General features: G+C 34.1%; 15 protein-coding genes, 1 long non-coding RNA gene, 1 other non-coding gene and 9 pseudogenes across 20 annotated transcripts in view; 11 read left to right on the plus strand and 15 right to left on the minus strand.

Moving 5' to 3' along the window:
- The first annotated feature begins 17645 nt into the window (after window positions 1-17645).
- Window positions 17646-18814, plus strand: LOC120181409 (putative WEB family protein At1g65010, chloroplastic). Its single transcript, XM_039186540.1, has one exon. It carries the CDS (start codon window positions 17646-17648, stop codon window positions 18810-18812), a length of 1167 nt encoding a protein of 388 aa, XP_039042471.1. The 3' UTR covers window positions 18813-18814.
- Window positions 18815-19178: 364 nt separating this feature from the next.
- Window positions 19179-21056, plus strand: LOC120181410 (nucleolar and coiled-body phosphoprotein 1-like). Its single transcript, XM_039186541.1, has one exon. The coding sequence runs from the start codon at window positions 19179-19181 to the stop codon at window positions 21054-21056; it is 1878 nt and encodes a 625-aa protein (XP_039042472.1).
- Window positions 21057-29948: 8892 nt separating this feature from the next.
- LOC120181340 lies at window positions 29949-31777 on the plus strand (annotated as a pseudogene).
- A 1609-nt stretch (window positions 31778-33386) lies between these two features.
- On the minus strand, window positions 33387-35089 carry LOC120181339 (ras-related protein RABA4a). The gene is made up of 2 exons (XM_039186503.1): window positions 34768-35089; window positions 33387-33945 (listed from the first exon to the last, which is right to left on the minus strand). Exons 1-2 carry the CDS (start codon window positions 34998-35000, stop codon window positions 33501-33503), a joined length of 678 nt encoding a protein of 225 aa, XP_039042434.1. The 5' UTR covers window positions 35001-35089; the 3' UTR covers window positions 33387-33500.
- A 3371-nt stretch (window positions 35090-38460) lies between these two features.
- Window positions 38461-40720, minus strand: LOC120181338 (F-box protein FBW2-like). Of its 3 annotated transcripts, none has more exons than XM_039186502.1 (3): window positions 40518-40720; window positions 39645-39975; window positions 38461-39285 (listed from the first exon to the last, which is right to left on the minus strand). In XM_039186502.1, the coding sequence occupies exons 2-3, from the start codon at window positions 39950-39952 to the stop codon at window positions 38631-38633; spliced, it is 963 nt and encodes a 320-aa protein (XP_039042433.1). In that variant the 5' UTR covers window positions 39953-39975; window positions 40518-40720; the 3' UTR covers window positions 38461-38630. The 3 variants fall into 3 exon arrangements, with proteins under 3 accessions (XP_039042433.1, XP_039042432.1, XP_039042431.1); XM_039186501.1 differs by having other exon boundaries at window positions 39645-39986; XM_039186500.1 differs by having other exon boundaries at window positions 39645-39998.
- Window positions 40721-44207: 3487 nt separating this feature from the next.
- Window positions 44208-45630, minus strand: LOC120181341 (annotated as a pseudogene).
- Window positions 45631-46175: 545 nt separating this feature from the next.
- LOC120181411 lies at window positions 46176-47510 on the minus strand (annotated as a pseudogene).
- A 1057-nt stretch (window positions 47511-48567) lies between these two features.
- Window positions 48568-74203, plus strand: LOC120181358 (probable LRR receptor-like serine/threonine-protein kinase At5g10290). The gene is made up of 13 exons (XM_039186515.1): window positions 48568-48778; window positions 49748-49888; window positions 50106-50238; window positions 50387-50458; window positions 50670-50813; window positions 50910-50981; window positions 51170-51235; window positions 51380-51450; window positions 51579-52064; window positions 52218-52612; window positions 52703-53059; window positions 74065-74069; window positions 74193-74203. The coding sequence occupies exons 2-11, from the start codon at window positions 49822-49824 to the stop codon at window positions 53015-53017; spliced, it is 1821 nt and encodes a 606-aa protein (XP_039042446.1). The 5' UTR covers window positions 48568-48778; window positions 49748-49821; the 3' UTR covers window positions 53018-53059; window positions 74065-74069; window positions 74193-74203.
- On the minus strand, window positions 53320-54310 carry LOC120181361 (annotated as a pseudogene).
- On the minus strand, window positions 56241-58279 carry LOC120181364 (annotated as a pseudogene).
- Window positions 59092-59886, minus strand: LOC120181412 (annotated as a pseudogene).
- Window positions 60753-63743, minus strand: LOC120181359 (UDP-N-acetylglucosamine transporter ROCK1-like). Of its 2 annotated transcripts, none has more exons than XM_039186516.1 (7): window positions 63413-63743; window positions 62823-62871; window positions 62518-62744; window positions 62064-62262; window positions 61830-61973; window positions 61371-61445; window positions 60753-60929 (listed from the first exon to the last, which is right to left on the minus strand). In XM_039186516.1, the coding sequence occupies exons 1-7, from the start codon at window positions 63538-63540 to the stop codon at window positions 60768-60770; spliced, it is 984 nt and encodes a 327-aa protein (XP_039042447.1). In that variant the 5' UTR covers window positions 63541-63743; the 3' UTR covers window positions 60753-60767. The 2 variants fall into 2 exon arrangements, 1 of the variants encoding a protein (XP_039042447.1); XR_005521751.1 differs by having other exon boundaries at window positions 60789-60929; window positions 61246-61445.
- Window positions 65865-67265, plus strand: LOC120181363 (annexin D1-like). Its single transcript, XM_039186517.1, has 5 exons — window positions 65865-65950; window positions 66054-66199; window positions 66293-66511; window positions 66592-66804; window positions 66871-67265. The coding sequence occupies exons 1-5, from the start codon at window positions 65875-65877 to the stop codon at window positions 67165-67167; spliced, it is 951 nt and encodes a 316-aa protein (XP_039042448.1). The 5' UTR covers window positions 65865-65874; the 3' UTR covers window positions 67168-67265.
- LOC120181362 lies at window positions 67845-69995 on the minus strand (annotated as a pseudogene).
- Window positions 74204-87985: 13782 nt separating the features above from the next.
- LOC120181414 (inactive TPR repeat-containing thioredoxin TTL3-like) lies at window positions 87986-89771 on the plus strand. The gene is made up of 4 exons (XM_039186542.1): window positions 87986-88416; window positions 88484-88673; window positions 88765-89271; window positions 89364-89771. The coding sequence occupies exons 1-4, from the start codon at window positions 87986-87988 to the stop codon at window positions 89769-89771; spliced, it is 1536 nt and encodes a 511-aa protein (XP_039042473.1).
- Window positions 89772-90824: 1053 nt separating this feature from the next.
- Window positions 90825-92750, minus strand: LOC120181460. Its single transcript, XM_039186578.1, has 5 exons — window positions 92663-92750; window positions 91949-92538; window positions 91409-91462; window positions 91151-91335; window positions 90825-90983 (listed from the first exon to the last, which is right to left on the minus strand). Exons 2-5 carry the CDS (start codon window positions 92535-92537, stop codon window positions 90897-90899), a joined length of 915 nt encoding a protein of 304 aa, XP_039042509.1. The 5' UTR covers window position 92538; window positions 92663-92750; the 3' UTR covers window positions 90825-90896.
- Window positions 92751-98503: 5753 nt separating this feature from the next.
- LOC120181415 (chaperone protein dnaJ 20, chloroplastic-like) lies at window positions 98504-98977 on the plus strand. Its single transcript, XM_039186543.1, has one exon. It carries the CDS (start codon window positions 98504-98506, stop codon window positions 98975-98977), a length of 474 nt encoding a protein of 157 aa, XP_039042474.1.
- A 254-nt stretch (window positions 98978-99231) lies between these two features.
- Window positions 99232-102329, minus strand: LOC120181458 (annotated as a pseudogene).
- Window positions 102330-103233: 904 nt separating this feature from the next.
- LOC120181461 (60S ribosomal protein L30-like) lies at window positions 103234-105149 on the plus strand. The gene is made up of 5 exons (XM_039186579.1): window positions 103234-103379; window positions 103486-103591; window positions 103716-103817; window positions 104777-104845; window positions 104936-105149. Exons 1-5 carry the CDS (start codon window positions 103359-103361, stop codon window positions 104974-104976), a joined length of 339 nt encoding a protein of 112 aa, XP_039042510.1. The 5' UTR covers window positions 103234-103358; the 3' UTR covers window positions 104977-105149.
- Window positions 105150-105314: 165 nt separating this feature from the next.
- Window positions 105315-106659, minus strand: LOC120181416 (annotated as a pseudogene).
- Window positions 106660-108283: 1624 nt separating this feature from the next.
- On the minus strand, window positions 108284-108355 carry TRNAW-CCA. The gene has a single exon. It is a non-coding gene; the product is annotated as a tRNA-Trp (tRNA).
- Window positions 108356-108506: 151 nt separating this feature from the next.
- LOC120181457 (developmentally-regulated G-protein 3) lies at window positions 108507-114456 on the plus strand. The gene is made up of 10 exons (XM_039186576.1): window positions 108507-108646; window positions 109235-109288; window positions 109438-109611; window positions 110265-110336; window positions 110835-110894; window positions 111449-111558; window positions 112531-112830; window positions 113313-113504; window positions 113887-113938; window positions 114228-114456. Exons 1-10 carry the CDS (start codon window positions 108605-108607, stop codon window positions 114276-114278), a joined length of 1107 nt encoding a protein of 368 aa, XP_039042507.1. The 5' UTR covers window positions 108507-108604; the 3' UTR covers window positions 114279-114456.
- Window positions 114457-117450: 2994 nt separating this feature from the next.
- On the minus strand, window positions 117451-120829 carry LOC120181459 (UDP-rhamnose/UDP-galactose transporter 4-like). Its single transcript, XM_039186577.1, has 6 exons — window positions 120695-120829; window positions 119339-119559; window positions 118807-118991; window positions 118520-118720; window positions 118120-118281; window positions 117451-117794 (listed from the first exon to the last, which is right to left on the minus strand). The coding sequence occupies exons 2-6, from the start codon at window positions 119466-119468 to the stop codon at window positions 117465-117467; spliced, it is 1008 nt and encodes a 335-aa protein (XP_039042508.1). The 5' UTR covers window positions 119469-119559; window positions 120695-120829; the 3' UTR covers window positions 117451-117464.
- A 4262-nt stretch (window positions 120830-125091) lies between these two features.
- LOC120181239 lies at window positions 125092-127264 on the plus strand. Its single transcript, XM_039186405.1, has 3 exons — window positions 125092-125335; window positions 126510-126590; window positions 126696-127264. The coding sequence occupies exons 1-3, from the start codon at window positions 125177-125179 to the stop codon at window positions 127095-127097; spliced, it is 642 nt and encodes a 213-aa protein (XP_039042336.1). The 5' UTR covers window positions 125092-125176; the 3' UTR covers window positions 127098-127264.
- A 12818-nt stretch (window positions 127265-140082) lies between these two features.
- Window positions 140083-141006, plus strand: LOC120181294. The gene is made up of 5 exons (XR_005521743.1): window positions 140083-140144; window positions 140224-140349; window positions 140625-140713; window positions 140815-140875; window positions 140959-141006. It is a non-coding gene; the product is annotated as an uncharacterized LOC120181294 (long non-coding RNA).
- Window positions 141007-142235: 1229 nt separating this feature from the next.
- Window positions 142236-142875, minus strand: part of LOC120181439 (actin-7-like) — a 3041-nt gene continuing 2401 nt past the window's right edge. Inside the window, exons 4-5 of the mRNA XM_039186561.1 lie at window positions 142705-142875; window positions 142236-142614 (exon numbers count right to left, since the gene is read on the minus strand). The exon at window positions 142705-142875 is cut by the window's right edge and continues 443 nt beyond it. Of these exons, the coding sequence (XP_039042492.1) occupies window positions 142549-142614; window positions 142705-142875 (237 nt within the window). The 3' untranslated portion in view covers window positions 142236-142548. The remainder of the gene's footprint in view (window positions 142615-142704) is intronic.

Raw genomic sequence — 142875 nt, forward strand, 5'->3', positions numbered from 1 at the left:
TAGTTGGGCGGGCGGATGTGGGGCGGGCGGATGCGGGGCGGGTGGATGCGGGGCGGGTAATGTCTCAAACCCATTACCCGCCCACCACCCACGACGGGTACCACTTTATAAATCCACACCCGCCCATTACCCGCTAAAATTATACCCATCCCCGCTTCAATTGGAGCGGATGCGATGCGGAATCCATGAAACTGTACCCATTTACCATCCCTAGTAGTAATATATTATAGTCGTAAAAAATGAGTTAAATTATATATTAACAGTATTTTTGTAATTATTTTTCAAATAAGAAAAGCCATTCAAGATTTCTTGTATAATAAGTAATTGGATGTTGAATTAGGTTTAGGTCATTCAATCTCTTTCCTAGCTTATGTCATGCATATCAAGAATGTTGACTTTCGATCATAAATATCACTGTCCAAATACAATTATAGTATTACTTTAAGTTTAAAGAGCCGTGATTTGTCTTATTACACCATTTTATGCGTATTAATTTTTTTCCCTTATTGGGTTGCGTATTAAACAAATAATAACTCGAAATCAAAATCTATTTAAATAATATTAAACTAAATCAATTTTTTTTTGGATAAGTCAAATATATTCAAAGAGCATAATGCTTCAAGAGTACAGAAAAGTTTCAAAGCAACACAGTAAACTTACAAAAGAATCAATGTTCTTCTATACCCCATTGATTACATAAAGTAATATTAACAGGATTAATTTTATTGATATTTTTACCCCTAAGAATCAAGCTGACAGATTCTTTAATGGTCTAGATAATTTCTTCTGCAGATCGAACTCTTTGTTTGAACACCCTGTTGTTTCTCTCGATCTAGATCGTGTAAATGGTAGCGTTGAAAGCTATCTTCAAGATCAAAGTGAGCAATGACTTTCCTTTCCAAGTGGAACTTTGCCCAAACCGTAAAATCATCCCAGGAACAGGCAGGAAAAATGATGTCAGAAAGTCATTATTGGTTGCGTATTAAACCCTTTTTATTCTAAACTTGATTCCAAAATTCCCATTGTTTTCGGCCAAAATTTTTCACTATTAATATTAAATACGACATTAAAATAATACGAGACAATATAAAATATTGTAAATATAATTCTGATATGATGAATACGTGTATAGGATACATTGATTATTAAGTCGTATAGTTTTCTTTATCAAATATTATTAAAATAATATCAATAAAATTAAATATTTTTTTATAAAAAATGAATTAAATTTGAAAGCAGAAGGTTTGTGTGAGATTTCAAAGTGTAGGGGACCCCATGAATCAGATAGACGTAAATGAAATTAATGGAAGTTGTATAAATATGATCCCATAGAACCCGTGATCCCCCGTTTCCGTCTCATCATTCTCATATTGTATCCTCTGTCATTATGGTCCGATATAAATAGTGATTAGAATGTGACATAGATTTTGTCTGTGGAATTGAGATCCGTTGGATTGTTGTTGGATTTTTTATTTTCACTTATTTTGGTTCGAGCTGGTTAGAATTTAAATATACATAATCGTGTAAATTAAATTAAATAGACATGAAGGATAGGATTAAGAGCTTTAATGTTAGAATTTAAGGTTTTAAATGTATATAATATTAAGGTAGTTTGAATTATATAACTTAAATTAAACACCGTCTCTTCAAAATAATTTCATAATAAAAAAAATTTGTTTCTATTAAATTTTAGGGTAAACTATGAGATTAGTACCTAATATGTTTCTACTTTTTATATGTTTCTGTCATTGGAATTTATGTAGGCTTAGAACTAGGGTAGCAGAGTAATGTTACCTTAGTTTAGTTTTTAACCATTTTACATTTATTCCTTATCGCAGCTTGCTATCGCTGACTTCTGTTTATCATTCTCTTCATGTTTCCTCTTTTAAATTTAGTCGAGACTTACGTTTCTGTCTATAAGCAGAGATTTTCACGCAGGGATTACTTCAAATTACATATGCGCATATGAAGACAGCATATGAAAATTGTTCAACTATTTCAAATATGCATTTATTGACTTATTTATCCATGCATTGTATTTTATCTTTATTTTTAATTTTCTTACTGCCGGAGGTCTTCCACTGAAGCTGCTCTCAACCTGGCGTTGGGGACAGCTTACTACCCCACCTCCCCCTTACCCTATTGTATATGGGAATATGGTTTTGTTGTTGTTGTTGTTGTTTAATACCTAAAGTTTCATAGTTAAAAACTTAACAGACAAGCTTGTCGGTCGCCGCGTCTACAATTTTCGACTGTCGTATTCGTCGATCGTTGAAGCCCAAACTTTCTAGCTCACACCTTTCCGACTTCCTAAACTTGATTTTGGCCTTAATTTCACCGGAAAATGCATTAATCTCCCCAAATCAATTATGGAATCTTCGATTTTTTTCATCCTCCAATCTACATGTTATATCGCCCGATGGGCTTAAAACTGGACTGTGTTGGTTAACTCATCATTTTCTCATGGTCTACCGTTCGAATTGATCCTCCATCCACCGAAACTATGCAAAGTCAGCATGTCCATTAATTTTTTTAACGACAAGGTTCTAAAATAAAAAAAAAACTAAATGTTACGTATGGTTTTGAAAAAAAAATGAAAGTTTAGATACTAAAATATATCAAAACCGACATATTAGGTATAATTTTGTGAGAAAATAACTTCAGTGATCAAAAATGTCTTATAATATACGATTTTAACCAACTTTTTTTGGATTTGCGAAAATGACCAACAAATTCACAACGAGATCTCAAATTCGCAAAGCGAACTCCAATTTCGCAACACAGTTTTCAAATTCTCAACACAGAAGTCAAATTCACAAAGCGCGTTTATTTTCGCAACGCAAATTTTATTTTCGAATTCGAAACACAATATTAATTTCGCAACACAAATGTAAATAATATAATTGTAACTCATAACCTAAAACCCTAAATCACAACTCAGTCTCATCTCCATCTCTCTCTCTACGGCGACATCCGTCCCCATCTCTGACGAAATCCGTCCTCATATCCGGCGACCCCTCTCTATCTCCATCTCTCAGAGCCACCCTCTCACAACCATTCACGGCCACAAATGGAAAATCAAACACCGATGGTTAGTTTTTTTAATTATTTTTATTTTGAAATTTTTGTATTATTATTAGATTTTTCATATTTAAATTGATGATAAATTTACTGGTAATTTCAATATATAGATTAACCATTTCACTTACATTGCTTAGTAAATTCATTCGGTTGCAGCCAAAACTGCTAAATTGTTTAGTCTTTAACCCTGTGAAGTTAGTATTTTGGTTGAAGTAATGCAATTCATTCAAGTTTCAATTTGCAGAAGAAGAGTAGTTTTTGAAACTTAAATTCGCAAGACGAAAATGAAAATCGCAACGCGAAACTAAAGTCATACTTCAACCAAAAAACAAAGACAAATACTAACTTCACAGTGTTGCGAATTTAAGTTTCAAGAATAAACTACTACTCTTTATGTTGTCCTTGAATCTGCACTAAACCTATATCTTGTCCTTTTAAATGTTTATATAAGTGTTTACTTCTGGAAAGTTTTCTGATGCATTTTGTGAACTATGATAGAATAATGACTTGGGTGAATACCGTGCAAGTTTGAAACATATTTGGCTATGTTTTCCCTGTTTAATATCATGTCTGTTTATAGTGTATAATTTATAGTTTTTGGTATATCTAACTTGGTATGTTTATTGTTTTTGTTAGGAATTTTTTTCGGTTTTATTGACTTCAAGGAATAAATTAAGCCTAGCCACTATAATTGCGTCAACACTTCACCTGTACAAAGAAATTTGTTTGAGAATACTTGTAACACCCTCAACCCGTACCCGACCCGAATACGAGTCCAAGATGTCACATTTACCAGTAAAAACGTATACTTTTATAAAAACCATAGAAAATTTAAAAGTTTTATTCTATAAAGTAATTCTTTTACATAAACTTGTTTAAAACCTTAACAGACTCTATCAGAGCATTCATATATATAATAACTTAATTACATGCCAACATACTAAATTATATGACAAGACATACTTTACAAAATATTTATGATCTGAACTTTGCGCGGAGATATGCTGCTTTACAGATCCGAAGCTTGATCTTCTGACTTATCCACACCTACGTGTAAAACACTTACACGCTAAGTCATAGACTTAGTGAGACATGTAAATATATAAAGTAAACTAACAAATGCATGAACATCTTATGTAATACACATTATACTTATACACCTATTAAACTAATCACTAATATGTTTATCCTTACTTATTTCCTTGCCATGAATTCCATTCCATTATATGAGTATATATTGAACATAAACATATAATATAACTTCAACACACAACAATACATGAATAATTACTATGATCATTTCATACATAACCATATAACATCTCATATCACCATTACACATATGCACTTGTTACCATTACTATCATATGATCCTAACTTATTACTTATACATATTACATATCACATATACTATTTCACGAGAAACACACATATCATTATATCAATTATGTTTCTTTTAAAAGCCCATGCACACTATTGAGAACTTAAGGTATGTGAGTACATAGAGGTTGTGCACAATGCTGTCACCACAGCTCATATAAATCCCACTAGGGGCACGTAGAATTTGTCCCAAAATTTTCTTTCGATCGATGTCTACACAATCATATATTTATACTATCAATATCCTATTGATATATTATAATCTATAATTTCTTAGACTGAAAGAAAGATTTATTCCCTTTACCATTGAAGTGCATCGGTACATTCTATAGTGTATCGATGTATCCATTAACATGTGCATCGATGCACTACCCATGCATCGGTACACCAATCACCTTCGATGTTTTCATTTTAAGGGGGTGCATCGGTGCACTCCTTATGCATCGATTCACTAAGGGCATTCGATGTTTATTTATTTGAGAGTGCATCGGTACACATTGAATGTGTATCGATGCACACAGCCTAGAAATTACATCTTGAGCACGAAAATGTCTTGTTTTAACCCCAAATTCTACTTATTAATCCCTCATTGTACCTTAAAACTTATTTATACATATATAAACCTTCTTATAACACTATAACACTTTACCATCTCCCATAATCCACCATAATTCTTGAATTAAAGAATTCCATCAACTTTTCCATGTGTTCTAAATTCAATTCTATCACCTTTAACTTCTCAATTAACCCATTGACAAGTCAAATCCATCTTTAGAACTTCAAAATCATTTCTATAACAAAAGTTCATTTCTAAACTCTTAATAGAAATTCTTTTCTAATTCTTTCCTCTTGGTGTTTTAAGCTTATATAACACTCAAAGAATAAAACACAACTCAAATATTCAAGAATTAACCATCAAAATTAAAACTCCTATTTGAGGCTTGAGCATGAACACATGGGAATAAGAAAGAAAGAAGAAAAAGAAGAGTTCCAGATAACTCTCCAAACCCACGTGTTTCATTCTTATAAAAGGGGGAAAATATCTTTTAAGCTAAAATTACCATAATGCCCTTATAATCCTTTCATATTTACCCCTTTCATCAAATACTAAAATAATCCTATTTAAATCCTTGAATTTTAATTTTCCTAAATTGATCCCCAAATTTTAAAAATTCTCATTTTTATCACTAACCCTGATTTCAGGATATTACAAATCTCCCCTCCTTTAAAGAAAATTCATCCTCGAATTTTCACTTTACCTCAAATGAAACAATCCTTTATAATACTCAACAATTCTTATCTTACCCTTACTATTAACCTTTACTCATATACAGTTCTCCTTCGATACTCAATATATAAATAAGTTCCTTACTCATTCCATAAACAACCTTCATACAACTTATTTACATGGAAATCATATACTATTAATTCTTAACAATTCATTATTTCTTGCTTCTACTCAAATCTATTAAAACCAAACTATTTTACCACGATATCGAAATTTACCTGCCAAAATCTTTGGGTTATCAAAATCTTCATCAGTCCTTAAATTATAAACTTGGGCAGGTGGTTGCACATAATGTTGAGTGAATGACTCAGATCGATTCCTTCTATGACCTCTACCTCTATTTTGTTGATGTATTGTAGTAGCTCTTTCTCTTTCCATCGTCTCCTCAGTCATAAGTGGACAATCTCAAATAAAATGTCCAACATCCCCACATCTAAAACAAGTTCAGGAGATTACTCTACATACCCATGTATGATTCTTTTCATAATATGAACACTGCCTGAGTTGACTGAGATTTGATCTTCTATCAATAAAAACATCTGATTCCAACATATCATGAGTTGGAGAATCTCATTCCCTATTTTTCTTGGATGGAGAGGAGCTCGACGAAGCACCCATTCTTTTGGACTTCTGAACTTTCTGTTCTTTAAATCTTTCATTCTGAGCTCTCTCTAGAGCTTTAGCTCGATTAACCACTTCTTGAAACGACGACAAATTCAAGGCTATCAATAACTCTCTTAGTCTATGGCGCAAACCTTCCATGAACCAATCACATGCATCCTTTTCAGTCGGAATAAGTTCAGCAGCAAAACGACTTAACTTATTAAACTCACATTCGTATTCATACACTGTATAATTCTCTTATTTCAAATTAAAAAATTCTTTCTTCATCTGTCTAATATATTGGTCACCAATATACTTACAATTGAATTCTTCCAAGAAGAATAACCAAGTCACTTGATCACTTCTTAATCTCATGGTGACATTAGTCCACCATATTCTAGCTTGTCCCCTTAACAAAGAAACTATTCCATCTAATTTCTCCACATCAGAACAGTGGAGCCCATCCAATATAATCTTAACATTGTTCAACCAAAGATCCGCAGTAATCGAATATTCCTCAGCTTCACCCTTAAACTCAGGTGCTCCTAAACCTTTCAATTCTTTAACTATATTCATTCGAGGAACTGAGGGCGCAGAGGGTTGAAAATGCGACAAAACAACATTTAACGTCCCAAAAAATATCCCTTGAGCTCTCACTGGTACTACTGGAGGTGTTCGCTCTTCACCATGACTGGCTAGGGCAGGTGAATTGCTATGACCCTCAGGTCTATTACTTCTCCTTTCACTGCAAGGACTCTCACGATCAGACATCTAATACATAATAATATAACTTTATTAGAAGACAACACACTCATGACTCTATCAGATCAGAAACTTTCACTTTTTATTGGCATGTACACCTTTTCAAAATACTTTTGACTTCAGTTTAAACCTAGAATCGGCTAAACCTTAGCTCTGATACCATTAAATGTAACACCCCCAACCCGTACCCGACTTGGATACGAGTATGAGATGTCACATTGACCAGTCAAAGCATATACTTTTATAAAAACCATAGAAAATTTAAAAGTTCTATTCTATAAAGTAATTCTTTTACATAAACCTGTTTAAAACCTTAACAGACTCTATCAGAGTGTTTATATATATAATAACTTAGTTACATGCCAACATACTAAATTATATGACAAGACATACTTTACAAAATATTTCTGATTTGAACTTTACGCGGAGATATGCTGCTTTACGGATCCGGAGCTTGATCTTCTGACTTATCTACACCTACGTGTAAGACACTTACACGTTAAGTCATAGACTTAGTGAGACATGTAAATATATAAAGTAAACTAACAAATGCATGAACATCTTATGTAATACACATTATACTTATACACCTATTGAACTCATCACTAACATGTTTATCCTTACTTATTTCCTTGTCATGAATTCAATTCCATTATATGAGTATATATTGAACATAAACATATAATATAACTTCAACACACAACAATACATGAATAATTACTATGATCATATCATACATAACCATATAACATCTCATATCACTTTTACACATATGCACTTGTTACCATTACTAACATATGATCCTAACTTATTACTTATACATATTACATATCACATATACTATTTCACGAGAAACACACATATCATTATATCAATTATGTTTATTTTAAAAGCCCATGCACACTATTGAGAACTTAAGGTATGTGAGTACATAGAGGTTGTGCACAATGCTGTCACCACAGCTCATATAAATCCCACTAGGGGCGCGTAGAATTTGTCCTGAAGGACCACGTAGATGTCCCGAAGGGCCACATATAACACATATGTCCCGAAGGACCACGTAGACCCTCGACTCTTGGCATGCCAACTATACCTATAGCTCTCATAACACATGACATGGGCATTATCCATTATCTTTTACCTCATTACACATTCACATATTCATATCACATAGTTCTTTCACATAACTCTTTATCACATTTCATATGATCACATAGTCACCTAGTTTACTTTCACGTAGCATTTTCTATGAAATTCACATTATTCATCCTTTTCATACATGGTCACATCACATATACATTTTTCTCATATGCATATAGCATATTATTTCTTATGTTTTAACTTATATTACATATGCATGTAATCTTATGTCTTATTATCAATATCTCATAGATCACTATTATACAACACATGTTCGCATATACATGTTCTCATACAATCCCTTCATTCAATTATAACATCTAATCTATCTTATTATACTAACATTTATTCATGTCATTCATTTCATATATATAACATATCATATAACATTCTAATAGAAGCACATATGAGTCATATTATTTTCATATATATTTTATCATATATCTCATGATCACATAACCTATTATGTTAATACAGGCATTTACATAGTTCACACATAAAAATGCATTCAACAATTAAACATATGTATTTATTCATATACCATACATCTAACACCATATCACTACATGTTTATGCTTTAGTACTTATATCATATAATATAGAAATTGGACTCATCGCAAGTCTTAATTCCTTAACATAATGTACACTTACTATCATGTACTCACCTGGTCTCAATGAACACTCTTAAGCTCTTGTTTTCTTTGTGTATCTTACTCCGTCGACCTATTCAAACTTTGCTTTCGATTGATGTCTACACAATCATATATTTATACTATCAGTATCCTATTGATATATTATAATCTATAATTTCTTAGACTGAAAGAAAGATTTATTCCCTTTCCCATTGAAGTGCATCGGTACATTCTATAGTGTATCGATGCATCCCTTAACATGTGCATCGATGCACTACCTATGCATTGGTATACCAATCACCTTCGATGTTTTCATTTTAAGGGGGTGCATCGATGCACTCCTTATGCATCAATGCACTAAGGACATTCGATGTTTATTTATTTGAGAGTGCATCGGTAGACATTGAATGTGCATCGATGCACACAACCAAGAAATTACATATTGAGCACGAAAATGTCTTGTTTTGACCCCAAATTCTACTTATTAATCCCTCCTTGTACCTTAAAACCTATATATACATATATAAACCTTCTTATAACACTATAAAACTTTACCATCTCCCATAATCCACCATAATTCTTGAATTAAAGAATTTCATCAACTTTTCCATGTGTTCTAAATTCAATTCTATCACCTTTAACTTCTCAATTAACCCATTGACAAGTCAAATCCATCCTTATAACTTCAAAAACCTTTCTATAACAAAAGTTCATTTCTAAACTCTAAATATAAATTCCTTTATAATTCTTTCCTCTTGGTGTTTTAAGCTTATATAACACTCAAAGAATAAAACACAACTCAAATATTCAAGAATTAACCATCAAAATTAAAACTCACCTTTGAGGCTTGAACATGAACACATGGGAAGAAGAAAGAAAGAAGAAAAAGAAGAGTTCCAGATATCTCTCCAAACCCACGTGTTTCATTCTTATAAAAGGGGGAAAATATCTTTTAAGCTAAAATTACCATAATGCCTTCATATTTACCCCTTTCATCCAATACTGAAATAATCCTATTTAAATCATTGAATTTTAATTTTCCTAAATTGATCCCTAAATTTTAAAAATTCTCATTTTTGTCACTAACCCTGATTTCAGGATATTACAATACTTGTTTCGGGCCATGGCTGAAAGTACAACATCTAGGTGGAGATGCTATGTTGACCCATTTGTTCTTCAGACCATGACTAGCGATCTACCCGAGAGGATACAATATGGTGATGAAGAGATATGGTTTCATTTTCCACCGGCGTATACTTGTTTTGGGCGGGAGGAGTTTTGCTTAATCACTGGTCTACGTTTCGAACGACACGATGAAGTAGGTCGGTACACTAGTCATATCGCTCGCCCATCATGGTTATTTCAGGTTTTTCCTGAGCTGGAAAATGTGAAGCCCTGTTTACACGTTGACGATTTGAAAAGATTAATTCTTAAAGATGGTTTTACTCGGATGGATAACCTTGATGTTGTCCGAGCATGCCTTTTATTACTTTTGAATGCTAATTTTTTAGGCAAAGAGGGCCTACAACCTATTTCTGAGGATTTAATATTATTGGTAGAGGACCTAAATGCATGGAACGTGTTTCCATGGGGTTCAAATATATGGAAAGCTACCTGGAAAAAGTTGTCGTCTGCCTTTGAGGACCGTCGTAGTTTGCGTGGTCATGGTTCCAAATACACTATAGTAGGCTTTATTTGAGCCTTTAAGGTAAGAATTTCTATATAATGTTTCCAAAATTATAATTAATTATTTAACAATTACTAAAATTAATGTTTGTGTATTATATTGTTTGTAGATTTGGATATTTGAGGCTTTTCCCAACATGCGGACATATGCCATCAAAAATTCAAATGATATTCCTAGGGCTATTACCTGGAGGAGGATCCGGTTGTTGGATTGGGAAGATTTACTACCATATACGACGATGAATGATGTAAGTTAACACAAATACTACCATATGTAAATAAGTTATTACTAGTAGACGTTTGACTTTGTTTGAGCTTTTATACTGTTATGAGGCAAACTATCCATTACAGAGGCTGACACACATAGAGGCTGAGTTTGCCACTGATTGGTGGCAAGCAAGTAAGCATTTTTTATGGGACGTATGATGAGCACCCCCCACTTCGAGAGCCATCACCTGATCGAGCCGATTCTATAACTCCACACTGAGAGCCATCACCTGATCGAGCCAATTATACACCTCCACACCGAGAGCCATCACCTACTCCATGACATCATCGAGCCTCTTCTCCACCATCACCTCATGATAGGCGACCGGCAAAGATGCCACGATATTTATCTCCCCGTTCTCCACCTCCACGGGATGAGTTAGGGGAGTTATGTGATGAGGTCAGTACTTTGCGTGATGAGGTCGATACTTTACGTGACGACAATGGTGCATGGCGTGATGAGGTACGGTCTTTACGTGGTGAGGTATCTACTTTACGTGATGAGATAGCCGCTCTACGTGAGATTGTTTTTATTGTTGTAGAATGATGTTCATACTCTACGCAATGAGGTAAGTTTGTTTAATACTATACTAAAAATGCAAATAACCTATTTTCGACATTATTTATTTATTTATTTATTTACTAATTTATATATTAATTTATTTTTAGCGGCCCGATAAGGTAGATGCTTTATGTCGGGGTTTTTTTTACACGACGGGGTTCATGCATCAGACGTCGTGGACGTGTCATTACGTCTCCTTTCACCCCAATTTTTCCAAGACTGCGTAAGAAGAAGCCCGATTCACCTGTCATCATTCAAGAGGCCCCTCCTATCGTTCAAGAGGCCCCTCTCATCGTTCAAGAGGCCCCTCTCATCGTTCAAGAGGCCCCTCCCACCGTTCAAGAGCCCGATTCATATGGCATACTATATCGACATATTGATAAACCCCCTCTCGTGCCCGGTATGATGGATCAGAGTTGGCTTACGTATCAGTTACCTGTCAGTACCATTCCTCAGCATGAGAGGAGAACACTACCGGACACAATTATGGATAATACCCTTTGGGCTAAGACCGCAGTTGACTTTTATCTACATGAGCAGAGCCAGGGGTGCTACGCTGACATATGCAAAATCGACGATAATATGCATTTGTTTCTTGAGCGGTCTTGGTGGGGTGTTTTATTAGGGGTTGAAGATAATGACTATTTCGAATGGGGGGTAAGTCTTATATTCTTCTTATATTGCATTTTGATTATTTTTTTAAAATTTATTAAATTCACTAATATATTTATTTTTTATAAAACAACATATTGATGCATGGGTGTCACGTCTTCTGATTATAAGGAAATTGAAGAAAATAAAAAAGACGCGATTGACTATTATGTCTTCGTCTTTTCACGCAGATCACTTGAAGGATCAGAGAGATGATTCATATGCGTTGGGTAATGGAAAAGCTATCATTTATCCTACGTGGTGGAAGGTCGATAAGGTTAGTATTTATTTTTGCATATTTAAAGGTGTTCATAAATTTTATTTGATGTGCGCAATTGAATTATTATTTATGATTGCATGTGTTTATCCCTGTTATGGAACATCGTCATTGGCTTCTCGTCGAGCTTCAACTCTCATCCCTGAAGATGATAGTATATGACAACATATTGAATTATATATCATTGTCTGATTTGAAAGATATTATTTGTAGGGGATGAAATGATTATTTGGCTAAATACTTGGATGTGATTGATTATTGGACTAATTCAGGAAACAATAAGCCAAATAAGTTAAAAGTTACAATGATGAGAGACGAGACAACACCACAATAAATGGCGGGAGCCAGAGGGGATTGTGGTCCTCTTGTATGCATGTACTTGGAACGTATGACGACAAGAGGTAAACAGTTTCTACCTCCCACAGATAGAGATAGATGTGCAGTAGGGTTGTGGTTTCGACATTTTATGGCTAGAGAGATATATGTGAGACGTTGCATACCTGCATCCGCGTGCTGAAAGTGTGCATAAACAACCATTTGTTATTGGTAAGTTTGAGCAAGTGTTGTTAACATATATACTCTTTGTTGGTTTGAAAATGTTTGGTTAAGTACCTAGAATTCAATAATTTCAGTTCATATTTGTTGGTTTTAGATGTGTAGAAAATCTCATGGCCATAACGTTTCTGCAGGTTAATCCTTCAAGTGAGCTGCGTGAAATTGATGTATTTGGATGTAAGCTCCCTATTGTTAGGAGCATTTGGATGTACTGTATGGGGCTAATTGATGTATCAATGTGTTGTCAAGTGTAAATAAGAATTGTTTTTTTTGTTTAATTGATTTGTTGTTTAATTTCAATCTGGATTATGTTGAAGGCAAAAAAGACCTGTTGAAGGTATACTTTCGCAATGCGAAAGTCAAATTTGCGTTGCGTTTTTTGCATTGCGGTTGTTGTGAAAGTCAAATTCGCGTTACGATTGTTGCGAAAGTCAAATTTGCAACACAAAAATTGCAACGTGGATTTGACTTTTGCGTTGTGAATTCAAGGAAAACACATTCAAAAAGATAATAGACAACAATCTGATAAGTGATAACAACTAAACAGATCATAGCAATGTTCAAACTCAAGTTACTAATGCATGTCTAACTGAAAATGTATGCATTCACACATAAAATACACATAATACAATGTTTGCATTTAAAAATCACCTAAGTTAATAAGTCCCAAAAGGTGAAGCCGGTTGTGATTGGGATTTTGATTTTGATTGCGATTTTGATTTCCTTTTGCTTGGCACCATATGAGCTTTGGATTTTGATGAAGATCCATATTTTGGTAGAAGAAAAGGTGATTGTGATGGCACTGGTGATCCACAGGTCAACCTTGTATGACCACTTTCCTAGCACCAACTACATGTCGATATCCTCTTATCTTCACCCTTAGACGGTATACGATCGTGATTTTTTGGTTGGCCAGGTAGCCTGCTATCCATGACTGGTGGCAAAACTGTTTGTAAGTCATCTGGTATGTCCCACTCAGAAGGATGTGGAATAGGGTAGACAATCTCGGCATAAGTCTGTCGATATGCTTCTGTAGTGTAGCAATCCATAGCATATGCGCTTGAATCATCTTGGTTTAGATGAAGAGAAACTTTTATAACATGGCCACATGGATAACCAAATGTTTGCCATTTCATACAACTACACGTCTTTGCATTTAGATCGACAAGCCCAGTTAAGTTATTATCCAATACTTCAAACAAAGTGTTTAAACATGGTTCAACTCTCCATGACGTTGACTTCACAACACGTTTCGTTATCTTTTTTTTAGTCCATGGTGTAACACGACGTTCCAATGTTCCTGTAAATTTAAATAAATAATACTTAGTAAAATATATTAAATATGATAAGTTATGAATTTAAAGAAATAATACATGCATGGTTTCTTTTCTTGTAGTACCACTGTTGAATAGAGGCTCGAAAAAACTCCATTAACATAGTAATGGGTAATTTTCAGGAATGACGACTTAGAGCGTTGATTGATTCTGCACTATTAGACGCCATGAAACCATATCTTTCTCCAAGTTGATGCACTCTTGACCATCTTTCAAACCCGGCATCTTCTAGTGTTTGAGCACATTGAGGTAAAACACGTTTTAAATAATTTATATGCTTATTAAAATCCACTTCACGATAAGCTTTTACAGCCTTCCACTATGTCCATTTGTGATTTTTTATACCAACAGACCTTGATTTTAGATTTCTGTACAAATGAACACCACAAAGTCCATGAAAAGCATCTGGGAAACACATTCTAACAACGTTGTCAATTGAGTTTGCCCTATCAGATTTGATTGTCAGATTGCTAATAAGACCTATACAATCCCTAAGATGCCCCTTAAACCATGTCCATGAATCAGAGGTTTCAGATTTGCCAACCCCGTAAGCTATTGGCAGTATCCCATTGTTAGCATGCATGACTACTACTAATAAGTTTACTCCAAGGTATCGATCTTTCAAATGTGCTCCGTCAACTATAATAAATGGGCGCATGCAAGTAATAAACGAACAAATCTACAAAATAATATACACAAGAAATATAATCATTTAAATGTGAAATGCATGCAACTAACAAAAATGAGTCAACAAAATTATATTGATTTACTAACCGCAGTACCAATGGCGATAAACAGCAACTCAAAGCGTCAATCTCTATCTGTTTTGATATGAGTTACCGACCCAGGATTTTTCAGCTTTAAATTATGACAATAAGCTGGCAGTTGGGCAAACGATGCTTCTGGTGACCCCCTCAACAATACCAAGGCATAACATTTGGCTCTCCAAGCTTGAGAATATGAGATACTAATCTTGAATCGAGCATTCATGTCAGTCATAATTTCATGTCCCCGATATACCCTGCCATTCAAAAAACATTAACTCAGCCAGAAAACCACCCAACACCTTTTTGTTTGCTTTTCTATGGTGAGAAAAAAACTTGGGTTCTTGAACTTGTATGTTTATCAATAAAAGTCCTAACTTGAAACATTTCACAATATTTTATTCTCTTTGAAATCATATGCCACGTACAGTTTTTGTCAATCATACACTTTGTTTCGAAATGATCTTTGCTTGATTTGTTAACTTTTAGTTGATAGCCATCTTCCACACATTTCGTATACAAAGCTATCTTCAAGTATTCCTTTGTATCAAAACTATCATCTTTCTTGATACGAATAACTTTTGTGTAACAATCAACTGCTATCTTTACCAACTCTTCTTCCGGTATCTGAAGTAATTATGGCATATTCCAGTTATACTCCCGTGGTATTTTCTTATTTTTCTTTTCTTCGGGGACTTCTTTTTCTTCTTCAGGGTTATATGAATTACAGAATGGATGTTCAACATGTTCATTCACAGTCGTAACTTCCTCCTCATTATCATCAACAACATCTTCCTCGGCAGCGGTTGTTTCATCATCAAAATTCGAGTATTGACCAATATCAAAATCATTACATGCAGGGTCTGTTTCTTCTTCTGAAACATCATCAAAATCTAAGTATTGACTAAGATCAAAGTCCGAGTATTGACCAAGATCAAATTTCGAATACTGACTAGTACTCACAATTTTTTCTGTTGGCTCATCATCGTCTAACTGGTCAATACGAAAACCGAAATTTGGTGCTGAAAGTTGATTGGGATTTGGATTAGAGAAAGGTTGTGGGTTTTGAGATTGTGTTTGGTATTGGAAATGTGGTGAAACAAAATTTTCTTGGTGATAAAATTGTGGTGGAACCATTAAATTTTGAGGCTGATAACAACGTTGTACATTGTGAACACCATAAACTCGGGTTGAAGAACTTAGTTGATTACTACCCGCTACTGACCCAACTTCACTACTTTTAGGTTCAACAACATACAATGTAACATCATCTTGCGAAACACCAATGTAAGCAATGAATCATTCAACATCTTCATTGTCGGTTAACAAATAAACTTTACATTTTTTCTGATAAGATATCCTAAATCCACTTAGAGGCTCTAAATTCAATTTCTTTGCAACACGTAACATTAGAGTTTCATAAGTTAACTTTTTTAATGACAGTTTTAGTTGAAGATTCATGGGTAAATGCATATATTGTAAAACACCATGAACATTCTCTCATGACCCTCAAAAACACAAATATATCTAAACATGATCAACATTAGATGATTTCATTCTACAAATTGTAAATTAATTTACTAAACAAACGAGCTATAAACTAGATATCATCACTAACTTAGAGAAAATATATCTTTATTAAGTTTATAGTTGATAATTTGGGAGAGAAATCATTGAAAAATTATATAGAAATAAAATTATGTAAAAAAAATTAGAGATAAGGAAAGATGTCGTTGGATATAGGAACGGATGTTGCCGGAGAGAGTGAGAGATGGAGATGGAATGAGTTGCGATTTAGGGATTTAGGTTTATGAGTTGTTGCTGCTGCGTAGTTTATATACCCAAAACATTTGTGTTGCAAAAATAAAAGTTGTTGCGAAATTAAAATTCGTGTTGCGAATTCGAAAATCGAGTTACGAAAACAAAATTCGTGTTGCGATTTAGAAAATCTTGTTACGAAAAAGAAACTTGTGTTGCGAAAAAGAAATCCGCGTTGCGAATTTGAAATCCCGTGTTGCAAGGAAACTATGTTGTGAAATTAGAGTTCGCGTTGTGAATTTGTTGGTCATTTTTGTAAATCCAAAAAAAATTGGTTAAAATCGTATATTATAAGACATTTTTTTCTCTAATTTTTTTGCCATCCTATTTTAACCTTATCTGTCTCTCCATGTATTTCTTCTATTTACACGTGTATACTGATTTATTAAATTATACATTTTACTTATTTCGGCTTTTTATTCGTCTCCTGCTTATATCTTTTAATTAGATTCTATGGCCATATTTTTCTCCAACATGACTTCTCTTGGTTAACTTTTTAAAGCTTCTGTTTCTATCTGTCATTAGAAATATAGTTAATATTTATCCCCATCATTAAATCTTTATTATTTTTAGAACTCGTTGCTTGTTAATTAATCGAGTTTTTCTTATTTTTCTGGGGAAAAAAAGAAATTTTCCCGTCAAACGTATTACAAGGCTAAGGAAATCTCCCGACATTATCACAAAGATCAATCTCAAGTCTTTCCAATCCGATCAAGGTATAATATCTTGTTAGTATTTCATGTTTTCCAATTCAATTTAGGGTTCAATGCACGAATTTCTATCTAATTTCTCCATCGAATTTTGACCTAGTTTTCATGGCATGGCATTGAATTTTGTGGCAGAAAATGAGTTTGCTAAGCATCTGGCAGTACGAGGAAGATTCATACAAGGAATCCATCGAATCGTTGAAGAAAGAGCTTCAAGAATCCAAAGAATCCGAGAAGAAACTGCAGGATTTGTTGTTGATTCAGACCAAAGAGTTGGAGAAAACCAAGGTTTCGCTCGAGGAATCGAAGCTAGAAATCAAGTCCCTCCTCGAGAGTCTCGAGAAACACGAGAGCTCGTCCGAGATAGCCTCCCAGAGTTCCACCAGCGATGATCATTCTTCGGCCGAATCCCTCGAACACGAGCTTCGAGTCACGAAATCAAACTTGGCTAAAACACAGGAGAAAGCCAAGAGTCTAGCCGAAGAGGTGATGATGTGGAAGAACGAGCTTCAACACACAATCGAAGCCGAGGAAAACAACAAGAAAGCCATGGATGGTTTAGCTTCGGCATTGCAGGAAGTGATAATCGAATCGAATCAAACCAAGGATAAGCTCTCGTCAACAGAGGAAGAGCTCAAGAAGACTAAAAAGGAAGTCGAGGAATTGAAGGTGACGCTGAAGAAAATCAAGGATCAATGCGTGGACGAACGAAGAGAAGCCGATCGACAAAAGAACATTGCCGAGAGATTAAGGGTAGAAGCTGAAGAATCGATCATCGGATGGAGTGAACAGCAGAAAGGGTTCGTCGAATGCATTAAAAAGGCTGAATCAGAAAAGAATCCCGCTCGAGAAGAGTGCAAAACATTGAAGGATTCCCTTAAAGAAGCAGAGGAAGCCAACAATAAATTCAAGGAAGAGATTCAGAAACTAAGGGACATAATGAGACAGGCCTTAACCGAAGCAAATGTAGCCAAAGAAGCAGCTAGTGCTGCTAAGGAAGAAATTTCGAAACTCAAAGACGCACTCGCTCAAAAGGAAGAAGCTTTGAAATTGCTTAACCAAGAAAACGAGAAGCGTGCGAGAAGCAAAGCAAGCGCACGCTCAAAATCACCGGCGAGAGGGACCGCGTTGATGACGATGAAGCAGTACTCGGAAATGGATGATTCCAAGCAGTGTAAGGAACATAATGACCATGATAAAGAAAGCGAACAACCTACACTAAGACCAAGAAGATCGCCGTCACCGTTACCGGTTCTGGGGAGGACTGCATTGTTAACGATGAGGCGGTACTCAGAAACGGAGTAACATAATGATCATGATCATGAAAACGAATATCCCACACTACCAAAAAGACCACCATCACCATCGGTTGCGAGGAGGACCACATTGTTAACGATGAGACAGTACCCTGAAATGGAGAATTCTGAGCAGGGTTAGGAACATAATGATCATGATAAAGAAGGCGAACATCCCACACTACCGAAAAGACCACCATCACCGTCGGTTGCGAGGAGGACCGCGTTGAAACGATGAGGCAGTACCCTGAAATGGAGAATTCCGAGCAGGGTAAGGTACATAACGATCATGATAAAAGAAGTCCAAAATCCCACACTTGGACCAAAAAGACCACCATCACCAATACAGACGACGAGAAAGGCCATTTTGATGACGATGAAGCATTACAAGGAACATAATGATCATGATAAAGAAAACGAACAATCTGCACCAAGACCATCGAGATTACCATCAGTGTTACCAACGATAACGACGAAGGTGAGAATGAGCGTGTCGATGGCGAATTTGAAGTTGTGTTCGGAAATGGAGGATTCTGAGCAGGGTAAGAAACAAAAACCAACGGATTCAACACATCATGACAAACATAGTGATCATGATAAAGATATCGATCAATCCGCACCAAGACTATCAAGATCAAAACCAGCATTACCAGCAACAATGACGATGATGAGAATGAGCTCGTCGATGACGAATTTGAAGTTGTGCTCGGAAATGGAGGATTCTGAGCAAGGTAAGAAACAGAAACCAATGGATTCAACACGTCATGACAAGGAACGTAAAGACCATGATAAAGAAATCAAACAATCTGCACCCAGACCACCACCGTTACCAGCAACAAAGACAACAATGAAATGTTCAGAAATGGAGGATTCTGATCAAGGTGAGAAAAAGGAACCAACGGAATCAACACATGATTACAAGGAAGAACATAAAGATGATGATAAAGAAAGTGAACAACCCGAGCCAAGGCCATCAGGATCACCATCACCGTTACCACCAACAATGACAACAATGGAATGTTCAGAAATGGAGGATTCCGATCAAGGTGAGAAAAAGGAACCAACGGATTCAACACATGATGAAAAGGAACATAAAGATGATGATGAAGAAAGGGAACAACCCGCACCAGGATCATCATCACCGTTACCAGAAACAACGAGCTCGGAAACGGAGGACCATGATCAAGATAAGAAACATGAACCAACGGATTCAACAGATGATAAAGAAAGTGAACAACCGGCTCCAGGATCACCCTCTCCGTTACCGGAAACAACGACGATGAAGGAGAGCTTGGAAATGGAGGACCATGAGCAAGGTAAGAAACAGGAACCAACGGATTCAGCACATGATAAAGAAACTGAACAACCGGCGCCAGGATCACCATCACCGTTACCGGCAACAGCAACGATAAACGAGTGCTTGGAACCGAAGGATAATGAGCAAGGTAAGAAACAGGAACCAATGGATTTAACACAACATAACAAGGAACATAAAGATCAAGATAAAGAGAGTGAGCAACCCGCGCCAAGATCATTAAGATCGCTAACAGTATCACCGTTACCAACAATGAGGAGGTTGAGGAGGGCGATATCGATGACGATGCATGAGTTATTGAGATTGGAGGATGATGAAACAAATAAGTTACAAAAACCAACGAGTCCAACACTTCATGATAAAGAAAACGAACGACCCGCACCATTACCAATGAAGACGACGGAGAGGTCGATGTCGATGTCGATGTCGATGACGATGAAAGAGTCCTTGCCAATGGAGGTTGATGAGATAAATAAGATGCAAAATCCGGACTCAAGCTCAGATAAACCATTAATGGGCTCAAGCTCAACACAACTTTCCAAAGAACAAAAAGATCTAGATAAAGAAATTGCTAAGAAACTAACTCCTCCTCCTTTTATACCCACCAACTCTTGTTTGATTATAAAATTCCCACTTAAACACAAGTACCCAGAAGAAGAGCCACCCAAAGAATCCGATGATGATTCGGACTATGAAGATTTCGACCCGCTTAAGGGTTCCATCTTCGACATAGCTGAAACCCCAAAAACTGAAGCAGAGTCCACAAATCAATCGAAGAAGGCTGATGATGAATTTGAGGAGGTTAATAATTCTCACCCTGATTCAAACCATGTTGATGAAGAAGGTGATAGAACCAGAACAAGGAGATTGTTTTCAAAACTTGGTGGTCTTATAGGAGTGAGAAATTTTTACAGGAGAGAACAACCTCCCGTAGAATGATCAAACGAATACCTAACAAAATCTGCTGTATCTATTGTTTTATTTATAGTATGATTAATTTTATTTATTTATTTTATTATTTTTCTTAGTTATTTAAATAAGATCTTATATTACAAACTTATTAAGTGATTGATTTAAGATTTTAAATTTAAACGATCGGCTTAAAAGATGTATTATTAGTAATTAATAATGATTATAAATAAATATTATTTTATAATCATATTATATTATTAAAAAAACATCTTGTATTTTATTTAAAACTATATATTTTTCAATTTATAACATAAAAGCTTATATCTTTGGCAAAATTAGTAGGGTAATGCAGGCGGCCCAATTATTTAGTCCAATAGGACATCTTGGTTTTTATTTTGAGATCTAAGTCAAAAGTTATAGTGGAGCTTGAATTCGTCATGCGTGACGAGTTTTATGGGATATAATTTTTTAATGGATCGTGGGTCGTGGGTCTTACAAGCCGAATATATTTAATATATATTCACAGACTCGTCATATTCGCGTGACGAGTCTGAATAAAAAATATTTTTTTAAAAAATTTAAAAAACATTGTTATATATATATATATATATTATTTTAATGGGAATGGAACTCGTCGCCGGTGTGACGAGTTCCAACGAGTAAAAATTTAAATTTTTCGACCGTTGGGGTGACTGTTGGCGAACGATCAATTTTTTTTTTTAAATTCAATGGTACTCGTCACGCCTGTGTGACGAGTTCCAACGGCTATTTTCAATTTGAAAAAACTAGTCGTTTATAGTCGTTGGATAGAGTAGTATAACTAGAGGTTTAGGTTGAATTGATTTTTCACTTGAAATTAAACATTCTATTGAGGGTAAAACTTTTTTCTTGAAGATTTTGTGTTGAAATGACCTCAAGAGAAGAAATGTTACGTCTTGATAATGTTCATATTTTTTCGACCGAGTTGACTATGGTAAATTAATTAGTTTTATTTGATTTTAGTTTTGACAAAATTATAGTATTAATAATAATAATTTATATAATTGTATTAATTAATTTATTTTCAAATTGTAGCGAGAAAAACGAGGCATTCGTCACCGAGGAATGACAAATGAAGAGTCGCATCAGCGAATTGTGATATATGTTCAACAATCCAGATTATATGTTCGTGGTTTTAAGGTGATATTGGCACTGATATCGGTGTTGATTGAGCGTTGGAGGCCCGAAACACATATATTTCATTTTCCTTCTGGTGAAGTGATGATAACATTGGAAAATATCGCGTATCAACTTGGCATTCCGATTAATGGTATGCAATTGGTGCTTCACAACAATTATGCTTGAGATGCATTTATTTCTGATTTATTGGGAAAGGAGACTCCAGTCGATGTCTTTGATGGGATTCAGATATAGAAAATATGGCTGGAAAGAGAATTTAGAGTAGACGGACAATCAACGTAGCAAAAGGTGAAATATGCAGCCCGAACATATCTTATGAGGTTGAACGATTGGAGGGATCTTGTTACCAGATAAATCAGGCAATTTGGTGGACACCCAATATCTTTCGGTATTGAACGATTTTCTTGTAAGTTGTTAATTTAGTTGGGGTTCCGCAATTTTGGCTTTTTTGTATCGTGAACTTTTCAAGGTGACCATAGTGGTTAGAGGGAAAAAGCGGATGTAGCGGGTTGTTTAGTTTTGCTCCAATCATGAGCGTAGTATTGTCTCCCGTTTTTTACACCTATTACATCCGCTCCTATAGAGTTTCCTCTCGCCACAAGGTAAATTCTTATATTTAAAGTTTTGATATTTTATAATATTTATTTAAATATTTTGAAAATGACAATAAATAATGTAGATGTTATTTTTTTTGTTTAGATAGCGACACCGAATAACCGATACAAAGTTGTCGAGTTCAACCAAAGTAGATATCCGGATGAGGATCGATATCGTCGGTATATATGCGGTAAATATTAATAATTTTTGCATTAATATTGAAATTATAATATTAATTCTTTAATTATACCAACATAACGAAATCACTTAGGTCCATCAATATGATGTTCCCTCTAGATGTATTTCATCGCCAAATGAAACAAAAAATTGAGAGAAAACTTGAAGCTTTTGTTTCATGTTTAAGTTATCGGCACATGATCTTTTCAAATCCAATCTCATATGAAACAATCCAGTTTGATTATGATGACGACAATGTCGATGTTATGGTTCGACTTCATCAATCATCAAATAATAATATGGTTGAGATTTATGCCAAAACCACGATTACAACATATATTTCAACCTTAGCAATACCAGTACCACGAACAGAAGAAGCATGACCCTCTGAACCACATGCAAGTGTTGTTGATGATAACCATGTTGGACGGTTCGGTGAAAGCCTTACTGAATTTAACGAGGATGGTGAAGATATTGTTCAATTGCTGGAAGATGACAAAACACTGTTAGTTGATGATTATGATGTTTTTGAGGCTACTTCAGAGGGACAAGGTTTGGATGTTGATCCTGATATATGAAAGAAAACTATTTCACGATGTCAAGGATTGCATAATGCTCAAAATATTTGGGCACAAACACACCGTTAACCTAAAATGCCTCATCATGATTTGCCTCGGTATTATCATCCAATTGCAATGCATGACATTAACTACGATGCTATACGAAATCCTGAAATCTCTGATATGCCAGAGTTATATGATGCCTACTGGGGTTCTTTAGATGAACGATCATTTAAGTTGGCGATTGGGTCTTAGTTTGAAACAAAAAAGGCACAACTAACAATCAAATAGTACTACATTAAAGCTTATCTTCAATTCTATGTCGCAGAGTCTAATCAAAAGACATATTTTGTAAAGTGTGTACATCATGATGTTGACTGTAAGTGGAGGATATGAGTATCATACCTACAACGGAAGATGTTGTGAGAAGTCACAAGGTTCAATGCACAACACGCATGTACAATAAGTTCGTTCACACAAGACCACAAACATTTAGATTCTGATGTCATATGCTCGTATGTCAAGATATTAGTGGGGGAAAAATCCAAGAGTACTTGTTTCTGTGTTAGTGGCATCAATTCGGAATACATTAGGTTATATTCTGACTTATTAGAAGGCATGAATGGCTAAAAAGAACGCAATGAACTTATTGTATGGTGATTGGGATCAGTCATATAATAAGCTACCACGTCTGCTGCAAGCAATAGAATTTTTCATCCCTGGAACCATTGTTGGATACTATACTCTTCCTGCAGTCACGCTTCAGGGAGACGTTAATCCTGGAAAGAGAATTTTTGGTGGCTTGTTCTGGGCGTTTAAGTCAGCTATTGAAAGGTTTCGATTTTGCAAACAAATGATTCAAGTCGATGAGATTTTTCTGTATGAGCTCTACAGACACGTCTTGATGATAGCCGTTTGCACAAGATGGAGACAAAAATATTTTCCCGCCATTGTTAAAAATGAATCGGAGGAAACTTGTATTTTTTTCTCTCTAACTTGCGTTCCCATGTTGTCACTCAAGATGGGATTTGCATGATCTAAGATCGGTCGCTTGGGTTGTTAATCACAATTTCTAGACCAAAAAGTATATGGACACCTCCCCACGCATATCTGACATATTGTATACATCATATTGTATCTAATGATATGAAGAGGGTTAAGTATAAAAAGATCAAAAAAAATATATTATCAACATTGGTAACTATTGTGTCATTTCTGATTAATTATTTATACTTCATTTATGTTTTTTTTTTGTATTTTTCAATAACATTTATTTTACTTCTTTTTAGGGTATTCTTTTGTAACATCCCAAAAACCAAAAAGTGACTAAATTGTAAGATTTTGAAACTTCAAGTCTAATTTTAGAAAAATTTGAAAGTTCAGGGACTTAATTGGAATAGCTTTGTGTAGGATTAAATAGCAAAGAAGTAAGGAGATAAAGGAATAATGGTCATTTGATAAGAAAATGAATAAAAAATTATTTTGAATCATTTTGGGGTATTTTAAATGGCACGTGGAATGAAAGGAAAATTATCAGAGAAGTATAGAAATTATCTTTCTTTTTCATCCTTCTTCCTCAGTGAGTGTCCTAGTAAAGGTAAGAACTTTTCAGCTAATTATTTCTTGAAATTTATGAATGGTTTTGATTGTTGGAGTATTAGGAAAGAGTATAAAAACTTAAAGGGATGTAGAAACTTAAAGAATTAGAAGTTATGGAGGATTTAACATAAGAGGTTTTTAAGTGAAATTGTGGAAAGGAGTTAGTAAATGAATTTTGAAATGAATTTTGACTTGTCATATGCTGGAATGAGAAAACTAAAGTATTAGAAATGGATTTAGAACATGTTGAATAATTGGTATGATTTTTGGTTCTAGGTGTTTTATGAGAATTTTTGGATGTCTAAGTGTATTAAAGTGTTATAAGTAGTTATGGATAAGTGTAGTTAAGTTATATGTTGGAAAGGAGATCAAAATAAAAGAGTTAGATAGGTATTGGTAAATTTTCGGGCTAAAATGAGTATATTATGGGCAAGAGGTATTGATACTGGATGGATAGTACCGATATTTCCCAGTGAAAATAAGCAATATTTGAGTAATGGTATCGATACTGAATGAACAATATCGATACCATAAGATAAAAGTTAATAAATCCTTCATAGGGTATCGATACCGAAGTGGTAGTATCGGAACCATGGGTATCGATACGATTATATAGGTATCGGTACCATTTTTAGAGTGAATTCCAGAATCAAGAATAGGTATCGATACTGAAGTATAGTATTGATACCATGATAGAGAAGTATTGGTACTGTACCTAGAGTACTGATACTAGTCAAATGAAAATAATGAATCAAGTGTCTTTTTTAGATTCAATTTTGATGATTGATTAGTAGTGATTCAAATTACGATATTTATATGGATCGTATATTCGTGTAGATATCGAGCGAAAGCAAAATCCAGACAAGTCAACAAAGTAAGATTTGCCACGAGAGAGATAAGAGATTGGTGTTGACTAGTGAGGCTGAGGTGAGTGCATACTATTAGAATATATGTATTGCTATATGGAAATTAGACTTGCGACAAATTTGTTTCTGACATTTTGAATATATGATTATACGAGTATGAGCATAATTATGATCTTGTATTATGTGAATATGCATTGTTTGTATTACATGTTATATAGTATGAGCCTATGTGATATGAGTTACATGACCATGATCTATGTAATTATATGATAATGTTACATGAGATATGTGATAATAAGTTATGAGATTACATGTCTATGTGACATAAGTTATGTGAACATATAAGAACATGATATAAGATATGTGACATTATCTATGCGATTACATGAACATGATATATAAGCTATGTGACATAACCTACGTAATTAATGGTCTATATGAAATAAGAAATAGTAAATAAAATATATGTTAAAGCCCATAGTATGTGATATGAGAGCTGGGGGTATAATTGGCATGCCAAGAGTCGAGGGTTCTACGCGATCCTTCGGGACATATATGTGGTCCTTTGGAACATTTCTACACGGTCCTTTGGAAAATATATGTGGTCCTTCGGGACATTCTATATGGCACTCAGTGCAAATTAGATGAGCTGTGGTGACAGCATTTGTGCACAACCTTAATACACTCATATAACTTAAGTTCTCAGAAGTGTATCATGGGCAACTAAAAGACATAACCTAAAATAAACAGTGTGTGCAAATTATACGAGTTGTGGTGACAACATTTGTGCACAACCTCAATGCACTCGCATACCTTAAGTTCTCAGAAGTGTACCACGGCAATTAAAAGACATAACCTAAATAAACAGTGTGTGATGTAATGTGTTTTGTATTATGAAATATATTATATGATGTCTTACAAGTGTTAATTACAAGACTATATGCATTAAACGGTTTTGAACAGTGATTGTGATAATAATTTTAAAGATGGTGATGATATTGATGAGGATATATATGTATTTGCACTGATGATTTGGTTATATGGTGTGACATTTAGTTTCTTTACATGATTGTATTTAATGCTTCAAATATGATTAGATGATAAAATATATTATTCTACATTTTATATGTCACACTAAGTCTGTGACTTAGCGTGTGAGTGTTTCACACGTAGAATCAAAGAAGCTTGAGGAGCAAGGATAAGAAGTTGGGACTGCATATCTCTACCAGGATCATATCAGAATCAATATATATATATATATATATAGTAGGTTCTTTTGTCATATGAAATATTGTTGGCATATAAATATAAGTTCAGATTGTATATGCTCTGATCGATTTTGTAAACCTTTTCTATTATATTTATGTAAATTATTCAATTTTAGTTTAATTAAAGTTATAATTTTCTACTATCTTGTAAAAGTAAAATGATTTGAAAAGTCAATGTGACACCTCGGGTTCGTATCTGGGTCGGATACAGGTTGGGGTGTTACAGCTTTACTGCAACTAAACTTTTGTGCATGACTAGAAAATTTGAGCAGACACAGAGATGATGTGTATGAATTCGTTGCTGAAATCCCTAGGGAGAAATTATCACAAGCATGGGATATCGAGGGTCAACGTTATGGTCATATGCCTACCAACCTTGCCGAATGTATCAACTCAGTGCTGAAAAAGACTCGACATCTATCGATAGCAAGTATTGTTAGGGAAACATACTTTAGGTTGGGCAAAGTATGGGCAAACAAAAGTGCACAAATAGATGTCATGGTCAACGATAGGAGAAATTGGGCTCCAGATTTAAAGAAGACAATGCAAAAGAATAAAACACATGCGACATCAATGTTTGTCTATAATTTTTCCAGACTTGATTCTGATTTCGTTGTCCAAGCACTAGTTCGACCAAATGAGGGAGGTAATTATATAACGTACACTGGTAATCTGAATAGAAGATTGTGTGATTGTGGTCGATTTCAAGCTTTTAGATTCCTATGTATAACATTTATAGTTGTGACTTTAAGTACCTCCCAAATGAAGCATACTGGCCTACATAAACAATTTTAGAAGAATGGTTGCGAAATCCTGAATTGAAAAGGAAGTTAAAAGGTCGACCTGAATCTAGCCGAATTCATACCGATATGGATGATCCTCAAAGAGAACCAGGTCTACCAAAAGTTTATGGCCACTGCAGAGGTGAATGGCATAACAGAAAGCATTGTCCTCATCTTCCTAAATATCAGACTGAGCGCTAAAACAATATATAAAAATAATATGTTATACTTTTACTCTTTTAATTATGTTTTTCACTATGTTTTTAGTTTGTACTCCAATTATGCTTTTTTAACTTGTACTCTTCCTACTATGTTAATGAGTTTTTTTAGTTGAACATCATTACTTCAAACTTTCACTTCAATTCTTATATAATTGCAAACTATTACTAAATAAGTTTAGTTAATCTAATAATTACTTAATTAATAAAGACAACTTCATACATAAATTAAAACCATACAAATCAATATTTGTACATATGGCATTTTCTATTTTTTACGTCTCTCTTCAATTCGTTCACTACATCAAATTAAGACACCTTCGCATTTTTCTTTCATCGTCTTTTTCTTTTCAATTTCTATACTAAATTTTTTAATTTTTTCTTCCCTCTCAACGAGTCGTTTGTTACGCCACTTCGGTAAATCTTCATATTTCTTCTTCTCTTCCATTTTCATCTTCTTATTATTACGTTGTTCAACTATGTACTTTATTGCCTCTTTTTCCCACTCTTCATTTGAAGAAGAGCTTGAATCCGAATCGTCGATTTTCGAGTCGGTGTTGTCAAACCCATAAACTCCGTTCGCCAATTCATACCCAAAATTTTCCCACGACCACATTATTTGATAATCTCAATTTTTTTTCTCACTTCTAATACATCGAAACCTTCACCCTAAACCCCTATTTATACTAAAATCATTTCCTAAAATAGTCGTTAGAACTCGTCACACCGACGTGAAGAGTTCCATTGAATTTAAAAAAAATTGATCATTCGCCAATGGTCACCCCAACAGTCAAAAAATCAAATTTTTACCCATTGGAACTCGTCACACCAGCGTGACGAGTTTCCAAACCATTAAAATTATATATATATATATTAACAATATTTTTTAAATTTCTAAAAAATATATTTTTTATTCAGACTTGTCACTCAGGCATAACGAGACCTTGAATATATATTAAATATATTCTGTCTGTGAGACTCACATCTCATTAAAAAATTATATCCCAACGTGATGAATTTCAGCTCCACTGTAATTTTTACCGTAAAACCCAAAATAAAAACCAGAATACTCTATTGGGCTAAATAATTGGGCCACGTGCATTATCCCACTAATTTCCCTTGAGGTCGTGGGATCAAGTCCCACGGAGGGCATTTCATAATTTGGAGGTCTCCTACGGAAGCTGCTCTCAACCTGGTGTTGGGGGCAGCCTACTATCTTACCTCCCCCTTACCTCATACATATGGGAAAAAAGGGACAGCCATTTTTTTTTTCTATCTATTATTATTATCACACAAAAAAAAAAGGCAAGCACGACGTCGTTGTCAAGTATGCAACTTGTTCGGTATCTGCTTCCAAATTCCAACCACTTATTATAACCCACGTGTAGCTTATGCCCCTTCTTTTGTCCCTCTGCCGTTTGACAGTTGACACCAACTTTCAGTCTCCATTTCAGTAAAATGACCTCTTGCCTTTGCTATCAGCCATGCGGCTATGCCACAAACTCAAATTCGAGAGGAAAAAAAAATGGAAAATCATTGGGATTCTCCCATTCTAATCGCCCCCACATATATTTTTTGAGATCGACGTTCCTCAACCTCTAAAACCATATATTATATCATAAACAGAATCCCAAACATATGTTGTATATATAGATTTGTGTTCTCTTTATGGGATTTGGCTTGGGAAAATGGATCGTTACGAGGTACTGAAAGATATCGGTTCAGGGAACTTTGGTGTTGCAAAGCTGGTTAGGGAGAAGTGGAGTGGCGAGCTTTATGCTGTCAAGTGTATTGAAAGAGGACCCAATGTGTTTGCTTTTATTATTCATAGACTTCTCTGGTTTTTTTTCTTCTTTCTTTTGGATTTAGTTTTATTGGGGTTTGCTTGGTTATGCAGCTTGATGAACATGTTCAAAGGGAGATTATGAACCACAGGTCTTTGAAGCATCCAAATATAATTAGATTCAAAGAGGTAAATGCTTATATTTGAATGAATGAATTTCCAGGGAAACCCAGAGTTTCTTTGAACTTAACAGGCTTTAAAATGGTTCATCTTTTGTTCTGCTTTGGTCAGTTTCTTCCTTATTTTTGACTTGCAGGTGTTGTTCACACCAACTCATCTTGCCATAGTCATGGAGTATGCTGCTGGTGGAGAACTTTTTCAAAGGATTTGCAATGCTGGTAGATTTAGTGAGGATGAGGTGTGTGTATATATATATAGATAGATATTTCATTTTTATAATTGAATTTCATTGATCATTTCATTTTCATTTAAGAACTGCGCTTACTTTACTGCTTCAGGCAAGATTTATTTTCCCTGTTTATTTAGCAAATTTGTCATAGAGATCTTAAGCTGGAGAACACACTATTAGATGGGAGCACTTCCCCAGGCTCAAAATATGCGACTTTGGCTACTCTAAGGTCAGAATCAATCTGTTTTACTTTCGAAATAAAGTTAAATTACTCTGATTCGGATGCACATGTCATATACGAATACATGTTCTATAAGAATCATATACATATGTCTGCAAAAGGTGTTCGACAGTCGACACATAAAACAAAGAATCCAAGCAACATAGCTATAAAGCCAAATTATTAACTTTCTACTGCATGTTTCAGTCAAGTGAGTTTCATTCCCAACCCAAATCAACAGTAGGAACCCCGGCCTTATTGCACCAGAGGTCTTATCTAGGAAAGAATATGACGGGAAGGTAAATTCATTTTCTTATTAAGTTTTTCACATTCAACTCGAGTCGAGTCGGGTCGGACCTTGAAACATGGAAAGAAAGCTTAGAAACCTGCTGGAAATTTTTAGATTGCAGATGTTTGGTCTTGTGGGGTTACTTTGTATGTCATGTTGGTTGGGGCTTATCCTTTTGAAGATCCTGAAGATCCAAAAAATTTCAGAAAAACAATTCAGGTTAGTTGATATCAGCAAGATCACTACAGAATGTAGTTATGATAGTTTACTATGTCTAAATTAAAAGCAGTAAAATAATAATTAACTGATAATTGGATTTGGCAGCGGATTCTGAGTGTCCATTATTCAATCCCTGATTACGTTCGGGTTTCCAAGGAGTGTAAACATCTACTTTCAAGGATCTTTGTAGCAGATCCCGAGAAGGTATTCGATACTTATCCGTATATTCACTTTTTCGATCACCGTTGTCTGCAGAGAATAACTATACCAGAAATTAAGCAGCATCCCTGGTTTCTAAAGAACTTGCCGATTGAGTTCATGGAAGGCGACGACATGGAAAACGGAAGCGAAAGTCGTGATGTATCGCAGAGCATTGAAGAAATATTGTGTATAATCGACGAAGCGAGGAAGGGCGGCGGAGGTCCCAAAGTCGGCAGTAGATTACTGGTGGGTAGCATGGATCTTGATGATGACGATGAACTTGATGGTGATGCTGACATTGATGATTTAGAAACGAGTGGTGATTTTGTATGTGCATTACGAGTGTGAGTTTAGAAAACAATGAAAAAATATGTCTGAAAACTTTGATCGTAATGGTAATATTAAGCTTTTACATTTAATAGAAATAGTGATGCGACTTGGTATAGTAATAATTTTAGTCTTCAAAACTTATATATTTTATTAATTTTGATCTAAATTTGAAAATTTTCAAAAATTTAACCATTTATAATTTTTTTTTATCAATTTAGTCCTTAAACATATCAACCTGCATAATCCCGGCCACCATGGAGGAGAAAGACCAAGAATTCTTCGGTAGTGATTGAGATGATGATTGGTGTGTTTAAAGAATAAATTGATAGCATGTATAGATTTAAAAAAATTAAAATAATTATTGTACAGATTACATCATAGTTTCCATCAAATAGTCAAAATTGTTCTATTGTCTAGTGACTAAAATAGGATGATAACCTAAGGTTAATGACTTAATTGATAATTTTTTCCAGTGGTTAGAATAGAGTCAATTTCATAATTTAATCACTAGAAAGATAATTTAATCAACATGTTTACATGTAGTGGCTGAGTAAGTGGATTAGTTTTGATAACAATTTTTTACTGTTGTGGTTCTTTTTTTGTGTGTATGTAGTATTTGAGATATTATATGTATTTGGATAAACTACACATTTAGTATTTAAATTATTAGTTTTAGTATATAAACTTTCATTTTTATCAAAATCATATATAATGTTTAGTTTTTGTTAAATTTTAGTATCCCACTGTTAAAAATTTAACGCGTTTCGTACTTAAACTATTAGTTTTTATCTGTTTTAATACCTAAACATTTTTAAAAAAATTCAAAACTTAACGTTAAATTTTGAACGGAATATTAAATGAAACAAAAACTACACTTTAGTTATGGTTCTGAAAAAATTGAAAGTTTAGGTATAAAAATAGATTGAATATGATAATTTAGATACTAAACATATAATTTACAAATATGATGTGAAATTCCATTGAGAAATTGCACGAGGAAATATTAGTGTGGCTGTCCACTTGGATTTCCATTTTTTTTATCAATAAATTTCCCATTTAAATAATATATCCTTTGTGTATTCCATAACTACTCGGCAGTTTTTTATTGTACAAAATGGTACATATTTTTAATATAAATTTGTGTAATGGCTTTAAGTGTGCGGCGAGGAGTTCCACTTTGTCGTTTCTCAATGTGTTTTGAGATAAGATCTCTATCAGTTAGAGTGAAGGATTGAACTCAATAGGCTACATAAAGACAAAAAATTAAGTGAAATATTTAATTTAGGTCACTTATCTTCGAATTATGTACACGTAGGGATATAGTCAGGATGGTAAACAAGGGTCATCGTCTTCTTGATTAAATGGAATAATCATTCTTTAGTCCCTCTCAGTTCTAAATAATTTAATTTAAACTTTTTCAATTCTAATCCTTATAAATGATTTTATCTTGATTAAATAAGGGTCTTATTAAAAATGCTCTTGAGTTGAATATATTACGTTGCAAAACTTCTGAAATCTTTTATCAAACCCATCCAAAGTATAAATGGATGGTTATTATGAAAATAATTATTTTTACTTCATTAACCGATAAAATAAAGTTCACCAGGACAAAGGGACCAGGAATATAATTTTCCCAACTCAAAACATGCAATTAAATTAGGCTGCTCCAAACTAAACTAATGCAATGTAAACATACAAACATACATATCACACTCCCAAAAATTGCTATTATGACTGCGAAAGCAACCGATATTACGAAAAAAATCCGATTCGATCATGACCTACAGCACATGTTACTCTTTGCCGGAATTACTTGTGCCGGACCTGGCATGACGATCTTCTCGCCTGCTAGCGACACGGGGTTGCCATTCTCCTTATCCTCGTTGGCAGCTAGGCTCTTCTTGTTCATGATGTTGAAGATCTCGGTAAGCACAGTTAAGAAGGCGGTCTCCACGTTAGACGATTCGAGAGCAGATGTTTCCAAGAAAAACAGTCCTTCCTTCTGAGCAAATTCTTTCGCATCATCCGTCTGAACTGCCCGTTGGTTTTCAAGGTCACTCTTGTTCCCGATCAGAATGATAACGATGTTCTTGTCAGCATGGCCACGCAACTCTTCAAGCCAACGTGGAATGTGATCGAAGGTCTGGCGTTTCGTTACATCATAAACCAGCATTGCCCCAACAGCACCCCTATAGTATGCACTTGTAACAGCTCTATATCTGATTCAGTAGAACACAAGAAAAGAAGCAAAATCACCAACTGTTGATAAGGTTTCAATAATAAATAGTATCGGTCGACATAGTTATAGATTTACGTATCCGTATCCGTATGCGAATATGATAAGGCAAAAGAACCACCAAAACAAAATAGCAATTGTTCTTAAGATTTGGATTCCAACAGGGTTAGCAATTACCATCTGGTTGAATGATTAAAAACTAACAAACTCAGGCAGTTGATCGACGTTGAACACAACTAAAGTGCACAAATTCAATATGGATGATACAGATCACACCCAGTTATCAACCTCGCATCCAAATTTTCAACTCGAGGCCAAAATTTATCGATAATGCTGCGATATCAAGAACCTAATCGAATACGATCTCTTGAATCAAACCGCTTCGTCTTACATAGAAAAAAATGACAACATCAAATATTAAGATCCAACTAAGGACCCGATTGTCATCTAAGCACCATGAAAATTCTATAAGTTCATCACTAAGTTAAAATCAATGAATATAGATCCAGAAACTATACAATTCACCCACCAAACATCCAATCTAAATCCAATCCTCCGATCGAATTCGAAAAATTTCCAACATCCAACTATCTACACAGCTAAACACGATCATACTAAACTAAACCATGTCTTGTCATTCCACATTGAATATTCTTTTTATGCAACCTTTATAGTTTTCATCTCCAAGCTACACGGATCTAAGTTAGAACAATAAAAAAAACATAACAGATGGGCGTAAAATGAAAAACCCAGAAATATTTCACCAAAAAGAAGATTATTTTAGGGGAAAAAAGGGTGAAGGTACCGTTCTTGACCAGCAGTGTCCCAGATCTGAGCTTTGACACTCTTGTGTTGAATAACAAGTGTTCTGGTCTGAAACTCAACGCCAATGGTAGCCTTGGAATCTAAACTGAACTCATTCCTGGCGAAGCGAGCAAGAATCTGAGACTTGCCCACTGCAGAATCACCGATCAAAACTACCTTGAAAACATAGTCTATCTTCTGGCTTGGATCACCATATCCTCCTCCACTAGCCATTTTCTCTCCAAAAAATAACTCCTTTTTAAGTCTTCTTTTCCCTTCAATAGCCTTCCCCCCCCCCCCCCTTGTGCAGATTGATTTGCTACTCCCCCTGAAATATAGCAGAGGTAGAGTCGGGAGGCAAATGGTAAAGTTATTTTTTTTATCATTTAAATATTCAAACGAAGCACTAACCGCGAACTCAGTAACTAAAGAGTCATTGTTATTCCTTAAAATGGTTCGTTATCTTTAAAAAAAACATTTTCTTTTATTTATCTTAAATTAATAAAAAAATATTTAAATAGTCACTAAATTCTATCAAATTAATCATAATAATTTTAAATAATAACATAGGTGCTTGTTGATAAGTTATTTATACCAAACGTTTTGTAGACTAATTTCCAAATTAACTCTCATTACAAATAAATTCAAGGACTAATGTGGTTTAGAAATATTTTAGGGACTCTTGTGGAAATAGCAGTCAGATTTAGGACTGAATCGTACTTTATCCTTTTAATTTTGATGTTATGTTTGTTGTCTATGTAGTTGGCGTATACATTTCGAATAGAAATTACCCACCACCAAACGTGGTTCAATGTTGAATAAATCGTGAGCGATGATTATGAGATGTTCAATATCTTTCCTTAAAGAATAAATATTGTCTCTTTAGTCACTGTTCTTTAACAACCGCCATCACTCGTGACTTGACTTCACTGCCCAAAGTTTTTTCATATTTTCAAGGCTCATCTTTTACCTTTTCACAACCGCATGCACAACTCATCTTGTCCACACTTGTACTCCTATTATAAAACTATATTTATGCCTAAATTATTAAATTAGTTAGTATTTAAATAAATTTTTTTTAAAATTTTATAACTAACGATTAGTTATCTCATCGTTAAATGTATCACTCAACTATTTTTTCACTCTTATTTTGATATTAAAGTTTAAAATTTTCAATTTAACTACTCAACTTTCAAATTGCTCCTATTTTAATCACTCTAATTTATTTTATTAATAATTTTTGTGACATGATATCTTTTATTATTATTTTATTAATATATAATTAAAAATAAAAATAAAAAATAGAGCGATTAAATTAGTAGTATTTTGAAAATTAAGTAATTAAATTAGAAAATTTTAAACTTTAGTGACCAAAATAGGAGTGAGAAGATAGTTAAGTGATGAATGAATAAATTTATCCATAAAAATGTGTCACGTGCAAAACACCGTTAAGTTTTTAATGGCGATGTACTAAAATGAAACAAAAACTAAACATTAAAATAATTTTAAAAAATAAAAGTTTAAATACTAAAATAAACTAAAACGAAATAGTTTAGATGTTAAACACTTAATTTACTCTATATTTAATTATTCAATTAATTTATATATGTTGCTAGCTACATCCCTTTTCTTTCAACTTAATTTTTTTTAATATTTTTGTTACGCATTCTTTTTTCTCTTTGATCTTTGTTTAGTTGGCGATGACACTAATCTTAATATTGATTGTTAACCGTCGGAAAATATTATTTCTCTTAACTTTTATATTATGTGTTTATTTTTTTATTGAGTCTTTTTAATTTTGAATAAGCATCTTTGTCCTTGTGAAATAATTTTTCTCTGCTTTTGTGACACACGATTCTTTTGCTCTTGTGACACGATCCTCATATTTTTCAGTATGTTTTTCGCATACATTTTCGGTCGTTTTGGTTCTTGCACAAAAACCATCAAGACATTTATTTTTTGATTGGTTTGTTGGTGGTCATGTATAGTCATATCTCCTCTTTTGGTAAAATGTTGTTTGCAGATGTAATCAAAATTGTGTAACGAAGCAACTTGTCAGATTATTTGGTTCTCTCTCCACTTCTTTATCACTTCGTCAAACGCCTCATTCGACAAAGACAAAGAGTTTGTATAAAGGTTATTGGGTTTTGATATTGGTTGTCATTCTTAATGGAAGGTTTTAATATACTTCATATTTATAGGTTTATTATTTACTTTTATTTAAATATTTTGGTGACTATTATCTTCAAATTTATCTCTTTATTATGATGTGTTATAATTTTGATTCATTCTGTTATTAATAAGATTCAGTTGTCATTGTACAAAAAAAATATTCAAATAATCTTATAATTTTATTTTGATCATCTAATTATATTTTTAAATCATAATTGATATTACGTTTTTATTCCATGATATAAGAATGTAACTTTACAAAAAACGCTCCGATACGTGAGGAAAAATAACTTGAGGAAACGAACATATACGCCCTGACCTAAATATTTCAGCAGCCCTTGAATCGAGAAATTATTTTATGGTTTCGGCTCACCATATCATTCATGATCCTAATGAATCACATTTATTATTTTAAAATAACTTTTAAATAAATAAGACCACGGATGACGTGATAAATCGAGTCAACCTAATAATTTTTTCTTTGAATCAGATGCTCCGAAATGAGTTTTTTCTTTTTATGGTAAATCATGGTATTTTTAAAGAAGGGATTATAACGAGTACAAGAGTGGCAAGCTTTCTTCTTTAAGTTGAAGATCTGGGGACACTGGATTGGCTTAGTAATGAAGCATCGACCAAAAAAGGCTCAGCCAATCCTCAAAACATTCACCTTTTCAAGTGCTTTTCTTGATTAAAAACGTAAAGCATCGACACAAGTAAAAAAGATTAAAGTAAAACAAGGAAAAAGAAAGGCAAATCCTTCTTTCTGTCACAATCTGATAATTTTCTTTGATATTTCCATGGAAGTCAGCAAATACGTCAATCTAAACAATATTTACAATCCCACATCGAAATTGTATCAATTATTGTAGGGGAATATTTCAGTGTCACGAAATATAAGATTATCGACGGGAATAGAATTAACGGTAGAAATAAGATTAGTAGGAATATTATATTGTGGTGTTTGATTCGTTTAACAATGATGTAAGATTACAGTGTTTGGTTAAAGGAATAAAATATTATTTGAATGTATATTTTATCAAATTGTCTTTATTATATATTTATTTTTTAACTAGTTAAATTTTACTATAATTTTATTATAATTAATATAAATATAAAATTTATATAATTTTTTTTACAAAATTAAAAATATAAATAGGTTTAATAAAATGATAAAATTTTATTTTAACCATTAAAATTTATATAAAATTATAATCATGAACTTTTTTTATAAATCCATAATAGTTTAAGGATAAATTTACAATTTAACATTCGTAGAATTTTTTATTCAACGACAGAAAATGATATTTTTAGAAAAAAAATTAAAGATATTCTAGTCTAAATATCGAGAATGTAACAATACCTAAGGAAATGAGGAATCACATTCCCAATAATATACCCCAAAATATCACTATTGAGAATAATTTATTACCGGGAGTTGAGAATGTTTGCAATCCAAACAGGGGAATAACATTTCATTCTCCCCGATAATGTGAGATACCCTGAACCAAACGCCCCTTAAACGAAAAGAACCTTTTTTGGCTACAGATTACTGGTTTTTATTACAGACACTCATGGAAAAGCTTTGTTTATACATAGCAAAGAGAAGTCACTGGATAATGGAGGTCTGGCATTGGTGGAAATGCTTTGACAGAGTTTGTCCATGCCAATTATAAAATATGATTAGGGGGGAAATTAAGGAGATAGGGGCCAATCAAATGCAGTTTCATCTAATTCGAAACCGTCGTAGAACCTCATTTCCACGTCTTCTATGCTTTCGTCGTCATCCCAATCCCCATCTGATATCTCATCGTCGTAATCAGAACCGACGTTTCCGGCGACAAAGTCCCAGGCCAAGTAGCCTGATGAGCCAGAATAATTTGAACAATCATCGCAGCCTTTCATCCCGAAATAATCGACAACAAGAGGTCCGACAACTTTCAGTCGGGAGAATTTCTTGATAAAATTCTCGTCTAGTTTCACATTCCAACACCCTCGGATATCTAATAATTCGAGCTGGGGGCAGTTTTCGAGTACCTTAAGCGCACCGTCCGTGCTAATAAGCAGGTATGCCACCTCAAGTTGCTTGAGCTTTGGCATCGTTGTAGCAATGGCAAAGGCCTCATCGTCTTGAGACACCTTGTCGATTACCTCTAATGGGTGCATTGTTCTTCTCAACCCTGTTAGTAATTTACAGTGCTTGCCGATTGCTTCAAGGGCTGGAGCTCCAATGTTCCTGCAGTAACTAACATCCAAGAAAGTTACTGAAGAAAGCCGCCCAGCAACCTGTTCCACTATCGAATTGCTTATTTCACTTCTTGGCAGCCGTAAAGTCTGAAGAGATTTGGCACTGCAAGCAAGGGGAAAACGAATATATAACGCCGGCAATCATCGAATTTACAACATCCAAAATGAAGTAGCTAAACAAAACAGAATTGGACCACTGTCCACTGATAGTATAATCCTATTCAGATTCTTTACCATTACGATCGATATTATATCCTAATCTATTAGTAATATACTCGAGATACAGAACTTCGATAAGCAGTTTCATCCAACTATGTATTAGTTTTCAGTCGAGTGTTAGTTGCCTAAGCTAATAAATGCCAGGATTTTCCCATTAAACCTAGTGTTTTCCAGTGCAGACGAGATGAAATTCATGCCAAAGCGATATAAATAAAAAAATGCGATCGATGGGTATGCCCTTACTTATCCACAATGAATGAAAAGCTCTGGTCATTAGCTAGACCAATAACACAAAGCTTTCGGAGTGAACCGGAGCTTCTAGTTATCAGCATTTGAACCATGCGATCAAGGGTTTCCGGCCGGCATTGGTGGCTCCATTGTTCAATGTCAACGTCCTGCCAGCAATACGGTCCGGTAACCACCCTCCGCCACGATTTGCACACCATCGGGACAACAGTAAGTATTTCCTGAAGTGAAAGATTCTTGAAAATCAGCCCTAAGGCATCCGGAATCAATCCGTCCCAGCATCGGAAATCGTCACTCGCTTCCATCAAATCCCTGTTTTCCCTTCCAGCTAAAACATAACTAAGCATGAAACCGCACGCAAGCAGTAAATAAATAACTAGAATAGAAGATAACATAAGCTAATTGGTAATCAGAAACTAATGAAAATGGGGCGTAAATAATTACCAATTGAAGTTCTAAATTATAACCATTTTTGCGAATCAATAAAATCTGAGTTTCCTATTGAAAGAGACCAGCTTTGAGCAGAAACACGATTGAAAATGAAGACCTTTAGAAACCTAAATCAGAGCACCTTGTAAAAGTTCAAATGTGAAAAACAAAACATACACCGAAGGAAAAAAAGAACAGCTAAGCTAAACCAATTATGACAGTAAAAAAAAAGCATCAAAACAGGCAGAAAAATTCATCCAATAAACCAAGAACATCAACATCACTGTTCAGACAAACGAGTAACACCGTAAAAATGTAAACAAAATATAATCTTTAACAAGAAATAAGAACTGATATAGAAGAAGAATAAACATTTATGTACAAAGTTCACACACTTTACAGATAACAAGAAAAAGGATAAAGAAAAGAAGAAGAATTTACCAGATGATGGGTATTTTTGTTTTCCTGGATCTGCAAAGACCCCGGTTTATCCGCCAGAAACAAAGGTTAAAAGAGAGAGAAACCTGAAAGAAATAACAAAGAAGGAGGGGGGAGGGGAGAGAGAGAGAGAGAGCTCTTAAGTGGCAGTAGAAGACTACAGAAAGAACAAGGGAAAATAAAAAAGAAGCAATGGAAAGAGAAAGAGAAACGTGAAGAAATGTGGGGTTTTTGCTTATTTGGGTTTGGTAGAAACACTGTAAAAATGGGGTTTCTGGGAATTCTTTTAAGCCTCTTTGGTTCTCCACTCTGACCCCAACTTGAAAATTGATTCCATTCAATCTTATTAGATTTTTTATCATAAATAATTAGCGAAATCTGATTCCAGATAGCGCTGGCAATAAAATTTATAAGGTTAACAATTCTTATGAAGATTTTAATGTTGTTTAAGAAAACTTGGGAAATTTTTTTAAATAATGTGTTGGAATTTTTATTAGTTCGATTAATGATTAATTCAAATTATTTTTTATTCAGAACATTTGCCGGATTTTGTTTATTTTTTTGTTTATGTTTTTTTTTATTTTGAGTTTAGATTTTAGATGTATGATCTAGGGTTTAAGGTTTGGATATGATTTAATAGTTAGAGTTTAGGATTTAAGGTTTAGAAGTTATGATTTAGGGTTTAAGGTTGGAGAATTAAATATAATTTTGATTATTATTGTAAAAAAACAAAAATAAATATAAAAGACGCATTGTACTTCATGCATCTCTCTCCTACTCTATGTGTTTGCATCATATACTTTATTTCAGAAAATAACTCTATCCGATCATTATTCAAGTAATTTTTTCCACATCGTTACGGTAAAAAAATAGTCAGAAAACTTGATATTTAAAAGGGAAAGTATCGTATAGAAATATATAATATTTTAAAATCTATTCCAGCAAATGCTTTATTATTTTTTAAGTAAAATGAATAAATTAAATGAGTTAGGCCGATGCAGAGGAGAAATTTGGAAATCAAACTCCGATTATGCTGATTAAATCTTGCAATAAAACTTAATTGATGGCTTTATTAACGAGGATTAACCTTTAATAAATTTTGGAATCGAAACCGAAACTGTTAATTAAATTATGCCATAAAATATCATTATAATTTTATGTTAAAAACTATGGGATGCATGAATTACGGAAAAAGTTTGTATAAATTTAATTGTATTTACCTGTTACGTGCCTTGTATATATGATTTAAGGTTTATAATTTATAATTTAAGATTTTAGAATTAAAGATTTAGAATGAATACATTTTATTAAATAAATACATTGTGTGAATCAAATAATAATTTATCTTAAAATTTATTATGTATTTAATTAATCTTCTACTCTCACGACTTTATTTTGTACAATTATTTTCTGAAATTGTATTTAATATTATATTTTTTATCATCCACCGTTAAAAAATTAAAGATGATGTTGATGTATTATCATAAAGTAATATCACGCCACTATTGAAAAAAAAATAACATGTCACTAGTTATATTTATTTTTCAACGATAAATGATTAAAATGAAATAAAAATATAATATTATGTATACTTTATTTTTTATAAAAAATTAAACGATCAAAATAAAATTATGAAAATAAATGAATTACATAATTTATATTTTATATAAGTAAATCCTTTTTATAGGTTTACTCAATTATTATTTTTAATTAAATTAATAGATGAAAATCTTTGAATTCAAATTTTTAATCTTTTATCCTACCATTAATTATATAGTTTCTTTTTCTCGTGTCTATTTTGTATCATATCATATGTATCTTATATATTAAACCAAACTTATATATTTTCTTTTTCTCGTGTTTATTTTGTACAAAAGAGATTAATTTAAGTGATAAATAATTTGATATCATTTAAATAAAATTTTAGACGGTCATTTTAGAATTTGTAAATGAGGTTTATGGTACTTGAATTCTTGATTTGTTTGGAATGGATAAATGGCAATTTGAAGATTCGTTTACTCTGAATACACTACACATGACCCGTTGTTGCCTACCCGTGTGCCCAAGTAAGCAAGGTAATTTACATTCGTTTACTCTGAACTATTTGATTAATAGTTAACGAATTTAAACAGAGAGAAAATGAAAAGAAAGTGAGAATCTGATATAGAGACACATGAATTTAATGTTGGGGGCATCCTACTATCTTACCTCCTCTTTATCCCATTATATACGGGAACAAGGGACAACTATTTTTTTATTCTCTGACGTAATCCCCATATGACAAGTCAGAAACCAGCAGTTGGCCAGTTGCCCCCCATTAACCATCTGCTTATACAAATATTAAAAATAATAAATTACGCATTTAGTTACTAAACTATCAGTTTGATCCGTTTGAGTACCTAAATTTTTAATTTTTTTAAAATTATACCTAATAGTTTAGGTACTAAAATGAACCAAAACTAATAGTTTAGGTACTAAATGCGTTAATTTTTTTAACTTTGAGGTACTAAAATGAAAAAAAAAATTAAACATAAAGTATTAAAATGGACCAAAAATTAAAATTAAAATACTAAATGCGTAATTTACCCTAATAAAAATTATACTCTTAATATAATTTTTGTTTTTAATTGAAATATAATCATACATATTTTGTAACATTCTGTTTTATTGAAATGTAATTCTTATATTTTGTGTTTGAATGTTTATTGTCAAATAATTAAGAGTATTTAAAACGATATTACGAGTATGTTTGTTTTCCTGTAGTTGATTTATCGAAAAATGCTTTTCTCGTTTTTTAGTATTTGGTTGGCGTAAAACAGATTGTCAATGTAATTCATTTTCCTGGTCAACTAAATTTCCTTTATATCTTCTAAAAAATGACTTACGATCTGATTTTTCGTAATTTATTTTACGATTTTTTCACTTCAAAGCATAAACACTCAAAATATTATTTATTTTATATATTTAATATTAATATACTATTTTAGAATATTTTAGTAAATTATTAATTATTAAATTATATTATTGATAATTTTTATAATATATAATACAATATTTTATTTTACTAATATATAAAAATTATTAATAAAACTAATATATTTATTAATTTCATAAAAATAATATTATTGAATTGTTAAATATTTAAAATATATTCCTTAAAATATAATATAATTTAATATTCTTAATTTAATGTTACAAGTTTTAATAGTTTAATAATATTATTATTTAGTTTAATAGTTTAATACTTATAATCATTGTTTAAATAAATACATAAAGCGAGTTCCATTTAATCTGGGCCTATTTAGAGCACAGTTCTGGCCATTACAGCCCACTATTGGAGATGGTTCAATTCGATCTCATGTTGAGATATTTTCTTCAATTTTTCCCCTAAAAATATATTGGATTAAAATCAATAAAACCAATTAGAAATCGATTTTTTAATATAACTTATGAATTTTAATTAAGAAAAATATAATTAGATTCAGATCCCATTATTGGCAAAAAAAAACCCTTTTTTAATCGCTTGATGTAAGCTGACCAAATAAATGTATCTTACAGGTAAAAAGGACCTGAAAAGCCTGATTATATAGGACTTTATAAGTTTGTTTCCTACATTAAACACATCTCTAAATGAAGGAAAATTTAAGAAACCAACAATTGCTGGATTATCTTTAGTTTTCTGCATGGTTCCTTTCAATCTGTTTTCCTGCCATTGCTGTAGTCTCCCGGTTTAGCCGGAGAGATCGGATCAACAAGGGCGGATTTCAAGTGCTTGTATAGCTCTTTGGGTTTCTCTACATTGATGGCATGACCTGCATTCTTTATGATCACTAGTTCTGCATTGTCTCCCAGATGCCTGCATTACACCGCCATTCATATCAAAGTCGATTTTTATCGATATTGCTCAGATTTTCAGAACGTTTTATCTCTATACCAAAGCTTAGATATGTGTCGAATCGAATACGAATACTCGATTGAGGTTTTGATGCTTGTTTAGTACTTGAGAATGACCGACCGTTTCAATCTGTATCCCAACTCCAAAGGGAATATTTGGTCGTGTTATCCCCAGATAATTGACGTTGGCTGCACAATACAACAATATGTAAAGGCTCAAATAAAGATAATAATCATGTTCAGCTATGTATTAAATAATCACCAATATTTCAATAAAAATTAAGATAAAATGCAATAACCTGGGATATATTTGGAAGATCTGAAAATTTTCTGTCCTTGTGTAGTGCTATGATCAATTCTTTTCTCTCTTCATAGTACTCTCTACACATCACCTGCCAATAAAATTGAATTCCCAACACAAATTCAAGCCTGTTGTACTGTAATAGAACATTACTCTTAAAAGTTATGTTAAGATATCATATTCGAACTCGAGATCATGTGTCAGATATTAATGTGTCTCGATTGATGGAATTAAAAATTAATGATATGATGGGTTAAAATGGATTAGAGAATTTTACTCACGTGGATGAAATCCTTTAGAAAGCAAGAGGGAAGTCTTCGAGTAGGCTTGTAAAACGAAATCTTCATCAACTCTCTAAGCTTATCAGGCTTTCGGGGCAACAAAATATCGACAGCTTCGTCCACGTTCTTCACTTTGAACATTCCTTCTTCCATATCTTTATCTTCCAAAACACCCCAGCGCAACATAGCACCAACTTCTCAATCCTATCTTTAAACTGCGCCGCCATACTATAACCTACAAACCCTCCATACTGATCCCGACGACGTTCATTGCAATGACGACCCCGATGGCCTCCATGACCCGGATCACGAACCGGGCCTGGAATTGGTACGACCTTTCGGGTCGGGTCGTGTAGGAGTCGTCGAAGAAGAGGAGGTCCGGGACATAGACGTTGAAGCGGGAGATGAGAGGCGAAACGAAGTCGTTCCATTGCCACATTGCGTTGGCGCCGAAGCCGTGGATGAGGACTAACGTCGGCTTGGATTGGGAATGGGATTTCGGGACCCAAACGTGCATGACGGTTCCGTCGCCGAGGTCCGTCGTGGATGATCGGAGACCGGCGTTGGAGAAGCTGTAGCGGAAGCACGAATCCCGCGTTGCAGTGAAGCTGAGACACTTAACCATGTTATGAAGTTATTGCTTGCTCCAGAACTCGATCTGGTTTTTGATTTGTTTGTGGGACAGAATCGTGAAAGGAAACGAATGAACTCCGTTTTTTTCACTAGGTGAGAAAATCTATAAATTGAAGAGTTGGTTGGTGGTTGTTGCAGGCGGACCAATGAAAGGTAAACACTTTTTATACATATGGGAAGTAAATGTCAAAATGTCTCCTTTATATGAATTAATACTGGTTTATTGTTGGTCTAAATCCATTATGTTTGTGTTCTGCTTAATTTTTTATATTTTATCAAAATCCTTTATATGAGTTGGTCACCTTCTTTTCTGTTTTGTGATAGATTCTCTTTTATATATTTTCCCAAAATCAAGATTCTTGCACTTGTCCTGTGAGTCATACACAAATGATGCAAGGATGTACTAAAATCATATTCTAAAAAACTGTATTAGTTCATACTATAATTTCTCAATTGTTATTATAACCAAAACGAACTCATTAATGTTTTTTTTCTAAAGAATTCTGCGCGTGCGTTGTTAATATGTTAAAAAAAATCTGAAGAGAATCGATATATTATATTGCACTCCAACCAGCTTTTTTCCCTACACCCCTTTCCTTCATCATTTCTCTGGTCCGCTGTGCTTCCTCCCACCATCCCATAGAACTATACATGTTCGAAATCAATATGTAGTACCCATCATTTTGTGGATCAGAATCAATTACTCGCGTTGATATCCTTATTGCCATCTCACTTTCATTGTGAACACAAGCACTTAACAGAGCTCCCCAGACACTCCCATCAGGAGAGATGAGCATTGACATAACCAGGGCTTCAGCTTCCTGAAGATTACCCGATCTGCCGAGAAGGTCCGTCATGCAAGCATAATGCTTCAAATTCGGATTTACGGAATTATGTTCCATTCTACTGAATAAAAACTTCCCTTCTTCAACAAGGCCTGCATGAGCACAAGCATTGAGAACAGAGAGGAAGGTAAGATCATTCTGTTTAGCATTCGATTCTTCCATCTGCTGGAAAATCTGTATTGCTGATTTCGCATCTCCGTGCATCGCGTATCCTGAGATCATCACATACCAAGAAACTAAATCCTTCTCCTTCATGGAGATGAATAACTCTCTGGATTTCTCTATTTGCCCACACTTTGCATACATGTCAATCAATGCAGTTGCAAGAGATTGACAGAGCTCGTAGCCTCCTTCCTTGATGTAACAATGGATCCTTTCCCCTTTCTCCCAGGATGCGAGATGAGAACAAGCTGAAAGCTCGGTTAACAATGTTGCCAAGTCGGGCGTCGAATTTCCAGAAAGCATTTGATCAAATAAAGGCAATAACCTCAGAAAAATGTCCAGAACGAGTACAGGTTGACATCATTGTGTTCCATGGGATAATATCTCTCTGTGTTTGATTAAACTCCTCCATGCAATGGTCAAGTTCCCACTCTTCCCATACATATCTATGAGAGAATTAGCAACCGAAATGTTGTCAGCTATGTAATTTTTAACTACCCGGCAATGAAGTGAGCGATCAATATGGATTGCTCCGAGTCGAGAACACGAAAAGATAACAGATACCAAACCGTTTGAATCAACCTCAACGCCAAGTTGTTGCATCTTCCTAAACAATTCTATAGCTTTTGCTTCTTGTCCCGCCTTACAGTATCCATGAACCATTGTGTTCCATGACTCTTGGCTCTCGACTCTCTTTCTTATTTTACTCACCGTACTTTTTAATTTTTTTATTTTTGCTAAATGAACTTTACAAATTGAATTATTATATCTCTAATATTGTGATGACGTATCATTTTTTAAAATTATTTAATATAAAAATAATTGAAAATATAAAAGATAAATTATACCGTTCCTCACTGGACTTTACTCTCTCTCTCATATTTTGCTCACCCAACTATAAAATAAAAATAAAAAACGACCGAATGCCACCTTCGTAGATGGTGGCTGTTAGGTGTCAAATTTTATGGGTAGAAACATATTGAGGAAGTTGAAACATTTGAATCGAAATTCACGGATTTTAGGATATTTTCTAGTGAAATAACTATTAGATTTGGACTCAGGGGTTGAGACTAATCAACTCATGAATTTTGAGACCGAACGATTACCATCAACGATAGTAACCAATGGTCAGAATGAAAAATGATTTGGTGGCCGACGAAAAAATAGAGAAAAATAGGAGGGGGGAGGAAAGAAGAGAATTCCAAACGATGTTGTTTTGGTATATATTTAAATTTTTCAAAATGATATCGTTTGATGTTTGTGTCATGTCATAACACCGTTAAAGAGTTAACGACATAATGAACGAAATGATTTAATCTGAAAAGCTCAGTGAGCAAAATAAAAAAAATAAAAAGTGTGGTAAGTAAAATAGGAGAGAGAAAATAAAAAAATTAGTGAGGAACGATGTATTTACCCTATAAACAAATTATATTGATTGTTTGAAGACAATTAATTATAATATTTTATAAATTATAATATTAACAAATTTAAATTAAACTTAAAAAAACATTGCTCTTATCCTATTCATAATTCTTTTATTTCATTTATTAATCTTGCAATTGGGTTGATGTCATTTTATTTTGTGATAATAATTAAATAATATAGATATTTATAATAATGCATTTGTTTTGTTATTTTCAACAAATAAGACAGAATATTATATAAAAAAAACAAATAATGGTGATTACGATAACTCGATAAGCACAAGTATTTTATAACGAAGAAAAATAAAATAAGAAAAATCAGAAAAACAGCCGACAGTAGAAGACTGGAAGTGCAATAAACTACGCTATATAAAGAAAAACAAGACAGATATATATGCATTACCAGATTCTACTCTGAAAAGGAAAAGAAGTAATAATTGGAGAGTTAAAAATTTAAGACAATAAATAAAGAGAAGACTAAGGAAAATAAGTAATAATTGGAGCAGAAAGTAAAATGACTGAAGCTTCTTATTAGATTTGTGTTCTTCCGAAAGAAAAAGAAAAACAAGATTCTCTCTCTCTTTCGCTAAGCCAGCTCAATCCTTCTAATTTACAGATTAAAAGAGAATCAGAGCTTGATTCTTTCACTCTCGAAGTTTCATGAATCATCTCAAATGAAAAAACGCATCTTTTTTTCTTCTCCAAATTGATTCCTTTCTCAAAGGTAAGCAACTTTCTTCAAAACCCATTTTTTATTTTTTAATTTCTTGAGATTCTAAGATTTGGGTTTTGTCGAGGGACTAAATTCTTATTGTTTTCTCATTGGGTTTTGGTCAAGTTCTTTTTTTTTTTGGGTGTTGGGTTTTGATATTTTTAGCTTGTAAACCATTTTAGCTGCTATTTTTCGTGGTGTTGTTTGAATTGGAATTCCTTGGTTAGTTCTTCATTTATTTCCCTAGTAATGAATGTTAAAATCTGCATTTACTGCTTTACACTCTGGATTCTGGAAAGGGGGCTTTTGAGCATATTGGGCTGTTGTTTGGGTTTGATGGAGAAGTTGTTGCTAGTTTATATTTATTACAGTTCATCAGTAACTTCATGTTTTAGTTGAATTCACAATTATATTGACATTCAGTTGTAATTACATGAAGATTTTTTTTCTAAATCTCCAGTGCACCATAGCTTAATATTGACCTTTCCCTTTCATGCATTTTGAATCAAATTGGATCTGATCAGAGTGATTTTTTCCTTATGAAGTTTTTTGTTCATGAAACAGAAATTAATGAAAATGATGATTGTGAAGTTTTGTAAAATAATATCACTGAAATTTAAGTCAAAATAAAATTTCTGGCCATTTCCTCCCTCCCCACCGAAGCTTACAGAAAGTGCTAGAAATGCTGTAAAATAATTGATGCAAGTCAAGGGGGCAAGAGGTGGTGCTCGAAGGTATCTAGTTTTCGCGTTTGAGTGCTTGTCCTCACACAAACTTGTTCATATGGGAGTCTTTTTCTTTTTCTTGTGCTTTATCTCTTTAGCAATCATGTTGTTTTGTGATAGAATATCGATCCCGAGCCTGTTTTTAGGTGTCAGATATGTGTTTTATTTAAGCACATTAGGAAAATCAAAGGTCGGAGAAACATAGTTGACCGATATGCTAATAGCAGTCTGCATTTGTGCTTGAATGTTTTTTCAGAGATGGAAGTCACTTTTATGCTCGTAAGATTTTAAATTACATGGCATTGATCATTGGGGCTGACTTCACTGAAGATGGGATTATTTCGTGGTTTTCTTATGTTGACTTGCTTTCTCTCTTTTGTATCTGCTAATTTACAAGGTATGCAGTTATTCCTTGTTTGACCTTTTCTGTTTTCATCAAACTTATGGATTTCTATGTATGTGTGAGTGGAATAGTGAGATAATTTTCCTAGATGATATCCTTTTTTATCCCGCATTGCATATTGATTTTACATTCTAATTATTTAGGCCTGGTTTGGCCTGAGGGGGTTATTTATTCTTAATTGGATTATGACTATTCGTATCATCTCTTTCAGGAGACGCTTTGTTTGCATTGAGGACTTCACTCCATGCCTCACCTGATCTGTTGAGAGATTGGAATCCCGATCTAGTTAACCCTTGTACCTGGTCAAATGTTATGTGCGATTCTAGTAATAATGTCATTTCTGTGTAAGTAATTCATGTACCTTTTTTCCCTCCTTGACTATGAGTCTATGATTCATAGTCGCAACTCAAAAATGTATGCATACATGATTCAATTGTTTATGTACTTATATAAATATGTTGTTATCCTCATGTATCATAATTGTGCATTCAGGACATTGTCATCCATGAATTTCTCTGGCACATTGTCCCCTAAAATAGGAGCTCTGACGACTCTTTCATCACTGTAAGTATTAAACATATAACTATTCAATCAAATAGTAGATTTCTATTATTTATGTTCGTCATTCGTAGACATTTTCCGAGGTCATTTTCTTGATTTCCTCATTCAAAACACTTTATTGCCAATGCTGCACTTAAGTGTACAGTACATTATAGCATCGGGGTGAATCTTTTTGTGCTAATGCATCAACGTATTCCGTGTGTTCATCATACAGTACATTGAAAGGAAATGGTATAACTGGTGAGATTCCAAAAGAGATAGGGAACTTGTTGAGCTTGACCAGCTTGGATTTGGAAAGTAATCGTTTAACTGGAGAGATACCTCCTTCCCTCGGTAACCTCAAGAATCTCCAATTCCTGTAAGTAACTTCGTTTATTTTATTTCGTTTGAGGTTTTTATTTATTTCTCCCTGTCTCGTGTTCATTGTAAGGCATTCATTCTTTCATGCAAGCAGGACACTGAGCAAGAACAATCTTAGTGGGACTATACCTTCGTTGATTTCATATCTTCCAAAGTTGATCAATCTGTAAGTATTAAATGCCGACTGCTATCTGAATGAATCAGAAAACAACACTTCATTGACTACACCTTGAGTTTTGGATGAAATGGTCGATGAATTCCAAGTTTGTCAAGTTTCAAACTTGAACGTATGAGGAGCTATTTCTCTTCACATTTTTCGATGTCACTGATGGCATGGTTAAAATGTTTCTGCAGCCTGCTCGATTCAAATGATCTTAGCGGTCAAGTTCCAGATGATTTATTCCACATTCCGATTTACAAGTATGGATGTGTTTGATTAGTTCGTTTCATTTCTGATTTTAATACGAAGAAATAAAAATATCGTGAATGGCCATTCACCTTTCACACCATTCACAATATTTATCTGCAGTGAATTGAAGCTAAACACAGTTTTATTTATTTCAGTTTTACAGGAAACAGGTTAAATTGTGGTGGAAATTTCCCGCAGAGTTGTGTATCGAACGGAAATGATTCAGGTAATTGGATTAACTATTTCAAATGAATTACATTGTTTTTATAGTGTTCATTGATTTCAAAGATACCCCATTTAAAAATACTTGCCACTATTTGATCAGCTATCTCAGAGATTTCTCTTTGCTTGCAGGTTCTTCGGGGAAGTCAAAGGTTGGAATTATAGTTGGAATCCTTGGCGGGTTTATAATTCTTCTTATCTTTGGTGGTTTGCTGTTTTTCTTGTGCAAGGATCGCCGAAAAGGCTACAGGAGCGACGTATTTGTAGATGTTGCAGGTGAAGTCGACCGAAGAATTGCTTTTGGTCAACTGAAAAGGTTTGCATGGAGGGAATTACAATTGGCCACCGATAGCTTCAGCGAAAAGAATATCCTTGGTCAAGGAGGTTTTGGGAAGGTTTATAAAGGTGTTCTTTCTGATAACACAAAAGTTGCAGTTAAGAGATTAACTGATTTCGAAAGTCCCGGAGGAGATGCGGCTTTTCAACGTGAAGTCGAGATGATAAGTGTAGCTGTTCACAAGAATCTCTTAAGGCTGATTGGCTTTTGCACAACACCGACTGAACGCCTTTTGGTCTATCCATTTATGGAGAACTTAAGCGTTGCCTATCGCCTTAGAGGTACTAGTTATTCAAGAATTTCATTCAACATGATTTTGTTACAGATAATTGAACTCTTGATCTTGAGATTTCTGAACAAACTAGTTGTTCGACACTTCATTTATACCACCCTTCGTATAATGTGATTAATATATATATATGGAACTGCTGCAGAGCTCAAACCCGGCGAACCTGTTTTAGATTGGCCTACAAGAAAAAGAATAGCCTTGGGTGCAGCACGAGGGCTGGAATATCTTCATGAACATTGCAATCCGAAGATCATTCATCGGGATGTCAAGGCAGCTAATGTATTATTGGATGAAGACTTTGAAGCCGTTGTCGGTGACTTTGGTCTTGCAAAGTTGGTGGATGTGAGTCGGACAAACATTACGACTCAAGTTCGCGGAACAATGGGTCACATAGCACCCGAGTACTTGTCCACGGGGAAGTCATCAGAAAGGACGGATGTATTTGGTTACGGGATTATGCTTCTAGAGCTTGTAACAGGTCAACGTGCTATCGACTTTTCACGCTTGGAAGAAGAAGACGATGTTTTGCTGCTTGATCATGTATGATAACTCGAAATCTATTACTGTGTTTGCTTTTGTATATGCCTAAGTGCACGCCTTGAGAGAACAACTTGATGTTTGTTTGTGAAGGTCAAGAAGCTTGAAAGGGAGAAAAAACTGGATGCTATTGTAGATCGGAACCTTAATAAAAACTACAACTTCGAGGAGGTCGAGGCAATGATCCGAGTTGCATTGCTTTGTACTCAATCTTCTCCCGAGGAGCGTCCTGCAATGTCGGAGGTGGTAAGGATGTTGGAAGGAGAGGGCCTGGCCGAGAGATGGGAAGAATGGCAGCATGTCGAAGTTCCTCGTAAGCAAGAGTACGAAAGACTTCAAAGGAGATTCGAATGGGGAGAAGATTCATTATATAATCAGGACGCGATCGAGTTATCCGGTGGAAGATGAGGTAAAGATTTCCTTTGTGGAACAAAAAAGAGGCATCATAGTGTTTTTATGTGTTTGATGCATTTTTTTGTCGTAATTCGCTCCTTTCTTGGCATGTTTAATTCAACAATTTCTTGTTCGTGTTCGTATCGCTTGTGTTTATTGAATCGAAGAATGGAATCGAAAACCGGGCATGACCCTGTTTTCCAGTTAATTTTTATCCTAATCTCAACATAGATGTGAAAGAACAATTTATTATCACAAGAAGCTAACTCTGTAATATGTTACAAAGATTATTGCACTAGTTAAAACCAAATACCGTTACAAAAAAAATAGAACATATCCTCTAACTGTAATTCTCAAAAGACCCAAACTCATGAAGCAAATCGTCAGATAAACTGTCTTCCAAACGATCTTCCTTCTCCATCAAGTCATCTTCATCTTCCTCCATAGTCAACACACCTTTCAACTTCCGATCCTCTGCTGCCGCCACAGTGGTCGCTGGCTCCTCCTCCACCACTGGCATATGGCCTTCGAACAGCGATATATGTCCGAAGAGCTTATCTTTCCTGGAAACCCGTTCCCGCAACTAAACTTCCACTTCTTGATCCCTTCGTCGACGCCACAGTGCTTTAAATGAGCCTTCAAATCGGCCAACACAGAGAAACTCTTTTTATGACACCTATTGTAGCTATACATTTTCGGGCAATGGCTTCTCTTGAAATGATTCCTCACACAGATAACCGATTTCAAAGGCCGGAACTTGAGATGCTTCTTGTTCCAATTGCACCCGTCGTACGGGCACGAAAACCGAGTACTCCGACTCGGATTCTTCACTTCCGATTTCTTCGAGAGCGCTTCCGTAGTTTTGTACTGATCTCCGTGAGCCCTCATGTGCATCCGTAGTCGTCGTTTGAAACCTTTACCGCAAATTTCGCAGAAATGTAAATGTTCCGCGAGCAATTCGACGGCGTCTAACTTGATTACCTCGGAATCTCCTTCGTCGTAGTCGTCGGACTTGAGTTTCAGCGGTTCAGGAGACGAGTTAGGAACCGGAGCTGCATTCGGAAAATGGACCTTTTGGGCGCAAGAGAGGGGAGCAGCACCGTTGACGATGATTTGATGGACGGCGGCGGTGATTTCGGAGGAAACGAGGTCCATTTGATGTTTGGAGATCAAAGTGTTGGTGTTGACCGATTGAGAGAGGAAATCTTGTAGAGAGTCCATCCTCATTTTGACCGTCGAGAGGTTTTGGAGTGGGATACGTAGATCGGCATCGAAGATCGGAGCTTGTTGTCGGAGAGAGGGCCCATGGAAACTTGGCTTCTTATTTAATTTTGCTTTTGACTTCGAGTCATATATAAATGGGCACCACATTTAGTCACCAACCTATGAGTTGTTTTTTTTGGGTTAATTTTAATCATTTAATTTTTAAAATATTATAAAATAATTAATAAATTTATAAAAAAAACAAATAATAATCTATAAACTTATAAAAATATATATTTTTTATCATTTAATCCATAATTATCGACCCACATTACTCTATTAATAGCTCATTTGATCTTGTAATTCTAATTAAATTTGAAGGTAAAGTATTCAAATAATCCCTTAATTAAAAGTTACAAAATGATCACTCTACTATAGGATATTGCTTTTTTGAGTCTCTGACTGTTAAAGTTACAAAATAGCCACTCAACTATTCATTATATTCCAAACTCGTCCCTTTTCGTTAAAAAAATTGATGGTGGTTTAAGCTGGACGTTAACATGTTGAATAAGATATGATAATCGTTTGAGATTCTAAGATCAAATTTTGCCATATTCCAATCACCATATTATCGTCCAACTCAAGCTGTCATCAAATTTTTATATAAAAAAGGATGAGTTCAGAACACAATAAATAGTCAGGTAATTATTTGTAACTTTTAATAATAGAAGGACTTAAAAAACAACATCCTATATTAGAGATCATTTTATAACTTTTAATAGTCGAAGGACTAAAAAACAACACTCTATAGTTGGGAGACCATTTGTGTATTTTACCCTAAAATTTAATTTGATATATTTTATATTTTAAATAATAATTTTAAAATATTGTAAAAATTATAAAACATAAAAAAGTATAAAATCAGTTATTTAGTTATAATTACATGAAGAATTTTTCTTAAATTATAAAAAATTTAAAAGTATATAAAATTCTAAAAAATCTAATTAACAACAATACTAATTATCGCAATCGATATTAATATAATATAAAATTCAAACATTTCGGAAAACAACTAAATTGATAATGTATATTTTTTTTTACCATTCGCAATGCCCACGTGTAATAATTGGTCTGTAATTAATCATTCTTAGTTAACATCGATATAAAGCATGACAGATTATTTGCAATTATTTTATTTGCATTGGTCAGGATTCTTAAAATTTTAATCACGAGTGGACTGACGAGACATTACACAATAAGGTTAAATTTGAAAGGTCAGGTTTAAAGTTTCATCCAAATCCAATCTGGCAGTAAATGAGATGAGACAGATCGCGAGTTATTCGAGATCGATTCGATTAATGTTTGATAAATACTCGGATCGAATGGATTCGACTCGAGCTCGAGCTCGAGTTCTTAACGAGCTGAAACGAGCTACTCGATATTCGACTCGAAAAGCTCATGAGCAGCTCGAAAATATAATATATTAAGATTTTATTTTAAAAAAATAAATTAATAATAATATTAATATTTATGTATTAATTTAAAAAAAAAATACAGTAAGATTTCATGTATTTAATGTTCATGTTCGAGTTTGAGTTTGAGGTTTTAATCGAGTTAAGTTTAATATTTTTTTTATTTCGAGCCTTTTCGAGCTGTTCATGAGCTTCAGTTCAGAATTTCGAGTTCAAGTCGAGTCGAGCTCCATTTCAGAATTTTCGAGTCGAGCTCAGCAATACTCGAACTTGACTCGACTCGTTTACACCCCTATGCAGGAGAGTCGGCGGCGCCAATACCCGCCGTCAGGTGGTTTTCCAAGAACCTCGGCATTTGTCCTTAAGAAAAGATCTATTTTATTTACACAAACTAAAGATTCATTATGTAAGTAAGCTATAAGATATTGTCATTGAAAAATATTACCAGCTTCGGTAATTTCATTTTAAAATTATATTATGCAAGTAAACTATAACCTTTTTTTGTGTGTAAATGAAATATTAAGAAGCTTATTTTGGTGAATGAAACTTACCTAAGTGCTAAGCTTGTAGTAAATACATTATCTTCTTTAACAAGCACAACCCCCGCCTTGTTGGTCTGGATTTTGAGATGAATTCCCACTGGATTTCAAGTTTACATCAACCATGTCTTCCTGTTTTGTTGAAGAATTAGTTCCCAATCCAGGTAACGCAGCAGCTATCTTGCGGAACAGAGGCTGCAATTTCACATCAATCATTTTTCAATGGGTTATATAATAAATAAATACTTAAAGTATGTATTCTTTTTTATTTAAGTACCTAAAATATTTTTTTATAAAAATAAGTAGTTAAAGTTATCTTTTTAGTCAAAATAAGTACCTAAAGTATTTTTTGATCAAAATAAGTATTTAAAGTATTCAATTTTTATTCATCTAAGTACTTAAAATATTATTTAATTAATGTCACATGTCAACTTTTTTAGAACTTAGATTAAAACGTTTGAATGGTTTAGATACTTATTTTGACATAAAATACTTTAGGTACTTATTTTAACAAAAAATAATTTAGGTACTTATTTTGACACTGGTTTCGCACTGGTTTCTATTGGACATGACTTCAAATTCTTTAGCCTTGTTATCTCCTTCCTCTATAGAAACCTGCCTGTTTAGTCAAACAAGGGCAGGCAAACACGATCAGTAAACTCCAGTAATATGGAAACCCAATCTAAAGCGTCCAACTGTATTTCCTACTCATCACTAACCTTTTATCAACGAGATCGGTTTTGTTCCCAACGAGGACAATAATGACATCGCTGCCTCGTTATGTTCGTACCTCTTCAACCCACTTTGAAGTATTCATAAATGATTGTCTATCTGCAAATAGATAAATCCAAGTAAGGGATGCAAATGTAAGGTTAACGCATACGTCGAACTAGTGATAATGGTTATAAAGGGAGTGTTCGATTAATAAAACATAATAATTATGTGCGTGTAATATTAAGTACTTGGGTTCCCTGATACTAGCTACATGATAGGCAATTACTGCAACAGAAGAATCTCTGATATAACTTGGAATAAGACTCCTAAATCTTTCCTGCGCTGCAGTATCCCTGTGAAATCATAACATAAACTCAAACAGAGACAAGATAATTGGAAAATTGAAAAGTATATGCATCATGAAAACCAAAAGTTTTTTTTGAAGAGGATGGAGTAAACGACAAAAATTGTCCACTAATTCAAACAATTATCGCTGACAAGTGACAACAAATATGTACAGCTCTATTTGGAGCTAATTTGATGACTAAAATTTAAAGTTATAAGATGAAAACAAATGTGCTTACAATCATTCAACATTTATCAAAATGGACCGAAGCTTACTAAAATTAGCGCTAACCAGAGTAATCCAAGGCTACGTTGTTCAGCAAAGAGTGGGAAGGAGGAAGAGAGCATATTACCAAAGCTGCAATCGAACCGTCCGATCTTCAAGATACATAGTTTTTGACAAAAAATCAATTCCTATTATGGCCTGCAATTGATTTATATCAAGAAATCATGAGCCAATTCTTCTTGTTCAAGGAAAATGTGCTTACAAACTATCGATTCAAAATCTAAAATAATCATACAAAATTCATAATTCCCTGAAATATCAAGCTTTTTTTTTAAAACTAAAATCATTTTGGCCAAGATCAACAACAGAAACAACAACATTATGTTAATCGGTGACTAATACTCCCGATCATCTAACGGAGATGCAATAAATCGAATTCAGAACAAAAGTACGCGCGAAACAGATGAATTTAAGAAACGGAAAAACCTTAATCAGAAAAACCACCTCGAATTGTTTTAAAAAACGAATGAAAAAATTGACCTGATAAGTGGTGTCGAATTTATCGTACATGAAGCGGGTGATAACGCTGGTTTTGCCGACGGATTGATCGCCTAAGAATACAAGCTTGTATTTCATCAGGGGAGACACTGTTGCCATTTTTCAATTTCTTCTCTCTTTTTGATTGTATGAACGAGAGTTTTAGATCTGAATGTCGAAGGAAAAACAAAAATATTATTAATACTATTTCGGATGAAACCAAAAAAAAATGAATTTTTGAAAAGAGAGAAGAAAATGTGGGAAAGCTTCAACTTTAATCCTTTATATGGTGAGCACGATAAACCGCCAACTATCGAGAGTCAAAATCTTTGAGCTGCTTTCTCCTTTCCTATTTTATCCCCCTCCATTTTACTTTCGTTCAATTTACCCCTTTTGATTTTGAGTTCAGTTATACTGTTTTCTTTTATAAAACCAATCTAAAATGAGAATTAAAAATTGGGTAAAGTATATAAATAGTCCCCTAACTTTTAGGACACTATACAATCATCGAACTTTTAATTCGTTTTTATTTTTGTCCATATTGTTACCTCCGTTAGATTTTCGTTGACATTGCAGATAACACCCGTTAATCCATCCCCTCCTTCTCCTTCTCCTTCTTCTACTACATTTGAAAACCCTAACCTCCAAAAAAATCAAAAACCCAAAAATCATAACCCCACTGAAAATCATAACCTCCGCAAAATAAAAATAAAAAACCAAAAATCGTTTTGAACAGATCCGGAAAGCATTGACAACGCTTAGATGTTGTGAAAGTCTTTCCATGGAAAAGTTGGAAATGCTTTGGGATTCGGGGGTTAGGCACGGTGGGTAGTTAGCATCTTTGGTGTCAAATCATGGTATTGCTTATTATCATCCAATTATTGCAAATCAACCTTTTCTTCAACATATAGATATTCATACAATAGATTTACATCTCATATCTCTTTATTTATTGAATTTCTATACCAACTTATCTATTCACATGCCAAGATAAGTACTCTACATCAACTTGTGCACCAAACAGATAAGAACCAAACCCATAGAAACATAAGCTCAATTCCCAGGTGCCAAAAGGGTTATGCTATTATACTCGCATCTAAATCTACAGAACTCAGAGTCTACTACTACTAACAAAACACACAATAAAGTAGGAGCAAAGAAAAGAGTAATGCAACATACATAATTCAAGAAAAACAGAGAGTGCTTCCAAGACCTTGCAATCATGCTACAAGAACGAGCCAACATCCTAAATTTCAGACTGCTTCCTAGACTGCTTCCTAGAACGCTAGCTTCAGCCTCCACAGGATCATGCTCATACGGCTTCCTGCAACCAGGACAACGTCCATCCTCCTCAAGAATCCTCTTGTGACAGAAAAGCCAGAGCCGGAAACCACATCAACAGGACAAAAAACTTGAGTCTGTTAAAGCCAAATACTCGTAGCATATGGGGCATGATGATGGAACCGAAAATGCACTGCCTTGCACCCATGACACCCCTCCTTGACCAGAAGGCCAGTCCCTAACTGAAAAACTCCGTTGCTTTGACAAATAAAGAAGTGTATTTGGACGAAAAGCATCACCAGCCCTACTCACTCTGCTACTTCCTGTCACCCTCTGCACCATTCTTGGACCTCAGGTTTGGAGCTCCTCAAATCTGTTTCCCCCCCATTCAAACCTAACAGGGGATTTGGCTCATTCACAAGGGTCGATCATGAACAAGGGTTTTCCTTGTTATTCTTGTTTGGATCGTCCTGCTTGTTATTATTGTTTTTTATTTTGTGGAGTTTTATGATTTTGAAGGGGTTATGGTTTTTGGGTTTTTTGGAAGTTAGGGTTTTCAAAGGAGGAAGGAGGGGGAGAGGGGTGGGTTAACGGGGTTACCTGCCACGTCAGCGAAAATCTAACAGAGCTAACAACATGGACAGAAATGAAAACAAACTAAAAGTTCGACGATTGTATAGTAAGTTTTAAAAGTTGAGTGATAAAATGCAAGCATACTAAAAGTTCAGAGACTATTTATATAATTTACCCTTAAAAATTTATTACAGGGAAAATGAGAAATACTTTCTCAGCTTACTAGAACAGTATTAACAAAAAGAAACAATTTAATTCTTACATGGATTTTAAAATAAAAAATGATTAATGTAATAGTCTAGGCCTTCTCCTTCATTAAAATATATAATTTACTTTGCTTCTGTCTGAAAATTGTGTTATAGTAAAAGTAAATTATCTCTAATAGTTTCTCCCCGTTCGAAAGTGCCATCGGAGACTGTTAAATTGGATTTACGCATCACCGATGTAGAAGTGTCTCTTGGAAGCCTTTCACAGTGTCAAATTGTTTGATCGGAATTTGCCGTCAGAGATATCCGACGAAGATGCGACTAGGATGCTGTTTTTAACGATTTATAAAGATATTACATCTCTAGTAGTTACAAAAACTTCCAATGAAGTGAACAGTGGCATTTACACAAGCGTTACTGTCAACTTGATCGGAATGAATTCGATTGCGGGAGTAATTCATACAATTTTGCACTGTTCCAAAAGGTCAGACTAACACCAAAGCCTTGCTTCTTTATATTCACATTTCTAAGCACATATAATGTGTCTTATTCATTTGCATGCATCTTAAAATGCCTGTCAACCCTCCCATTCAAACATGAGAAAAACGAATGGAAACTATAATGACTGGGGCCACTCTGAGAAATCTCCATACCTGCTTGCAGGTGTTATTAGGCTTCCTTATTTCTGAGTCGGTATGGATATTTCTGGTATATGGAAACGCTACTGATAACAAGTGGAAGAGCCATGAGACTATACGTCGTCGGTGATTTTCCTTCAAAAAGGAACTGCAGCATCGCCGTTACAAGAAGTGCTGAAACAACGACAAACCCCTGCTCGCATTTGAGAAAATAATTGCCAGCATAAGTATTCTTGAGAAAATGGTATGTGGCATAGAAACTAAATTCAAACAATAAAATGAAGAGTGATTTTCACTTTTGAAGATCTCACGAAAGCGATCTTTTGAAATCTCTGTTCATAGAAGGGGAATAAGTTTCATCTCTGCATCAGTGCCCCTTGCTCCCAGAGGAGATGTTCAAAGATTTCAAGGCACTTTGCCTACATTAACCTCCATCCCTCTTTGATTTCAATACATGGACTAGTCAAATTAAGCGAGGTCGATGACTTGAAACTCATTATTTTGTTTACTTGATGATTTAGATGGATGCAATGAAATAGCCCCCATATCAACATGCATCTATTTAATCATCAATGTCCCCTTCAATGCCTCATCCTGAGTTTTCACTGTATTAATTTGATGTAGTTAGGCTTACCTTTGTCACACCACCTGCAAGGCTGGTGATAAGGCCAACAAGAATCCCGCCAAGAGCATTGGTTACAACCGGAATCTGAAAAGGAAATGAAAATAGTATTGTTTAAACTTCAGCTTGCTTGTACCATGCAAGTTAAAAACATAAAAGTATCGATGACTTTTATTGTTGAGGGTGTCTATGTGCAGTTTTAGTCCCCGGATTGTCTCCCGACCCTTAAGGACATTCTTTAGGGAGACAAAATCCCAGGACTCAAACCACATATAGGCACCACGAGAAGACAATAACTTCAGGTTGTTGGGGGTTTCAAAGGGCAAACGAGAGATACCTCAACCAAAAAAGTACAAGTCTTAACTTGTAAAGTTCCCTACCCAGTCTTACATTATTCTTTTCCTGCTTCTTCAAACCAAGATCATCCCTAATTTTGTCTAAATAAAATTTCAAATAAAATAAGATAATTACCAAAGTTGGTGGAGTCCAACCATAAAAGAATCCATGACGTCTAATAGCTTCTCCATCTGGAGACTTGGAGGTACTAGCCAGTAAGCACAAGCTTCCGACAATAGACATTTCTACAGTCATCAAGTGTGCTGAGTGCTTCTTGACCTATAATAAAGAAAATATTAAGAAAATGAAAGAAGATAGACAAGCCTAGATAATTTGTTGATTTAAAATCGAAAATAAGCTGATTCTTACCTGAGAAGCCCATTGACATAATGCAGAAGCTAGGCCGGAAAGTACAGAAGCAACTAAAACAGGGATAATTCCGTAAAATAGAATTTGCTCGGGATCACCACTGCTAGAAGATTTGCTAGAACCTTCACCGATGCTTAGAAGAACAGCTGCCATGATCAACAAAAACAGAGCCCCAATTTGTTGAATTGACTGCCTCTGCCTGCACAGAATCGTCTCAAACTAAGCCAAATATACTTCAAATATCATTATTAAAATAAACAGAGTCATAAGAACAATCAAATCCAGAAAAATACTAGCCAAATTAACCATTTGATACTCAAAAGGAGGCCAACATATCGGTGAGCTACAGTGAGTGAAATATACAAACATCAACCTAGTTCATATGCTGAAAACGAACCAATTGACAATACTAAAGAAGAAAAATGATGGATAAAGAACCTGTTGGGAAAGATACCTTAGTATGATAAATGTAAATAAGGCAGTGAAAAATATTTTCGTCTGGTTCAGCATTGATAAAGTAAGTGAATCGAGATTCCTATAAGATATCTGCAACAAAATGTTTTGAAGTGCATAAATTGTGGCAGGAAGACCACATGCAGCGAGTGAACCCATCAAAGTCCATTCTTTCGCCAGTTTCTTTAAGCTGCCATCTTTCGCCATGAGAATAATAGCAAATACAACCTAGTAAACATATTCAAAAATGATCTCATAAATCTAAACGCTAAAATAACCAAAAATACATATTATTCGTAAAAATACCTTGGCTACCTCACATGTCAAGACTGATGAAGTTACAATTACTTCCCGACTGAAAGAAAAGAAGAAGAAGAAGAAGAAGAAGAAGAAGAAGATTATCATGAGTTAAAAAACTTGGAAAGAAAACAAGGAAGTTAGGTGTCAGTTATGATCCACATACATGTTATGCTACTTGGATTCGAGTTTGAAAATCGGATACAATTATGCACCAAACACGTATATGTTCAATTGTTTCCAGAATTTCTGTCTTTGAAAGATTCTTAAAAGATCATATCTCTATACAGATATCCAAATATGTGACTGACACAGGTACTTTAAAGAAAATGAAAAGACGAAACAACATAGCATACATCCTAGCATTGCAAACTTTAAAAGATGGCATTACATTAAGATATGCAATCATGGATACATTTAAGCAATTGATGCCAATGAGGATATCCGACTACTAATGGCTTAAGTTTAAGAAGAGAAAAAAAAAACTAGGAAAAACCACTCAAAAAATTAAATCAAATTATATAAAATCATGAAAGTGATTGATTACGATCAACGGCACATAATTAAATATTAAAATTTCGAAGGAAAATTTTTGTTACCTGGTGAGGCGTTTGGAGATGAGAGGTTGCATGCCGTATTGAATAATGAGCACAAAGGAGTAGAACCAAATGTGTGGGCTCATTTTGCCTGGAATCGGAGCAGAAGCTTTGGGCTTCGTTGCCGCCATTAGTGGCGACCTTCAGGAAGAATCTCAATGGGAGATTTTCTCGTTCAGCGTCGCAAACGTCGGTCCTCGCCTTGCTAATCCAATGGTCTTGCTGGAAAATTACTGAGATGAGATCGAGGAATGACTCTACCTTTTTTTTTCCGGGTCACTCTTTCGAGTCTTCGGCTCTCTGCTAAAGCAAAACTACTCTGTTTTCTTTCCGGTTCCTATGTTTTAACCGGGTTGAAATAGAATCGTATAGTGGAACCGGTTTATGGTTGCTAAAAACACGAGCTTAATTTAAGATCAAATTAAGCCATTAGTCCCTGTATTATATATAAAGTATAGAGTTGCTAAAAAAACACAAGCTTAATTTAACATATAATACAGCTATAAATAATGAAATTAGGGTAAATAATGTATTTAGTACTTAAATCATTCATAACGTTAATTTTTGTTTCATTTTAGTATCCCGTTGACGGGCCGTCATTAAAAAACATAATGCGTTTAGTACCTAACCTATAAGTTATGATTCGTTTTAGTACCTAAATTTTTAATTTTTTTCAAAACTTAACGTTAAGTTTTTAACGGATACTAAAATGAAACAAAAACTAAACGTTAGGCATGATTTTAATTTTTTTTTTAAAGTTTAAGTACTAAAACGAACCAAAACTGATAGTTTAAATATTAAACACGTTGCTTATCCTAAAATTTAACTTAATAGATTTCACAACTATTATTTAAGTTATAACAAAAATTTAAAATTTAAAAAAGAATAAAAGAACAAAAATTATCATATTAAGGTACGTGGACTAAATTATTTATAGAGTATAATAACTAATAAAAACTTGACTTAATTTTTATACATGACTTCAAACTTAATTATTTATATTTAAATTAATATTCAATACTTTTATGCAAAAAATAGTAATTAGATACCGAAATTGGGATTAAATATTTAACATTAACTAATATGATAAAAATATATCTTATGTTCCTCTCAATTTTAAGTAGCAGTAAAAGTGAATGTTGATCTCTTTAAAGGTCTTAGATTCGAGCAACATTTGTGAGATGTGTTATCAATTATAATTTTTTTGAACATATATTACTTTATAATTATTCAAAATTATTTTAAAAAAAGAATTTTATTACGTGTAATTATAAATCTAATCACCAATATACATATTACTTTATTAATTTGTAAAATTATGTGTCAATCTTTCTTGTTTTTAATTAAAATTTTAATTTTAATGAGAATAATAATTAGATCATTAAATTATTAAAATAATATAATAATACGTATATGATAATTTATTACTAACATATTATCATTTTGTTAATGTGATTCTCTGTATGATCCTATATTATTTTATAATAAATAAATATAAATATTTATTGTTAACAATACATGCCAATATTTTGTTAATGTAACATCTTTTTCTTTATATTATTTTATAATAAATTATTTTTTTATCTTTTTAACTTAAATTTTTTTAGTCATATTAACCGTAAAATACATGTTATTAGTAATGAAATACTTGAGTCAAAAGTTGAAAAAGGGCCAAACTTGAAAAAATATAAGTGTTTAAAAGTTCAAATATATTAACATGCAAATTTAAATTTTTGGTAAATTATACAAATGGTTTCTCGGCTATAGGGTATTATTTTATTAAGTCATTCGACTTTTAAAAGTTATAAATAGTCCTCCGACTATAGAGTGTTACTTTGTTGAGCCCCTTGACTATTAAAAGTTATTGAATAGTCACTGACTATTCATTATGTATCAAACTCATCCTTTTTTGTTAAAAATTGACGGTATTTTGATCTGAATGCTAACCTGCTGACTATGATATGATAAAGTTTGATCCCTAAATCTCAAACGACTATCATATCTCAATCATCATGCTAACATTCAACATAGACAATCACCAATTTTTTACGGAAAAAGATGACTTTGGAACATAATGAATAGTCAAGTGGTCATTTTGTAAATTTTAATAGTTGAAGAACTTAATAAAGCAATATTCTATAGTTGAAGGACCATTTTATAACTTTTAATAGTCGAAGGACTTAATAAAACATTACCCTATAGTCAAGGGACCATTTGCTTACTTTACTCTTTAATTTTTAAAAGAGAAATAATTTTGGTAAAATGAGTGGACGAACTTTGCATGTAGACTAAAATAGTAATATCTTGTTCAAATATTCGGCTGAAAATACGAACGGATATTTGCATGCGAATGCTTGATTACCATATAATGCTCTTAATCTTAACGTTCAAGTCCTTACCAAAAACAAAACGGGAAATTTAATTGCCACATTTTGCATTGCAAACGAAACACAGAGAGAGTTTCAATGGCAACCCTTAAAGTCCCAGCTCATGCTCCACCTTCTTCTGAGGATGCCGAGCAGCTTCGTAAAGCTTTTGAAGGTCTTTCTTGAATTATACAATAAACAGATGCTTCCAGTTAATGTTTGTTCAAACTGAAAGAACAGGCCATGATGATGAACTGTTTCCGATATTCTTTTTGCAGGCTGGGGTACGAACGAGCAAATGATCATCGACATATTGGCTTACAGGAATGCAGCACAGCGCATTTCGATTAGGAAAACTTACCATGAAGCTTATGGTGAAGATCTGCTCAAGTCTTTGGAGAAGGAACTTTCTAGCGACTTCGAGGTCCGATTTTCGACATGCCTTTCGATGTTTATTCCTCTATGATTTCTGTAACTTATCGGGGATTTTTGTTTTGTTTCATTCGCCATTCGACAGCGGGTTGTGCTGCTGTTTACACTGGACCCTGCAGAGCGAGATGCACATCTGGTTAATGAAGCCACAAAGAAGCCATCATCGAGCAGTTGGGTCATCATGGAAGTAGCTTGCGCTAGGTCTTCAAAGGAACTTCACTATGCCAAAAAGTACTATCATTCTCGTTATAAGAAGTCGCTCGAAGAAGACGTCGCGCACCACTTTAGCGGAGATTACCGCAAGGTTCCGGCTCGAATTTCTTCTCCCGTGCTTCGATCATTCTCGTGTTCAAATGCTTTGCTCATAATACTTTCTTGATGCAGTTTTTGGTCCCTCTCGTTAGCGCATACCGCTACGAGGGAGACGAAGTGAACTTGTCGTTGGCGAAATCCGAGGCTAAGATACTTCACGAAAAGATCTCGCACAAGCATTACAATGATGAGGAGGTGATCAGGATTCTATCAACAAGGAGCAGGGCACAGCTAAATGCAACTTTCAACCAGTACAATTCTTCAGTCGGCAATGACATCAGCAAGGTCCGGCTTATCAACAAAATATATGCAAGTATTTCTTATTATGTTCTAATTCAAACTGGATTGCAGGATCTGAAGCCCGAGTCCAAGGATGAATTCCTCAAATTAATGAGAGATGCTATCAAGTGCTTGACTACCCCCGAGGACTATTTCGAGAAGGTTTTACGTCAAGCCATCAATCGAATCGGAACTGATGATTCGGCTATTATCCGAGTCGTGGCAACTCGGGCGGAGGTAGACATGGTACGCATCAAGGAAGCATATCAGCGTAGGAACAGTGTCCTTCTCGAAAAAGCAATTGCTGGAGATACTTCTGGGGACTATAAGAGAATGCTTCTTGCCTTGATCGGAGCCGGAGACGTCTGAACCGTTATCGATTTTCGGCTCCTTCTTATGATTAACCTAGTATGCCTTTTAAGCTATGACTTGATGTTTGCTTGGCAATGATTTGAAACGCCATGGTTACCGCAGTAGCTGGTAAATTATGGTTTTTGCTTAGCAAAGGTAGATTCAGTGAACTGCAAATAATGCAGCTGGTGCTGGAATTAGCCTAAAATATATATGTAAATAAAGTTTACACATCTGGAACTCGACTGATCGAGTATATTTCGGATACTAAAATTTGAGTTAATTATATCATATAATCTTAAATTCTATGATTCTGGTTTTAAATTGGCCTCTCATTGTTAAAATTAGTGAACAAAAATATTCATTTTGATTCTTAAATCTCCCGTTGCCATAAAATTGACTTTTTTTTCTTGGAAGAAACCAAGTTATTGAAGCCTTCTAACTGAAAATCAAACTGATGATGTAAACGGGACTTCGTGTCGTCGTTGTCGCCAAAATCAAGCCTTTTCTCCACTCGGAACTCCATACAAGTGATGCTGCATTCTCTGTCTGTGTCTGCAACATTCTGGTTGAATGCATACTAGTTTTCGATTCGGTTAAGTTAAACAAAATTAATCGGATTCTTTTTATATATTCTATTAAAAAATATCTGATAGAATTAGATGTCTTTCAACTCGATTACAACCGAAGTTTTACAATGAAACATTTATAACTTTGTTTCAAATGGAAACGATATGGATTGCCTCAAGCTTCAGCTAAGTAACATGTTCATCAGTGTTCTAAGTTTGAGAAATAAATCTGGTGATTCAGAAGAGATTTCTCATTATTGTCATCCAAATCAATGCTACGAAATTCGCCCCTTTCGTCGCCATTCGTCTTCTTTGAGTCTGATATATGAAATTCAGATTGTTTTCCATTTGACGCAGTGTCATCGTCTTCCTCTAGTTGCATTTCTGATTCAATCAATGCCTGCATTCTTGCTATCTACCTGTCTCTCGTATATATGCAATAGAGGAATGAATAAATCGTGCAACAGATAGTAAAAGGGATCCCGATTGCAGTGTAAAGTGCCTTTGCGAGTGGTGCATTATTCTTCCGATCTGTCTCGATCTCTATCGAGTCTGATGATCCTTTTGGTATTGGTTTATAACCATAAACGTGCTGTGCTAAAATCCCTACTATAGGAGGAGCAAAAGATGCCAGTATAGTCTCGAATGAGCGGTCCAATGCATAGATGCTTTTTCGGGATTTCTCAGGTACAATCTCTGCAAATATTGGACTGTGCACACAACTCATATACCAAATAATGCCAATAAAATGAAGATATACTCTCGTATTTATATGCAATCAAAATTGTAAAACTAATGCATGATGTATCAGTTGACGTCTAAGCCAAGCCATAGAACATTACAGCGTTGAACGTTCGCATGCTAGACCGAATTGCAGATTACGACTATTAAAACCAAGTCACATGCATGCCACATATAGGCACTAAACTAGGCTGATCTGATTAAGTTCATTTAAATGAGTTGGGAACCTAAACTAAGTCCTTACATTTTATCATTTTATGTCCAAATACTTTCCAGATTTTGAACAATAATTCGAGCTAACTATGTCTGGATACTAACTAGAGCTATGTCTTAGTCGATCGAAGTTATCGCCATGCTAGTCGATCGAAGATGAAGAATACATACTTGTTGGTTGCTGGACCATTCCAGGATATGCAAAATCCCATGATGAAGAAAACTAGACCATGCATATATGCAGTGGAGGGATCATCAGGTAATGCCAGCAGCAAAACCGCAGCAATAGGGATAGCAGAACCCGAGCTTATCTGTGACAGAATGATTATTCCGGAATTCGGCAGGCGTTTCGCTAGAATATCCCCCATCTTTCCTCCAAAGAGACCACCGAGTGAACCCAAAACCACGAAAAGTGTCATGATAAACGCCGTTGTTTCGTGGGAGAAGCCGATTAGTTCGAGCCACATTGGAATAAATGACAAAGCAGACCATGGGATGTTCCTGAAACACCTTGAGCAACAAAGATTTCGAATGTTGGGATTCTCACAACCGACTTTGCTTCATCTATCATGTCCTCCACCAGCGATTAAAAAGACTTATGTCCTCCAACATGTTCTTTCGCTACATTATCACGGTCCGAGCATCGCGGATATTTAGCGAAAAGATGGACCAAAATACCAACTACAACGCTAATTATCCAAACCAGATGGAATGCAAATCGCCAGCCAGGAATCCCCATGATAGTTTTCGAGGCAATAAGGACCGAACAAAGGCCCTCTAGGATCGAGCCGATGTTCGAAGTCAGTTGAAGCCACCCGAAAGCCACACCACGGTTACTATCATCGGTTGAATCAGCAACAAGGGACTGAATGGCCGGTATGACAATGGCAAGTCCAATCCCATTCAAATATCTTGAAACTGCAACCTAATTAGCCAAAGAAGAGAAATACAAAAAATAATTACATTTCCATAAAAACATTAGATCTGCCTAAACATTCATTAAAAGAAATTAATCATTCACATATTCCATAAAGCAGTACAAAACCGGGAGAGTAAACCACCAAATCATTTAAAACAAATAACCTGGAGGAAAGTGGTGGAAATGGCGACCACAAACGTGGAGCGGCCCAAAGGAAAGCACCGAGTGCAATCACAAGAGCTCGGTTGTGGTGCATAGAAAGATTAGCAGCCAATGGATCGAAACAGAGTGAGCGAGCCGAGTCTTGTTGGATCCTTATGCAAAGCGACGCCGACTTCTTCATAAACGCCGGGAAGTAATTACTCGTCGTCTCGCTCCATTATTCCGGCTAGGTTCACAAGAATCAATGTTTGTTGAAAATTCAATATTAGCCTAAATAAGTTCACACCTAAATTAATTTGATGTCATTGTTTACATCAATTTAGTTTTGATGTTATTGCTTACATCAATTTAGTTAGGTGAAAATTAAGTATTTTTTCTCATGTTTTAATTTCAATGGTTTAGATTATTTAGTGCTTATTTTAATGAGTGGTTTAGATTATTTCTTGTAACCTATAAATACCCTACTTGTATTTGAGTTTTATCATCCAACAATCAAAGCTTAATTATAAGCATTTGAAAGCTTTCTTAAGAGTTCTTCCCTTTTGTAATTTTGTGAGATTATTCTAAAGAGTTTTTCTTCTTCTCAATCAATTAGAGTTTTTACTCTATTTTGATTTTACAATTGGTATCAGAGCCACGTTTTTAAGGTCTCTTGAAATTCTGAGTATGCTCTGTGGCTGCAGTTTTTAATTGATCTTCCACATCAGAAAATATTTCTTGAGTTATTGTCGGGGTTATTACAAACCTTGTGGAGCTTCTTGTGTTTAGAGTAATTTAGTACTCTGCACGTTTGTTACTCAAGCTTGTTCGGTGTAGTCAAAGCCTTGCCATTAAAATGGGTGATCTTCAAGTAGTTGGAGGAATCAAGAAGCTCAACAATAAAAACTACAACACGTGGGCAAACATGTATGGAGTCATACTTACAAGGTCAAGACCTTTGGGAGGTTGTCGATGGTGGTGAAGTTACACAACCGGAGACAGAAGATGCCAATGGAATCTTGCGAAAGTGGAAAATTAAAGCAGGCAAAGCAATGTTTGCTTTAAAGACCACAATTGAAGAAGAAATGTTGGAGCACATTCGGGATGCTAAAACACCAAAGGAAGTATGTGACACTTTTGTTACACTCTTTTCGAAGAGGAACGATACAAAATTGCAACTTCTTGAGAATAAACTTCTATCAATGGCGCAACGCGACATGGCGATTGCCCAATACTTTCACAAGGTGAAGTCGATATGTCGCGAAATTTCAGAATTAGATCCGACAGCTGCTATTGGGGAAGCCAGGATAAAAAGAATAATTGTCCATGGTTTGAGACCCAAATATCGATGGTTTGTTACCGCTGTACAGGGATGGCCGACACAACCATCGCTTGTTGAGTTCGAAAATATGCTTGCAGGTCAAGAAGCCATGGCCAAGCAAATGGGAGGAGTCTCGCTGAAGGGTGAAGAGGAAGCGCTCTACACCAGCAAAAGTAGAGGCACTTTTCAGCGGTATACTGGCAGTGGATCTAAAAAGGATGGTGACAAGGTGAAAAATTACCAAGGAAAGGGAGGCCCTCATTTAGAGGGAGCATCCAAGAATCGCGGTAATAGTAGAAAGTTCGATGACAAGTGTTATAACTGCGGGAAGATGAGTCACATGGCAAAAGACTATTGGACCAAGAAAAAGCCTGTTGAAAGTAATAATTCTACTTCTTGTTCGAAGGAGATTAGTGAAGATGGTTGGGATGCTGAAGCGTTATTTGCTACGGAGGAAGAAGAATTAGCTCTCACGGTAACAACACTAGAACGGATTGACTACAAGAATGATTGGATCGTAGATTCTGGCTGCTCAAATCATATGAAGGGTGACAAACAAAAGTTGCAAAACCTGTCTGAGTACAATGGACGTCGTGTGGTGGTGACAGCTGACAATTCAAGGTTACCGATAACTCACATCGGTAAGACAATAGTTACGCCTCGATATAATACCAACCAGGTACAACTCTAAGATGTTTACCATGTCCCAGGAATGAAGAAAAATTTGCTATATGTGGCTTAACTAACATCATCAGGCCATTATGTCTTATTTGGTCCCCAAGACGTGAAGGTTTATCGTGACGTCAAAATCTCAGAAACACCAACAATGGAGGGACGACGTTTGGAATCAATTTATGTGATGTCAGCAGAGTCTGCATATGTAGACAGGACAAGGAAAAATGAGACATCAGATCTATGGCACATACGGTTAGGTCACGTTAGCTATTCCAAGCTAAGTGTGATGGTGAAAAAGTCGATGCTTAAGGGGCTTCCTCAACTAGACGTGAGAACACACACGGTCTGTGCGGGATTCCAGTATGGTAAAGCACACCAATTACCATATGACGAGTCGAAGTTTAAAGCAAAAGAACCGTTGGAGTTGGTTCACTCTGATGTGTTCAGACCGGTTAAGCAACAATCAATTAGCGGTATGCGGTACATGGTAGCATTCATTGATGACTTCTCCAGGTATGTGTGGGTTTTCTTTATGAAAGAAAAATCTGATACTTTCTCAAAGTTTAAAGAGTTCAGAGACTCAGCTGAAGGAGAAGTGGGAAAGAAGATATGTTACTTGCGCACAGATAACAGAGGAGAATATAGATCAAGCGAGTTCTCTCAATACCTAAGGGAATGTCGAATACGTCATCAGTACACTTGTGCCAACACGCCACAACAGAATGGTGTAGCGGAAAGAAAAAACCGGCATCTTGCAGAAATTTGTCGATGTATGCTACATGCAAAGAATGTACCTGGAAGGTTTTGGGCTGAAGCAATGAGGACTGCGGCCTTTGTGATCAACAGACTTCCTCAACCAAGGTTAGGATTTGTTTCACCATTTGAGAAACTATGGAACATAAAACCTACAGTTAGTTATTTTTGAGTATTTGGATGTGTATGTTATGTGTTTGTTCCTGATCATTTACGGAGCAAATTTGACAAGAAAGCGGTTAGATGTATCTTTGTGGGATATGACAGCCAGAGAAAGGGGTGGAAATGTTGTGATCCAATTAGTGGAAGATACTACACGTCACGAAATGTGGTATTTGATGAAGTATCTTTTTGGTGGTCCTCAAAGAAGGAGATGTTGCCAGATTTGAGAGAATTTGGAGACAAGCTACAACAAAAGATGGGGGAGCATGTTGTTCAACTCCAAACAAGTTCAGATGAATCAGAAGATCCAAATGGCGATGATGTCAAACAAAGAGTGACTCATAATCCTTGGCAAACTGGCGTGTATCAACAACCAAACGAAGAAGGTGGGCCTAGTGAAACAGAAGAATCAATTCCACAATCTCAAATCCGAAGGTCAACAAGAATACGAAGGCCAAATCCCAAATATGCCAATGCAGCCATAATTGAAGAAGTAACGGAGCCTGAGACGTTCGAAGAAGCATCGAAGAGTTCTGAGTGGATGACAGCTATGAAAGAAGAGATCGATGCACTTCAGCAAAATCAAACTTGTGATATTGTACCAAAGATAAAAGATGTGAAACCCATATCTTGCAAATGGGTTTACAAGATAAAGCGCCGTCCAGATAAGTCAATCGAGAGGTACAAAGCGCGATTGGTAGCTCGTGGTTTCTCTCAACAGTATGGACTAGACTATGATGAAACATTTAGTCCAGTGGCGAAACTTACAACCGTACGAGTCTTACTTGCACTTGCAGCCAACAAAGACTGGAACTTGTAGCAGATGGATGTGAAGAATGCTTTTCTTCATGGAGAACTAGATCGAGAGATCTACATGACCCAACCAATGGGTTTTCAGAGTCAAGATCATCCTGAATATGTGTGTAAGCTGCGAAAAACACTCTATGGATTGAAACAAACACCTAGGGCGTGGTATGGTAAGATTGCTGAATTTCTAACGAAAAGTGGTTATTCAGTAACACCTGCAGATTATAGCTTGTTTGTCAAAGCCAATGAAGGTAAGCTAGCTATCGTGCTAGTGTACGTGGATGACTTAATCATAACTGAGGCGGAAATTCTTCAGACAAAGGAGAATTTATTAGTTCGTTTCCAGATGAAGGAACTTGGACAACTTAAGCACTTCCTTGGTCTAGAGGTTGATCGCACACACGAAGGAATATTTCTATGTCAACAGAAATATGCTAAAGATTTATTGAAGAGGTTTGGAATGCTCGAATGCAAGTCAACTTCAACGCCAATAGAACCAAATATCAAAATGTGTGCACATGAAGGAAAAGATTTGGAATATGCAACAATGTATCGACAATTGGTAGGTAGTCTGATCTACTTAACCTTGACCCGACCTGACATTTCTTATGCAGTTGGTGTGATGAGTCGGTATATGCAAAATCCAAAGAAGCCTCATTTGAAAGCAGTTTGACGAATACTGAGATATGTGAAGAATACAATTGACTATTGTCTTTTGTACAAGAAATGTGAAGACTGCAAGTTAGTTGGTTATTATGATGTTGATTATGCAGGAGATCATGACACCAGGAGATCAACAACTGGATATGTTTTTAAGCTTGGCTCCGGAACAATTTCTTGGTGTAGCAAAAGACAACCAACGATATCATTGTCAACCACTGAAGTTGAGTATCGAGCAGCAGCAATGGCAGCTCAAGAGAGTACATAGTTGATACAGTTGATGAATAATATACATCAACCAGTAGATTAAGCAATTTCATTGTATTGTTACAACCAATCGGCAATTCGACTGGCGGAGAATCTTGTCTTTCATGCAAGAACTAAACATGTAGAAGTACATTACCACTTTGTTAGGGAAAAAGTTTTGCAAAAAGAGATTGAGATGAGACAAATCAAGACAGATGAGCAAATTGCTGACTTGTTTACAAAAAGCTCGAGTGTTGGAAAGTTTGAACATTTCCGTCGTCAGCATGGCGTGATTCAAAGAATGGAGGCTAACATTGAGGGGGAGTGTTGAAAATTCAATATTAGCCTAAATAAGTTCACACCTAAATTAATTTGATGTCATTGCTTACATCAATTTAGTTTTGATGTCATTGCTTACATCAATTTAGTTAGGTGAAAATTAAGTATTTTTCTCATGTTTTAATTTCAATGGTTTAGATTATTTAGTGCTTATTTTAATGAGTGGTTTAGATTATTTCTTGTAACTTATAAATACCCTACTTGTATTTGAGTTTTATCATCCAACAATCAAAGCTTAATTATAAGCATTTAAAAGTTTTCTTAAGAGTTCTTCCCTTTTGCAATTTTCTGAGATTATTCTAAAGAGTTTTTCTTCTTCTCAATCAATTAGAATTTTTACTCTATTTTAATTCTACAGTGTTAAAGTCTCCGACTTCATCGTTGAAGCTCTTTCCTTTAGGAAACAGAGTATTGAATCTGTTTTCTTAGTTTTTGGGTTAAAAGTTTCTGTTTTTATTGTTCTTGAGGGAAGATTCTTGAACGTTGACTTTGGGGTGGCGAAATGAGTGTGTGCTTCAGCATATGAATGAGCGGAAAGGTTTCGAAAGAATATAGGTGGAGTCAATCTTGATTGGACACGTGTAATGTGTGGATTGGATAGATGTGGGTCTTGAGTTTTCATTGCTTCTGCTTTTATGACATAATAAAAGAACAAAAATGGCTGCTGCAAGAAGTTTGGGATATGATTGGATCTCATCTGTCTGTCTTAAGTTTGGACATCAAAACAACGTGATCAATTAGTCCCGATTTAATGTTGTCACCCTAAAATATGAATATCTTTATATTAATAATTTATTTTATTTAAGTGTCTTTCCTGAAATTTTATTTATATTTATCTTATATGAAAAAATTATATTATTAATACATGAGTGCTCTACCTCAAAATTTTTTTGGATTCAACACTGGTTGTTTTAGAGATTTAAACTTAATCTTATTTCAGAGGTATAAAGTTTAGTCTGGCTAAATTAATTGGTAGTTGATAAATCAACTTTGAGCTCTTAAAGCTTTCATGCTAGATATGCATCTGAGTTTGCAATGATTAAGATCAAGATGAAGAATTAATATGATCATCCTGTAGATCATGAGTCATTAATCAAAAAAGACTTAGAATTTCCGATTTTTGGAATAAGCACCTGATAACTAAATTACTAGAATGATTTATACATTTGAATAGAAGAAAATGATTGATATACCCTTGAGAATTAAAATAACCAAAATGCCATTGAACCATATCAGGACCAAAATACCTTGAGCTCCAAATTGACCGAAATAACCTCGTGAACTTAAATGACCTAAATTGCCCACATGACCTAAAATTAAGTGAATTTCATTAGATAAATTTTGATAAAACCGATAAACCTAAAGGTTGTACCTTCCCTAAAGGTATGAAGCACAACCCAAGCATGCTAGATATTCTTGATATTGCTACAATACATAAATAAATAATACCATCGGGATACATGTTCGTCTCATCGAGATCTGATTCATGATGTCTCCAAAGGTGATCAACTCAATTAGTGCCGTCAGTATTTCAATGTGAATATTCATGGATTACGTCGGTCCAAATGATTCACAAGTATCCCAATGTTAAGACCGATTAGTTCTATTCGATTTAAAATTATGATATTTTGATTTAAAGCCCAAATACCGCAAGCCATCGTTTGACCCTTATGGATTAAGTTACTAAGAATTCTTCGAAACGTAATGACTAAAATATCTCTGATTGTTTGAGTAATGGAAACTCCCTTATTATATCCAAATCTTAAATAATTATGATATAATATTTTTTAATACCTTTCTAAGATACCCGAAATCCTTAATGATTCTAAGGAATCAATATATGAATATCTAATTAGATCCGATAATAATCGAACTCTTTTTCATAAGAGCATCAGTCCTGAAATCTGATCAATTTACATAAGTTTCATGTTTTCTATTCTTGATAACTAACAAGGGCCCCTGAAAAATATCTGAATTCTCTAGTGTGTTCCATAAGTGCATAAATATTTTTTATGATTTTAAAGGTACGACTATGATATTTAAAATAAAAACATGTTTTTTCTAATTTTTGGATTCTGATATTTGGTTCTTGATCTCAGTTTTCTGATATTGAATACATTTTACTCTTATTTTTTTATAGTAAATATTACCTATTTTACTGAAAAATATTTTGATTAATGGATCCTGAAACTACTATTAACGTCTTAATTGTTTTATTCAGACACTGTTTGGGTAGGTATCTGGAGTTCTAAAGTTCAGTTAGCTGGTAATTCCTTATAGATCTTATAGTTTGGGAAAACTACATATTGGTATTCGGTTGGAGGGAACAATCTTTGTACTATGTTTTCTTATATAAATATATATACATGTGATTTCTGACATTATTGGTTACTAAACTGATTTGTATTGGGTTATGTTTGGGTAGGTGTCTGGAGTTCTAAGGTTCAACTAGCTGATAAATCCTTTCTGTTCTGATCATTTTTATTGGACTCCTATACCTATCGGGTATATGGTAAGTCTTTATCAATGATGGGGAATTACATTTTGGTGTACAGATGGATGGTATTATTTTGTTATAAAAATATGTTTTACTGAAATAAACTACTATTTCTGGTTTGTTGGAACATACTAGACTTCCTAACTCCATCTTCTGAATATGCCTCTCTAAAAGGTTCCCTCTGACTTGTGAGCTTCTTGATTGTTACCTTAAAAATTAATTAATGAGACATCAACTATTTACTATGACTTGTATATGCTTGGATAACTAAGGAAATATCTTGCTTCCACATATCGGCTTGTCTTTTAGCTTTCTCTAGTAGTTTTGTATTACTGAGCATTCCAAAATTCACTCTGTTACTTACCATTTCATGTTAAAGTATCATTCATGTGGAGTATCGACATCATTGTGGGAGTTCTTTCGATGTTCCTTGTGGAGTACGGTACATTTATAATTAAAGGGCATATAGGTCACATTTTGTGTGTATGTTGGAGTCTGTAACTTGTTTTGAAATTGTGTATGACTAGATTTTGAATTTAATTTGTGAATGTTTTTTGAACTAATATAATGTATTTATAAATTGTTTTATGATTTAAAATGATTTAACAATTTTTTTATCTTCTAGATTTTTATCGTGAGTCGCTCTAGTGGCCCTAATGTGACACATCGGATTGGGTCACCCGGATCGATTTGGGGGTGTTACATATTTGTAACAAAGTGGCCACTCCACCATTATCTCTTTTAAATTGATGATATGACTGTAACACCCCCAACCCGTATCCGATCCGGATACGAGTCCGAAGTGTCACATTGACTTTTCAAACAATTATTCGTATAAAATAGTGAGTAATTTAAAAACTTTGATAACATTTAACTTATTCAAAACGTTTACAAAATATATATCAGAGTCCATACAATTTATGTCTTTAGACTACATGCCAACTACACTCTATATACAGTACCTATATTTTCTGATCTGACATTTGGTAAGGAAAACTGACCTGTCTCGCTCCGCATTACTCTTTACTCTTCTCGAAACCTACGTGTAAAACAATCACACGCTAAGTCGAAGACTTAGTGAGGCATAAAGAAAACACATCAAATGGAATTCATACCTACTAATCATGCATGACTGTTTTATGCTATCAATTCTACAACTCATTTACATATACGTCCACATATATTCGTGCATATTATGTAACAGATATCATTACCCCTATCACAGATATATCATGTCATGCACACATCATATCACAAATCATATACATATATCAAATGCATTGTTCTCATATCACCAATATCCATACATGTAAGCATATTGCTTTAACATTCATGAATTTGTATTAATGAGTTTATTGGCCCATGATATCATATTGAGAACCTAAGGTATCTGAGTATTGTGAGGTTGTGCACTATGCTGTCACCACAGCTCGTATAAATGCACCGAAGTGCCGCGTAGAATTGCACCGTAGTGCCATATAATGATGTCCATAAGGACCACATAGAATTCCTTAAGAATCATATACATATGCTAGGGATCATATATGTGTCTCACCAGACTTCACACATGTTCCAAAGAATATATATATATCCCGAAGGACCGCGTAGAATATTGTCCCGAAGGACCGCGTAGAATATTGTCCCGAATGACCGCGTAGACCCTCTACTCTTGGCATGCCAACTCTACCCCTAGCTCTCAAGACACATAACATGGGCATTTTCTTTTATACTTATCATTTCACATAACACATAGTTCAATTACTCATAGAACATTTTCATATGAGTCACATTTACATGTCACATAGCTTATATACTTTCTCACGTAGTTACATAGATCCATATCACACACATGCACATAATCACACATATCATATCATATAGCTTAGATCATTTCTCAGATATTCATATAAACATACATATCATATCTTGTTCACATATGATCATATATGCTTCATATAACACATAGTTCAATTACTCATAATAAATCATACCCCTAGGTACTTGTCCAACTCATGTTTCCATTATGCATATAATGTTACCCATGTTTACCTAGTTCATATCACTTCTTATAAACTCACTTCCATCATATTTCCTATTATTACATATTTATCTCATAACCATGTATCCACATAGTCTTATATTTCATTATCATATTACATATTTTGTTCTCCTATGACTCTTAATAAATCTATTTCTATTTCCCTACATCTCTCGACTTATCTTCTATATTCCTATAATTTCATAACTTATTTTATATCATTTTCCCCTTTTATTCGAATAACCATCTATTTATTTAGTTCAATTTCTCATGACTTCCACAATTCTCTTTAATAAAACTTTGTAGCTCTTCACTATAATACATAAACCATAGTTTCCTTTAATTTATCAATCTTCCTATATTACTTATGTATCCTTATTTATGCCTTCGAATTCATACTATTCTCTTAGAGTCTCCTAACATTTCTCATATAATCACTTATACCATATCATATAACTTATACTTGATTATCTTATTCTCTCATGTTCATTCATTTCTTATGACTCTATCATATAACTTATCTCATGTTCTTCCATTATTACATATTAAAGTCTTACATACATCATATAGCATATACAAAGCATATCATTATCTTTAGTCATGCATACATACAATCAGTGTAATACAGATAATCACATATAATTATAACCACACATAATCATGTCCATGACTTCATGCATATTACTCTAGGAAATAGACTAATCGCAAGTCTTATTTCCATTAACACTACATATCACTAGTATGCACTCACCTTAGCCTCACTAGTCAATTCCAATCTTCTATCTTTCCCTTGATCGATCTTACTTGTCAATGATTCCGGAACTCGTTTAGGCCTTGAATCTACATAATTATACATTTTGAGGCAATCATTAGATACCTACACCTTGTAATTGGATACTAGCAACTTAAACGAACTAATTAAACCAATATTCACAATTTCCTTTAGGGGGAATCGGTTCCCTACTATGGGGGTATCGATTCCCTAATGACATTCTGGAAATGTTGTTCGTTTGAAGGGGTATCGGTTCCCCTTGAATGGGTGCCGATTCCCCTTGCCCAGAAATCATTTCAGCCCGAAAATTTCTTCATTTTCTCTCAAACACTTCATATATCATCCCTTTTCATTCTTAACTCTAATACACATACTTAACCAATCTATATTCATTTATTTCATCTTAATCCTCAAAATCCTATCTTCCATATGAGATTCAAGAATCATACCAAATTTTCAATGTGTTCTAATTCCAATTCTAACACTTCATACTTCTTAATTAGATTGATGACAAGTCAAATTCATCCATAAAACTTCAACAACCATACCATATCAAAATTTCATCTAAAACTCATATTGCAAATTCCTTCATAATTCCTTTATCTTATTGTTTAAATCCCATATAAGCTTTCCTTAAGCTTATTTAATACCCAAAGAATCAAAACTAAGCTTAAAACTCAAGAATTAACCAACTGAAATTAAACTTACCTTTGCCTTGCTCTCCCACGTATGAAGAAGAAGAAAGGAGAAGAGAACTCTGGATGTTTCTCATATTTCCCCACGTTTATATTACCTTTAAAAGGAATATAAAAATCTTTCTGGTCAATGACCATTTAACCCTTAATTTCCTTTAATAATTACTAATTAACCTTCATCATATATCCAATAATCATTGAACTATTTCATTCTTATACTTTAGTCACCAATTCTGAACTTTACAATTTGATCACTAACCCGGTATTGAGGATGTTACAAATCTCCCCTCCTTATAAGAAAATTCGTCCTCGAATTTTCACTGCACATCTTAATAAGAACATATCTTCTAATGTTCTTATGTTACTTCCCTGACTTATTCTTTCTTGTCATCATCAGAAACTTACTTTTCAATCCTTAAGTTTTCCGACTATCTTTTTCGTTTATACATTCATCCTCTGTTGCTTATCATATAAACAATAACCAGTAATACCAATCCATTGTTGTCTTTTCTCTTATTCGATTATGCATCTTTCCTTTGACCTTTCTAAAATTCAATATAATGTCACTCATCACGTTGACAGTAACATCCATCTCTATATCATAAATCCATCTATTTCTTCATAACTCTCTAATTACCTTATAACCATACCAAACTTGTATCTCGTCATCATTTGACCAAAACACAACTCTAAATCTTCTTCAATGTGATTAAACATATACTTTAAGGAGTCAAACAATATTTTCACATCACCTTGCACACTTGTCTTATTTCTATATCAAAATTGTCCTCTGTACTCCCATATTTATCGTATCTGATTCTTTAAATCAATCCCTTTCATTTCTTTATTCCTTATTCCTTATACATAAATCATACATTTCCTTTCATGTTCACATACTCTTGTCTTATCACTTATACTCATCTTTATATACCAATCTTCATTGCATCCTCATTACTCTGATAACCCATTTCTTATACATAACTTCATCCTTTATCATTTCTTATACTTGTATTTTCCTTCCTGAAGATTCCATGCAAATACTTATCTCAGTGTCTTCATCATAGCTATCTGCTCAGAACATACAACTATATTTAAAATTCACATCATAATCAATTAACTCCACTTTATCTTTCCTCCAATCTTATAACTCTAGCACCTTTACTCTGACAGCTAGATAATAACTTTTGTTCAATCTAGGGCACAAGCCCTATTATACCAATCATATACATCCTTTCCAATCTAAATTATCTCAAAATTCGCTTACTCAACTTATCAATTTCACCTCTATTCTCATACATCCTGAAATTTCTTTTGCTCAAACTCAACATTCTGACTTCTTGTGTCCTATAATCTGATCATCGATATACATATTCTCAAACTCTTCTTATCAATCCTCAGCTTTACTTAAATATACAAATTCTTACTTCCTTTTCCTTTACTATACCACATTACTATGATCCAAATATGCAACGGTATCCAGATCCATTGCAGATTTGGTTATCATATCCTGACAATATCTTATAATCTTATAATTCCAGTTCATTTTTATCACATACTCTAGTTAGCCAATGCTAACTCTTTCCATCTCTACTGCAAACCCTTATCATAAACATACTCTTGTTTATGCGCTATACTATCACTTCGTTTCAAACTCATAAGCTCTGACTTTATACATCTTATACACTTGTCACTGATGCACTTATCTTTGAGTTCTTCTATACGTACTCACCACGTCATTAGATCTTTTTAACATTCTTATGGTGACACATGTTCACCATATTTCTATCTTATCCACATAATAACAAAACTACTCTATATCGTGTTTCCGATTCCAAACGATGAAAACTTTCTATCATTATTCAGATATGATTTCAGCTTTCTGAAATTAGCTTTTGATCTTACTAGGCATTTCCTGAGGTGTCCGCTCTTCATCCTGCCTGGCCAGGGCAGATGAATAGCTATCACAATCAGGAATATCACCTTTCACTTACTTCGAAATTATCACGATCGGATTTCTATTGTATTAAACTATTCTTATTCTATTAGCAAGACAACATATTCCTTACACTATCAGATCAGAAATTTTTCAATCTAGGTTGGCATGTACACCTTTTATGACACTTTGGACTTTGGTTTATGCCGAGAATCGACTAAACCTTGGCTCTGATACCATTAAATGTAACACCCCCAACCCGTATCCGATCCGGATACGAGTCCAAAGTGTCACATTGACTTTTCAAACAATTATTCGTATAAAATAGTGAGTAATTTAAAAACTTTGATAACATTTAACTTATTCAAAACGTTTACAAAATATATATCAGAGTCCATACAATTTATGTCTTTAGACTACATGCCAACTACACTTTATATACAGTACCTATATTTTCTGATCTGACATTTGGTAAGGAAAACTGACCTGTCTTGCTCCGCATTACTCTTTACTCTTCTCGAAACCTACGTGTAAAATAATCACACGCTAAGTCGAAGACTTAGTGAGGCATAAAGAAAACACATCTAATGGAATTCATACTCACTAATCATGCATGACTGTTTTATGCTATCAATTCTACAACTCATTTACATATACGTCCACATATATTCGTGCATATTATGTAACAGATACCATTACCCCTATCACAGATATATCATGTCATGCACACATCATATCACAAAATCATATACATATATCACATACATTGTTCTCATATCACCAATATCCATACATGTAAGCATATTGCTTTAACATTCATGAATTTGTATTAATGAGTTTATTGGCCCATGATATCATATTGAGAACCTAAGGTATCTGAGTATTGTGAGGTTGTGCACTATGCTGTCACCATAGGTCGTATAAATGCACCGAAGTACCGCGTAGAATTGCACCGTAGTGCCATATAATGATGTCCATAAGGACCACATAGAATTCCTTAAGAATCATATACATATGCTAGGGATCATATATGTGTCTCACCAGACTTCACACATGTTCCAAAGAATATATATATATCCCGAAGGACCGCGTAGAATATTGTCCCGAAGGACCGCGTAGAATATTGTCCCGAAGGACCGCGTAGACCCTCTACTCTTGGCATGCCAACTATACCCCTAGCTCTCAAGACACATAACATGGGCATTTTCTTTTATACTTATCATTTCACATAACACGTAGTTCAATTACTCATAGAACATTTTCATATGAGTCACATTTACATGTCACATAGCTTATATACTTTCTCACGTAGTTACATAGATACATATCATATAACATATTTCACAAAGTGCACATAATCACACATATCATATCATATAGCTTAGATCATTTCTCAGATATTCATATAAACATACATATCATATCTTGTTCACATATGATCATATATGCTTCATATAACACATAGTTCAATTACTCATAATAAATCATACCCCTAGGTACTTGTCCAACTCATGTTTCCATTATGCATATACTGTTACCCATGTTTACCTAGTTCATATCACTTCTTATAAACTCACTTCCATCATATTTCCTATTATTACATATTTTATCTCATACCATGTATCCCATAGTCTTATATTTCATTATCATATTACATATATTTGTTCTCCTATGACTCTTAATAAACATCTATTTCTATTTCCCTACATCTCTCGACTTATCTTCTATATTCCTATAATTTCATAACTTATTTTATATCATTTTCCCCTTTTTATTTGAATAAACCATATATTTATTTAGTTCAATTTCTCATGACTTCCACAATTCTCTTTAATAAAACTTTGTAGCTCTTCACTATAATACATAAACCATAGTTTCCTTTAATTTATCAATCTTCCCTATATTACTTATGTATCCTTATTTATGCCTTCGAATTCATACTATTCTCTTAGAGTCTCCTAACATTTCTCATATAATCACTTATACCATATCATATAACTTATACTTGATTATCTTATTCTCTCATGTTCATTTCATTTCTTATGACTCTATCATATAACTTATCTCATGTTCTTCCATTATTACATATTAAAGTCTTACATACATCATATAGCATATACAAAGCATATCATTATCTTTAGTCATGCATACATACAATCAGTGTAATACATATAATCACATATAATTATAACCACACATAATCATGTCCATGACTTCATGCATATTACTCTAGGAAATAGACTCATCGCAAGTCTTATTTCCATTAAACACTACATATCACTAGTATGCACTCACCTTAGCCTCACTAGTCAATTCCAATCTTCTATCTTTCCCTTGATCAATCTTACTTGTCAATGATTCCGGAACTCGTTTAGGCCTTGAATCTACATAATTATACATTTTGAGGCAATCATTAGATACCTACACCTTGTAATTGGATACTAACAACTTAAACGAACTAATTAAACCAATATTCACAATTTCCTTTAGGGGGAATCGGTTCCCTACTATGGGGGTATCGATTCCCTAATGACATTCTGAAAATGTTGTTCGTTTGAAGGGGTATCGGTTCCCCTTGAATGGGTGCCGATTCCCCTTGCCCAGAAATCATATTTCAGCCCGAAAATTTCTTCATTTTCTCTCAAACACTTCATATATCATCCCCTTTTCATTCTTAACTCTAATACACATACTTAAACCAATCTATATTCATTTATTTCATCTTAATCCTCAAAATCCTATCTTCCATATGAGATTCAAGAATCATACCAAATTTTCAATGTGTTCTAATTCCAATTCTAACACTTCATACTTCTTAATTAGATTGATGACAAGTCAAATTCATCCATAAAACTTCAACAACCATACCATATCAAAATTTCATCTTAAAACTCATATTGCAAATTCCTTCATAATTCCTTTATCTTATTGTTTAAATCCCATATAAGCTTTCCTTAAGCTTATTTAATACCCAAAGAATCAAAACTAAGCTTAAAACTCAAGAATTAACCAACTGAAATTAAACTTACCTTTGCCTTGCTCTCCCACGTATGAAGAAGAAGAAATGAGAAGAGAACTCTGGATGTTTCTCATATTTCCCCACGTTTATATTACCTTTTAAAGGAATATAAAAATCTTTCTGGTCAAATGACCATTTAACCCTTAATTTCCTTTAATAATTACTAATTAACCTTCATCATATATATCCAATAATCATTGAATTATTTCATTCTTATACTTTAGTCACCAAATTCTGAAACTTTACAATTTGATCACTAACTCGGTATTGAGGATGTTACAATGACAATGTCAATAAAAAGGTTAATATTCAATTTTACCCTTAAACTACTACTAAAACATCAAATAAGTTATTGAACAATGATTTTATATCAAATTTACCCCCAAAATTTTCTAATTTGAAAAAAAAGATTCAAACGATTATTGATCGGGGATTAGTCAATTTATAAACTTCGAGAAATGATATGAGACCGGTGATGTTACTTTGAACGTTAACATTATTGAAGAATGACCAGAAAATAGTGGGTTAGCTTTTATTTGAATATTTGAATTTGATCCACTAATAACAACAATCATGGGAGGTATTTATAATTTTTCCTAATGTTTGTGTAGCAATAGCTTTGTTTGCTCCATGTATGAATTATGCTTCAATAGGCAATAATAAACTAAAGAGTAATAGAAAACATACAAATAATCTCTTTCTATATTCTGAAGATTGCAATCAAGAAAATGGAAGTGTCGCCATCCAAAGAAGCTGACAGATAATGTGGATTTCGTGTTTAAGTTGATATCTTGAACATATTTGACCATTTGAACAAGGAGCAAGTGACCAAAACAACCCATTTATCCTTAGTTTCCATCGTTTTACTAATTTCGTGTTACTTAACTTTATTTCATTTTCAGATATCTTTCTCAAAAGTTTTAGCTGACATAGAAACAACTCATTTATCCTTCCCAATTTCTCAATCAGAAAAAAAAAATAATACAACTATTACTGTAATGTAGAAAAATATTCTTTGCATCTAACTAACTCTCATATCTTTAGTTTGCATAGGCTTATTCCCAAATTTAAAAACACGATTTATTTACAAATAACAATTTTTTTTCATTTCTTTAGTTATTTGGGATCATAAATTTACCATGCTTAAATATCATTATTGATTCTAATATGTAAATTTATAGTGGATTTACTTTATGGGGTTAGCAAAACTAAGAGATTTTGTTATAGATAGTTAAACATAAAGAAACCAAATACTATTGAACGTTTAAACTCTTGACATAACTTTAATCGTTTTTTACTTTTGTATTATTGCCAGCCTCATCTATAGCAGTTTTGTATGCAAATTAACATCATGTTACAACAATATTAAATATACATTAAATATATCTTTTTTAAAATATTAAGTGTAACATATTTAATGTCTATTTAGATAGATCCAAATATTAATTCAAAATTGTAATATAATAACAAAGGTACTTATATCCTATATTAGTTTAGAATCCAATAACAAAGGTAAACTAACAAGAAAAACTTGTTTTTTTTTTCTAAATTCTAATAATGGATATTCCAATTTAATTTTAGACAAAGATCTCTTCGGCTTTGTCTATTTGCACCAAAAAAATGAAAATAAAAAGTCCAAAGAAGGAGAAAAAAGATGAACAAACGCACCTGTAAAATCGTTATATCTTTTACCGGGAAAATTCATCTATTTAAACCAAACAAGCCATAATTTTTTTCCTTGGCAGCCACTGTGACATCTCACGAAAACCATGCCCGCTTCAGGCCCTTCCCCGCGATTTTCTTCTCATCTTTAAACTGTTTTGTGTGTATTCTTCCACAAATTTAAGAGAAAACCCATGTTTTGTGTGTTTGTTTGTGTGGAAAATACACCATTTTGATCCATAAGGACGAAAATCGCAGTGTGAGAAGAAAAGTTTCGCGGGGGAAGAAAACTATGGGGGGCATATATGAAAAGAAATCGAAATCGGGCGGTGCTGGGTTATGGGGTTCATTTTTCGGAAGGTGTAGGTTTTGGCCGAGAAGTAAGTCTATTTCATCGCGTTCATTGCCAAAGGAAAACAACAACGGAAACTACGTTAGAACGTCGAGCTGGAATCCATGGCAGCGGCGGAGCGGTTCGTACCATAGTTCCGACGGCAGTTCGTTCATGAAATCGCCGCAGAGCCATTCGAAATTCATCATCGTACATCAACAGCAAAACCAGGTTTATAAACAGGCGCCGGCGCCGGTGGAATTGACCCAAAGAATATTAACAAAGTTGACCCACAGAGTGGTACCCAAAAGATGCCGTTAGCATCTCCGGCGAGCTCGAAAGCATGATCGAGGATTATCAAAAGGTAAAAGGCAGAGGCACCCTGGTCCAGGCTTCGTCGGGGAATTTCATGATGTACGGCCATTTAGGCAACTTGAGGCAACCGGCCATCGGAGGAAATAAGAAGGAGGAGGAGTTTGAAGAAATCGGCGAACCGGGTTCTCTGTGCAGAGCTTTGTCGAAGAGGATGAGTCCCGAAACGTTGAAATTCTTGGGGGACGAAGAATTTAAGCGCGGCAAATTCGGGGAAGCTTTGAATTTGTACGAAGCGGCCATCGCCATTGAACCGTTCAAAGCTTCCTATCGAACCGATCGAAGTGCAGGTTTAGAAGGTTCGGGCCGGTTTCTTGAAGCTCTTTTCGAGTGCAAAGAAGCCATTCGTCTTGAACCCCGTTATCTTCGTGCTCACCATCGTCTAGCAAGTTTATACATCAGGTAAACAAACGAATAAAAATTTCGATCCTCTAGAATTTTATAATTTCCTATTTAAAATACAGATTAGGGAAGTAGAAAACGCGATGTATCATTTCAAACGAGCAGGCACCGAGGCCGGCAACGGCGACATGGCCAGAGCCAAAATTCTTCAACAACATGTGAACAAATGCACCGAAGCGAAAATGCAAGGAAACTGGAAAGCGCTGCTAAAGGAAGCGGATTCCGCCATTAAAGCCGGAGCAGATTCAGCTCCACATGTGCGTAAAAAATCCTCCAAACCCAAACAAATGTAGTATAGTGATCTGTGATTTTATAATCTAGAGCTTGGGTTTTTTGTTTTTTGTGAAGATGTATGCACTGAAAGCCGAAGCTTTGATGAAGCTCCATAGACACCAAGAAGCGAACGAAGCATTGTTAGCAGCGCCGAAATTAAATGACGATGTCTTCATTAAATGCTTTGGCCCTATCTGTAAAGCAATTATATTGGTCGTTCAAGCTCAGGTGGATATGGCTTTCGGCAGATTTGATGATGCGGTGGCTGCTACTGAGCGAGCAGTTAGGCTCTACTCGAAAAGCAAAGAAACGAGCTGTGCAATGAGCAAAGCTAAAGCACTGGCGACGGCTCAAATGATCGGAGATGAGCATTTCAAGGCATCGAATTTCTACGATGCATGTCTCACATATGGCGAGGGGCTGCAGCATGACCCACACAACTCCGTCTTGTTGCTCAGACGAGCGGTCTGCTACGCCGATCTCGGCCAGATCAAGCTCGCGATCGGGGACTGTACCCATGCCCTTAGTGTCCGCCCTGGCTATACAGAAGCTAGACTCAAAAGAGCCGAATGCAATTCCAAGGTCAGATTTCATATTTAACTTGCTTTCCAAGTAAGATATAATGTGAAAAATAACATGATTACTATAAGATAACCTAATCTATACGTAAACAGTTGGGGAGATGGAAAGCTTCTTTAGAAGACTATGAGGTATTAAGAAAAGAGAATCCGAACAATGAAGAGGTGAAACAAGGCTTGTCCGAGGCTCGAAGGCAACTCAATATACCCAAAACACCACCGAAAAAAAAAGAGGCGAAACAAGATTTGTTAGAGGCACGAAGACAACTCAAGAAAAAAGAAACATACGAAGAGTTGAAACAAAGCTTGTCAGAGAACCGAAGGCAAGTCGAGAAAAACGGACCATCTGACAGTGAAGATATGAAACGAGTCTTGGCCGAAGCTCGAAGACTTCTCAAGAAAAAAGAAACACCGGATACTGAAAGACGAAACGAGACGTGTTTGATGCTCGAAGGCACTCACAAAGATGAACTAAGAAACAAACACAAACCGAATATAAAATAAATAAATAGAAAAGAAGCAACTCGAAGGGAAACAACAAAGGAAACCAGCTGCCAAGGAATTAAGAAGAGTAGGTTTCGCAATGGAGCAAATGTTGCAAGTTAATAGAGCATGAAACATTATTTATGATCGGAAAGGGGGGGAAATGTTTTCTTTGTCGAGCGGATTTCAAAGCCAAATTTTGATACTTTTAGAATTATATTTGGCATTTTGTGTGCTTTCATTGGTGAGAATGCCTTTCAATCTGGATTATACCAATTTAATCTACTATTACTTGGATTAATGTAGTATCTCAACGAGGGAAATAAATATAAATTAATCCTTTTCTATTAAATAAATCAATTTATTTTATATGCAAATAAAAAGTGTTCAGTGAAGCATTTTTTATATATTTATTGTTTAGAAATAACGATTTTTTTTCATTCACAACTCTACCTTCAAAAAATATATTTCATTTGCAGACCAATAAAACCTATAAAAAATTACTTTGTTAAACAATAATTGACATTTTCTAAAATTATAAGTGTTAACTTTATTCAAAGAAAATCGACCTTATTTAATATTTTTAACTACTACAAGGGCTATATCGATCCATTTAATATTAAAGGGACCAATTTGAACCAATCTCTAATAAAAGAAGTAACTTGAACCAATTAATAATCTCTATAATAGAGAAACTAAATTATTGCAAAGAACTAATATTAATATATTATCGATAATAGAGGAACATAACAAAGACAAATTTGAAGCTACATTAGTTTTAGATTTTGTACTCAATTGGAATAACTCGTTTTATTACTTCAAAAAGAAATATTTGTACTTGGAATTAAATTTAAATAAAAATCTTAATTTTATGATTTAAATTAGTAATTCAAGCCAGGTTGAAAGGGTCTAATAGGAGGTTCACCATAATGAGAAAGAAATTGAGCACATAATAGAAAGAAAAAGAAAAGGCACTACAAACTGAGATCATACATTTTACAGTTTTTAACAACATATTATAAGTCACGAAAAAACCTAGAATCTGTTATAGGCAAATGCATGTGAAACATACAAATACAAAATTCTGGAATCTGGAGTAGCAAGAAGATCTTACATTCATAAGAAACATTGCAAGCACGCTCCTTTCTATCTCTCCGAAGGTGTCCCCGTTATCTGCTCTAGATCCATCTTGCATTTGTCCCTCAGATCTTTTAGTTCAATATAACTGGCTTGCTGCAACACAAGTTCATTTTGTATCAGTCACATACTGTAAAATCCTTTGGTGACATTGAAAATTAGCAGTCAAATTTAGTCAGATGGTAAGTATCATAAACAGAAAAGTACTTCCGTTTAGTTTGGAAAATAAAAATCTGGGCTGAAGAAGAATAGAAGAGACTTACGAGCTGGTTGCTTTCATGAATAAATATATCTTCCATGTTAAGAAAAAGTGATCTCCACTGATTTGTAAGGTCAGATTCTAATTTTGAAGATGTATTGGAATTTCCCTGGTTATGAATGCCGCTTTGTTTCCCAGTGGGACTTTTCTGAACCAAAATGCTTGCTTCTTTCCGACTTTTCTTCAAAACTACACAAAACATGTTACAGTTACAACCAAAATAGACCAAAAGGAAAGTAGAGCCAAAGGCTATTCGACTCACCAGCTATTCGACCCTTAGTATCCTGATAATGAAGGTCCGACCAAATGTAGGCAGCTGATTATCAGTACAAAACAAGCATAAGCCGTAAGAATATACATTACAAGAAAGGTCTTCCACTACAAAATAAATCATTCAGCATATATAGGAACTAATAAAAAGCTCTGCAATCCCATTGAAATGCATCATGATTCCTTTTGGGAAACAGAAGTACAAAACTATTTGTTGATACAAAAATAAATATGTCAAAATACTACCACCATAACTAGAAGTTCAGACTAAAAGAAACACTGATGATTTGGAAGATCCAAAACCAAATATGGTGGCATTCAGTAGCAACAACATAAAGAAGGCTGCCAATCAAGATAGAATGATCTGAAATCTGATTCAAATCCAATATATTACCTATGGGTACACGAGAATTGTATTGAATCAATTCCTTTTAATGAATCAATCCAATCTCAAATTTGAACATGAAATTGAAAGGGGTTAAATGATATTCTGAAATCTGAATCATAATGTGTGTGTGAGAGAGAGGGCTACCTTTCAAGCAAAAAGAACAAGAGCAAGCTTTGAGCATATCAACACTGGCATTCAAATTAGAACCATCATTCTTGAGTCCCGCACACCTCCCCAGCTCAAACGGCGGTAAACTCACCGTCGACTTAGGTAACCTAGACCACTCAATACACCCACCATTACTCGACGCTAATCTACCAAAGCCTAGATACCCAGTCTCGTCCCTGCAACTATCGTTCAACACATCCCTTACTTGCCTAACACCTACACCTAGATCTAACCTATCATCATTATCAGACAAATCAACCCCTTCCCTAACCTCACTAACTTTCTCATTAACCAACACCGAATCCTCTTTTAAGCTATGAATTTCACCACTACAAATAGAAGAGGAATTAGGGTTTGGTTCAAATTGGGATTCATTAGGTTTCTCTTGGATCAAACTTTCTCCACCTAAACAAACTTGTTTTGTAAATCGGTTATCTGCTTCTTTGGAATTAAAACCTAAAGCATCAGAAATCGACGAAAACCCTCTTTTATCTGATCGATTTGTAATGTCACCTAGAGCGGAACGGACTTTGGGTTCTTCGTCGGTAAAATTATCTCCGCTCATTCTGAAATTATACATTAAAAAAACAATTCAGCTCAAACCTGCTGAACAACAGAAAAATTAAGGAACTATTAAGAATGAACGAAAATTCAAACAAAATGAGGGTTTCGGAGATTTTGAGGACTTACCCGATGTGCTAAAAATCGATAAGGGAAAGGAATACGAAAGTGTTAGGAAACTAAAACTAATAAAATGGGAGGGCTTAAAGTGTGTGTGTGAGGGAGGGAAGCATATGCGAAATGGAATATGACCGGGATTTTGAAATGTGATTTTGGGTTTTAGTATTTAGGGTAAACTGTGCGAATAGTCCTTTTTATTTTTAATTTTACTAATTTTAGTCATCAATTTAAAATTTCAATATACATGATCCTAATGTTATCGATCTGTTCGATTTTAATCTCTCAATCGTCCGTTAATATTATATTAAAAATATTACATGACAATTAAAAAATAAACAAACCCAAATAAATGACCAATATAAAAGTCCTAGAATAAAAATTTATTAAAAACTTTAAAAATTCATGTCTATCGATCTGTTTAATTTAATCTCCTCTTCTTCTTCTTCTCCTTCTCCTTCTCCTTCTTCTCCTTCTCCTTCTTCCCTTCTTCTCATTCTTCTCCTTCTCCTTCTTCTCCTTCTCCTTCTCCTTCTCCTTCTCCTTCTCATTCTTTCTTCTTCTCCTTCTCCTCCTTCTCCTTCTCCTTCTTCTCCTTCTCCTTCTTCTCCTTCTCCTTCTCTCCTTCTCCTTCTTCTCCTTCCTTCTTCTTCTCCTTCTTTCTCTTTCTTCTTCTTCTCCTTCTCTCTCCTTCTTCTCCTTCTCCTCCTTCTCCTCCTTCTCCTCCTTCTCCTCCTTCTCCTCCTTCTCCTCCTTCTCCTCCTTCTCCTCCTTCTCCTCCTTCTCCTTCTTCTCCTTCTTCTCCTTCTTCTCCTTCTTCTCCTTCTTCTTCTCCTTCTCCTTCCTTCTCCTTCTCCTCCTTCTCTCCTTCTTCTCCTTCTTCTTCTTCTCCTTCTTCTCCTTCTTCTCCTTCTTCTCCTTCTTCTCCTTCTTCTTCTTCTTCTTCTTCTTCTTCTTCTCTTCTTCTCTTCTTTTTCTTCTTCTTTCTCCTTCTTCTTCTCCTTCTCTTCTTCTTTCTTCTTCTCTTCTTCTTCTCCTTCTTCTCCTTCTTCTCCTTCTTCTCTCTTCTTCTTCTTCTTCTTCTTCTTCTTCTTCTTCTTCTTCTTCTTCTTCTTCTTCTTCTTCTTCTTCACGCTAAAAGGAATGAAAAAAAACTACAATTTCTTTAAAAAATTCTCAGCATTCTCTGAAATACTTCTTCTTCACAATTCAAAAGGAGATACTTTTCTTTTAATATAAGCTTCATGTTGGAAGTTGGAACAGCTACTGAAAGTAGTTTCAGTTTTTACTTGAAATACTCTGTTTCTTTTATTGTATGACTGCTTTCACTCGAGAAATGTCTTCAACTGCTTCTTTCAACTCCAACAGTTGAAAAGGTCGATATGAGTATCATATAAACGGTCCAATTTTAGCTTCTTTGCTCCAAAAGCTACCCTAGTTGATGGTAATACTTCATATCTTATATCCAAAGCTAAACTCAGGAAGGCTAAAACTTTCTTGTTCTTCCTTTATTGTAAAACACCCAACGTGTAGCGTAGTGCGTTTCGTTTTAAGCTGGAGAGATTTTTAAGTTGAAAACATTGGGTTCTTCGTAATGTTAGAATGACTTTAAAATGGATGATATTGCTGTTTTGCTTAGTATTTTATTGTGTTTAATCCTGACTTTGGAACGGATATTGTCTCCTGTGGTTTTGTGAAATATATGCTCATTGATGAAGCTTCAGGAGAGGTCAATTCTATGTTGGAAGATTTTCATAAAATACCCTAAAAAGAGTTGGGGGGGGGGGAATACATGCTAAGAACTTTCAACTTCACATTGCAGGCTTCCTCTCGCTTGGAGCTTACGACACTCCAATCATGGACATGATAAATCATATAACCAACATTACGTATATTTGGAATGGTAGACCTTTGTTTCATATATTAAACTTAATATCGACTTGTAAAATCTACAGTACAATTTTGAAACGTAGAACTTATTAATAAACTTTCGTGTACAAAGACCAACCCACAATCCCAACAACAACCTGGTAACTAACACCTTCCAGTGCACCTATCGAGCCACCCGGTCCGGGGGGAAAACTACAACCGGATGTCTTGAGCGTGTAGAGGGACCAAACAATGACTGGATTGGCAACCAGACCACCGGCAATTGCTGCTTTCTCTGCAACTCCATTGCCGCTTTCACTGGTCTCCTTTGTCATGGCTAGCACCTTTGGTCTTGTATATGTGAGAATGAAATTATGGGGTTTTAGTGAAGACAGGGAGGTTGACTGTGCTGATAGTAGCAACATCTTGAGTTCTTGACTGCATCCATGGCCAGATGAGAGAGAGAGACAGTTGTATTGATAAGGCTGTTAGTATTTTATTAGAAAAAAAAACAGCAGCAGCTAAACTCTCGAGAAATTCTCGAACAAATTATTTCACGAGATAATGCTCTCCCAAGATTAATTGTTCAAATAGGGTGAAATCCACAGTGTTGGTCGTAGGTCGTCATGCCTTCCGGGCAACCTACTACGTGGCCAGCCATGCACGTCCCCAAGCATAGGTCGCCATGCCCTCCGGGCGATCTTGTATGTCGCCATGCACTCTCTCTTGCTCCTCGCGTGATTTCTCTTGCCCTCAGATGCACTTGCATAGCTCGCTCGGATAGCCTCGGTCGGATGGCCTCGGATGCCCAGCTTGTTGGAACGTGCATGACACATGCAATCTCTCTCATAGCCCGTCGGGAAGACATGGCAACCTAGTAGGTCGTCCGGATGGCATGGTGACCTACGGCCAACACTGTAGATTTCACCCTATTTGAGCAATTAATCTTAGGAGAGCATTATCTCGTAAAATAATTTGTTCGAAAACGTTATCTCGAGAGTTTAGCTGCACTAGGATGAATGTGAATTTGTTTTTCCAAAAAATAATTGTCAAATCACATCTTCATTAAAAGCTTAATGTAAATTAACAGTGAGGACTAATATTGGATAGATTAATAACATTATGAATCATTTATCTTTAATTTTTAAATTGATAATTAAATTGGATTAGACTAAATAAAAAGGTATTATTCCCATAGTTTACCCTAGTATTTGTTAAGTAGCGCGGGTTTATGGGTCAAATCTTTAAATTTTAGCTCGATTTTTTTTGATACGTTTCATATTCAAGTTTAAAATTCAAACTAGTCTTAACTTTTTGCTTTTAAGGGTAAATTACACTTCTTATCACTCAACTTTGATTATATTCTTATTTTTATCACTAAACTGAAATTTTTAATTTGATTATTCAACTGTTGAATTATTTTATTAACGATATAACATTTAAGTGGTAAAAATAAAATAATAATAAATAAATATCGTTATAAAATCAAAGGGATAAAGTGATAGAACGAGCTTATTTTTATCTTGAGATTGTTATCCGAAACAACAATTTGAGAGAAATCATTTCGGAGAAAATAAACCAAAAACGTTAAATTTATTAGGAAATAAGATAAAAAAATAAATAAAAATAAAAATACTCATTTTATTTTGATTTGTCGATCGGAAACAGTTAAGGCCTGTCGCTATATAGTTTCCTTAAGAAAGATTTTCGACCCTCATCAGTACTCGAGTTTGTTGGTCGTCTGTATCCCAGGATAACACAACTAGATGATCGACTACAGTAGCACAACAATAGAGATCACAAACTATCCTTAACTTCGACTATCACCCGAAAACTAGTGGAAGAGAGAAATTATTTTCTTCTTAAAACTTTTTGACTTGTGAATAACCTAACAGATTAACTCACTATTTACAGGGGATTTCCAAGATAAAGTTCTTTTACCGTTCAAACTTAAATTTATATCATTTTAATTTGAAATATACAACAGAATATAATTATATTTAATATTCAAAGTTAAAAATGTGACACATACATTTTTAATTGACATATTCAAAGAGTAATTATCCTATTAATATTCATATTAAAAATTATAGATATTCAAATTGACTTATTTTAATTTAATATTTATATTAAATTCATCAATTACATTCACCTTTTTTTCAACAATTTAATATATGGGACCTCCATTATAGGACATTATTTTGTTAAGTTCTCAGACTATTGAAAGTTATAAAATGGTAGCCTTACTATAGGGCTTGTTGAATCTCTCGACTATTAAAAGTTACAAAACGATCACTCGACTATTCATATATTTTAAACTCGTCTTTTTTCGTTAAAATTTTAACGATTGCATGAGTAGACGTTAACTTATTGTTTAAGATATGATAAAATCATATTTTAATAATATTTACTGACACTGTTGTTGCCTTCAAGCACTGACTTGACGACATAATATTTTAAACATTAGCTCTATGATATAATGAAAATGAAAATTTGATCCATAAAATACAGCTCAAACGATTCTAGGATCAAATTTTATTCTCACTCGACATGATAATGTCTAGCTCGGACGACCATAATTTTTTAACGAAAATGATGAGTTTGTAACATTTGAATAGTTGAATGATCATTTTGTAATTTTTAATAGACCGAGACTCAATAAAGTTGCGCCCTATAATTGAAAGCTATTTTTCAACTTTTAATAGTCGAGAGCTTCAACAAAGTATATCCTATGATCATCGATCATTTGTGTAATTTACCTTTGATATTTTAAGTAGGGGTGTTCAAATTCGGGTACCTGAAATGTCGGGTATCTGAGACTTTTGGGTCACAAAAAATCGGCCTATGACCCGACCCGTAAGAAGTGGATAATCGTAAGTCGTGTACCCATAAAACTCGAGTACTCACATTTTTTGATCACATGTACCATATTAATATTTATTTTATTATATTCATTTATATAAATTTTTAGAAAAATCCACATAGACAAAATATAAAACTTAAAAGTTTAAATAATACATAACACAAATATAAAATTTATAAATTCAAATTATATGATAAAAATAAATTTTAAAATATATAAAATAAAATAAAATAAAATTCTAAAATTACAACCAAATTTAAAATAATTTAAGATTAAAACAATTAACTTAAGAAATGATTTAATGTTAAGGTGAAAAAATTGAAAAAAATAGAGATTTAGAATGCTAGGGTAAAATAATTTTGAAACTAAAAAAAATCTAATTTAAAATAAAAATAATAATATAAAAGGAGAAATCATATAAGAGGATATCTGATTAGTGGTAATTTTGTGATCTGGGCTCGACCCAGAAACCCTCTAAAAATAACGGGTCAAATACTCGACCCGTAAAATCAGATATTTACCTCTAAAATATCTGATAATTTTAAATTGGATCGACAAGTCAATGGGTCAGATATTTTTTAACGCTCCTAATTTTAAGCCTTATTAATGTCATATTGTATTTTTTGTATAACCACATGTATTTGATCTATTGATCAATTAATCTGAATCGAATACTATAGAGGTAAAGACAATCATCCTAATCGAATTTACTCCATTCTCAATCGTCGGATCGGGTCTTCATATAGTTATTTACTACGTGTTCTAATTTGAATCGGTTAATGTCGTGGCAACTTCCATCTCATGCAAATTACTTGTAAAAATATAAAATATGGGGGCAACTTCCAAGAACAGTGCCAAAATTGACTAAACAAAGCCATCCACCCTTGGATCACTACATGCCAAAATTGCATTCAACAATCAACACAACAAAAACGTGTTTAATTATGCTATATAATTACACCCCCGTTCTTTATAGTGCTTCAGCTCCAACTTCTTCGTTAAGAGCTAATTTTCTCTCGCATTTCTTCCTCAAACAATCATCACCAAGGGCGCGTAATTCGGCAAATTCGATACAAATCGAGTAAGGAATCGTTAGCCTTCAGAAGTTTTGCAACATTCACATGGCGATTTCCATGGATTTCAGTTTCAATCCCAACAGATTGGTTGCGACGACCACAAAGTTAGGGTTCCGGCGAATGAAGGTCCAAGCCGTATCGTGTAGGGTTGATGATTTCGCTGCCGCTGAAAGGGGGAAGACTAATTTTTATAAAGTTCTCTCTCTTGATTCGGAGAATGTGGGCTTAGCTGAAATAAAGAAGTCTTACAGAAGAATGGTTCTTCGGTATCACCCCGATGTTTGCTCTCCTTCGAGTCAAGAAGAATCGACCCAACGGTTTCTAGAGCTTCAAATGGCTTACGAAACACTTTCGGATCCGATTTCTCGTCAAATGTATGATTATGAACTGAGTTTGGTCAATCCAATTGGGTTTGGGTTTGGGAATTATACGATGAATGAAAGGAGCAGATCAAATGTTCAGAGGGATGTAAAGAAACGATCGAATGTTACCAGAATGCAGAGGATGAAAAATAGGTAAAAGGTAGAAAACTGATGATTTGTATCGATTCTCTATTTGATAATCTTAAGATTCTTTCGTGGAAATACAACTTCGTTTCTTTCAAGTTAAAGAAATTTCTTCCATCAGCTCAATCAAAATCACAATAATCAGCATTATTAACTGAGTAAAAGCGGATATCGAATTAGATTATCGACTTCGAATAACGAATATCAAGTCGAATATTATTTGAATTCACAATATCTAAATCCACAATATATATATATATTTGTAGATATCCAAATTCAAACCATTCACTACCATTCCAACATTTCTGAATTCAGCTCAACTTGATCGCTTGAGTTCCATACCAAAAGCAACTGTGATGGAAAAAGCTTTAGCAACAGCAACAAACATTCCTTTCCAAAATGCATCAGAAGAATTTTTATAGAATTGACAAATGTAGCACATATTTTTGCAGATCTCCGTTGATATCCAAGTGGTAGCAAACATTAATATTAATTATACAATCTCTGATGCTGCCATAATCGAATCAACTAGGAACAAAGTGAAAGAGCAAAATGGTCTTATGCTGCCTCGAAGTCAACCGAACTCTCTGCCATCTTTACTGATTAAAACCTGCCCAATTTCAGCAATTAATCAGATCCGAAATGACACCAATAGTTAAAATGAGGTTTAGGAAGCCAAAACAATGGAATATATACATGCATGCACAACCGTTGCTGCTTGTTCTTTGTAGACTGTATAGTTAACTCCATGTCTCTTGTAAATGTTAAAGGAACTTTCGTTTTATGGCTTGGCTATGGAGTTGACAAAGAATTCTTACCTAAACTTTTCTTTGGAGTTCACGTGTATCTCATGTATCATATACATAAAAGTAACTACACCGGTCTTATATGACCAACTTATAGTAACATCTAATTGCAACAAGTTTTTGCAGTCTTTACTCTTAATACAGAGGGCGCTAACACTTCCCTATTGATAGCATCAAGTGCAATCAGACTAATACTATTTATAATTCGGATCTTGAGCATTATTTGGCAGTAAGAAGCCTCCCATACAAGCTCTTCTCACATCTACTAAGAAGATTTGTTTCATTTTCTTAATTCTCGCCCTCTGCTTCTCTAGTCACTACTGTTATCATCCTACTTCATACCAGCTCACTCCTTCCAACCTTTAAAACTATATTATTAATTCAAGGGTAAATGATCCATTAGAAACCTTAGAACAGCCATGTTGGCTTATATGCAGAATCCCAATAACAACACAAATTTACCATCACAACTTACAGAAGGTTGTGCCCAGTGCACAGACTCACACTATAAACAGGGTCCAGGGAAGGTACTTGTATACGAGTGTTCCCCTTTGTACACAGAGAGGTTGCTTTCAGGGTTCAAACCGCCAACAAATGGATAAAAAGTAAACATTTGATCATGTGCTGGGATGTGAACCATACTAAGAAACTAGGCTGTCGTGTATTGTTATGAACCATACTAGAAGGCAATGGATGTATAAAAAGTTCCAACACAACATTATGCAAGAGTATGACAGTACCTCGTATAATAGGCATAACAACTAGGTCGATATATAATTTAATCTAATTGGACTTGGTATATAATATAAACTCTAGATGAAAGTTTTCAGTCATATTCAGGGAGTCAAGAATCTCCTTAGACCACTTATGAGGATAAGGAAGAAGATAGAAAAGGAAAATAAATACTACTTTTATAAATCACTTCTTAGTAGGTTGCCAGTTATTTGGAGGTTAAAATAGTTCAGAGGTATAATACTCATTGCGCAAGTCAATAAGAAAATGCATAGTCCCAAAGCAAGATGATGCACAAGTCAATCATCAAATACAATATAAAATTGTTCCTTCTGCATGATACATTAGAAAGTATGTTTCATAAAAAAAATCATAAAAACCAGTTGAATTCATTTGATAACCATAATTTATTTTGTTTGCATCCTACAAACCATTGATTTTGAAGTCCCTTGTGTACAAAAGCCACTAAATAATCCACCTAATCCATTATGGTAGCATCATAGAACAAAACAAAGCAAATGAACGAATAAATAAAGGACGATTTGGAAACAGATTGCATCCATTATGAACACAATGTATCTCAAGTAATATGGTTATTCAGATAATATATAGGAAATTGATCTTAACTGAACAAAAATTGAGACAATATAAGAAAATAATAGTAGTTAACGAGTAAATGAAAGAATACCTCAAACCCTTGTACAAGATACGTCAAAATCATCTGGAGCAACATGTACAATCCAATTACTCAATGTCCTCTTAATTTCTGAGTGATTGACATATGCCAACTCATACATACTACACAAATTGATCACTAAAGTCTCATCTAATGCTATGGTAGGAATTCTTTCTAGTGCTTTCTCCAATACCTTAATTGAATAAGATAAATCTCTCAAATACATCAAACACAGTGCCTTATTATTAAGCGCAACAACATCCGTATGATCCCTTTCGATACACTCCTCGTATTCCCTCACAGCTGAAACATAATCTTTGCCCACCAAGTAAACCAAGGCCTTGTTTCTATTCACAAGATTCCTAAATTGAACTTCACTCAGAAAATACTCATCACTCTTTCTTTCATTTAACATAGTCTCCACACGGTTAAACGACCCTTTTGCCCCTTCAATATCCCCAATCTGCATCTGAATATACCTAATTTAGAAACTAAAACTGGATCTAAATAATCACGATTAATCAAATCCTTGATCAAATCCAAACACAAACTGAATTCCTTATCCCCCAAGTGATGCCCAATCAAACAATTCAAAACAGAGTTTTCCCTTCTTTTCCAAATTCTGACAGAGTCATGTAGATTATTGCTTTTTTTCTCTTTTATTTTCTCACGAATAAACTTAAGCAAAAGATAAAAACGATCTAACCCTTCTTGCCGACTCCCAAGCTTGATCGGAAGCTGAGCGTGGATGAACCGAAGAGAGAAGGGGATCATCGAACCAGACCGGTTGGGGTAAAGTCGAGGGTAGGTTTCGTACTTATAATAGTTGCTGTTGAAGTCGTCGAGGGTGTCGATTTCGTTCGAAGCCTCGGAAAAACAGCGTAGCTTTGAGAAGGCGAGGACGTTGTAGGAAAGGTAAATGAGGTGGTCGTGGGGGCTGGTTAGGAGGTTGAGGGAACGGGCTCGGGAAACTTTGTCGAGGATTGACCGCCATGAGCCGCGAGTGGCGAGGTCTTGGAGGGAGGCGAGCTCGTGGGCTAGGTCGTTGAGAGATCCGAATTGGTTCGTCGGAGGGTCCGGGGTCGGGGAGGGTTCTTCCATTGTGGCCACGACTGTGGGCTGAGAATGTGCGACGAAAGTCCTATTTTGGCTTCAGCTTTCGCATTTTGTATTTCTTTTTCCCAATGTTTTTTAGGTAAAACTCCATTAATAGTCGCTTAACTTTTCTTCTCTCTAATTTGGTCATTGAATTATAAAAAGTTTCAATCAAGACATTAATTTTTTTTTAAATATTCATTGATTAGTATATTGTTAAATCATTAACAACGTGGATGATACGATTATTTCATTCTTACTTTTGTAATAAAATTCTAAACTTATCCAACCATTATCATTACTTGATTGTTGTTCATCATCGATCATCATTTATGATAATATCGATATTAAAATATTTATATTTTTCTATAATTTTTTTAATTGATTTGGTATGTTGAAATCCAAAGATTTAATCCTTTAATGTTATAATCTTCATTGATAATCGTTTAATAAAGGTTAATTTTAAGATATATTATTTATATTCACGAAAGAATGTTCTCATTATTTAAAATTTTGAATAGACACTTAAGCATCTTAAATTTAACCAAGTTTATAAACCTTCCAAATAATAGATTTATTATATTTAATTTTAGTTAAGCTTTGAGAAAATTTAAACCAATAAAGAATAACAAGACTAATTTATTAAAATTTAACCTGTAAAAAACGTCAAAGAATTAGTTGAAAGAAAAATAAAAATAATTATGAAAAAAATATCGAATAATATAAAAATAATAATTATGACTAAATAATTAATATTATAAATAAAATATTTTATAATATTATGATTAAAACGAAACAACATCTAAAATTTATGACCAGTCTAAAATATATAGAAAATGTGTATCAATGGTGTAAAAGATCAAAATTTTCAGAGTAGTTGGGCCTTAAAAAGTGAATTTGGTTGGAACCAGTCTACAGTATACTTTTTCTCTGCATTTTTATCCCCATGTTATTGATTTGCTCTGAAGTCTAAACCTAACCCTTAAAAGCTGAAAGGTAGTATATAAACCCTAGACTCCGCTTCGACATCTTCGATAGAGGAACCTTCAGCAGCCGAGCCACGAAGAAACCAACTACATGTAAAAATGGTTTCCGGCAAGAAAACGGTGAATAACCTTCGTTCTCTTCTCTTTCATTCGTTGATCTGTTCACACAACGTCAAAAAATGGAAGTTGAAATCATTTTTTGTTTTTAAATTTTTGGATTTAACAGAAGAAGACCCATGAAAGCATCAACAACAGGCTTGCCCTCGTCATGAAGAGCGGGAAATACACTCTTGGTTATAAAACAGTGCTCAAGTCCCTCAGGACTTCGAAAGGTTCTTTAACTTTTCAAATCTGGGTTCAATTTCGTTTTGTTGCTTTTATTTTTTAATCATTTGGATTGTTCTTAGATTTGTGGGATTTAATTTATTTTAACGAAGATTGTCGATGTTTTTTTAGGGAAGCTGATTATCATTTCAAACAATTGTCCCCCGCTGAGGAAATCTGAGATTGAATACTACGCAATGCTTTGTAAAGTTGGGGTTCATCATTACAATGGAAGTAAGTCTTCCTTCCTCCGTTCGGCTGCTTTGCAAAGGCCTTTTATTTTTCTAATGTTTGTAATTGGTAACTTTGGATAATTATGGTTGTATAAACTGTTTTTGAATCCAGTGTCTTCCATTTATGATAAATTGACCACTTTAAATATTTTGTGTGATTGTTTCCTTTGCTCAACATTGTGCGCATATGGATTTTTTGAGTGCGTTTTTGACGGATTATGGATATTGTTATCATATTAATCCCTGAATAAAGCACTGAAATGGCTAAAAAGATGAAAATGAAAGGTCAGTAACTTAGTATCGTGCTCAATGTTGTATGAATTTTGTGTGATTGTTTTGTTCGTTCACCTTTGATTCAACTCGAACTGTTATGATTGTGCCTTCGGTTAATTAGAGATATCTTAGCTTATTAGTAACTGAAGACATAACCAGCTAAAAAAGAAGTGAAAAAGTGAGTATTCTGCTCCATGTTAACCCTAGATGTAATGGGTTAAGTTAGTAGGTTACCTACCCATTTTATCTTATTGCTTTAAGTATGACTTTGATGAATTTGAACCAGTACTTTTTGTATACATAGTTTTGGTTTTGTTTGTTAAAATTGTCGTATAGACTGGATTTCACTTGAATTATCCAACTCTCAATATTATTACATTATATAAAATCCTTTAGTCTTTTTTTTGGGATTTCTTCCCAATGGATGAACAGAGATTTATGATATAATGTGTATCTTGGCTTGAATTGAATGATCCTTGTGTTGAGCTGCTGCGACTTCTCTCCTTTTCATTTGTTTATTATCTACTTTAGCTTCTTATCAACAAAAAAAAACATCTACTTTAGCTCAACCGAACTATGGGAGTTGGAACAGGCTATTTTTCTAACAAACATGATTTGATCAATCTTAGATTTCCTTTGCTCATTTTCTTCTAGATGTCTTGATATCTAATCTCTTTAATTCTCCAGACAATAATGATCTAGGAACTTCTTGTGGGAAGTACTTCCGTGTATCCTGCTTGAGTATCGTTGATCCAGGTAACACCATTTCTAAATTATGACAATTCCTTGTCTCTACAATCTGATCATTGCAGATTACTAATTTTCTTAATCGATCCAATCCTGCAGGTGATTCTGACATCATCAAGTCTCTTCCGGGTGACCACTGAGTCAATGATGGTCCAGTTCTATAGTTTCCGGCACCACTATGTTGTTTCTCTTTTTCCCCAACCCCTTTTGTTTAAGAATATTTGGTATCTTCTTTATTCTAAGTTGTGGATGTTGCTAAATTTTGTAGCTTGAATACCAATTTTTGGTTAATGAAGATTCTGGATTTTCATTAGTGTTGCTTGTTTAGCTACAAATTTATCGGGTTATGTTTTAAACTTTTCATTTGCGAACACAGTTATTATATTCTTACTGGAATCAAACCCAGTTTTGCTTAAATGGTGACAATTCAATAAAGAAACCCAGTTTTGCAAATATAGTTGAGCAAAACTGGTTTGCAAAACTGGGTTTATTCTACACACAAGAGAAAGTAAGTCCCAATGCAAAAAATGGCGGATCAAAAACCAGCAGGGAACCATCCTTTTCTTGGGTCACTGACCGCCACAAGTTCTCCAATGCTTCCATTTCCAGTGTTCAAATTGTGAACTATAAACTGGCTAATCGTCCTACCAGCTAGTCCTTTTAAAATATGACCCTTCTTTTGAAGATCTCTCCTGATTGTGTTTGGTACTTAGAAATGTCTCCGATCACGCTAATCCAGTTCTCGTACATCACTACATTGGGTATCAACTGCATCGAACAGACATTCTTATGTTAATGATCAAGAAAACCAATGCCAAATTACCCAGAGTTTTCTTTAAAAACCTGATGGTATATCCTGGGAGCCATTACGGATGAGAGCGGGTTGATCCCTAGAGCGAGATGGTTTAAGAAAACCTCCATAGTCCCTGCAATGATATTGGCTCCCCCACTTGAACCAACCACTCCTTTTAGCTTCTCATCCTACAAAACCACTTGAATGTGAACCAGTTTTCGAAATGGGTCAGATTATGCTTTTGAAATCATTGAAGTGGCAAACCTTCAGTACAATCGTGGGCGTCATAGAGGACAATGGCCTTTTCCGAGGGTGCACAAAGTTTGGTGGTGACGGTGGAGGTGTGCTTCCGGAGCCATTTTTAGGCATGGAGAAGTCATCCATTTCATTATTGAGTATTATTCCAGTACTTGGTGAGAGTATTTTTGAACCGAAGTACGCATTCACCGTATTAGTCATTGAAACCGCATTTCGATCTTTATCAACAATGGATATCTGGCTCGTGCCATGATCATGAACTTGTCTCCACCTGCCAGGATGGAAAATTGATCATATGGAAGAAAATGAAGTCTTTGACAACATCTCAAAGGTAATTTTTACCTTCCACCATAGTAAATGGGGCCAAAAGTCATGTTACCATTGATTGTCTTCTTCAACTTCTTCGCAAAATCGGGAGAGATCATATCGGCTACTTTTGAAACATTGAAGAATTCCGGATCACCTATATTCATCCTCACGGCAAATGCATGCTTCAAGGATTCAATTAGTCTATGGATTCCGAGCGACCCCGAAAAACCGGAAGGGACTGCGTATTATGTAGATATTCAATGCCTGTTACAAGAGAATTGGAACAGTCATTGTTTTGATGAACTTCAAATACAGAAAACATGGAGCAGAATACACTTACAAGCACCATTGAAACACCCCCAGAGGAAGGAGGTGGCATACTAAGAACTTTAAGGCCTAGAATGTTAGCTGAGATCGGTTCCCTCGTTTTAACTTCATACTTATTCAGGTCGTTTAATGTCATTATTCCTCCAGCTCCTTGAATATCTCTTATCAAATTCAATCCGATCGATCTGAAAACTGGAAAAAGGAAAACAGTTCTTTGTGTGTGTAATTTTCTTGGGGTGGGGATGCTTGCATGTTTTTTCTTCGTAAACCATGATTTAGGTTTTACTTAATATCAAAATGAAAACTGGAAAAAGGAAAACAGTTCAATATGATGAAGACCATTTATGATTGGTAGAACTGTTAAAAGCTTGTTCCAACTATTGAGGATGAAGTGGCTACCCTTGTTTATATAATTTATCCATCACCATTGGATTGAAAAGAAAATGGTCAGTGGCTTGTGTACCCCTTGTGGGGTTTGATCCTGCAGGACCAGGGTTTCAAATTCTGGCTCCTGCTCTAAGTCGAAGGGTTGTCCCATTGAAAAGGAAAAGAAAATAAAAAAATCAATATTCTGCAGGGCTTTAACTCTGTTTTCTGCTTATTAAGTACAAGTAATTTGAAACCTCTGAACTAAACCTATCCAAGGACCAGAGTATCCACTGGCCTGGCCTAGGACAGAGTTCTTACAAGTTTGAGCAGGCCTGGCTTGGCACGAATCAAGCCTTCAGGCAAGCCACACCTTGGTTTGGCCTATGGATTGCTCAACAATCAAATCATTTTGTTCTGCTCATTAAATCATAATGGTTTATGCGTTTTCATTTATATGCAACACTTTCTTGAAATACTCATACTGCCCCTTTGTCTACACGTGTTCGAGCAGCGTAGTCTACATGTGTGTGTTTTAATCTAGGTCCTCTCGAAATAATAATAATAATAATAATAATTTCTGAGATTTTGTTTGCAGAGTCTGAGGAGGATTGATGGCTTCAAATCTATGCAACATTAGCAGTAAACTTTGAAGGCCCTTGAGTCGTCGTACAACTAGTTGTAATCATAATACACTGTTATACTTTTTCTCGAATTTGGTCTCGTCTCGGTTAGCGGAGCTCAAGTTATCAAGTTGAGTTCTTGTATGGAGTTATTGTTTATGTCAATAGCTTTCCAAAAGAATCTGCGACATGCTATCTCAGTTTGCCATCATAACTAAAATGTGCTTTGTTATGGAATAGTGCTTACTATATCTATTACTTCGATTGTTTAGCGTGAATGTCAAGTATGGATAAGTATATAGTCTTTTCTTTATAACCATCGGTATTCAATTTGTTAGTGAATTAATTTGAATCGGGTATTGTAGAGCTCATTATAAAGTCGATTCTTCCAACCAAATTTGTTGAATCCAGAATGTCAAGATTCGAATTGTCGTATCTTCATTTTAATGTCTGTATATGTATAGTGTTGAACATTCATATCTCTTTTTCAAAATTTGAGTATGTGCAACACTAAAAGGAAAATAGAAAAAAAGGAGTTTGAATCTGCTATGCTGAAGATTCTTTATTTCAGTTCAATGAAACATTTGAGAGGATTTTACGTTAAGGGAGAGGAGCAGAGAGTAAAGTGAAGACATTACGGGCATTTTTCTGTTTGAAGAAGATTGAGACTTATCTGTAAACATGGGGGAATTGTAGGGGCATTTTTATAAATATAGAAGAAAATCTAGTTGCAAAAAACCAAAAAATAAGAACCGCTTAGGATAGGGAATTTGAACCCGACGTGAATCGAACACGCAACCTTCTGATCTGGAGTCAGACGCGCTACCATTGCGCCACGGATCCGGTGGTGCTATATCTGTAACACTAATATTATAGCTTTTTTTATAACAAAATACAATTAAAGACGATAGCAATTAGCAAGGGATCCTTCTATAATATCCCAACCCAGAACAATAGCAGCCCAAATCTAAAGCCCTATTATTGTTCGATTAATTTCATTTTTAGCTAGTACCTTCTTCTTCTTCTGCATTTCGTCCAGAAACCGCCGCTGTCCGTCTTTGCCACCTTCCTTGCTGTTTTTCTTCTGTAACAATGGCCACTGTTATGCAAAAGATCAAAGACATCGAAGATGAGGTTAGCTTTCTTCCTCTTTTTTCATTATTTAAATTTTAGTTCATAGATCAATCTCTCCATTCTCTTCGGCTGCTGCTGATTATCTATAATTTGAAATGAATCTATTTTTATATGTATCTGTGTGCTTTGTTTTAATTTAACCTAGTACTTGCTGAATTTCTGAATATCTTTTGAATTAATTTTAATTCAAATTCGTATCACGTAGTTTCCAAGGGAAAGTGAAGAAAACTTCCATTTTTACTTCATTTATTTGTATATTCGAGTTTTACGCTTTGAATATACTATTTAAGGCTCAGGTTTTGTATTTTATGTCTATATTTTTCGGGTTAATAAATTTGTAAGAAAAATGAGTCCCTTTTTGCGGTGCTTCAGATATTTATTTTGTATAGGTTATTCATCTTATACAGTTTTTACTGGAAATGAATTGCTGTATAAGCAAATTTTCTTAAGAAACATGATTAATTGTTTTTGTTTTCTAGAACTTCGAACCTTTATTCACTGAAAGTTACATGTGTACTCGAAACATGATAGATTGCTAAGTTTGATGCATTTTAGGTGTATTTAATCGTTTTCCTTTTTTTTTTACAGATGGCAAGGACTCAAAAGAACAAAGCAACAGCTCATCATCTGGGGTTGCTCAAGGTGAAAATGTGCTTTTTGTTGTTTGGAGTTCTATTTTGTTTCAATTGTGGAATTATGTCATTGAATTAAAAGATCTTTGGTTTGCATTTTTTGTTGGTGTTCATTTTCACCAACCGAAATTATTTGTGTTATCGGTCATTCGGCAATAGGCTAAACTTGCAAAGCTACGAAGAGAACTCCTTACACCTTCATCAAAAGGAGGAGGTGGTGCAGGTGAAGGTTTTGATGTTACCAAAAGTGGAGATGCAAGAGTTGGCCTGGTAGGTTTCCCTTCAGTGGGGAAATCTACTCTTCTTAACAAGTTGACGGGGACATTTTCAGAGGTATGGAACTATGGATGACTGTTTTATAATGTCACAATGGACCACATGAAACCAATGCTTGTGTCTTCTGTTATCAGAAATGCTAGTTTGATTTTGTATTGAAAAACCTTTTTTATTGCCTTCCAAAAGACTTTTGAAACATGCTCTTATCTCCACCAAAAATACATTGTCAAAACATTAAAGATTGAAATTTTCTGGAGAGGAATAGTGTTAACCTAGTGTAAAAGACTGAGAAATGTTTATGGTTGGACTTATGAAGTATATTATGTTGCTCTTAATCTTCACGTACGTTAAGGTACCAATGGCCATCAAATTTTAGGTGCATATAGTTCTGGAGGTCCACCCTTGACATACATGGAAAATTGGAATGACTAATCATGTGAAGCACATATCAGTGTCCCATGACCCCCCCCCCCCCCCGGTTCTGACTCTGAGTAGCCTATCTTTCCTTAGTTGACGTTGCATGTAAATCCATTTGTCTTTGGTCTTATGTCATCTCTTATATTGACTGAACATAATGTTTAGCGTGATTATTTTTTGGGGGTTGGGAGTCAAATGGGAGTATTGAGTATAACATGTTCTCTCTGGAGGTTTCTGCTGAATATTGTGCAGGAACTTCTGAAGACTGATGGACTTTTTTTTGTGGTTTATAGGTTGCTTCCTACGAATTTACTACATTAACTTGTATTCCAGGTGTGATCGTGTATAGAGGGGCTAAAATCCAGGTACTGCTTTATATAGCAAAGCTTAATGTACTTTTTAATTTATTCGTGGTTGATCAAATTTTAGTAGAAGTTTTGAATAGTTGATGTTTCCCTTTTGTCTTTTGTACTATTTTACCTTTGGGAGCAATGTATATCATATGATAAAACAGGGTGGCTGTTCATTCCATACTTTGTTATATATTTTTGTGCTGTTTCTTTATTTCTGTTTAAGATTCATATTGTGAAATATTCTTTTGCTTTAAGTCAATGCTTTTAAACCAATGAATTGCGAAATGCTTTTGATTTCCAGTATTGGCTATCGCTTGATGCCTTAATTATCATGAAAACTTTGGTATTTGTGTTGAATTTGTTGTAAATCAAATTTCACCTTGGGTATGTTCATGAACTGTGATAAGTTTTATGACATCTTTTCCCGCTTACTACATCACGACACTTGATTAGTTGTACCTTTTTCTTGAACACAACAAACTAAGTATAATGCATTATCATGATTTGCAGTTGTTGGATCTTCCGGGTATTATCGAAGGTGCTAAAGATGGAAAGGGTAGAGGAAGACAGGTGCACACAATTAATTTTGTCTGATATGAAAAATAACTTGTGTGTTTCTTCTACCTTTTCTTCTGTGTTCAAAGTGTTTATTATCGGCTAATATTTTTGCACTAGAATACTTGAGCATAATTATATCTGCTCTATAAATAAAGCTTCTAATTGCTCATTTATTTTGTTTAATGTTGAGGGCTTAGGTTTAGGGTGATTTTGATTTACAACATAGAATGGTAATTTTGCATTTCTATAGTTTCATGATAATTTCTTTATTTATCACACAAAAAAATGGTTTTGCAACTTAAAGTGGTTAATTTTTCATGTTTATGACATGCCAGTATCATTAAAGATTATGCACTTGAGAAGAGGGGATATCTTCAATCTGATTTCTTTTCGGACATAACGTTATGAATGTCATAGAAACAGTATAATTCTAGTTAAAATCTTTTATAAAAATGTTATTGCCAATAGCAGAATTGCTTTTCGGTTTAGATGCTGCTGATTTCTGATCTTCCTTTCCATGTTCATCCCTTGTTGCAAGTATTTTAAAGAAATGCTACTTTATCCAGGTCATCAGCACTGCTAGGACATGCAATTGTATTTTAATCGTTCTTGATGCAATAAAACCAATAACTCACAAGCGTCTTATTGAGAAAGAGCTTGAAGGATTCGGTATAAGGTAGCATGAGTTACTTTCTTCTGCCTCTTGATGGTTTCATCCTGAATTTATTTTGGCCTCTTTTGCATTGCATTCCTGTCTGCATTCCTAAGCCATTCATAAACATTACTATATAGCTTTTCACCGAAGTGCTATCAATGTGTGGACCTAAGGGTATTCTTTTTCTCGCTTTTTGTTATATTTTATTTTCTAAGAAATTTCAGTTTTTTGTTACTTGCTGCCTATTGACATCCTGGATTTTAGTTTCCCCCTACAACCAATGTTTGTTGTCAGTAGTTAAAACCGATATCCTTAATATGACATAAATTTGGTAGCTGTTACTTGATTGAAAGTTATTGTTGGCTCTTCAAGGTGGAGATCTCAGAGTGTAAGCAATTACTATAATGGCATTTTAAAAGAAATATGCATGCCCATAGATCCTTTATCTTGAGATGGATCTGCTATGCTGTTAAATTTTTCTTGAAGGATTTCTATTTCTGTAATGCTTATGTCAAAGTAGGGCCAGGTTGGATTCGTGAATCATTTGCATTTAGTAACATGGTTTACTTCTTTCTATTTGATATATTGGTCTCATTTATTGTTTTGATGGACTAATAGATGTGCAGAATATGTGATATTCAGTTTTCTTATAAATATGATTCTTTTAGATTTAATTGATAATTTGATATAGCATATATCTTGGAGCATCCATGTATCATGTTGCTCTCATTCTTCTGCTGCATATATGTTTTGGTTTGACACGTTGACTCCTTTCCATTGTTTCAGAAACCATAGATTTTGTAATTCTGTGAGGATGTGTGATATAACCCAAAAAAGGAAACGTACTAGAGTCACCAGTTAACTAAAGAGAACTCCCTTTGTAGCCATATTTGCTTTTTGAAACTTTATACTGTTTTATAGTTTCCACATCTTTCTTTTGTAAGCATCTCGGCTTGTTCTGTTGTCTAATATTTGTTTTGTTTGTGGGGACAGGTTGAACAAGGAACCGCCTAATCTGACATTCAGAAAGAAAGATAAGGGTGGTATTAATTTCACCTCTACTGTTGCAAATACTCACCTGGACCTTGACACTGTAAAAGCAATATGTAGCGAATACAGAATTCACAATGCTGATATCACTCTGAGGTTTGATGCAACTGCTGATGATCTAATCGATGTCATAGAAGGCAGTAGGATATATATGCCTTGCATCTATGTAATAAACAAGATTGATCAGATCACACTTGAAGAATTGGAGATATTGGATAAACTTCCTCATTACTGCCCAATCAGGTATTTTTCACCTCTAATTTTTTGGGAAATTTTCTTTCCTTCTGCAAACACATTTTTCATTCGAAGTTGGCATTATAAAATTGGAGTCTACTACATTGAAGTACGTTGGTTGTAATATGCAATCACCTTCTTGTGATTTAGACTTCAAATAATACTTGTTCCTTGCGAGCTGCTTAAGTGTTTTATAACACACACTCAGGAGACCTACAAAGTAGGAACCATGTTTAGAATAAACAAAAACCTTCATATTCGCTCTAAGATTGAAAACTTCAAAAAATTACTGCACAAACCTTCATATTCGCATTCAGGATAGTTGTGCTGTAACTGTTTATTGCCTTATCTTACTCTGATTGTGCTCCTAAGTGTCGCTTTTACTCCTATACAATTTCCTTGTAATGGTCGAGTGATTTACTGCAACTATGTTTATTTTCGTTTAGTACTTGATTTTTTTTATACAATTTCTTTTTCTGACCACTCTAAAGTGCTCACCTGGAGTGGAACCTGGACGGTCTCCTTGAGAAGATATGGGAGTATCTCAATTTAACTCGCATATATACGAAGCCAAAAGGGCTGAATCCAGACTATGAAGATCCTGTTATCCTGTCATCAAAGAGAAGGACGGTTGAGGACTTCTGCACTCGAATTCATAAAGACATGCTTAAACAATTTAAGTTGTAAGTATCCTCTCCAAATTTTTAATGCAGTATGGCATCAAATCATAACAATTTTCTTCACTTGCATGCTCGCATTTACTCTTTTCTGAATGCCCTGCTTATTTTTGAGATGAGCAAATTCCAACCCATTTCTGCCATTAGAGGGAAATCTTGCAATAATGCTTGGAATTTAGGGTGTCATAATAAAGCTCTTAAGTGGGAGTGTGGTCTCTGTGTTTCCTCATTTTGGACTGTTAGCTTCTAAGTGTGGTGTTTTCTTTCTCCTTTACCTTCTCCTGTATTTAGAATCAAAATTATTATCATCTTTTACTTTTTTACCGCATTTAGAATCAAAATTTCCAATCCCCAGTTATTGAGTTCTTAATCTGGCTAAATGTCACAGTGCACTTGTATGGGGGTCAAGCGTAAAACACAAGCCTCAAAGAGTTGGCAAGGTATGTCCCAAGTCCCTGATTTCTCTATTAGTCACCTTTAACATCCCCTATCCCCCACCAGTTTGCTCCCCCATTTCTTGGGTTTGGCAATCCATGTATTATGTTCATTTTACTTGTCATAATCGTGTTCAAGGTGTAGCACAAGATTTTGTTTCATTCAAATGTTCATTTTGTTTTTTTTCTCCGTATCAAGATGCTGTAATTGTAATATCCACCATTCGTCTACTTCATTCTTTTTCTTCCCTTTCGTTGTTCAATGCTCTGCTGATTTGCCTGGATCTCATCTCAGGATCATGAACTCGAGGATGAAGATGTTGTTCAGATTATCAAGAAAGTGTGAGCTTCGAATATCGGAATTCATCACCGAACTCTTTACCATGATCGTGTTTTAAGAATTCCATCTGTACTCATCATGCAAAAAATTGTCAGCTGCCTACGTTGTCCCGCTTGAAATATGGTAAGACGAGACAGGCTGATTGTATAAAAAGAGCCATTTTGTTGCAAAGCTCTTTCGATCCGATTACCCGTTGCTTGTTTTGCTTTGATGTGATAGTATTTTACGTGAAACGTAAGTACGATTTTAAAATGGCAGAACTAGCCGGAATTTCTCTTTAATTTCTCGGAGAATTGGCATTGAATTTGGGTTTAATTCTTAGTTTAATGGTTTTTAATTCTCCCTTTATTTAAAGATAAAATCATTATTGTAATTTCTCAATCGAGTTGACACTCGATCAATTTGTGGAAGGTTTATATGTTTACTTTTGTGTGTGTGTATATTGTGAGGGATCAACTTTTTAAAATATATTTATTAAATTAATTCGTGAATTATCGTAATAACAAACCCTTTATATACGTCATTGAAATAATAATAAAAATTATAACATAATTTATTACTTTTTCGAATGAATCAATTACATATCCTAAAGAAATTTCTATGTAAATTAAATAATTAATCTTTTTAAAAATCTTTTAAAAGCTAACATGAAGAGTAAAAGTAAACTAATAAAAGCTATGAATTAAAAAAAAAGATAGAATACACAAATGATCTCTCGAAGTTATAAAATGGTTATCTAACTATAGAGTGTCATTTTGTTGAGTCTTTAATTATTAAAAGTTATAAAATAGTCATTTGATTATTTATTACGTTTCAAACTTATATTTTTTCGTTAAAAAATTGACGGTATTTTGAGTTGAACGTTAACTTGCTGATTGTGATATGATAAAATATGATAATAAAATCTCAAACAACTATCATATTTCAGTCATCATGTTAACGTCCAACTCAGACGAACGTCGATATTTTAATGAAAATGACAAGTTTGGAATATAATAAATAGTGAGTGACTATTTTGTAACTTGTAATAGTTGAGGACTTAACAAAGCAACACTCTATAATCGAATGACTGTTTTATTTTTTGGTAATCGAGAGACTTAATAAAGAAATATCCTATAGTCGGGATCATTTGTATACTTTTTAAAGAATGCATCTATGTTACTATTATAAAGATTCTTGGTAAGCTTAATGATACTTTTGGAGTTTTGTTTATTCTATGGTCGATTTACAGAATAAAAATAAAAATAATTAGTAATTCGAATTTGTGCAGAAACTCCTGATTAAATTGTGTCCTAAATCACAGTGCACAAATTAAAAAGAGAGCAAAAGAAAATAATGGTGTTGAAAAAGCAGTTCGAAATATTCAGGAAGGGAAATACGATGCAATAGCTCCACGTTACCTTTCATATTTAGTCAGAGAAAGCGAACAAACTTGAAACCAAAACCATTTCTTCATTCGTTCATTTTTCCATAAAGAATGAAGGAATCCAGTTGCAGAATAAGCTCCAGTCTGCTTCTTCTTTGGATCGGGGTCGTTGTGTGGAATCAAATATCATCGGTGGTTTGCGAAGGAGCGGAGCAGTTGAACGACGAATATCACAAGACTATCCACCTCCGTTGATCTGTTGAAGAGATCTCATCAAACTTTTTCGCACAAGTTCAAATCCCTTATCCTTCAATTCCAGCTGCGGTTTACCCCTCCAAATATCGAGTAAGATCTCCTTCTACGTCAAGATAGGATTTAATATATATATATAGAAGCAGTGGCATAGAAAAAGGGGAGGATTCTGAAAGTGTAAGAGAGAACATGAAAGAGGCGATGAAGAAGAGCATTATAACAAGTGAAGCTACGCTTCAAGGAGCTGCCAGAACTGCTGCAAAAGTTGTTCACAAGACTGCTGATAAGGTGAAGAAGAAGAAGAAAGAAACAACCGTCTCTCAGTCTAATAATCAACAAAACCTCGTGACGAGCTCTAGATTTCTCGGCTCGCAAGTTATTCGGTTTGATCCGATTTCAATGTTCAAGTTTTAGAAAAAAGTATATAGACAAGCATCGCAAGCGTCGAGATCACACGAATCACATACAAATTCAATTACACAAGTGTCGAGGTTCGAATTCTTTAAACACGAAGGTAGAATTTTATATCAAAATTATCGGGATGTTAAAAATATTTATTAAAGTTCATAAGAATAAAATCTTTTTATCCTAAAGAAAATATATGTTTGATTTACTAATTGGACGTTAAATAATATAGTACTCCAATAATTCTCAATTTACAATTTAATCACTGAAGCTAAACTATTTATAGATATTTATTGGAAAGTTGAAACATTTTACTATAAGGTCCTGATAATAGGATCGAATGTTAGTAATATTTTGCAATTATTTTTTTATTAAATTGATCAAATATCCAATTTTTAAATTAAATATTTGATCATTTGTTAACAAAATTCAATCAATTTGATTGAAAATTGTTGTTCTTCATTGAGAAAGATCGGGATACTTTCATTAATTTCCAGAACTTGGTTTCAAAGAGAGCATAAAACACACAAGAAGATACTTTTTTCCAGTTCAAACCCACGAAATAAAACTAAAATCATATTAAATCAACGACGGAGTAATATAATTAAATATAAAATTATAATTAATTAAAAATCAATAATGCAAATAAGTTAACGAATAATTCAGTAATATCTAATATAACTTATCCCTATAGGTAAATAGATTTATTTCATTTATATAAAAACCTAACCAATCAAATGTACACACCTAGTGAATAACAGAAGAATACTATATTAAAATATGAAAACAATTATATTGTATAATAAAAATCTTTTTAATAATTAAATAATTATCCATATTAAATCAGACTGGCCTAGAATACAAAAGCCTTAAACTTATCCCATTTAAGATAAAAACCAAATAATTTAAATTAAAATGGGACCCATCAACAGGTCTAATCTCAGTCCTCCAATTATTTTGGGACTTCCCTTGGTTAACAGGGAAAATATTATTAGAGGAAAATGATGCTGGTTTACAGGGAATTTGCTTCCTCAATCAGCAGCAGCATTTTCACGTGGATAATAAATTAAAGCAACGAGGAAATGATTTACCCAAAAATAGCAATAGTTTGGCTCAGTTTTCTCCTCTAAATCTTTACCTTTAGTTTCATTGAACTCGTAATCGAATTGTTAAACCTTCTCGTCCGTCTCGGCGGACTCGAATAAATTGTCCGGTTTTAGTGATTTGTTGCTTGGAGCTGAATAAGTCCAACGCTCTTTTCCTCCGGGCTTGGAGGAGGCATTACCATACCAGATCATTCCTGCTACAGCAATGGCCATACCCAGAATTACATGTAGATTAAGACCTTCTCTCCCGAAGAAAAGGAACCCTAAAATCAGGACAAGAATAGTCTTCATATGGCCAAGCACTTGGAATGATACGGCTGTAAACCGGCCGATGCAGATGAACTGGCTGAGGTTCGTCCCAACCGCAATGGTGCATGATAGGATTATCAAAAACTGCAAGCAGGAATCATCGCGTTATCGTTTACATCAGTAATGATTATCAGCAAGCAAGATCTATTAAAAATTAAAATTCAATACTGAACTTGCACATGCATTCTATGGTTCTCCAATTTAAAACCAAGCATGAATCAAAGTGGTAAGCTAATAAAAACAAATCCTGCTTGTCGTAGGATTTCAAATATTGTGGAAGAACAGGTCTCGCACATTCATTTCCGTCAACACAGTGAAGGCAGGAAGATTACCATTGACTTCTATTTTAAAGGATAATCATGGACAACTATATCCAAATCGGTCGAGTCAAGTCGGATAAAAACCTTACCATTGATATCATAGTGTAGTTATAGGCATAAACCTTTTTCTCTGTTAACCAATAGTCAACAAAAGGACCAGCTAACAGTAGGCTTGCAGCTTGGACCGGAGCAGTATGTCCCAATAAGTCAAAAGATCCTAAAGAATGCTTGCGTTGAAGAAAATGTACATACTGCAAAATTAATAAATAAATAAGAAGATAAAAGAAGAAAGACCAAACTATCAATCCATGGATAAGACTTGAGCAAGGCTGGTGACTCATTTATGGAATGGATCAAACCATGACAAACGCATCATGAAACTTGATCAGTCATAAAAATATTGATCATTAGATTCATTACTATCCAAAACTGTCCAATTTATTACACATTAAGCATGTAAAATCTAGATACTCGTGCAGATGGACTTACATACTGTTGCAGGGCTGTGCTCCAGACTGCTATTACAGCAGCTAAAAAACCCTTGACATTCACACTCACATCCGTAACAGTACAGACAGCAACTCCAAGGAGAACTAGTACAATGCTAAGCTTTGTATCCCTCGAGTAGCGGACCTTGTCGAAAACAACTTCAAGAAAGCAAGATACTGGAATCATGCTCAACTTTGCTATCTGAGAACAAATTTTAAGAACAATATGACATAAATTCCAAAAGATCAAGCATAGAAGATTTATTAATCCAAGTCACTAAAACTGACCTGATAGAAGCCCACAGAATTCCACATCAAACTCACATTCATTCCAACAATAGAAAAGTTCGCAAACAAAACGAACTTGAGAAGATCAGGTAAAGGTATATAAGAGTCATGAATATAACCCAGCCATCTAAGAAGAACGGTTAACAGGGTTGTAGTGGCAAAGTGCAAACCGGTTAATGTTGTAGCTGCATCACAGTAATAAATGGGACAGAACATCATGTAATCTTTTAAAATTCTCACTGTAATCATGAATTGAACTTGTCAAAAATTCATGGATTTCTCTTTCATTTTCTTTTTCTGTTCAATGAATGCAACCTCAACAAACGGGAAAATCAAATAATTTATGTTACTTCATAAACTATCACTCTTGCAACTCTGATTCTTCCTTTTAAGTTGACCATACAGAGTTGGACCCATAGAGCAACAAGTCATATAGAAACAGAATGAGCATAAAGTGATAGATCCATTAATTATGTAACGCAGACACACAGTTTAGCAAAGTTTGCAGGTAAAATGATCCTTTGAAACATACCAAAACTGAAGCCATACGTGGCCATCAAGGCTTTGTTGACCATGATTATTCCCACAGAAGTGACAATATTGAAAAACCATGAGGCCACATCTAGAGCTGTCTTCCTATCAACCTTGCTTACTGATGACATTTTAAACTTGGTCTCCAAGTCGTCAAGCAGAGTCTGTTTCTCCAATTTTCACGCAGCAAAAGTTTTGTTCAGGTGTCAAAAACCTGCATACCTGTATAAACAAATGATTTGGAAAAGCAATATGTTTTTAACAAGTTCCAAGAATAATAATTCTTAATCCAATCCACTTAAAAAATGAACTACAAATCCTATCAAAAAAAAAAATGAACTACAAATGAAATTTTTTGATACGGAGCTATGGAAAACCGCATCCAAAAGCTAGTTAGAGTGAGGAATCCTCGGTCCATCTAAACCAGAAAAAAAAGATCCAAGTCTCACACCTTGCATTTCGGCACATATCTAATTTCTCCAGTTAAATACTTCCAAATTCAAGAATTTTAAGTAGGTCAGAAAATTTTGATACAAAATCAGAATTTAAGTTCCCCAAATGCAACCAAAGAAATACACACAATATATAGTAAAGGGCAGAGCAGCCAAATTTTGGTACTCAAGCAATTTTGATAACAATCAATAACAATATAAAAGAAATGATTAAACAAAGAAACCTGACAATTAACAAATTATTTTTCTCTTCGAACAAAAAAAAAATCTTTTTCTATTATCTAAAACCGACTTTTAACAATCTGTTAACTACCTATTCCATTAAAACCTATACGACTAACAAGGAGCGAATTAGGCCATCTTCATTGCGTTTTCCTTCATTTAACAAATGTTTATTTAATTTTATGCTCATGTTCATTTCAAAATATAAAAATAGGAAAGGAATTGAAACTTTCCAGCTACATGCATTTAAACTGCTTGCTAAAGCTAAGATCTCTAAATTTATAATCAAATTAACACTAAAACGTCCGAAAATGGCTGTATTACTAACATTTTTTCAGTTTATGTGTGTGTGTGGTGATCATTTTAAAAAAAATGGAGAAATACTTTACAATTTATAAGTAGATCCATCGCTCTGTAAAGTTTTATTAAATCAGGTTTCATTTCTAAAACATAAAAAAAGAAGGAAAAAATCAAGCAGTTTCAATCAAAATATAGCAAATAAATAAAAAGTACAGCAAATCAAAGCATAAGTAAAATAAACAAAAAGTCGTTAAACGATCAGAACAAAAAGCAAATTCGCAATAAAAAAATTCGAATCGAAACATCGTTAGAAAAGGGGGAAAAAAGGAAAAAGAAGAAATTCCGACGAAATGAACGGAGGCAAAAAGAGGATGTAAACAAACCTGAGAAAATCAGAAGAAAGAGGTAAAGAAGAGAGTCCAATGAAGTCCCCTCCAGATTTGCTCCATAAATAGGCAAAGCTCTCCGCTGTTATATTATACTTTGACTTCGAATGAGTTTTGATTCTTCAAAGAGAAGAAAAGTACAAGGCTTGTCTTGATTATCTTAATACAAAGTTAAATAATAAATAAATAAGCCTAGGATTATGCAGTTAACATACCCAAGTTTGTAACGGTTGGAACGAGCCGAGTCGAGTTTGAGTTTCGTTGAGTTCAACTTAATTTGAAAATTTTGAAATAGAACTTTATTCAATTTGAAGAGAACCTAAAATTTTTAAGTTCAACTTGAAATCATGAACTAAGATCGAAAATGTTTGAAACGAAAAAAAATCTTAAACTTTAATTTAATTGAAGGCTCAAACTCAAACTTGGTTTTGAACATTAAATACATGAAAATTTTATATTGTATTTAAAAAAAATCAACACATAAATGTTAATATTATTAATAATTTATTTTTTCAAAAAATAAAATCTTAATATATTATATTTTCGAGTTGTTCACGAGCTTTCGAGTCGAGTATCAAGTAGCTCGTTTCAGCTAGTTAAAAACTCGAGTTGAGCTCAAGTCGTATCAATTTGAGTTGAGTATATATCGAACTTTGACCGAATTGATATCGAGTAACTCACGATCTGTCTCGTCGCATTTACAAGTCGCATTTACAACCTTATTAATAAGTACTTTTTTTAGTTTTATATTTTTTAAAATAATTTAAAAATAAAAAAATCGTTTATAAATAAATAAAATTCATTAATAGATTGTTAATGGCTTAATATCAAAATAAGTGCATAAATTATACCGTTTTTTTAAATAGGTGCTTAAAGTACTTTTTAACTCATCACGGTGTCTAACGTTATCACTTTTGGTGCTCGGACCGTCAATAGTATTAATTTTTCCTGTTAAGTGACATGTCTCATATTCTGGTAATTTAAAATTTATTTTTTAAAAAAATATTATTATATTTATAAAAAAACTTAATTTCTCTTAAATTATAAAAAGAAATCCCAAAATTCTAATCTTATCCCATTTTTTTCGTTCTTTTTGGTAACGATCACCACCGACAATGTAGTTCATGCCATCATCCTAGTTATATGACGCCGTAGTTGACGTCGATTAACCGTCAGAATCACGTGGGATCACGATTTTCATCTTAGGATTTTCGGGGTATAAAATGTTGATTCGTCGTCAATTGGTTATAATTTCATAAGGGGTTTAATCGTCAGGGAGGTGAGGTCAGTGGAGCTTCGTCGATGGTGAAGGATGGTAATCAGCGTGGGTTTAAGAGTTAAAATGAAAGTTTTAAAGTTATGTGATTATTTCAAAATTTGTGTTTTATCTTTAAATATATATAATTTTAATTTTAAAATTTTAAATATATTTTTAAAATTACCAAATTGTGACACGTGTTACTTAATAGGGGAAATTAACACTATTGATGGTTTGAGTACATAAAGTGATAACGTTTATAACGTTAGATACTTAGACGATTCAAGAAAAATACTTTAAACACCTATATAGGAAAATAATATAGTTTATACACTCATTATTAATTTACAACTTAAAGATGATATTATTATGTAATAAAGTGGATAAATTAAATTATAATATTAATTTATGGTATGATTAATTATCGGAAATTCAGGGGGAAATAGGCATTTGGATGTTAAAAGGCGGTCCATAAATGTCCTTTTTTGGCTCCATTATTTAATTAAACTATTATGTCATTTTATTTCTCGTTTTTTATTATTGTCATTGTGACTTTTTAAAAATAGAAAACAGTTTTTTCCGATAATTATTCGATATTTTTGAAGAAAACTTTCATTAAATTGAATTTAAGTCAAAAACTCATTCCATAAGATTGTTTTACCCACCTTCCTCCACTTGAGCCAAGTTGTGATAATATGCTTGCATCCTAATGTGCAATAAATTGACAAGTTGAGGGCTAAATAAGCAATGTAAAAGTTAAAGTAATTTTCTTACACGCCAGTAAATTAAAATTTTAAATTATCCCAAGTAAAATAAGAAAATTAATATACCTTTAAAGTAGAGACGACGAATAGGTATGGTGGGTGTGGATACATTCGCCCCTATTTTCATATTCACTAATATATTTGTATTTATCACCTATTCATCACTCACAACAAGTAAAATTTTTAAATTCACAACCCTTTAAACAGATACACTCTCAATTTCACCCTCACACTTATTACCTAACTGAATGTCCATTATTCATCTCGTGCCTACTTGTACCCTTCCACGCTCACTAATTTGAGAGAGTAGAAACTAGAGTATTTAGTTTTAAAAATATTTATACCTAACATTTAGTTAAATTATAGGTTATATCCTATAAGATTTTAAGATTTATAGAATAATCTTTAAGAGTACCGAAATTCATAATAGTATAAAATTTATATGATGGATACTTATTTAACGAACGAATGTGAGACAAGCAGATACATAACAGGTACGATATCAAATTAATTAACTACTCACTACCTACGGTAAGTATAACTCTTTACTTTCACGCTTACTCATTACATCCTAAACTTATATTCTTCCTCTTTTCAATTGGAATAGTTATAATACAAAATCAACAAAATTGTACCCAAAAAATAAAAAAATAAAAAGCGATAAGGGAAGAACTTAAGTCGAATAAAACTTAATTTGTTAATTAGATTTTGTTAATCAATTATTATTTATTAAAATTTATAAATGAATTGATCAATTTAATTGATTTAATACATATTAACTATTTTAAATAAAAATATATATAATATGTTATTTTCTCTTATTCTGATATATTAATTATAATCTTAACCAGTAAATATCACTTATATCACATTTTTTCTTCCTATTATCTTTTGACAAAAGAGTAGTTTTTATCCTATAGTAAATTCAATTTATCACTTTCGTTCTTATTGTATTTTCGTATCAATTTAACGCTCGAAGTTGCTCAATTACATCATTCTAGCCATAACTTTAACTTAAAATCCTAAACCCTAAATAATAATCTCTAAACCATAAACTTTAAACCTAAGATTTATAATTTAGGGTTTTAAGTTAGAGTAATGATATAGAATGACGCAATTAAACAACTATGATGATTAAATTGATGCGAAAATACGATAAAGAAAAAAATAATAAATTGACAAATGTGACTCTTAAACCTTATCTTTTTATGTGTGAATCGTTTGTTAACTCTCGAAATCGTTATTTATTGTAGTAATCTTATTGAAAAAAATTAGTTTGTCTTTAAAAATTAAAAAATTTAGTTATGTTTTTTTGTTTTTAAGTTTTAAACCTTTAATGTAATTTTTTTTCATGTCTTGTTGTCATTTTTGAAGATGGAGTGCAAATTGTATCATTCATTGATCAATAATATATTCGAATCATAAGTTTGTTACATAAATAGTTTATTTGTAAGTCGAGTTTGATCAACCATATATGAAAGTTTTTATTATTAATTTAATGTTTTTATATAAAATATAATTATCCAGCCGCTACTTTAATATGATGTACTCATTTGATATGAGAATATTATAAAAAGTTAAATTGATAATTATTTTAAACATAAATTATTAAATTTATTAATTTTTTATTATGATCAAATTTATATAATATAAAAATTGTTATATTGCAATCCATTGGTTTATTTAGTGTGTATTCGGTTCGGTTCGGTTCGGTTTTTTATTAAAAATTGAACCGAATCGAAATAAACGGTTTTTTAATATTTAAACCGAAATCGAATGGTTAAAAACTGAAAAAATCGAAACCGGTTTTTTCGGTTCGGGTTTATCGGTTTTTCAATGAAAAAATCACTTGAAACTATATTTTTTTTAAAAAAAATTACCTATTCGGTTCAATATGGAACAAATGGGTACCATATGGAAAAAAACCGAAAACCGAATTAAAAAAATAAAACCTTTAAACCGAACAGAAAACCGAACCGTATAATACCAAACCGAACCATTTTACTCGATTCGTGTCGATTTTTCAGTTTCGTTGGCCAGCCCTAGTTTCATTTTTAACAGAAGAGTGATATGTTTGTAATGATATTTTAGTTGAGTCTCTAAACTGTAACTTTTAGAAAAGATTGTGACGTGTTTATAATGAACAAGTAATTCAGTGATGTGGGGGTGTATTTTAGCCTAAAATCTATATAACATCAGTACAGAAGAAGGTGGGTCCACTAATCAAAAAGGTCAGCCACGTGTAATCCATGTGGCAATATATCCAAAACTGGACCCTCTTCCTATGTCAGTTATTACCATTTCGCATATATTTATTGTTTCTAAAATTCTCCCCCAATAATATTCTTTTTTTTTCGCTTCAATTTTATTGTTTGTGTTTAATCTCTCTGTTTTCTCCTCCTGCTTTCTGATTCTGGGTTTAATTTCCCCTAAAAAATAACCATAAAAATTGAATCCATGTCGAAGAAGAGAAAATCCGACGCTACCCGGCTGGACGAGATGGATCGGAGCATGTACAACACCTTCTGTAGCGCTGCTAACTCGCTTTCGCAGCTTTATTCTCAGGCCATGAACCACCAGCGTGTCTCTTTCCAGGACGGGGAACGTCACGCTCTGGTTAGCTCTTTTTCTTTGTGTTTTATTCCTTTCTTTTCCCCTTTATCTTTTATCTCAATATTGGCTGTATCTGTTTATTAAGTAGGGTGTATTTGTTCTAAACGAATTGCTAATTTGTTATGAATTTCGCAACATAGTTGCCTTTTGGAACAGAATTATGTGGAACAGAAAATTCATAAGAAATATGATTGTGTTCTGGAAGAAAATTTAAATTGGGTTAGTTTTTAATCGCACATTTGCTTTTGAAATTTGTTGTAATTTGGTGAGAAGGTGTTTAGCTTTATTCCTTTCTGAAAATTTTATTAATTTCCCTTAAAGTTGGAAATTTATGTTAAGTTCGTGTAAGTATCGGATATGGGTATTTCTCTCTCAAGATTTCATGTATTTGGAGTCTCCTAGTTGGATCATGTTCCCACACTCCTATCTGAGCCTGTGTTAGAAAATTGGTGTCAAATACGAGGACGGACTCAAGATCTTAGGTTAGGGCGAAAATGTAAAGAAAATAACTAAATTATATGAGAATTTGAAAATTTCAAGAAGGCGACTGCCCAGCTAGCTCCCCTTGGGTCCATCCCTTGTTAGATACCTTGGGAAGATGAGTCAGAGTAACATGGGTCAAGCTTAGGCAATTTTGAAGAGGTATTAAGCCCTCAAACAAATTTACGATAGCACTATGTCTATTTTGAAGCTTCACGGTGGATCCTTTGAGCTTCTCAAAAGGGAGTCATGGTTTATGACGTGCGGATTTTTTTGTGTCTTTTTGGTTGTATCAGGAAGGAAGACAGTCTTGCATTTCCTAAACTCTTGATCATGTGTTCTCACAATAGACATATCTGCTTAGTTCTTCACTCCTATTGTGGGTTTTTTTGGTGTGTTAAATTATCTTGAGTCTTGCTTGTGGTTGATTCTATCCTTGCTTTTATTACTCTATTGGCCCTGTATTCTTTCTCCAAGTTGTCTCTAGTGTCTGTTATGGATGATTTGAGCCTACTTTGTAATTGGTTTTACTCCGCCGATGATGTCTGAAATAGTGAAATGCTTCCCTATGAGGTCGAATGTTAATATTTATGTATATTTCGGTTTTATAATTGCGTTTTCATGTGTTCCTGGTTGGCCTTGGGTATTGCATCTATTACATAAACCCTTCCTCTTTCTTTACCCTTTCCACCCACAGGAGAAGCTTTTTCAATGGATTTTGAGACAGCAAGAAGAAGGGACAAGGGTGACAACAGCTGATATAGTTGCTCATTTGCAAGTATCTTTGGTGATGTCTTGCTCTTATTTGTTTCGATGAATATGTTTGGTGAAGAAGCCTTTAAGGATTTTCTTGATAAATTGTCATTCCTTTTGAATTCTGTAGAATGAACTTGAATATGGAGCAGAAGAGTCTCCAATGTCCCCCAGGCCATCATTTCACCAAAGCCCTCAACCCGCGACGCACATGAATGCTTCGAGCGCTTCTCTTTTATCTACCCCAATTTCAGCATCAACGATTGGACAGGGAGCTCGTTCCGGGGATTATCGAGGAAAGAACCTGGAATTCTCTAACGCAATCCCGAACCCGGTTCAAGGCAGCCTTCAGCACTACCAGTCAGTCCACCAGGTTGGTTACCATTCAAATAATGTCGTGTCTTCTTCTGCTGATAGACCTCAAAATGACGAGATCAATTATAGTCACCAACAGAACGGGGAAGCCGATTCCTCAATCTTCAGTGATTACATGGACATGCCTATGCATGGTGATAGTCCAGTCTATGAATAACCCTTTCTGAATTTCCCCCTCCGCGTTTTCGTTCAACCCTGGTTTAGATTCATTTGTTGCAAGGTCTAGCAAACTCTAATTCGCTGCATATGTATTGAAGTTAAATGTTTATGTATCATTGTATTTTACATTTATTCAATATAGATATGGCAATTTGTTTACATGTATCATATAACATATCTTGTGTCATAATTAGAGTTTTAATTGTGTTTAAAGTGTGTTACATACTTACATGTACAATATATATATTCGAATGTTTGACCCATAAATATGCACCAAATTGCATTAAGGTTATCTGTCACAAAAAAGACGCCGACGACTCATTCTTATAATCACAGTACAAATATATAAATGACATTATAATCAATATATTTGTGTATTATATTTGAAATGAACCATTATAATATGTAAATAGACGTATTGGTGATTCTTGTTATACCTTTGGATTAGTGTTGCACTTTTGAAATAAGTATATCATATCTAAGGATGACAATTTAACTCATATTTAAGGATGGTAATTTGACAATTTAACTCATATTTAAGGATTGTAATTTAACCCGAATATGACGACTTCCGACCTAATAGGGTGGGATTTTTTTAAAAAAATATTTGAGATCAGGTTGGGTCGAACTTTTTAAAAATGTGAGGTCGGGTAGAGTTTGGGTGGAGGATGAAAAAACTCCAACTCAACATGAGGATAATAATATAATTCTTTTTAAAATTATTGTTTTTTTAAAATTAAATCCTTATTTTTATTGGGTCGGAGTCGGGTAGAGGATATATATTTTTCGGATCAGGTCAGATGGAGGATATAATATTTTTGGTTCGGATCAAATTTGAGTGGAAGATACATATTTTCTAATCGAGTAAGATTAACTAAAAACCGACCCTAATATGACCCGTTGCCATCCCTATCATACCTCCGAAATCATTCCTATGTGAATTATGTTTCTTTTATTAGTATACTGTCAACTGGTTTAAGATCGTCAACAACTTCAAGAGATTTATAAAAGATAAATTTGAAGATTAACAATCGTATTTATTCATTCCATTGATCTCTAAAGAGTAATTATGATCTTAAATTTAACACCAATACAAATTCATATATAAATTACATGATAAATAGAAAGGGATTTTTTTCTTTTATCTTCTCCATTATTCATTTTTCCGATAATTTTTCTCTCTCTATTACTAATATCACCAGTTAATTACCGTATAATCATGGATTATAAATTCTTTTATCCAAATTAGAAAATATAAACTGTATTCCCATCAACAATTCTAAGTATGATTGTTAATATTATAATTTTATTTTGTAATGAGATATATTACCAAATAGTACACATATTCTAGTATGTGTTGGTTTCTTTATCCATGGCAATATAAAGAATAACTGCAGGTGTTATGATCAGGAATTCATGCATGGTGAAGCACGACGAGATTATCCAATCTTCATTTAACAAAACTACAGGTAAAGATATGTTGAATTACCTAGAAGATGACGTTGAATTACAAAAATCAACGCATAAAATGATAAGAAATCCAAATGCATGGCGAAAAAGAAGCCGGCAGCCATTGCCAAACTGTGCTCTACAATCAACTTTCTGCTCATTCATCTAAAGATCTCCCTTTATTCAGCAACAAAATATACACAGGTTTCCCTAATTCCACTCTTGAAATGTATTAATCAATAATACGAACCGGACTAAGCTAACTGCTGTAATCCAAAACTTAACTAGAAACCTAAAAAAATGATTAAAACCGAGTTGACTAAGCTTCGTGATCATGATTTATAACCCAAACCCAGGATAGATCAATGATCAAGAAGCTAGTTTCTTGCACAAGTTTATACCTGCGGATTCGATAACCTTAATCAACATTCCTAGAGAGAGAAATCTTCAATATTCTTAATACGCTTCGTCTCCTTGTGAATACTCTCGATAGACCGATACCTTTGCTTCTTTGTGGAGATCTCATCTTCTTTCCCAAAAATCTCCTCAATATTTGCAGAAGCTATCTCATCTTGACTTTGCTTTTCGATCATCTTTGTTTCACTTTCGATTCCCTTGTTGTCTTCGTCGCTCAGTTGAATGAGCTGTTGAGCCGCGGCAGCCATGTCGAAGTCCAACATCGACGGCCTTTTCGACTTAACTGAGGACTTTGAATCCGACATTGGAGATCAACCCAAGGTTTGATTTTTTCCTCGGATTTCTAGTCTTTGTCTGCCCAAAGAATTTGAAATTCCTTCTTCGTTGGTGATTACTTTGTGAACGGGGGAGTTTGGTTTTGTGAAATTGGGCGTAGAGCGCGTTTTAAGGGTACGTGTTGTATGAGGTTGACAAGCAAGAAATATTAAGAAAGTGCTTTACCCCGCCGGGTTACCCATTTTGTCTCCGTCGGATCCTTAACAATGTCTTTTGTAGGGTAAGCGTCCGGAAAAAAAATAAGTGGATTAAGCATTATCTTATAATTTAAACTTTATTTAATTTTTTTAAAATTTAAAAATAAAATTTTAGTCTAATCAAATTAAATATTTTAATTTTTTTATTTAAAATTAATTATAAATATTTATAATATTAATTGATTTTATTTTAAACAATTTTCTATTATTATTATTATTATTATATATATATATATATTTGGATAAAGAACACCAATAGTCCTCCAACTATAAGATTTTACTTTATTAAGTCCATCGATTATTAAAAATTATAAAATGGTTTCTGATTATCGAGTGTTGATTTGTTGAGTTGATCAACTATTATAAGTTACAAAATATTCTCTCGACTATTTATTATGTTCCAAACTTGTCATTTTCTGTTAAAAAAATAGATGATATTATTAGCTGGACGTTAACCTATTGACTATGATATGATAAAATTTGATCCCAAAATCTCAAACGACTATCATTCTCAGTCAACATGTTACATTCAACTTAAACAACTGCCAATTTTTTAACGGAAAAGGACGAGTCTGGAACATAACGATAGTCGAGTACCATTTTATAACTTTTAATAGTTGAGGAACTCAACAAACAACACTCCATAGTCGAAGGATTATTTGTAACTTTTAATAGTCGAAGAACTCAATAAAGCAATACCCTATAGTCGGGATCATTTTGTAATTTTTAATAGTCGAGAGACTTAATAAAACAATACCCTATTTTGTAACTTGAACTTAAAAATCAAACTACTAATTATTTAAAAATTTCAATTTATTTGAGTTATATTTTATAACTTAAAAATTATTTTAAAAAATTAAGATAAATCAAAAAAAATTAATTTATTTTTTGAATTGAGTCTTGCTCACCATAACTTTTCGTAATTCGATTTGATTTATTACTAAAAGAATAAATTATAATTACACTACTCAAATTTTCTCTCACTTCTATTTTAGCAGCTAAAGTTTAAAGTTATTAATATATATCCATATATTCAATCTAAACATTGCTTACGTCCATATGAAAAAGTACAATATATAAAAGACCAGAAAACTACTTAATTTCACTACTTTTGTGTCTAATAAACATTCACAGTTGCTACTCTCCTATCTAAAGCTGTTGTTGATTTTGCTTCAAATGATTGTACTCATTCATTTTCTTCAAGCAATAGGCACCTCCTCTGCCCTGTGGACGTGTTCGAATACCTTCGTAGGTTTAGCAGGTTCTTGATTTATGCTCAAATTCGTCTCTCTTAGTTTCTCGGAATCCGAGCCGCCGCCTCCGGTGCTGGTTCAAGTTTCTTCCGTTTTATTGATTCAGTATTTCCCGGAGCAACACCTGCAGGATCCGGCTTGTAGATTTGCTTGATTTCGCTTGAAGGTTCTTCGACTTTTTGATTCATAATCGCATTGACATCTTTTAGTTTCGCAGTATCTGTTGATGCCTCAGGTTCTGATTTTCCTGATTTAATGTTTATAGGAAAACAGTCCATCATCTCTGGCTTGTAGTGTTAAAAGTTAAATAATTTAGGCATCAAATTAGGCACCAAATGATGCTTTGTCAAAGTCAAAAATTAGGTACCTAATTTTTGTTGAAATTGGGTAATGAGATAATTAATTTTAGTCATTGTAATTTAGGGTATTTATAAGATTAGTTCTTAAGTTTCAACTATAAATACCCTAGCTCATTTAGCTTCAAAATCATCCCAAAGCATTCTAGCTTTCTTCCAATACTAGAGAGAATTTAGAGAGTTTCTTGAAAGTTGTTTTCTCCTTTTTATCAAGAGATAATTATCATTGTTTTCTTCTTGGTAGATCGAGAGAGGTTGTAATTCCTATTTTCTCATAGTGAAATTCTTCTACCGTTGCCCGTGGTTTTTACCCTATATTATTTAGGGGTTTTCCACGTAAATTTTGTGTCTCTTTTTTATCTTCATTTTTATTTTCTCAAATTATCAGTTGCGATTTTGCTCTATCCGATAGCCGTCTTCCGCAACAATTGGTATCCGAGCTAGATTAGAGTGTGTAATATCTGCTTATTGTCTTTGTGGTTGCCACCAAAAGGTGGATCCTCCAACATAAGAAAGTAAGAAGTTATTACCCATTCTTTGAAGGTTCCAGAGAACTATTCACGATAGTGAAATAGTGGGAGCTATCCGTAAACGAAGCAATGACAACGAAATTTGATATTAAAAAGTTCAAATGGGAGAAATTTCTCATTCTGAAAATTGAAGATGAAGGCCATCCTGAGGAAAGACGGTTGTCTAGCAGCTATCAGCGAAAGGCCAGTAGATTTCACAAATGACAACAAATGGATCGAAATGGACGGAAATGCTATGACAAACTTTCACCTAGCATTAGCAGATGAAGTATTGTCAAGTATCGAGGAAAAGATGACAGCTAAGGAGATATGGGATCATCTCACCAAACTGTACGAGGCCACATCGTTGCACAATAAAATTTTCCTTAAGAGAAAATTGTACACTCTCCGTATGCCAGAATCTACTTCAGTGACGGAGCACTTAAATACACTGAACACTTTATTTTCTCAGCTTACATCCTTAAGCTGTAAAATAGGAGAACAAGAACGTGCTGAACTTCTACTTCAAAGTCTACCGGATTCATATGATAAACTCATCATCAACTTGACAAACAATAATGTCACCAGTCTAGTCTTCAATGACGTTGCAGCTGCTGTTCTACAAGAAGAAAATCGGCGCAAGAACAAGGAAGACAGACAAGTAAATCTGCAACAAGCAGAAGCGTTGACAACGATGACAATGATGAGAGGGAGATCAACAGAACGTGGCCAAAGCAGCAGTCACAAACATGGTAGATCGAAGTCGAGAAGCAAGAAGAATTTAAAGTGTTACAACTGTGGAAAGAAGGGTCACTTGAAGAAGGATTGTTGGAGTCTAAATAAAAACTCCAATCCACAAGGCAATACCGCAAACACTTCAGATGATGGAGATGCTCTATGCTGTGAAGCGTCAACCACCGTGGAAGGAAGAAAACGATTTGCATATATATGGCTCATTGATTCGGGAGCAACATATCACATGACCTCAAGAAGAGAATGGTTCCATCATTATGAACCTGTCTCAGGAGGATCTGTGTATAGTTGCAATGATCATGCCTTAGAGATCGTTGGCGTGGGAACCATCAAATTGAAGATGTATGATGGAACAATTAAAGTTGTTCGAGATGTGCGGCACGTGAAAGGTCTGAAGAAAAATTTATTATCCTACGGATTGTTGGATAATAATGCTAGCAAGATTGAAACACGGAAAGGAATCATGAAGGTGTTCCGTGGAGCGCTTGTGGTGCTGAAAGGTGAAAAGATAGCTGCAAACTTGTACATGCTGAAGGGAGAGACATTGCTAGAAGCAGAAGCCTCTGTTGCCTCATGTAGTTCAGATTCTGCAATGCTATGGCATAAGAAACTTGGACACATGTCAGAACAAGGAATGAAAGTCCTTGTGGAGCAAAAGCCACTTCCAGGCATAACAAAGGTATCACTTACTTTATGTGAGCATTGCATAACAAGTAAGCAGCACCAGTTGAAATTCAACACATCAAATTCTAGAGGCAAAAGTGTTCTAGAACTGGTTCACTCTGACGTATGGCAAGCACCAGTTACATCCCTAGGCGGAGCAAAATATTTTTGTCTCATTTATTGATGACTACTCCAGGAGATGTTGGGTGTACCATATTAAGAAGAAGTCCGATGTGTTTTCAACTTTCAAAAACTTCAAAGCGTGGGTGGAACTTGATTCTGGAAATAAAATCAAGTGTTTCAGAACAGATAATGGAGGAGAATACACAAGTGAAGAATTTGATGACTTTTGCAGGAAAGAAGGCATCAAAAGACAGTTCACAGTGGCGAACACTCCTCAACAAAATGGAGTGGCAGAGCGGATGAACAGAACCTTGTTAGAAAGAACAAGAGCAATGTTGAGGGATGCAGGCCTAGAAAAATCATTCTGGGCAGAAGCAGTCAATACCGCCTGTTATTTGGTGAATCGAGCTCCATCAACTGCAATAGAGCTGAAGACACCAATGGAGATGTGGACTGGTAAACCAGCTGATTATTCAAACCTCCATGTATTTGGAAGTATTGTGTATGTGATGTACAACTCCCAAGAAATTTCAAAGCTGGATCCAAAATCCAGGAAATGCAAATTCTTGGGGTATGCTGATGGTGTAAAGGGGTATCGCTTATGGGATTTTACTGCCCGCAAAGTGATCATTAGCAGGGATGTTATCTTTGTAGAAGATAAGTTACAAAGAAAAGAAGATGATGATAGCGCTGAAAAGTCAGAGACTACACAGATACATGTGGAAAATGAGGTTGAATAAGGAGATTCTTCTGAAGCAGAACCAGCACATGATGAACAAGAACCAAGGAGTTCTAAAGCTCCAACAACTCGTCAATCAGATCGTGTGAGAAAACGTCCCAATTGGCACTCAGATTATGTTATAGAAGGTAAAATTGCATACTGCCTTTTAACAGAGGACGGTGAGCCATCAACATACTAGGAGGCAATACACAGCTCAGATGTTTCACTGTGGATGATGGCGATGCAAGAAGAAATCGAAGCCCTTCATAAAAATAATACATGGGACCTTGTGCCACTACCAGAAGGAAGGAAGCCAATTGGTAACAAATGGGTTTTCAAAATCAAGCGAAATGGTGACGATCAAGTGGAGAGGTATCGTGCAAGACTGGTGGTCAAATGATATGCTCAAAAAGAATGTATTGATTTCAATGAAATATTTTCTCCTGTGGTTCGACTAACAACAGTTCGAGTAGTTTTGGCAATGTGTGCTACATTGAACTTACATCTAGAGCAACTAGATGTTAAAACAGCTTTTCTTCATGGAAATCTTGAAGAAGAAATTTGTATGCTCCAGCCTGAAGGTTTTGAAGAAAAAGAAAAGAAGAACTTGGTTTGCAGGTTGAACAAATCTCTATACGGTCTAAAGCAGGCGCCGAGGTATTGGTATAAGAGATTTGATTCCTTCATTATGTGCCTTGGATACAACAGACTTAATGCAGACCCTTGTGCTTATTTCAAGAGGTCTGGTGATAACGATTTTGTTATATTGCTGTTGTATGTGGATGACATGTTGGTTGCAGGACCCGGCAAAGATCATATTGAAGAATTGAAGGCACAACTGGCTAGGGAATTTGAAATGAAGGACTTGGGATCAACAAACAAGATTCTAGGGATGCAAATTCACCGAGACAGAAGTAATAGGAAGATTTGGCTTTCACAAAAGAATTACTTGAAGAAAATCTTGTCACGATTTAGCATGCAAGATTGTAAGCCAATTTCTACCCCTCTTCCTATTAACTTCAAATTATCCTCCAGTATGAGTCCTAGCAGTGAAGAAGAGAGGATGAAGATGTCTCGAGTACCGTATGCATCAGCAGTAGGAAGTTTAATGTTCGCTATGATATGCACAAGACCAGACATTGCACAAGCAGTGGGAGTGGTTAGTCGGTACATGGCGAATCCAGGCAAAGAGCATTGGAATATTGTAAAAAGGATCATCAGATACATCAAAGGGACCTCAAATGTTGCATTATGTTACGGAGGATCAAACTTACTAATCAATGGTTATGTAGATTCTGACTATGCAGGGGATTTGGATAAAAGCAAATCTACTACAGGATATGTGTTCAAAATTGCTGGTGGAGCTGTAAGCTGGGTTTCAAAATTGCAGTCAGTTGTGGCTACGTCCACAACAGAGGCAGAATATGTAGCAACTACATAAGCCAGTAAAGAAGCAATTTGGTTGAAGATGCTATTGGAGGAGCTTGGGCACAATCAAGAGTATGTCTCTCTGTTTTGTGACAGTCAAAGCGCCTTGCATCTAGCAAGGAATCCAACATTTCATTCAAGGACAAAGCACATACGAGTTCAGTACCATTTCATTCGTGAAAAGGTGGAAGAAGGAACGGTAGATATGTAGAAGATCCATACCAAAGACAACATAGCAGATTTCATGACGAAGGCAATCAATGCTGATAAGTTTACCTGGTGTCGATCTTCCTGTGGCCTGTCGAAAACGTAAGCAACAAGAAGGTACAAGGTAGAAAGAATGGTGTGAAGATATGATTATTCCAATCAAATCTTCAAGTGGGAGATTGTTAAAAGTTAAATAATTTAGGCACCAAATTAGGCACCCAATGGTGCTTTGTCAAAGTCAAAAATTAGGTACCTAATTTTTGTTGAAATTGGGTAATGGGATAATTAATTTTAGTCATTGTAATTTAGGGTATTTATAAGATTAGTCCTTAAGTTTCAACTATAAATACCCTATCTCATTTAGCTTCAAAATCATCCCAAAGCATTCTAGCTTTCTTCCAATACTAGAGAGAATTTAGAGAGTTTCTTGAGAGTTGTTTTCTCCTTTTTATCAAGAGAGAATTATCATTATTTTCTCCTTGGTAGATCGAGAGAGGTTGTAATTCCTATTTTCTCATAGTGAAATTCTTCTACCGTTGCCCGTGGTTTTTACCCTATATTATTTAGGGGTTTTCCACGTAAATTTTGTGTCTCTTTTTATCTTCATTTTTATTTTCTCAAATTATCAGTTGCGATTTTGCTCTATCCGATAGCCGTCTTCCGCAACATGTAGAGCTGCTGGATCTCGTATGTGATTTCCTCGATTTTGAGATTTATGATCACATTGCGCTCTTTCGGTATCTCGGGTACGGATTCGGGTTCGATCATGATATACGGCTCGTAGTTATGCTCGAACGGCTTCACCGGATCTTCGATAACTACATTCACCCCTTTCGATCTCTCGGTATCGGTGGCAGCCTTAGGTGTTGGTATGGGTTCAGCTGAGCGTCCTAGTTCAATCTTTGTAAGAGCAACGGGCACAGAAAAGGGCGTGTACATCCATTCCAGGGGCTTCTTAGGCGTAACCACATTGGACTTACGCTTATTTAGTTTCTCAATCTCGGCAACCATATCATGTACCGATCTCGCTTCAACGTATTGCACCGATTCGCTGTTTCGGTTGCCGGTTTCCTCGACTCCGGTCATTGGTTCCGTAGTTTCCTCATTCGTCACCACATTGACTTCTTTCAGCTTCTCATTGTTCGACAATCCTTGAGTCACATGCTCCATCGATGTGCTTCTCGTCAGCCTGGTTGGTGTCTTGGCTTCCATTTTCATTTCCTGAAAAAAAAAAACAATTCATACGCTTAGACTTAATAGAACAAATTTCATAGTTCTCTAAGATTATCGATAAAAAAACACAACGTTAAATGAAAATCATTAATCAATTAATATTATAATGTTATCGACATATCATTTCTACTAGTGTTTAATTATATATGTATCATATATCATGTCATTATCTTAAGTGACATGTTATATATGATCATAATCTTATATGATATGATATATATTATATTATTATCGTAAATGACATGACACATATTATATTATTATCTTAAATAATATAATATAATATATATTACGTCACCACCTTAAATGATATGACATATATTATGTTAAGATAACGCCATATATATCATGTCATCACTTTAATTAATACGATATACAAGTTTATAATATATATCGTTATTAACCAATTAATAATATTTATTTAATGTAAACTATTCAGACAAAAAATAAATAAAAATTTGGAATTAAAATTAAAAAAAAATATGATTCAAAATACCTCTTCGAGCAAGTTGCTAAGAGATCGTCGCTTGTTGCGATGGGGATTTAGATCAGCTTCAGCTTCCACCTTCTTGTCGGCTTCGATCGGCGCTTTGGGCTGCCTGGAAGGGGGAATCGGAACCGGCTTCTCATTGCCCTTCAACACCTTGGGCTTTGGAGCACAACATCCCATTTTAATTTTCCTTTATCTTTTCTGGGATTATAGAAAAGCAGAGACTGTTGTGGAGGGAGACCTTTCTTCTTTGATGCTCCTTCGGGGTGAGTGAGAAAAACGTCGAATGAAGAGGGAAAGAGAAGATTCAGGAGATTTATATGGAATAATTTAATATTTTCTTTTTTGTTTGATTTATGGTTCATTGGCTTTCGATAATGGTTCCGCGGTAATCAATCAATGAAAATAAGCAAGTTTTGTTATGTATGTTCTTGGGGTTTCCATTTTTATAATATTGTTATGTATATTCTATTGATTATGTAGAACATTACAATATGAGTATGAAACCAACATTTTTCTTTTAAAATATCATTAATATTAATATAAAAATACATGTAATAAATTTTACTTTTATAATAATATTAATAATAAATTTATTACTATGATTTAATTTTAAACGAGTATATGTTCTAAGTCCGGATAATAGTAGAAGCAAAAAAAAATTCTTTCAATTAGTTATCTATTTTGTCAATTGTGCTCACTCTGCGATTTTATTTATGTTCACTTATAAATTTGTGATGTTAATATATGTTTGTTCATCTTAAAAATATTTACGAATGTATCATCGAATATGAAATATTTTTTTACGAAATTAACATCGGTTTTACGTCTAGAAGGTAAATAAATCAGTTAACTTGAGTTTTTGATCTAACTATCGTTGATAATGAGGATCGACAATGACTAACGACAGGAGAAAATGATGTATGATGATAGGAGAATTTTATCAAATTAATGAATTAACATCTCTAGTTTGAGGATTAACTTAATATTTTATCTAAAATTTAATTATTAAAATAGTATTTCATATAAAATTTAAGATTAAATTAAAAATTAATTTCTTTTACTAACTGAAAAATCATTAAACTAATGACATTAAACATACAAATGATTAAAGTGCTATAAAACGATAATATAAGTGACTAAATTGTTATAACTATAACATAAATTATTAAAACATAGCTTAATACAAAAATAAGTGTTCAAACAATGTCTCGAAATACGTTTTAGAGTCTAAAGAATTTTTTGTTAAAAATATGTGCCTAACGTTTTTTTATTACACTTTTAGTTATCTATCGTTATATTTTAAATTTAAAAAAAATAATAAAAATATATTTTTTAATTAAAAAAATCAAACCCCTTCCTCCTCCTTTGTCTCTGTCCCTCCCGTCTCCTCACTTTTGATGGCGAACGGTTATCATTGATCGAGTTTTGTTTGAAACACGACGATGAATACAATAGTAGCGACTGTGAAACTTACGGACGGTTGTAGGCGTCAAAATCGTTGGAAAACTTAAACGAAAAACCTAAAAATCTGATGACCATTCGCGACGTTTTTCATGACAATCGGCGTAGTTTCACGGTGGATGGGGGACTGGGTTTTGGTTGCGACGGCGAGACAATTCTGATGGTGTAAACAGTGACGGAAAATGTAATATTTGATATTTTTTAAAATATAATGTTATTTTTTTAATTTTTTTTAAACTTTTATATGCATAACACATGTCAGATAACAATCAAATTCAAAGCTGTCTCGAATATTTTTTGGGGCCCTGAACGAAAACTAAAAAACATGTCATATATAATGAAAATATATTTTATTATTTTGAATAATTAATTTAATATTATATTAATATATATCATATAAAAATGTTTAAATCATAAGCCGTCAATTATAAAGGTAAAAAGTATGGACTATTTTATAAAATTTAAAAATTATGGGCCCTTAGTTATAAACCTCGATCGAAAACTCAAAAAATATCTTATAGAACGAAAATATATTATATTATTTTTGAAAAAACTAATGTAATATTACATTAATGAACCATAGAAAATAATTAAATTATAGCCCCTTAGTTATAAAAGTAGAATGTAGGGACTATTTTATAAAATTAGAAAAGTGAGAGATCCTTAGTTATAAATCTTGAGTGAAAACTCAAAACTAGGCCTTATAGAACGAAAATAAACTATGTTATTTTGAACAATTAATTTAATATCACATTAACAAATCATAGAAAAATGATTAAATTATAGTTTCTCAATTATAAAAATAAAAAATAAGGATTATTTTATAAAATTAAAAACTTTAGGGCCCTTAACAATAAAATTAAAAAGCAGTGCCTTGAGCAGTCGCTTAGGGTGCTCCCCATTAAAGCCGACTCTGATAAAATTTAAAGGTAGTTACGGTCTAGGTACCTAAAAGTATAATGTTGAAAACTTTAGTCACATATTTTAACGAAAAATTATTTAGACATCAAATCATATTTCGAGACAGAATTTAGTCATTTATTTTTGTATTAATACTTAAAACATTATTTTTTAAAGGTAATGACCAAAAGTGAACAATATGAAACAATAGTGACCACTTTCGTAGGTTAACCTTTTAAAATGAAATAAAACGGAAACGAGGGACCAAACTCAGAGTGCCTAGTTTTAGTTCTCTCCTACGAGCAACAAAAATCAATAATATAACGAGCGCCGAGTGGCTTTACTCTTCAGAGCAGCCATTGTTAATCGTCTTTTAGCTCAAGCGGCTTTGCAAACTCGATTTTCAGAGCAAAAATGAGCGTAAACGCGATGGGGTTTTCACTCATAGTAAACCCCTCTATTAAAACCCACCAAATGCCTCCTCCAAACCTAGATTTTTAACCATCCAATGTTCCCTTCCTCTCTCATCTGACGGTGCCGCCACTGGTAGATTTTTCTCCTTTATTTTTTCATTTAATCTTGAAAACAGATGATGAAATATATTTGGGCGTTTGAGTGGTTTCAGGGCTGGCCGAGAGGCCATGGAAGGTAGCGGGTGCTAGGCTGGTTCTATTTGGGGGGGGGGGGGCAAATCTTTTGGTACGTCTGAAACCCAAGTTGGTGAAGTGGTTTTCAACACTTCTTTAACTGGGTACGATGATGTAGTATTTTTTTTTAATTTTAGCTTCGTTTTATAATTAAGCTTAAATTAAAGAAATTTCCACTTGTTGTAATTAAGCTTCGTTTTATAATTGGATAGATTCTAAAGTTTTAGTAAAATGCTTGAATTTCAAACAAGGTGCAATAAGATTATCAAGTGTTTGCGTTCTTATGGTTGAAATTGCATCCTTTTTACTTCGTAGTTGGTTTTCGAAGTTTATTATTTGTATGCATTGTCTAATGCATGCCAAATACAATGTTGCTCAGGTATCAGGAGATTCTAACCGACCCTAGTTATGCTGGTCAGTTTGTCTTGATGACCAATCCACACGTCGGCAATACCGGAGTAAATTTTGGTGGGTGAATGTTGCCTTCTGAAGCGTTGCAATTCTGAATTGTTGACAACTATATATATATATATATATATAATTCCGATATTGATGTGTATTGCCATCAGATGATGAAGAATCGAGGCAGTGCTTCCTTGCTGCTTTGGTGATCAGAAGTCTAAGCATTACGTGATTCTCTCCTTGCAATTTCTCACATTGGCACAAAAAGTTTGTTTATTTGTGTTGTCGAATTTTAATGAAATGTTTTGCAGTACTTCCAACTGGAGATGTGTGGAAACCCTCGGTGATTATTTAGCAAAGAGAAATGTTATGGCAATTTGCAAGTTGTCACATACGTGATTCTGTATCTATTTGGTAAACTTCTTATGCTTTAGATGAGATAATGATATAATAAATTTGAATCCGAATTAAGTAACATTACTTATAGAACATGCATTTAAATTTAACGAAAATATTTTTTTTGATAAACAAATAATGAAAATTTAATTTGGATCTTCAAATTTACTATTTTTAAGAATATGATAAAATATATCAACAGTCGTTAAATTATGTTTAAATAATTGTTTTAGTCATTAAATTATGTTTTAGTCACTAACTTTTGAAAGAATAAACTGATCAATTTTATCAATTTCTTTTGAAACAATGTGATAATTTTAATATTTTTTTAAATAGAGATAATTTCAATAATTATTTTATTACTTTCACTAACTATTTTATAAATTTTTTATAAGTGATATTTTATAACAATTTAATAGTTTTAATAATTATTTTATAACTTTCATATTTAGTGACTTTTGATTTTTTTTTTGGGTACAACTTTTGATATATTTTATACCCATAACAATAAAGCAAATTCAAATAATAATTTACTATCTATCCTTGTTCTTCCAACAGAACAGAAATGTGAGAATTAGCAAGAGGACTTGCATAATTCAAATGGTCTCCCATTGTATTATAAATAAACTACATTTAAGCGTCGTATAATTTATACTATTGAATTTTCAGTTTTGTCAATTACAACACTGAATTTTATTTTTATTTTTATTATACCATTGAACTGTTAACACAAGATGAAAATGATATCAATTTAGTCAAATATCATTATAGGCAACTATCTATCACATCGATAGCCGTCAACCACACGATTATACCGTTAACGATTTAATAATTCAATGGTACAATTGAAACAAAAATCAAAACTTAAAGTTCCGCGTTACAATTGGTAAAATTGAAGGAATGGTGTAAACAATAACGCTTAAAATTCGGTGATATTTGATATAATTTACCCTATATTATAATACACAACTGAGTAGGCATGCACTTGGGGGGGGGGGGGGGGGGAAGAACCATGTTCACCACAAACAATTAGGTTGACACAAGATGAAATCAGATTAAAAAAAAAGAGAGATTTGAAGCCTGCGTATTAAATATAATTTCCACAAAACATTTGACGGCAAACTGACTTTTTTTAGAAGAAAATTCTCGTACAATAGCGTTATAGACATTAATGTTCTCAAAACCTTGAATATTAAATAAGAGCAGAGAAAAAAAAGCACAATCCAGATTCCAGATACAAACACCCTTTTAAGCAACATCGTTGAAAGAAGCACTGAAAGAAATGAATAAAACGCCGATTGTCCGCCCACCGCCATCTCCATAGAGCCATCACCTCAACGGCGGTGACACCAGTGGACGTTTCAAGACACAACAATGAAAAGGCTAAAATCAAGAACACCATCCTATAAAGATCTTCCCCCAAATAAACTGAACTTTTGACTCCGGAAACACAAAAAAGGCAAACTAACTGAAAACTGTAACCCACCATCAAAGCACTTAAAAACTTAGAAGCACTTCCTGTGGACAATGGATGGGCCGGATTCGTCGTACTCACCCTTGGAAATCCACATCTGATACGATAGGTGAAGCAAGAATGTTAGTCTCGGACAACCAGCGAGCAAAAGAAGTAAAACATGAACCAAATATGCAAAAATATTCACCTGCTGGAATGTGCTGAGTGATGCCAATATAGATCCTCCAATCCAGACACTGTACTTTCTCTCTGGTGGTGCAACAACCTTAATCTTCATGCTGCTTGGAGCAAGGGCAGTGATCTCCTTGCTCATACGGTCCGCAATACCAGGGAACATAGTTGAACCACCACTGAGCAC

This window comes from Hibiscus syriacus, unplaced genomic scaffold, assembly GCF_006381635.1.
Source record: "Hibiscus syriacus cultivar Baekdansim isolate YM2019G1 unplaced genomic scaffold, ASM638163v2 tig00112523_pilon, whole genome shotgun sequence".
Classification (NCBI taxonomy): domain Eukaryota; kingdom Viridiplantae; phylum Streptophyta; class Magnoliopsida; order Malvales; family Malvaceae; genus Hibiscus; species Hibiscus syriacus.

Excerpts from the sequence above, each read along its gene's own strand:
- LOC120181414 (XM_039186542.1), top strand. The coding sequence starts at position 87,986 with ATGATCGAGGATTATCAAAAGGTAAAAGGCAGAGGCACCCTGGTCCAG. Across the intron at positions 88,417-88,483 it reads CTAGCAAGTTTATACATCAG|GGAAGTAGAAAACGCGATGT; the intron begins GTAAACAAACGA and ends AATACAGATTAG. Across the intron at positions 88,674-88,764 it reads GAGCAGATTCAGCTCCACAT|ATGTATGCACTGAAAGCCGA; the intron begins GTGCGTAAAAAA and ends TTTTTTGTGAAG.
- LOC120181460 (XM_039186578.1), bottom strand. The coding sequence starts at position 92,537 with ATGAGCGGAGATAATTTTACCGACGAAGAACCCAAAGTCCGTTCCGCT. Across the intron at positions 91,463-91,948 it reads TTGTTCTTTTTGCTTGAAAG|CTGCCTACATTTGGTCGGAC; the intron begins GTAGCCCTCTCT and ends ACTGATAATCAG. Across the intron at positions 90,984-91,150 it reads TTCATGAAAGCAACCAGCTC|CAAGCCAGTTATATTGAACT; the intron begins GTAAGTCTCTTC and ends CTTGTGTTGCAG.
- LOC120181363 (XM_039186517.1), top strand. The coding sequence starts at position 65,875 with ATGGCAACCCTTAAAGTCCCAGCTCATGCTCCACCTTCTTCTGAGGAT. Across the intron at positions 65,951-66,053 it reads GCTTCGTAAAGCTTTTGAAG|GCTGGGGTACGAACGAGCAA; the intron begins GTCTTTCTTGAA and ends TTCTTTTTGCAG. Across the intron at positions 66,200-66,292 it reads AACTTTCTAGCGACTTCGAG|CGGGTTGTGCTGCTGTTTAC; the intron begins GTCCGATTTTCG and ends GCCATTCGACAG.
- LOC120181415 (XM_039186543.1), top strand. The coding sequence starts at position 98,504 with ATGGCGATTTCCATGGATTTCAGTTTCAATCCCAACAGATTGGTTGCG.
- LOC120181410 (XM_039186541.1), top strand. The coding sequence starts at position 19,179 with ATGAAGCATTACAAGGAACATAATGATCATGATAAAGAAAACGAACAA.
- LOC120181339 (XM_039186503.1), bottom strand. The coding sequence starts at position 35,000 with ATGGCTAGTGGAGGAGGATATGGTGATCCAAGCCAGAAGATAGACTAT. Across the intron at positions 33,946-34,767 it reads GACACTGCTGGTCAAGAACG|ATATAGAGCTGTTACAAGTG; the intron begins GTACCTTCACCC and ends CTACTGAATCAG.
- LOC120181457 (XM_039186576.1), top strand. The coding sequence starts at position 108,605 with ATGGCCACTGTTATGCAAAAGATCAAAGACATCGAAGATGAG. Across the intron at positions 111,559-112,530 it reads CTTGAAGGATTCGGTATAAG|GTTGAACAAGGAACCGCCTA; the intron begins GTAGCATGAGTT and ends TTGTGGGGACAG. Across the intron at positions 113,505-113,886 it reads ATGCTTAAACAATTTAAGTT|TGCACTTGTATGGGGGTCAA; the intron begins GTAAGTATCCTC and ends TAAATGTCACAG.
- LOC120181358 (XM_039186515.1), top strand. The coding sequence starts at position 49,822 with ATGGGATTATTTCGTGGTTTTCTTATGTTGACTTGCTTTCTCTCTTTT. Across the intron at positions 50,982-51,169 it reads CTTCCAAAGTTGATCAATCT|CCTGCTCGATTCAAATGATC; the intron begins GTAAGTATTAAA and ends ATGTTTCTGCAG. Across the intron at positions 51,451-51,578 it reads ATCGAACGGAAATGATTCAG|GTTCTTCGGGGAAGTCAAAG; the intron begins GTAATTGGATTA and ends CTTTGCTTGCAG.
- LOC120181239 (XM_039186405.1), top strand. The coding sequence starts at position 125,177 with ATGTCGAAGAAGAGAAAATCCGACGCTACCCGGCTGGACGAGATGGAT. Across the intron at positions 125,336-126,509 it reads ACGGGGAACGTCACGCTCTG|GAGAAGCTTTTTCAATGGAT; the intron begins GTTAGCTCTTTT and ends TTCCACCCACAG. Across the intron at positions 126,591-126,695 it reads ATATAGTTGCTCATTTGCAA|AATGAACTTGAATATGGAGC; the intron begins GTATCTTTGGTG and ends TGAATTCTGTAG.
- LOC120181359 (XM_039186516.1), bottom strand. The coding sequence starts at position 63,540 with ATGGCGGCAACGAAGCCCAAAGCTTCTGCTCCGATTCCAGGCAAAATG. Across the intron at positions 62,745-62,822 it reads TGACATGTGAGGTAGCCAAG|GTTGTATTTGCTATTATTCT; the intron begins GTATTTTTACGA and ends TATGTTTACTAG. Across the intron at positions 61,446-61,829 it reads GTTGGACTCCACCAACTTTG|ATTCCGGTTGTAACCAATGC; the intron begins GTAATTATCTTA and ends TTTCCTTTTCAG.
- LOC120181461 (XM_039186579.1), top strand. The coding sequence starts at position 103,359 with ATGGTTTCCGGCAAGAAAACG. Across the intron at positions 103,380-103,485 it reads TGGTTTCCGGCAAGAAAACG|AAGAAGACCCATGAAAGCAT; the intron begins GTGAATAACCTT and ends TGGATTTAACAG. Across the intron at positions 103,592-103,715 it reads GTCCCTCAGGACTTCGAAAG|GGAAGCTGATTATCATTTCA; the intron begins GTTCTTTAACTT and ends ATGTTTTTTTAG.
- LOC120181409 (XM_039186540.1), top strand. The coding sequence starts at position 17,646 with ATGAGTTTGCTAAGCATCTGGCAGTACGAGGAAGATTCATACAAGGAA.
- LOC120181459 (XM_039186577.1), bottom strand. The coding sequence starts at position 119,468 with ATGTCATCAGTAAGCAAGGTTGATAGGAAGACAGCTCTAGATGTGGCC. Across the intron at positions 118,721-118,806 it reads ATTCTGTGGGCTTCTATCAG|ATAGCAAAGTTGAGCATGAT; the intron begins GTCAGTTTTAGT and ends ATTTGTTCTCAG. Across the intron at positions 117,795-118,119 it reads ACTACACTATGATATCAATG|TTTTTGATAATCCTATCATG; the intron begins GTAAGGTTTTTA and ends TCCTGCTTGCAG.
- LOC120181338 (XM_039186500.1), bottom strand. The coding sequence starts at position 39,994 with ATGCTTAGTTATGTTTTAGCTGGAAGGGAAAACAGGGATTTGATGGAA. Across the intron at positions 39,286-39,644 it reads TTTTCATTCATTGTGGATAA|TGCCAAATCTCTTCAGACTT; the intron begins GTAAGGGCATAC and ends CCTTGCTTGCAG.